This window comes from Eleginops maclovinus, chromosome 13 (genome assembly GCF_036324505.1).
Source record: "Eleginops maclovinus isolate JMC-PN-2008 ecotype Puerto Natales chromosome 13, JC_Emac_rtc_rv5, whole genome shotgun sequence".
Taxonomy (NCBI): Eukaryota; Metazoa; Chordata; class Actinopteri; order Perciformes; family Eleginopidae; genus Eleginops; species Eleginops maclovinus.
In genome coordinates, this window is record NC_086361.1 from 11,665,387 (window position 1) to 11,802,360 (window position 136,974).

At 38.0% G+C, this 136,974-nt stretch overlaps 19 protein-coding genes and 4 non-coding genes across 28 annotated transcripts in view; 14 read left to right on the top strand and 9 right to left on the bottom strand.

Annotated features, from left to right (window-relative positions):
* The first annotated feature begins 3,255 nt into the window (after nt 1-3,255).
* Nucleotides 3,256-5,323, top strand: LOC134874519 (transmembrane protein 42). The gene is made up of 3 exons (XM_063898552.1): nt 3,256-3,548; nt 4,373-4,519; nt 4,738-5,323. Exons 1-3 carry the CDS (start codon nt 3,372-3,374, stop codon nt 4,879-4,881), a joined length of 468 nt encoding a protein of 155 aa, XP_063754622.1. The 5' UTR covers nt 3,256-3,371; the 3' UTR covers nt 4,882-5,323.
* Nucleotides 5,324-8,764: 3,441 nt separating this feature from the next.
* Nucleotides 8,765-19,733, bottom strand: zdhhc3b (zinc finger DHHC-type palmitoyltransferase 3b). The gene is made up of 7 exons (XM_063900040.1): nt 19,399-19,733; nt 14,577-14,908; nt 14,019-14,143; nt 13,062-13,158; nt 12,674-12,755; nt 12,292-12,422; nt 8,765-11,327 (listed from the first exon to the last, which is right to left on the bottom strand). Exons 2-7 carry the CDS (start codon nt 14,877-14,879, stop codon nt 11,169-11,171), a joined length of 897 nt encoding a protein of 298 aa, XP_063756110.1. The 5' UTR covers nt 14,880-14,908; nt 19,399-19,733; the 3' UTR covers nt 8,765-11,168.
* A 1,221-nt stretch (nt 19,734-20,954) lies between these two features.
* exosc7 (exosome component 7) lies at nt 20,955-23,725 on the top strand. Its single transcript, XM_063900041.1, has 8 exons — nt 20,955-21,095; nt 21,251-21,352; nt 21,679-21,773; nt 22,401-22,566; nt 22,895-22,965; nt 23,103-23,226; nt 23,307-23,462; nt 23,560-23,725. Exons 1-8 carry the CDS (start codon nt 21,039-21,041, stop codon nt 23,662-23,664), a joined length of 876 nt encoding a protein of 291 aa, XP_063756111.1. The 5' UTR covers nt 20,955-21,038; the 3' UTR covers nt 23,665-23,725.
* Nucleotides 23,726-24,680: 955 nt separating this feature from the next.
* On the top strand, nt 24,681-27,360 carry LOC134875460 (tetranectin-like). The gene is made up of 3 exons (XM_063900044.1): nt 24,681-24,842; nt 25,072-25,179; nt 26,011-27,360. The coding sequence occupies exons 1-3, from the start codon at nt 24,746-24,748 to the stop codon at nt 26,415-26,417; spliced, it is 612 nt and encodes a 203-aa protein (XP_063756114.1). The 5' UTR covers nt 24,681-24,745; the 3' UTR covers nt 26,418-27,360.
* Nucleotides 27,361-27,754: 394 nt separating this feature from the next.
* On the bottom strand, nt 27,755-40,272 carry cdcp1b (CUB domain containing protein 1b). The gene is made up of 13 exons (XM_063899746.1): nt 40,070-40,272; nt 37,861-38,085; nt 36,971-37,312; nt 35,775-35,987; nt 35,012-35,353; nt 34,128-34,325; nt 33,318-33,674; nt 32,092-32,451; nt 31,236-31,433; nt 30,648-31,003; nt 29,641-29,995; nt 29,468-29,549; nt 27,755-28,874 (listed from the first exon to the last, which is right to left on the bottom strand). Exons 1-13 carry the CDS (start codon nt 40,131-40,133, stop codon nt 28,367-28,369), a joined length of 3,600 nt encoding a protein of 1,199 aa, XP_063755816.1. The 5' UTR covers nt 40,134-40,272; the 3' UTR covers nt 27,755-28,366.
* Nucleotides 38,021-45,484, top strand: LOC134875461 (LIM domain-containing protein 1-like). 3 transcript variants are annotated; one of them, XM_063900046.1, is made up of 9 exons: nt 38,021-38,061; nt 42,786-43,058; nt 43,407-43,508; nt 43,774-43,841; nt 43,982-44,044; nt 44,463-44,593; nt 44,757-44,808; nt 44,921-44,984; nt 45,381-45,484. In XM_063900046.1, exons 2-9 carry the CDS (start codon nt 43,025-43,027, stop codon nt 45,383-45,385), a joined length of 519 nt encoding a protein of 172 aa, XP_063756116.1. In that variant the 5' UTR covers nt 38,021-38,061; nt 42,786-43,024; the 3' UTR covers nt 45,386-45,484. The 3 variants fall into 3 exon arrangements, with proteins under 3 accessions (XP_063756116.1, XP_063756115.1, XP_063756117.1); XM_063900045.1 differs by lacking the exon at nt 45,381-45,484 and having other exon boundaries at nt 44,921-45,370; XM_063900047.1 differs by lacking the exons at nt 42,786-43,058; nt 45,381-45,484 and having other exon boundaries at nt 38,032-38,061; nt 44,921-45,370.
* An 8-nt stretch (nt 45,485-45,492) lies between these two features.
* nrm (nurim) lies at nt 45,493-48,342 on the top strand. Its single transcript, XM_063900042.1, has 4 exons — nt 45,493-45,706; nt 46,258-46,451; nt 46,581-46,757; nt 47,352-48,342. The coding sequence occupies exons 1-4, from the start codon at nt 45,556-45,558 to the stop codon at nt 47,652-47,654; spliced, it is 825 nt and encodes a 274-aa protein (XP_063756112.1). The 5' UTR covers nt 45,493-45,555; the 3' UTR covers nt 47,655-48,342.
* Nucleotides 45,998-46,070, top strand: trnak-cuu (transfer RNA lysine (anticodon CUU)). Its single transcript has one exon. It is a non-coding gene; the product is annotated as a tRNA-Lys (tRNA).
* A 797-nt stretch (nt 48,343-49,139) lies between the features above and the next one.
* ppp1r18 (protein phosphatase 1, regulatory subunit 18) lies at nt 49,140-59,151 on the top strand. The gene is made up of 3 exons (XM_063899398.1): nt 49,140-49,377; nt 49,709-53,655; nt 56,745-59,151. Exons 2-3 carry the CDS (start codon nt 49,768-49,770, stop codon nt 57,000-57,002), a joined length of 4,146 nt encoding a protein of 1,381 aa, XP_063755468.1. The 5' UTR covers nt 49,140-49,377; nt 49,709-49,767; the 3' UTR covers nt 57,003-59,151.
* A 516-nt stretch (nt 59,152-59,667) lies between these two features.
* On the top strand, nt 59,668-70,868 carry cratb (carnitine O-acetyltransferase b). Of its 2 annotated transcripts, none has more exons than XM_063899860.1 (15): nt 59,668-60,034; nt 60,774-60,995; nt 61,324-61,442; nt 61,822-61,875; nt 62,037-62,202; nt 63,357-63,531; nt 65,995-66,085; nt 66,741-66,828; nt 66,903-67,003; nt 67,393-67,512; nt 67,765-67,887; nt 68,740-68,875; nt 68,985-69,047; nt 69,133-69,270; nt 70,195-70,868. In XM_063899860.1, the coding sequence occupies exons 1-15, from the start codon at nt 59,984-59,986 to the stop codon at nt 70,396-70,398; spliced, it is 1,851 nt and encodes a 616-aa protein (XP_063755930.1). In that variant the 5' UTR covers nt 59,668-59,983; the 3' UTR covers nt 70,399-70,868. The 2 variants fall into 2 exon arrangements, with proteins under 2 accessions (XP_063755930.1, XP_063755931.1); XM_063899861.1 differs by having other exon boundaries at nt 62,040-62,202.
* A 684-nt stretch (nt 70,869-71,552) lies between these two features.
* On the top strand, nt 71,553-78,330 carry ppt2b (palmitoyl-protein thioesterase 2b). Its single transcript, XM_063899964.1, has 8 exons — nt 71,553-72,035; nt 73,202-73,355; nt 74,211-74,306; nt 74,939-75,046; nt 75,160-75,243; nt 75,604-75,688; nt 76,190-76,244; nt 76,564-78,330. Exons 1-8 carry the CDS (start codon nt 71,847-71,849, stop codon nt 76,705-76,707), a joined length of 915 nt encoding a protein of 304 aa, XP_063756034.1. The 5' UTR covers nt 71,553-71,846; the 3' UTR covers nt 76,708-78,330.
* A 557-nt stretch (nt 78,331-78,887) lies between these two features.
* rps5 (ribosomal protein S5) lies at nt 78,888-82,372 on the top strand. Its single transcript, XM_063899435.1, has 6 exons — nt 78,888-79,014; nt 79,865-79,968; nt 80,304-80,513; nt 81,252-81,380; nt 81,941-82,039; nt 82,260-82,372. Coding segments are annotated over exons 1-6 (612 nt in total). The 5' UTR covers nt 78,888-79,013; the 3' UTR covers nt 82,329-82,372.
* On the top strand, nt 80,088-80,220 carry LOC134875565 (small nucleolar RNA SNORA3/SNORA45 family). Its single transcript, XR_010167231.1, has one exon. It is a non-coding gene; the product is annotated as a small nucleolar RNA SNORA3/SNORA45 family (small nucleolar RNA).
* Nucleotides 80,689-80,820, top strand: LOC134875564 (small nucleolar RNA SNORA3/SNORA45 family). Its single transcript, XR_010167230.1, has one exon. It is a non-coding gene; the product is annotated as a small nucleolar RNA SNORA3/SNORA45 family (small nucleolar RNA).
* LOC134875566 (small nucleolar RNA SNORA3/SNORA45 family) lies at nt 81,741-81,872 on the top strand. The gene has a single exon (XR_010167232.1). It is a non-coding gene; the product is annotated as a small nucleolar RNA SNORA3/SNORA45 family (small nucleolar RNA).
* An 82-nt stretch (nt 82,373-82,454) lies between the features above and the next one.
* On the bottom strand, nt 82,455-87,354 carry ddah2 (DDAH family member 2, ADMA-independent). Its single transcript, XM_063899434.1, has 6 exons — nt 87,227-87,354; nt 85,887-86,326; nt 85,039-85,227; nt 84,091-84,210; nt 83,434-83,577; nt 82,455-83,220 (listed from the first exon to the last, which is right to left on the bottom strand). The coding sequence occupies exons 2-6, from the start codon at nt 86,184-86,186 to the stop codon at nt 83,101-83,103; spliced, it is 873 nt and encodes a 290-aa protein (XP_063755504.1). The 5' UTR covers nt 86,187-86,326; nt 87,227-87,354; the 3' UTR covers nt 82,455-83,100.
* A 4,711-nt stretch (nt 87,355-92,065) lies between these two features.
* Nucleotides 92,066-96,751, top strand: LOC134874789 (prostate stem cell antigen-like). Of its 2 annotated transcripts, XM_063898982.1 has the most exons (4): nt 92,066-92,395; nt 92,601-92,660; nt 93,275-93,394; nt 95,568-96,751. In XM_063898982.1, exons 1-4 carry the CDS (start codon nt 92,344-92,346, stop codon nt 95,780-95,782), a joined length of 447 nt encoding a protein of 148 aa, XP_063755052.1. In that variant the 5' UTR covers nt 92,066-92,343; the 3' UTR covers nt 95,783-96,751. The 2 variants fall into 2 exon arrangements, with proteins under 2 accessions (XP_063755052.1, XP_063755053.1); XM_063898983.1 differs by lacking the exon at nt 92,601-92,660 and having other exon boundaries at nt 92,070-92,395.
* Nucleotides 96,657-102,850, bottom strand: clic1 (chloride intracellular channel 1). Of its 2 annotated transcripts, none has more exons than XM_063898980.1 (7): nt 102,761-102,850; nt 102,450-102,515; nt 100,811-100,920; nt 100,340-100,465; nt 100,008-100,114; nt 99,443-99,624; nt 96,657-99,316 (listed from the first exon to the last, which is right to left on the bottom strand). In XM_063898980.1, exons 2-7 carry the CDS (start codon nt 102,489-102,491, stop codon nt 99,155-99,157), a joined length of 729 nt encoding a protein of 242 aa, XP_063755050.1. In that variant the 5' UTR covers nt 102,492-102,515; nt 102,761-102,850; the 3' UTR covers nt 96,657-99,154. The 2 variants fall into 2 exon arrangements, with proteins under 2 accessions (XP_063755050.1, XP_063755051.1); XM_063898981.1 differs by lacking the exon at nt 102,761-102,850 and adding an exon at nt 102,700-102,718.
* Nucleotides 102,851-104,229: 1,379 nt separating this feature from the next.
* On the bottom strand, nt 104,230-106,651 carry LOC134874551 (sperm acrosome membrane-associated protein 4-like). Its single transcript, XM_063898596.1, has 3 exons — nt 106,451-106,651; nt 105,313-105,420; nt 104,230-104,638 (listed from the first exon to the last, which is right to left on the bottom strand). Exons 1-3 carry the CDS (start codon nt 106,500-106,502, stop codon nt 104,415-104,417), a joined length of 384 nt encoding a protein of 127 aa, XP_063754666.1. The 5' UTR covers nt 106,503-106,651; the 3' UTR covers nt 104,230-104,414.
* Nucleotides 106,652-108,055: 1,404 nt separating this feature from the next.
* LOC134874511 (sperm acrosome membrane-associated protein 4-like) lies at nt 108,056-110,411 on the bottom strand. The gene is made up of 3 exons (XM_063898541.1): nt 110,197-110,411; nt 109,053-109,160; nt 108,056-108,382 (listed from the first exon to the last, which is right to left on the bottom strand). Exons 1-3 carry the CDS (start codon nt 110,246-110,248, stop codon nt 108,159-108,161), a joined length of 384 nt encoding a protein of 127 aa, XP_063754611.1. The 5' UTR covers nt 110,249-110,411; the 3' UTR covers nt 108,056-108,158.
* Nucleotides 110,412-111,801: 1,390 nt separating this feature from the next.
* On the bottom strand, nt 111,802-114,156 carry LOC134874543 (sperm acrosome membrane-associated protein 4-like). Its single transcript, XM_063898583.1, has 3 exons — nt 113,930-114,156; nt 112,799-112,906; nt 111,802-112,128 (listed from the first exon to the last, which is right to left on the bottom strand). The coding sequence occupies exons 1-3, from the start codon at nt 113,979-113,981 to the stop codon at nt 111,905-111,907; spliced, it is 384 nt and encodes a 127-aa protein (XP_063754653.1). The 5' UTR covers nt 113,982-114,156; the 3' UTR covers nt 111,802-111,904.
* Nucleotides 114,157-118,019: 3,863 nt separating this feature from the next.
* On the bottom strand, nt 118,020-119,775 carry LOC134875117 (sperm acrosome membrane-associated protein 4-like). Its single transcript, XM_063899547.1, has 3 exons — nt 119,574-119,775; nt 118,953-119,063; nt 118,020-118,370 (listed from the first exon to the last, which is right to left on the bottom strand). Exons 1-3 carry the CDS (start codon nt 119,623-119,625, stop codon nt 118,147-118,149), a joined length of 387 nt encoding a protein of 128 aa, XP_063755617.1. The 5' UTR covers nt 119,626-119,775; the 3' UTR covers nt 118,020-118,146.
* An 11,322-nt stretch (nt 119,776-131,097) lies between these two features.
* The window catches only part of spaca4l (sperm acrosome associated 4 like), a 9,671-nt gene continuing 3,794 nt past the window's right edge, over nt 131,098-136,974 (bottom strand). The window contains exons 2-3 of the mRNA XM_063899587.1: nt 133,503-133,613; nt 131,098-132,452 (exon numbers count right to left, since the gene is read on the bottom strand). Coding sequence (XP_063755657.1) covers nt 132,217-132,452; nt 133,503-133,613 — 347 coding nt within the window. The 3' untranslated portion in view covers nt 131,098-132,216. The remainder of the gene's footprint in view (nt 132,453-133,502; nt 133,614-136,974) is intronic.

The following is a 136,974-nucleotide window of genomic DNA, read 5'->3' on the forward strand; positions in this document are numbered from 1 at the left end:
CAGGTTCCCTAGACCAGAGTTTTTTTTTTATTGGATTCTGGATTATTGCAGAAAATCAGATCTGTGTGAAACATAATCTCATGATAATTAAACGTTTTGTTTGGCAAGATGATGGCTTAAAAATTATGATAGATTTGTTAAGTTGGATGATAACTAAATGCAAAAAAAATTACCCCAAAAAACAGCTATCTTCCCAAAGTGTTATTTTATTGTCCTTCTATAGTGTTACTTTTATGTATTTTTTGGGTCGAACTGTAACTACTTTGCAGCAAAATCCTTAAACAGCTTCATGCCAAGAAAGGTTTAAATAGCTAAATCATTTGTCAAAGGTTATTACTTTATTGTATGGCATCTCGGAACTGAAATGAAGATATATAACATTACTATTTTATTATGGAAATACATGCAAAGCTATGTTATTGTATAAATATAATAAAATGGTATAATTTTCCTTTTCATTCGTCAAAATCTTATTCAGTCAGCATTTGACAGCTGAGTTAAAGGTCAGTTAAAGTTGCTATACTAATGAACCCTACACTATTTTTCTTTCTTAATAAAACACCTTACACGACCAAATGCACTGAAAGTGGACTAAGACACAAGAGGCTGTGACAGATCATCTCTGAAAATGTCACTAAAGCTCTCTGTGGGCTCAATTAAAGCGGAGCAGAGAGAAAGCCAATTTGCACTCTAACTTGACACTTGTTTTTGTCAGAGGAGCTTCAGGCTGGAAAACTACAAGTGAGGATATAACAGCTAATGGCTCGTCTTGATCTCAGACTAGCTAAGCAGAAACTCTGGAGGTATGGGAGTGTCAAAATGTGACAAATTTCCCAGAAACGTGTTTCAGGGGAATGAAAATAGAGGACACTGTGACAGAAACACCTTAGCACTGTCAAGGCTCTCCTTTCAAATATCCTTTATCACTGGCAACACACGACAAAAAGTCTGGCCCTGCTTTGTTATGTGCTTTTTTATTCCTAAGTTATTTAACTCTCTTGTTTTTGTACCTCTAATTTATTTTAAGGACTCTAATCACCTTTGTTTAGTTAATTATACATTATAACTTTACTTGAAAAGTGCAGACCGGTTCTTTACTCACTAATTAAAATTGTATTGCTCTAGAAAGTCAACGATGAAAAGGTAATATAAGTCGATTATGTTCAACTGTATGTATGTAATCAGCAAAAAAACAACCTAGTTGTTGCCTCATCTGACTATATAACTGCAGATGTAAATGTATACAAGTCAGTGATTTAGATGTCTATGATGTGCTTCAGAGAATAACTTCCACAGCAGGTTGTGATGGGTGTGCATGTACAGTATTTCTCCAAAGCTTATTAGAGACATCTACTGGCCAGAAAACTAATTGGTCGACAAAATGATAAGATCAAAGTCAAAACACAATACTGGATTAAATTGAATGTTTTTGCATCCTACAGTGCATGATTTCTGCCAAAATTACATATAAACTGTATGTAAACTGATGAGTAGCGATTCAAAATAAAGCTAAAAGATTTTTTTTAAATCAATCCAGACAGATGGACAGACAGCCGGACAGACACACCATAAAATACATATTGTCATGTTAAGTATGAAGAAAAGCACAGACATAAGCTAAATAATAGAAAATAGTAGCGTAATTGTAACACAGAATTAGGTTAAACATTTTGACAATGTCAAATGTGTCACTCCACTCATAGAATACCCTTTTCAGTTAATTTAAAATTCTGGGTGAGTTCAGTTGGACTTGGTGATGGATGAACTGTAAAAGGCTTGCACTTGTTTGCTCAGCAGCAAATCGCAGCCTCAGATGTGAAATAAGCTATAAAATGGACTCTACACTTCCTCAACACCACCAAACCACACACACACACACACACACACACACACACACACACACACACACACACACACACACACACACACACACACACACACACACACACACACACACACACACACACACACACACACACAGTTTCAGAGCATTTAGCAACTAAATTAGTTAGTATCTAGACAGAATGTCCAGAGCCATGCATTTACTTGGAAGCAAAGTCTTTAAGTCTGATGAAGAGACGGACGTCTGCCTCTGATGACTGTCTTTATTACAACACTCAGATTAATACAGTCATTATTTACATAAATACATTTATGACCATGACTCTACTTTCATTGCCTAATAGGGGGAATAATTTAGAGTTGTTCTGGTTCTGCCTCTCTGACAGGAGCCCTTCTTTCTATAAAGGGCACCAAGGAGAGGCCTTAAGTCCTGCCTACCCACACACACACACACACACACACACACACACACACACACACACACACACACACACACACACACACACACACACACACACACACACACACACACACACACACACACACACACACACACTAACCCTTACCTCGTCAACCCTGACCTCACCAGCCAACTGATACCTGGTGTGTTTTAATTAATGAACCTTTATTATGCAGCTCATCAGTATGCTGAAGGGAACAGAGGTCTGGTTCAGCTGAAGTCATACTATGCTGCACGCCCATACATTGAAAGGACATTACATTAGCATTGATTGTCCTTTATGCCACCCACTATTTAGAGCACAGAAAAGTTTTGGGAATTCAATTTACTATCTATTAATCATCTGCTTAATTTGATTCACGCAAAATGTCTGATTTAAATACACATAGGCTATATGCATGTCTATGTGTCATCATGTGATAGACAATACATGTTTTTTAACCGAAAATAAAAACTATTTTATTTCCATTGTAATATCCACTTCAAACAAAGTCAACTGTAATTGTTTCTAATACAGATTTCTGCACTTGACCTTAGTTATTGGTGATATTTTGTGTTTTTAATGTCCTTTTGTCTTTTATGAGTGTATGTGTACTTATTTTGATGAGGCAATAACCTATGACCTTTTTTTACTATATGTATGCAATAGACTCTTTGAATAAATCATTTTGTTTATAATGATGACAGTATATTTGGAGTCACCTTACATCTGATGCTTCAAAGTCATCATTCTCTCAGCTAAGGTTATGAATTGACAGAACTACAAGTCCCAGAATGCAACAGAGGCTTTTTTGTCCAACCACATCGCTGCTCCGGGTTGACCATGTGTTGTGTGACTGCCACCGGACGGCTGTGTGAAGGCAGTGCAGGGAAACGTGCCACAGTGACACACACACACACACACACACACACACACACACACACACACACACACACACACACACACACACACACACACACACATACATACACACCATGCAGCAGGCAGCTCAACACGAACCGGCAGAAGCAGCAGAAACGTAAAAGATGGACTAAAAAATATGTGTCTCCTTCTCGGATCATCATCAACATGTTTCCGGGAATTGTCTATGCACTGTTGGCGGGTTTCCTCGGAGCCGTGGCGTCGTCGTCGGCCAAACTGTCCCTCGGAGCCGACTACCTGAAGGGAGTCTGTGAAACCGGACTCCGGACGTGGGGAGAGCAGCGGAAATTTAGACACGCGGATGAAACTACCGCCTGCGACCGGGTGAGGCATGGCTCAGATTAATTATTAACACAGTAAGGGGGGCGGTGAATAATGCAGCGTGCATGACTGCAAGCGGGGTGGTTTCTAACGGAGGAAGTTGGGGGGTTATCCCCGCCCGCCTTTCCACTCTGACTCCCCTCAGCATCAGCACCATCACTCACCATCACTCAGGGGGAGCCCATGCAGCAGCTGCGCCCTCGTGCAAGTGTCCTCTTGCTGAATGACATTGTAGCTTGCACCAGTGTATGTGTGTTTGTATCGCGTTATTGTGTAAGCAACTTGTCTCAGAGTGGTTGATGTGTTGATGGTGGTGGAGAAGAGGCTGGTTTCTGTAAGGAGGATCAGGTTTCGTGTGTGACCTTCACGTTCTCTGCACACGTCACAAGATGATGTCAGAAACATCTGCAGGCAGCTGTCTGGAAACCGTGACCTTTAAACTGATTGTTTTTTGAAATTGCAAATTAGGTATGCAGCCCTGTATACAAAACATATATTTTTATTATGGACCACGAGGTTTGAATGCGTCATAAGACTTTCGGACATAGTGTAATAGACAAAACAAAACCTTCACTTTATATTGTTCAGTCATGTTATACTACCTAAACATATAAAGTAAGTAATGGTTGCTTCAATTGCAACAACATGAAAATGCTACATAAACACTTCATCTATTGTCCTATCCTATAATCCAGTACAAAATAATGTAGTACTGCTGCATAATAGGTACGTCTTATATGATAAAGCCCACAGTATATGCCATCTATTTTCACAAAACATCAATTCATCAATTAGATGTCATTCATTTATAAGTGTCTGTTTTTCAGCTCCATATCCCTCTAAGGCTGCTGTGTGGGGGGCTACTTTTCACCTGCAATGCTGTGATGTGGACCTTTCTTGCCAAAGCACTCAGGTACTCCTCTTCCTCCACCCAAACCACTGTGACCACTACAGCCTCCAACTTCATATCCTCCGTAAGTAACGGTTTATTTTACAGGATCTGGCCTTACCACTTGTCCTCTAAGCATGATACTTGCTTTAGTGGAGTATGTTGTGACCTTTCGTCCTTATGAAAGCCGCTTTATTTTAGAAACTAGGCTATGTTTTCAGAAATAACTAAGTTCACCTCCTTGTTAGACATATCCCCTCAAGGCATCATTAAAGAGACTGATTTACTTTGTTCTCCCTGCAGGCTTTCCTGGGCCAGCTGATCTTTGGTGAAGCCCAAATAACATTGTGGTGGGTTGGGATCTCCCTGACCTTCTCTGGTCTGTTGGTACTGCAGAGGGTTTCACCGCAGGATGGACAACATGACGCAGGCACCAAGGACGAATAATATGACTGGTCTCCACTAGAGTTGGGCCTGGCTCCAACTGGCCTATTACTGTCGTAATAGGAGCGTTTTGGTTGGCATCTCCTCTGATTTTGACATTTAGCCAAAGAAAATTTCATTTTTTTAAATGTGCTGCCTTCCCTCCCTTCATTAGACAAATTGTATTCTGAATAAGTAAATGCCCCTCAGAATGAAGTATTCCTTATGAAAAGGAAATGATTTATTTGTCATGTTAATATTTATCCTTCAGGTTGCCATTTGGCTGAGAAACAGTATTGTTTAGGTCTGTTTAAAATCAGAGGAGTTGTTGGCCTTAAGCCAGTCTGGCCATGCCCAGCTACAATCTGGCAAGTGGAGACAAGATAATGGATGCCTGCACCAAGTTTCCCAGATGCTCGAAAATCGTCTTTGCCGACGAGCTTACAATAAAGCAAAAAATAAACTAGCTTTATGCTACTTTTGGGAAATCTTTCTGTCAACAGCAGCAACAAATGCATGTGAGCTCACAGAACAGGTTTGAGGGAATCAAAAAGACTAAAAAGAAATTGACATCTTGGGAAATGCACTTCCGTCAGAGAGTTAGATGAAAAAAGAGAGTCAGGCTAGCTATTCTCTGTTTTACGGTCTTTGTGCTAAGCTAAGCTCATGGTCTTTAGCTGCAGCTTCGTATTTGACGGGCTAATGACAGTGGTTACAATCTTCACAAATATGGATCTAACTCTCTGCAATAAGGAAGTAATTGCATTTAAAAGTATTTCTTTAAAGGTAGAGACTAAAATTAACTCAATACATATATATACTGTATATATATATACACTTTGAGAACCTGTGGCCATAAGGACAGACTGATCTCACGTCAATCTTTTGTGTTGTGTTCATGAGAAATGGACAAATAGCATCATTGGCCATGCTCATGATGTCACTATTATTCAGTCTGTGCATTATGTATCATAGCCATCAGATCACCAAAGCTTTCTTAATTCTTACTTTCCCTTAAGTTACTATGACACTCACTGTAAACATCTTACACTAACGTTGCATTTTATGCATGCTTGAGGAAGGTTATAAATGAAGCACTTAGCTGATGAAATATTTTTTTCACAAGAAATAATACTGATGTAGCTTTGAAATTCTTATCCTTGGGTCTTTAAAAAATGTGATTTGCCTTTCTTGACAGCTTGAACCTCAAGATAGTAGCATAACAGGTTATGATTCAGAGGTAGATGCTCTTCCACTTCACTTTGGACCTTGCATGTTTCTACTGAGACTTGAACTCAAATTTCTCACACCAAAGCATCCTGGAGTGTCAGTACACATCAGAGAGAAGTCCCTGTGAGCTGATTAGTGTTATTAAACTCACAATCACGTGACTTAAGTGTCCAAACTGTCTCTCAATTATTAGAGACATCATATGGCCTCTTTGATTGCCTGTTGAGCTTATGCGCCTTGCATTCACAATCTTATATTATCCTGTGACCATCATCACTCTGGGTTTTACCTGACTTTATTAAAAGCTCCCTCTACGTCCCTGGAGTTGTCAGTGAGAGTGCAATAACATTTTTCTTCCTTTAAATCTCATAACACTGTGATGTGTGCAACAGTGAAGGAGCTTTGAGTATTCATAATGTAATGTGGAAAATGAAAAAACATGCTGCTAGAGGGATGTTTCGGTAAGCGTAAATCAGCCAAGTACAGGGGTTGGTCTTAACATGACATGAAAGGTTGCTTTATTGAACTATTTTAATATCACACTTTGCTGTTGTTTAGATACATATCAAAATATAAATGCAGAATGGTAGCTCTAATACCTGTATGTAATATTCCACGGCAGCAATGCACAAATATATGAGATGTCTTTTCAGCTGCTGCTGTGCAGGTTTTGTATCATGTGATTTACATGCATCCCTTTTAATGTGACTGCAGTGACAATGTGATTATGAAGCTCTAAAGTTAAAGGTTGGCTGAGTATTGTTATATATCTTAAACAGTGAAGAGTACTCACAGCCACACAGAAGTTAATTCAGCCGTTTGCGGTTGCATGTTTTGAAACCTACAGTAGGTGTGTTAGGGTTACATGTTTGGGGAAAAAACACCTATTTGCTTTCTTGTAGAGAGTTAGATAAGACTGATACAACTCTTTTCTCTGGTCAATAAATATAAAACTGGAGATGGTAGCCAGTTAGCCTAGCTTAGCATCAAGACTGAAAACAGGGGAAACAGCTAGCCTGGCTCTATTTAAGGGGAATAAAGGATGCCTACTACCAGTAGGGTGTATTTTGGTATTTGAAAAGAGATAGACAGGTCAATAGTCTTTGTGCTAAGCTAAGCTAGCCAGTCTAACTTCCTTTTTACTGGCCATATGTGACAGCAGCATCAGGTAGGGTTTAATGGGAGGTTATGTGCACGACTATTTCACACAACTTGACCATTTTACAGTTTATTTTTTATTTGTGGACTACACGACAACTGCATACAACTTGTGAATATATGAGTTTAGGTAGTTTAGTGCTGTTTGGTAGTATGTTACCTCAGACACAGTCAGGCTTGCTCTTTACAGTTGTTCTGCAAAGCTAGGATGCTAGCTGTATAGCATCATAGGAACGAATGAGACATAAGAGATCTTCTCATCAAACTCCTGGCGAGAAAGTAAATCATTTCAGTTCCAAAAGTGTCAAACTATTCCTCTAACATACCTTTAATATCTGTAATATTTTCTTTACATTCTGAAGGGTTTCTTTTGTGCCTGGCTTTTCCTCCAGTGATTGGCATAATATGAAGTTAAACCATCTACCTGTGAACCCACTCTCACTGTAATATAACCAGCTGGAGCTTGGCAGTTGCCACATTTAAAGCTCCATGAGAGCTGCATGGCCCTGAGTGTGATGTATTTATGTGCACTTAAGCTGTAGATCGGGTTGTACAGAGAGATTAGAAAATCACTGAATTATAACGTCGACCTCACATGGTGTGTGTCACATTGATGAGTTACTGTGCTGCACTGCTATGAAACAGTAAATGTATGACCCCTTTGTCTGAATCAGTAAAGTTTTGACTTATCTCATGGTAGGATAAAGGAAGTAGTTTGTTGGTACACTTTAAATATTTGAATATTAGTTAGGGGTTTGTAAAAGTGTAAATATTTATTCTGTTAATAGGAAACACGTTAAAGAATGTCTAAGTTGCCATCCTCACAGAGATGAAACACTGTTGAATTATGAAATAAAACATCTTATCTGACAAACAGGATTCTCGTCTCCATCACTCAGATATTATTGGCTGTGAGAAGATGTTAAGTATGTCTTCCTGACAGCTCTCTTCTTTAAACAGTCGCTTTTTAGAGCTTTTCTACTTCACCACGTTGAATAAGATATAAATACATCTGTCTCTGTTTTCCTGCAACAAACGGACATTATACTTTAATGGGCTCAATGTCCTCAGAAATGTATGAAAATAATTCTCACTTCATGGGGCTGGATGTAATGTAAGCCCTGAGCTAATCTACATCTCCTCACATGCTGATGCTTCATTAGACCATCCCTTTCTTTAAATGCCTCTTGTAAAAATGGCAGATGAAACTTAAATCCCTTTAAAGCCTTTGCAAATGCCTTGCACACAAGTAACATGGCAGACAACAGCATGGGCGGAATTGTATGACTTATGTTTTTGAATAAAATTATCTGACAATAGTGTCGAGTACATATTTGTTTCCATTCCTTTAATTAGCAATCCAAATTTCTCAAAAAAGAATACCTCAGAAAAAAAGTCAATAAAATAAAATAAAAATGTGTCAACCAAACAAAAAATTACCCAATGTGTCAAAAATGTTCTGCCAAAATATAAAGAAATCTGATGGCGACAATAAAATAACCAGAACATTCGAAGAAAGTTGTGCCACATACATACCATTTTATTTCATTCCCCTTTAAACAAATACCAGTCAAAAAGAAAATGTGGTCCACAGTAAGTTCTAAAAATTGCTATTCATACCTGACCACAAACAACATATTAAACAATTCTAGAAAGAAGAAAGCTGGTGTACAGTATGTGTAAACTGGACCGCAACCATTGCATCTCCATATGATAACATTTTTGCATTTGATAAAACCTGTTTGTTTATTAAAATCCTAATACCCCACTCTTTAAATGGTTACTTCAATGCATCCCTTCATTACGCATTCAATTTGGCAACATGTATGTTCAAATGTGTCCTTTCATCACCCTTAAAAAGCATGTTTTATAAATACAGTAAGGCTTTCGAACACATTTCAGCAAAGGCATTTTAGTGTTAAATGCTTTGAAGTGGACTATTTTCTATCTGCAACAAATTATGTCCAACAAAAGTGAAACATCCTCCTCACACTGGATGTTCAAGTGCTGTTAAAACGTGCATTCCTAATATGATCTTTCAGGCCTCAGTGAACATTTTATACTGGCCTAAATTTAAACCAACATTTTATCCTGTAAGGCTTTTCTCCTCTAGTCAGACTCACAACTACAATCTATGACAAACTGGATTATCGAAAAGCAAACTCCATCAATTGCTGGTGACTGATTGAAATTGGTACAAAGCCAAGAGGTCGACTTGATCCGCTACACAAGAGTTGTCGAATAATCAAAAGGACACTGTTCAAAACAAACAGCTGGATTATACATACATTTGACATTTAAAAGCTGCAGCTCTTCTTTGAATAGAAACCACTGCTTACCTTCCAAGTGATTTTAAAATTACAATCCTTAGGATTTCCATAAATTTCCGTTTGAAATTAATACCAAGTAGCCATTAGATGTAAATAAATTAAGCTATTTCCTCTCTGTATAGTGTTTTTCTTTGTCAGACACACATTCAAATTACCTTTACACCAATAAGCGACTCTCAGCTTTAGTGTTTAATCTCATTTCATTTATAATCAAGAGTGTGTTTCGATAAAAAATTGAAGGGGGAAAAAAAAAGAACGGAAACCGACTTCCTGACTTGAAGCATGCGACTTAAATGTCAACTAAAGACATGAAATTATTGCTGCAGATTATAACTCAGGAGTAGGAAGGGCAGTTTAAGAAGGGGGCCAAGGCTTTATGCCCCTCAACCGATTTGGCAGTGTGGCTGCTGTGATCTGAATCGCCGGATAGTTCCTAGTTAAACTTTAATTACGTAATCTTGTTGCCTGCTTTCACCTTTCCTCCTCTACTGAAGGACAAGCCCCGCAACTGTGTATCTTAATTTGCTTGAGGTCCCAAATGTAAAATCAAAGCACAGCAGATTATAGTGTGATTGTTCATTTTGTTTGGTAGCATCGTTGCTACTGCTGCTTTTTTTGGTCGTATTTCTGACAAAATAGCTGCTCAATGAGTGTTCACTGTAGTATTAAAAATTGTGCAATAAAGACCATGGCTGTTGCCATATCAAACAGAACTGAAATCTTAAGGAGTATAACTTTAACTAAGGCCGTGAACTGTCCTATAGCCTTTGGATCTCCTTCACAGCTCCGGTTTTGGCTGGAAATTGGCTAATGGCCAGTTTAAACAACAAAAAACACATACCTAACTTGTTTTTATATGATAAGCCAGATAGTTGGGGTAAAGTGCAGGCTAAAAGTATTTCAATCAAAACAGAAATTTGATAAAATGTATCAAGATACATTTCTTAAAGACCAGGACTTATCCACCTATCTGACACCAAAGAGCAACAAGACATCTCAGTATTTAACTAATATGATCCTGTCTCAATAAGGCAAACCAATAAACATTTCTTTAAAAAGAAAAACAGATGCCAATGTTACTAATGCACGGTTCTAAGGCAAACCACACGCAGCATTTAGCAAAACACTATTGCAACCACAGGAATACAGCAAATAAAGAAGTGACAGGATGACAACGTTTACAGGAAGACAAACTCCAGAGTCCCCCTTGTCACAAGGACAGTGAAAACTTTCTGGACTTCAGTTTCGAGTTCACATTATTGTTTAGTTTTGGAAGCAGGAAATGATCAGACAATAGTGAAGGAAGATCTGGCTGTGGTTTAAGAGCTTCTTGTCAAGTTGTTCCAACAACTCATTAATCTCAGTCAGCACCAACCAAAACAAAAATAAAAAAGTGAATGTTTTTTGTTTTTTTTTACTCTTTGACAACAGAACTCACGATGGAACACCCTGATAATATTGATAAACAAAATATCCATAAATGAAGGAAAATGTAGAAGTGGTAAAGAGGAGTTCATGCTCGTTAGGGTCCAGCCAATAGGAAGGGACACCGGGGGAAGTCCACAGCGACAGAGCTGAGCTAGGCTTCAGTTTTCACACAATGTACTGGTACAAGTCTGCCTTGCCGTGGTCGGGTGTTGCAAAGGGGCTCAGCCAGGCTATAGAGAATGGATGGCCAAACACCACCTTCAAATTCATCCATTTGGACCTTTTGGCCCATCGTCTCTCCTCCTTCTTAAGCTGTTCGATTCCCTGCAGGTAAAAGAAGTGACAAACATTAGAAGCCGTCTCCAGAACTGATTAACGCTGAACATATAGCTGTGTATTCAAAGGTTAAATTTACTAGCAGAAAGTAATCAGTGTAAGGGATGTTTTGTATTTGTTCTTTTCTTTTGTGTTATGGAATACTTCCACCCATCAATAATTCCCCACGTTACATTGAATGACAAATGGAAATTCTTGCATGCCTCCACAGGTGAGCGTAGAATCAGAAAAACAGACAAAGTCTTGATGATTTTAGAAAATGGGGGGTTACGTTTTGCAGCAGTCTCAAACCAAACTGCATGTTCGAAAACGCATGGCTATTTTTATACACAAGTGTTTTAAATAGTGAACTTTTAGCAAAAAATGTGAGCATATGACTGAATAAATGTGACTTGGACTGTACTACATAGCTGTGTGAGAAAAACGGATGTGTTTCTTTTCTCAGCTCTTAGATTGTATTCAAGTTTTCTTCAAGAGTTCAAGAGTGAGTAATAGATTTACAAATAATTATCAAGTATTCCTTTAATGATGATTATGGTGACTCGCTGTCAGCATTCCCTGGTGTCAAAGAACCGCAAGCACGCACAGACTGAAGTAGATGATCTTTGTAAAGAAGATCAAGATGCTGCGAGTCATCGTTGTGGGTGGTTGAGCCGAGAAATAATCTCACCTACCTGGAGGCTGCAGTGTAAGTGAATTACCTGCTCCTGCTATGACCTGTGCTCTAATTTAGTAAACAACACACAGGAGGAATTCATGACTTATTTTAAAAAGTCAGCGCTGCTTTATAAAAAGGCAGAAAGGAACCTACATGTGTGTACCCCAAGACATGCACTGGTTCATAAAACAGATGAGTGATTTGGTTGTAAGGGATGCACCAAACGTAATATCCTTGGTTGATTCCAGTTTAGTCTGACTATTTAATTACTTTCATGTTTGAATTTTTATTCACCGTCTCATCGGAGCAGATGGAGTGGACCTGGGTCCCGAACATGACTGCAGTGAAGATCAGGAAGAGGAGACCCTCAAAGCAGAGGAGGATGAGGAGGATGACCGTTGCCGGTGGAGAGAAGTTACTGCACTCTGAAAAAGAAGAGTAAAGAAAGAATTAAATTAATAACACAGTCAGCTCTCACAGGACCGGAGATAAGAATATAAATAATGATGGTAAATTCTGGATATGGCTGGTTCAGAATGTATTATCGATTGCCGCTTTCCATCTTCCCAATTCTCTCTCGGGTATAATCAGCTATATTTGCACATTAAATTGATGGTGGTAAAACCGTGAAGTCCCTGAGCAGAGTGAGCAGTCGCTACATCGGTTCATCACTTACTTGTCCAGTCTTCTTCAAAGCATAAAACAAAATGGAAGGCCACCAAGATCAGGGCATGTAAGGATATTAGTGCAATATACATCTGTTGAGAGAAAAAGAGAAAAACAATTCATAATACAATCATAATATCGAGACAAAATGTATCAAACCTATATTTCATACCAATGATATTTAAATAGGGGTTCCATATGTGTGAAAATATAAACAGTAACTATAGAATGAACATACTATAGCTAAGAATAAGCCTGTTGACATGACGGAAGACATTATTTTCAGTTTGTCTTTGCATTCCTCCCCTCAATATTTTTGCTTACATTTGTAACTGTAACATATAGCCACCATTTTTACTTGTGCCATAACATATTGGCTAAGGTGTTTAAGGACTCACTGTGAAAAGCACAAAGTATTTCTGGTTGTTCTCTCCGACACAGTTGTTCACCCAGGGACAATGGTGGTCCATCTTTTTGATGCAGCGTTTACACACACTGTGGGCACACAGACACACAAAGATGAAGATAAAATGAATACAAACATTGCAGGCCAACTACGTCCTTTTAATGCAAAAAAACAATCTGAAAACAGAGTATATTTTCCTAATAACAGTAAAGAAAAAAAAGACAGAGACAAAGTTATGTGAGAGACAAGATAGTTGTGCTCTCAAACATGGTTGCTTGGCTGTGTCCGTGTGTGTGTGTGTGTGTGTGTGTGTGTGTGTGTGCCTATTTATCTCGTAGATTTACATTTCTTTGGTATCTCAAGTAAGGTCTGACAATTCAGAATTTGTCATCTGACGAAGCAGAAAATCTGGATTTATTCATGTGCCTTGTTTAGACACACCCTGAGCTAAATCTATATTTATAAAGCTCGTGTTTAATATATTTTCCTCTTATTGGTCATTAGAGACAAGGGCATCATTGCGGTGTATCATTACAACCACCCACAAGAATGACTCATAAGAAAATATGATCTGCTCCATTTAAACTGACACCCCTTTTTCTCTCTGAGACAGAATGACTCACTGGCTTTACAATCAGTTACGCTGAAGTGTTTTTGTGCTTTTCATGCCTCGAGATTCCAGGGTACCACTGAGCTGCCTCTCCAAGGGAACTCCTTAACATCCACCTGCAAAGTCTGCAGGGAAATGCTACGCTCAAAGAAAAACACACACAGGAGAGGCTGGTGAATCATCAGCGCGGGAAGAGAAGTAAAGAGAGAGACGCATCAGGACTTTCCCCTGTAAGGTGCAGACTGCAGCACAAAACTCTAATCGCCCAGACCCACATCTTAGAAGTTGCCGAGTTTGTAATCTTCTCTACAATCTGCACTATTTCAGGGAGTGCCGTACCTGCAGTGGTGAGCTCTGTCTGGCTTTATGCTGCAGCACTTGGGACACTTGTAGACCACTTGTCCAGGTTTGAGCTGCAGGCTTTCGATGAATTCTTTGGTAGCGTTCCCTTTAGGCACGGCTCCCTGAGAGCAAGGAAGAAAAAAGACGCATTGACAAGGAATACAATTGTAGTTTCTGTGCCTGTGGATGTTTTACAGTGTTTTCCTGTCATTGATTGAGCTGGAAACGTTCAATAAACATGAAAATTACACTTTACAGGACAAATTAAATGACTTTGATTGGCTTATTACATAGCAAAAAAACTATACCAATGGGAGCAGGATATTGTCAGTAAGTGGCCCCAGGTAATGGGTAAGCAGTGGGTCAAAAATCTAAATCACAAGTTAGCTGAGTTGTTTTGAACTGTGATTATTACATGAAAACATATGTAGAATAAAGGATTACCTCAACTATTATAGTGATATCAAAACTAGACCTAAAAACATGCATGTGTAAAAGCTAAGACCACTTTTGGTCTATCTGACAGTTAAGTAACGGGATCAGAGTATGACTGACCGGGTCTGTGCACATGGCCTTGGCATGAGAGGCTAGGGCCAGGAAGCAGAGGCCGTTGAAGATCACCCCGTTGAAGAGGCTGTAGATCACACTCTTGGCAGGCAGCAGCACGACGAACACCACCACAAACTCGGCGTACAAGACCAGGAACCAGGTGATGACGCCGCACACAATGCCGCAGCCGTCGCGGATGAACCACATGGTTTCAGAGCCGTTGCGCAGCGGGGGAGGGGCACAGTGTTCGGGCCTCAGATAGCCAGCTTGCCTCTCGATGTCCCTTGTGCGGTGCGCCGGGCTCTTCATTCTACAAAACCTGCGGCTCCCACAACATGCTGCGAGAAGTGACGGGAGGACAGATGGAGAGGAAGTAGGGGGGCAAAGACATGGGGAGAAAATGAAAGAAAGGAAGAAGAGAATTAGATGGTAGACAGGGGCTGAATTTTTAAATGATTTTAACTTAACATCTGTTTACTTTCTGGTAATCACTTGGTCTATAGGAACATTGTGAAATCTACAGTTCTCCATTTACATATTTTTCTGATCACCAAATCAAACTAATAATGAGTCAAATATTGATATTATATCAATACAAGTCAAAATAGTCATTTGATTTTCAGTTCTAGCAGAACTATTTTTCTTTACCTGCCTATATCTGGTGATAATTGATCAAATATGTTATTGTGAAATTATTGTATATAGATTAAATATTGTCATATAGGATTTTCTTCATATCGACCACCCTTAATCTGACACTTTAAAGTTATAGATTTACTGTCATGTAAGACAAAGAAAATGCTTATTCTCAAAGAACTGAGCTGGAAAAAACATAAAAATACCTTAAACAATTGATAAGTACATTCTCAAAACTTGTGAAAATAACTTTTACTGTTGAGATACATTTATGAATTTCCCAAGCTGTATAAAAGTGCCCTTTCTTCATCAAAGCAATATCCAAGTGTATGAGTTTGTTACCAAAGCAATTCAGAGTCTGTGTCAAGTGCTCCATTTCCTCAAGGTATATAAACAAAGATAGGGGTTGATAAGTCGGCAGAGTGAATCAGCAAATACGGTTGAGGACAACACATAGCAGGAAGCATAAACTGAAAGAGGAACCAACAGTGACTGGCTTAATCCCAAATCTAACCAAATTCTCTCTGAGAAAAGAAGAGGCTGCTGTTGGATTAGAACACCGCAATTTTGGCTTTAAAAGTGAAACAAATAAAGCTTCAACAGTAGCCTGAGCTGCACGGGGCCTGAGTGTGTGCCCGAGCCTCATGAATAAGCAATGGAGGAGGTCTGAGTGTGTGGTGATAAAGATGGACTTCAAAAGGGATAAAGTGTCTGAAAACCAAAAGAAGGCCTCACTATTTCATGCAGATAACACAGACAGAAATAAAAGTGCTAATTCCCGGAGGATGGCTGATGGACCACGGCGCCTTCTCCTCACTAAAACCTGAGCTTATAGTGGGAGCAAATTGGTCATTCCTGAGGATTCCATCTATCCATTAGGCTTAACTGAGAAACAGCCTAATCTTTACTTTTATGTCTGTATTCATTAGTATTAAAAAGATGGGGCATTCCTACAGTGCTTTTAGGATTAAATTAGTAAGCGCCATCTCTGGATTTAATTTAAACACCTCAGTTTATTAGAGCCAGAGTCGATCACTAACAAGACCCCCTTTGTATGCTTCGTATTATCAAGCCTATCCTACTGCACACAGCACCACCCCCTGCTTGTTGAAGGACACATCTGATCATTTGTGTTTTATGATTGTATTTTGTATCTGTTCTGTAATACTCTATTAACTGTTGCTGGTGTGCTGTCTTTGCCAAGTGTCCCCTCCCTATCTCAAGGCACTTCCTGTATGAATAAGGCTTAGGAGGAGCAATCCCAAGGAGTTGGCCAATCCTTTTAAAGTTTACTCTACTGTCCATTCCAGGTACATTTGTGATTTTGAGTGAATGTATGAATCACCATGCAATTTGGAACCAGTAAATTGTGTTTAGTGCCATACAAAGAAAATGGCCACGGTACTTTATACTTATCAGCATGTTAGCCTTTTCAATTTGAGCATATTAGCATGCTGGTGTTAGAACTTAGCTCAAAGCACGTCTGTGTAAAGCCAAGTAAAGCCTCACAGAGCCGCAAATCACATCAAAACACAATCCTTCAACTGTGACTAGATGGACATACATAGCTGCCATCAAAAACTATCTACCAATCTTTTGAAACACAAGCCCTTTTGTCTGAAAATTATGAGGAGAACATTATCTACTTCTGATATTGAAAACCATTGGGATATGGAAGCACTGTCTTAAAAAAATAGTAATTCTGGTTGGAATTACTATTTTAAAATACAGTATGCCCAAACATCAACCAAACAAACCCTCTTGACCCTTTTCCCCACCCGTGTCATGCAGCAGGAGTCAGGCGCAGAGGGAAGTCAAGTTAGACGTCTGGTATGTCTGCGAGTATCACTTTCCCGAGGAGTCTGGGATTACTGAACCATGCGACTCTGCTCAGGTGGTAGTAAACAGAAACAGTAAGTATGTTTACACACATGCTGTACTGTCATTTTAGGAGGAAGGTACTTTGCTTTTACATTTAATGCTATTTTCTAACTTAACTACAAATACTTTAAGGCTAATTCCGACAAAATCTGATGGAATCACGTCATTTTGGATAGAAATGTAAACAAATTGTTGTAACTGTTTATAAATCTCTAAATGTTTATAGACTGTAAAACTGACTGTCTTTTACCTTATCATCAGGTCATATATTAGCAATATGCTATCAGCTCTCATCGGTCAAACAAAAAAACCCGGAGAAGCAGGATTTAGTTAACATGCCTTGAGTTTGACCATTTTTTATTTCAGGTTACAGATCTCCATTAACAAGTTGCCAACATGTTAATGCTTTTTAGATATAGTAATCAGATAATACCACATCTCAAAAGGGGAAATATGCCTTGCTAAAGGGGGCAATTGTAAGACCTTTGAGAAAAAGTGTAGCTACATAAGTACTTCCCTTTACTTGTCGGTAAATCACTGTAAAATGACAGTTTCATTTCAATATCTTGGATGGAGTATCTTTGTTGAACAGGTTCCTACTCTTATAGTTATGCATGTGACTGTTTACCAGGGTATATGTGATTCGGCTTGCGGGAGCAGACCATTTCAAGAAAAACTTGTTTCAGTGAGGGGGACAAGAGACAATTGTTAAAGGCTGGTATGGTAATGTATTTGTCATGTGGACTGCTTTTCTTGTTTCAGTTCATTATAAACAAAGAGACTAAGATGGCTCTAAAAACTGTAACTGGAGTGAAAGTAACTGCAAAACCAGAGTTCAATCACAGAAACTGAATCAATGGTTTCAATTTCGTAACAGGGATAATGTGTCAACAGATTGCTCTCAGTGAATTGCTGCTTTTTTACAATGAGAACTACTTGAAGAAACAATAGTTAGTAATTACAAAACACGTTTTTTGAAGACCAAAGACTTCTTTTTATATTCAGTGTTACTAGCAGATATTCATTCAATAGTGTAGAGATTTATGTGACCCTCCGATGCTGTTAAATTAAAGGATTAATTACATGAAGTTAATAACTAGTGAATTGTGAACAGATATTGATCGCAATGTGGGTCGTAAATAGTGCTCTACAGAGAGATCAATACACATCAGCTTCTCCCATCAGAATTTACAATTGTGTCTAAATGCTATAGAGGCAATATTTGGCAGCTGCTTTCAAAATAAAATGGAATAATTAATGATAAGATGCCAATGTTTACAGATTCAAATTAAACTGAAAAATGTAACAGGGTCACAAAATAAAACTAGCAACCTGTGTTTGAATCTTTACTTGATTTTTAGCTGGGATGATTTCTTTTAGTGATGAATAAAATTCAAGCACTGAAATGTATTGGGGAAGCTTCAGTCATCATTACTTTGCCATTTAGGAATTCCTAACATAAAGTGAAATGATCTTTAGTTGTAGCCTATAATATAAACCATTACCAAAAACTGTTTCCCTAGAATTCTGTGGTGTGTGTTTAATTATTCAGTCAATGAATTGTAAAAAAGAAAGAAAATCCTCAAAGCCAAAGGTTACGTCAACCTGTTTTTCGGTCCAATAGATTAGGGTTAGGGCCATCCTTTAGGCAATGGCAAGAATAAACTGAAATTATTCTCAACCCATTTTCGAGAAGTTGTAATCAGTGAAGCTATCATAACACAAATTGAAAATTGAAATTATATATAACTTTTTATAGTACTATCGACATGGTGCATCCCTCTGTTAAGCAGACACATTAACTTCCTATTGAAAATGTGTCTATGCTTACATGACACATTTTAATTGCCAAAATTAAATATCTTGTTTAACTCAAAACTGTTGTCCAGCCTCCTCTAAGGAAATATCTGTGTTTTGACTCTGCTAAATGCCTGGCTTTCTAATAAGTTTTGCTGTAAACCACTGCTATAACAATGCAAAACACACTTAACATGTGTAGACCGTAGGCCTGGTAAAACTTATGAGCGACTAATGTTGGAGTCCAAATCTCTGAAGTGCCCTTGAGCAGGACTCTAGCTATATCGACCTCTGACCTCCCTGAAGACGAATGAGCAAAATGGGGAAGTATGTTGACATAACCAGTGGTGATCAATGATCTACGCTTAATTAAATAACTTCCAAATATGATAATGCCATTAACGCGAACAGGAAGCAGCTCTGGCACCTGGAGTCGCATATGGATAGCATTAAAGCGTAATTTACGTTACATTAAAGTAGCATTTGTTAACGTCCTGTTTTTTTACAAACATACCTCACACTATCCAGGTTTATCTCCAAAAGTTAGTTGTAATTCCTCGTCTGAAGCCTCATAACACGGAACTGAGTCTCCTCCTCCTGTTAGCGCAATCCCAGCTAACCTCACTGCTCTGCGAACAGATGCTTTCCGCGGCTCGCCTCGGTGTCGAAGAGGTGTTGATTCACCTTTTAAGTATGCTAATTACAGCCGGGGAGTGAGCCTTAAAACAGGCCGCAACCTAGCTATAGCTTTCTCCTCTCCAGGCAGTTTTACAGGAGGATCAGAGAAACACAGAGGCGACCAGGAAGTCCGATACTGTCTTCCTGGGCGTTCGTGCCCTGAGCTGGTTCTGTCAGGCGGAATATTCACCCAGCCCATTGATACACTGCCCTATACCATGAAGTTCACGAACTGTTTCAGAGAAAAGGCCTTCAGCAAGATTTGTAAAGCAATCCATTCATTGCTGATTCAGTTCATCAAAGACACCGTTGTAGTCCAATGTCTAATCAACATTGCTACATCTTTTCTTATATTGTTTATGTATGAACCACCAGACACCCAAGCTGTCAATAAACGTGATTCTTATTCTGATTGTTTTGAGATAAGATCTTGTAATATTAGGCTAAATTAAATTAAATTATAACAAATGTCAATTGTATTGGTGCTGTTTTGAAATGCAAAGAGGTAAATGGCCATTTAGAGTCAGGGGTGGATTAATGCTGGCAATGCTGCAACCTAGAGAGGTTCTACTTGTGCACAGGTTATAGATTGGCCAGATCATTTTGTACTGGTTAAAATGTGTTTGAAAGAAAGAAATAAACCTGACCCCTATCAGCCCAGGAAAAACGTTTAACAATAATTTGGTACGTTTGGGATGACCAATTAGGGGCGTACACAATCAGTAGCCTTGGGGGCCCATGGTAGCTTTTTTATATGCAGGTGTCTGATACGGAAACTTGGATCAAGCACATTCTGCATGTATTAGATTGGCTAAGTAAAATAAACGTATTTAAAAATACTTGTACCCTTCTATCTAATTAGGTTTACCCGGCTGCATAATTTGTAAAAAAACATTTCACATTTTTAGTGGACCCTTGAAAACTAGTGCTTTCCTAATGCCCTATGTATCAAACATATTCTTTGATAGATATTTATAAATCTTAATCTATTTCTGATATGATTCATAAAATCATTGTGCAGTAACAGTTAACAAAATCATGTTTTGAAATTAAGCCCTCCTTTGTATGATTTTAATTCTTATCAAATAATTGTTTTCATCACTGAATTGTTTTACTGTAGTTGAATTGATATAAATATTTATGGGGAACACTTTTTTATTGTTTCGATTTATGTCTCTTATTTTATGTCTCTAATTTGTGCATGTTCGTCGTTGTTCTTTTTATCCCTATCATGTGATTAAGACATATATTTCTATATTTTATTATTCACATTTTATTGTATGTATTTAATGTATTTCGATAACTGTACAACATTTTAAATTAAACTATTTTTAATGTATGTATTGTCTGCAAGATCTTATGTTATTATGTTATTTAAAGTGTGTTCAGTTGTTTAAAAAAATCGAACTGCGTCATCTTTTGATGACGTAACAGAAAAGCGACCGACAAACACATGCTAGCAGTGTTTTTCACATAATGGCAACAGTACAAGTTAGCGAGGCTGAAAAAGTGTATATCCTTCATGGAATACGGGTAAGTTTTAGCATCTATACTTTAAATCCTGTTAACCTCAAAAAATCGAAACATGCCATTACGTGATGTGTGCTCTGCAGCTGTAGAAACTGTATCGTTAGCTCACTAGCTGTTGACCATTGAGTATATCAAGTAATGTGGATTATTTTATTCAGGATGACTTGCGAGTGGACGGAAGAGGCTGCGAGGACTACAGACACATGGAAATAGAGACGGATGTGGTGTCCAACACAGACGGCTCCGCCAAAGTCACACTGGTAATTTCTAATCATATTTATTAATCATATTTATATTTCCAGCAGAACTCCTCCATCGTTGTCCATTTTCTGTTAGTGCTCTCAAATATGTGTTATCTCTTATTGTTCAACACTTCATACTGTATATAATTAGTTATAGCTGGGTGAGATATTTCTTATTTTTACTTGCTAACTTAACTGTAAGGTACCCAAGCCAGAAAACATGTGTTGGATTGGCTGGAGAGAAGTAGCGTCTCATCCAGGAGATATTGTCCTCTTTTCTCAGTAAGGTTGACTCACTGATTACTAACTCATTTCTAATAAGTCCTGTTCTGTCTCTCTTTCAGGGGGACACAGCGGTTCTAGTTGGGGTTAAAGCTGACATTGGAAAACCAAGGCCCATGGTGCCAAATGAAGGCTACGTGGAGTTCTTTGTTGACTGGTAGGTTGGGTGCATGTTGTCATGAGTAAGACTTTGGCTTGTCAGAAACTGAGGTTTGGTCTTAAAGATTTGGCCTCCAAACCAATCAGTTATTACAGAGATTCTAATTACAACCTTTTAAGAGGCATTAAAGTGTTTTATATCATAGTAGTACATATAATGATGTACTAATGTTTCAGGAAAATCACGTGTGCCTATAATAAAATTCCCATCTGAAATCACTCCCTATTTATTTTATAGTGCACTCTATGTTATTATTGCCCACAATTTAAAGAAAGGTAGTGTCCCCATTGCATTAACAGTGAAAACATTTTACCACAGAGGCAAACATGTTATATTTACCAACAGGAATTGACAAAAGAGGCACATCTTTTCTTTGTAATATGTTAACAGTTTTTGGGAATTTGTATATGCACATCCTGCCACCAGGGGGTGGTGTTGAAACATCTATTCATAAATCTCTTACACATCAAAAAACATTACTAAAGAAATTATGATCATGTTCATAACAAAAAGTTTGCAGAAAGGTAGTGTGTTTGGCAGTTTTCACTTTTCAAGTAAAAATCGATCATCTCACACCATTCTATTAGCTTGTTTATTGTCTTGTATTCATCTTCCTATCTCTAGCTCAGCCAATGCAACCCCTGAGTTTGAGGGCAGAGGAGGCGAGGAGCTAGGCACAGAGCTGAGTAACACTCTCTACAAAGTCTTCAACAACAAACACAGCATGGACCTGAAGAGCCTGTGTATCAGTGCAGGAGAGCACTGCTGGGTCCTCTATGTGGATGTTCTTGTGAGTTGTAGTGTTTGATAAGGTCTTACAATATCCCAAATGGCAAAGCAGCATTAAACCTCAAAATGGTTTTCTTCAACATATTTTCCAGCTTCACTTCGATTTCAATGCCTATTTGTATGACACAATATGATGGATAATTCTTGCATGTAAAATACTGCTTGATAAACCATGCAGAGCAGCTGTTCTTTCCTTCTCAGTGGAGAAATATATCAAAATTGCACATTTTACCACAGAACAGTTTATTTGTCTATTTGTATGTATGTGTGTATATTTAGCCCCTATGATCTTCTCTAAGGTAAAATCTCACACTCGCATGTTCCCACAGCTCCTGCAGTGTGATGGAAACCTGTACGATGCCATCTCGGTAGCAATCAAGGCAGCTCTCTTTAACACAAAGTAAGAAACATATTTTACTGTGGTTTGTAAGGGTCTTTATGATCAAAATGAAAAATAATATGAAGTATTACAGCTGTTGTCAGTCTCATTCTTATTCAGTTAAGTGAAAACTTGTCCTCTGATTACCTTACTGACAGAATTCCCAGAGTGCACATATCAGCCGACGAAGAAGGAGGGAAGGAAATTGAGCTGTCAGATGACCCTTATGATTGCGTGAGACTCAACGTAGAAAACGTTCCTTGCATAGTGACGTTGTGCAAGGTGAGCCTCCCTGCTGGTACTTAAAATTAAAGACCATCATCAGACAAACGGTGACCTTGACATTGGCTGTTTTCCTGCAGGTGGGCCACAGGCATGTGGTGGATGCGACTCTGCAGGAGAAGGCCTGTTCCGTGGCCAGCCTGATAATATCTGTCACACACAAGGGCACGATCACCTGCACGAGGAAGGTGGGCGGAGGCAGCCTGGATCCGGAGAGCATCTTTGAAATGACAGAGGTGAGTGTGGCCCTCCTTTTTCAACTCTTCCAGGTTCTGAATATGTTTATGTTTGAGTGAAGATGTGTGGTAGAAATAGACTTTATTTTGTCTGCAGGCAGGTAAACGTGTCGGGAAGGCCCTCCATGCTCCGCTCATGAAGCTGCTGCAGCAGGAGGAGAGTTTGGGCAAAGCACGACAGAAAGTTGGCTTCCTTGGTTAACACCATTTACATTTTATGTGCATGTATACAGATTTTTCTAATAAAACTTCCTTTCTACTGCCTTTTGTCTTTGTTCTTCTAATACCTTTTATATTGTATTGCTGTTTTAACAACCCTAAAAAAGTAGGATCTGGTGTAAAAGTCCTGTTAAGATGCATTTAATTATACATTTAAAAAAAGTATGCGAACGAAATTACAGAAGGATGTTTGGTAAAGAATCAAAGATGACCGTCAAACTCTCCAAATAAGTATCCAGTCTCTCTGTGTCCTTCTGTTTCTGCCACGTGTCGACTCTTTCAGAAGGGCCAGATGTGATTCTGGACCATTTCCACTCTTCCCTCATACTGTTGTCGGTTGTGTGTGCTGGCTGAGAGCAGAAATATCCAAAACAATCCCCTATTTATGGATAGAGCTCCTGCTGCAGATTTGAAACAATAAAATGTATACAGAGAATAGTTCATAAAGCTATACACAACTTGAAATATGCTTTAAACCTGCACAAACATAAAGAGCTGCATCAGAGACTTCGCAGGTTATGGTGAGTGACTTTTTTTATTTCAGTGCCTCACTGCTGCCAAATAAACCAGGAAATAGGATTGTTCCAAATGAGGCCATACCTTAACACTTCCAAAACACCTTTTGGCCAAAAGAGCTGTATTCCATCCTTTTTATTTCAGGTTTAAACTACTCTTTAAAGCCAAGCAATACACTAACCAGGTTTAAGCGTTTATGCAACACATGAGTCAGGATTTGTTTACTTCTTTTATATATACTTTGATGAAAGCTGGATGAAAGCTGCACAGTGTCTTTCCAATGCCTGCCAGCCTCCACCTGCTTTCCAGGCACGGTTCTGGTTTGTATTGGCTTTCTTTTTGAAGCATCTGGAGCCGAATGAGACGTATGCACGCCATCCTTTAAGGCTCCTGAGGTCAGTTTGTTATTGCTGCAAATGGCTGTTATGGTCTTCAGTAATTTTCCCTGTTTGGAGAGAAGAGAGGGAGGGTGTGAGAAAGAGGAGAGAGAGGAGGTGGATAAATTCTAAGCATCCACTTTGGAGCAGCGTCATTTAACAGGTCCCATCATGGAGTCCAAAGGAGTGTGTTTGGTGCTGGGAGTACTACTGCTGGTGAACTGCTCCTTGCAGCAGAGTTCAACAAGGAAGAAGCCAGTAAAAAAAGGTATTTCCTTTATATGTAATTTCTATGGACAATGAAGTACACTGAATCTGAATCTAGACAGAAACCCAAATAGTACACAATCTGCCAGAATGAAAAACTATATGAAGTGTTTAAGATCACTTAATATTAATACATTGCATGTTCCATGTATAACCATGTGCTCAAATGTCCTGGAAACAAGGAATAATTTAAAAACAAACTCCTGACATGAGTGATCTTGTGTTTTTAGTGTTATCAGACACAGCAAAGGATTCTGTCATTGAAGATCTGCAGAAACAGATCAATGACATTGTCCAAGAGCTCAACTTACTGAAGGAACACCAAGCCCTGCAGACAGGTAACAGCTTTTTCTTTACTGAAGATTGTCACCTTTTTTTTTTTTTTTTTCAAAATTCCATAACTTTACTTGATTTGTGCTTGCATTGCATTTTCCTAAATTATGTTTAATGATTTTACTTTGGGAAGCTTGGGGCCAGGTGACAGGGGCCCAACATTATGGTTCAGATTAAAAGAGTTAGACTTTGGGTTTGTCATGCTTAAGTCCTTTCACCAGTAAACTCCTTACAACTGAAGACATGCAATTCTGTAGCTGAGACTTCTTTATGATCACTATTATTTCAAGAGCTTGGTGTGCAGATTTATTGATATATTGTTCATGACATGAGCTTTATTGTTCAGTGCACTGAATATGATCTGAAGGAGTTAACAGTAGGGTATGCTTCTCCTAAAAATAAATTCAGATGGGATACATGTGTAGCCTTTGGATCTGGAAAGTATAATACATCTCTGTTCACGACACAGAATTGCATCCAGTTGTTCCTGCCGTCCAAATATCTAAAGTACAGAAATAAACTACACTTTCATATGTTGCTCTTCATTTGAAGATATTGTAATCATATCACAGGACTAGGACTTTTATTAATCTTCTTATGAAAGGATATCTGTATAGTGTACGACTGAAAAAAAATGGTTATCCTGAATCACAGTTTGGCTATATTTAAGTCAACGGAAAGATCGAAATGCTGTTTCTCACAGTCCCGATGTATTAAATAAAAAATATACAATATATATAAAACTAAAAATATGTTTAGATACATTATTATATATACATACACATACACACACACACTGATTATAACTGTCTGCTTCCATTTGTTTTTTTCCTCAGTCTGTTTGAAAGGGGTGAAGATCCACAACAAGTGTTTCTTGGCTGACAAAGTGAGAAAGAGCTACCACACAGCCAGTGAAGACTGCAACGCCCTGGGCGGGGTCCTCGGTATGCCCACTTCCAGCGATGACAACGACAAGCTCACAGACTACATCCACCAGATTATCGGCCCAGAGGAGCAGGTCTGGCTTGGCCTCAACGACATGGTAACCGAGGGCCGCTGGGTGGACCAGACCGGCTCCAGCATCACATACAAAAACTGGGACACGTCCAACCATCGGTCCCCTCAGCCAGACGGCGGACAGTCCCACAACTGTGCCGTTCTGTCTGGGACATCCCGTGGGAAGTGGTTTGACGAGAACTGTCGTGAGGAGAAGCCCTCTGTCTGCCAGTTCAACATTGTTTGATTGCATGTATCTCACCTTAAGCTGCACATAGTTATAGCTACTTTCAGTAGACCTACTCTTGCTGCAATGACACTCTGCCTGCTATTTCTAAAGGGGTTCAAACCATTGGTTCTCAGCTGGTTTTGCATTAGTAACAGATTGTGATTTATAGGACTACCCTATCTTGATCTACTCACAGTCAACCTATATTTTGTTTGTCAGTTCATCATTTTATATGCTGAATTAATAAATGTAAAGAAACTTATCATCACATTCTTGTAAAAACAAGATCGAGGTGGGTGTTTTTGCGTTATTCTTTAAGTTGAGCCATTCAGTTTTACCGATCTGTGGATTAATCGACACAATGGTAGTGTAAGTGGCACTTTAAATGTCTTTAGGCCAGGACAGCCATTCTTATTTAGAAGTTGCATTCAGGTGCATAAGACATACAGTACAGGGTTGTTGTTTTTGAAAAAGGTCTGGTGATGTATAATTTGCAGCATTCCTTGTGGTTTCCATAAAACCAGGAAGAAATAGTAAGCAAGATATTTTGGGACATAATCTCCTCCAAAGGACTAAATCATTTGGAAGAATTTAAAACTCCTCCTCTTAAGAAAAACAAGATTATGTTTTATCATTTCATAACATATCTCTTTGATGTTCATAATTGAAAATGACAGTACTCTGCAATATAAGCTGTATAGGTGCTGGCACCGTTCACAAATGTGGAAACTAGTTTGAATTTTGTATTGCTTTTTTATTATTATCCCTGGTTGAGAACCTCTGCTTTAAACCATTTCCCATTATTGTATTTCAACGACATGATTCACATGAAGTCATTAAAAGTCATATTGCATTAACATTTAAAAATCTTTAACCGCATTTCTTTGAGGGATTATTTTAGTTTGCATTCTTGTAGCCAGATGTAACTTGAAAAATACCATCAATAAACAAATCAAATCCATTAATCTACTGTCATTTCTTTAAAAAAAAAATAAACAAGGAGTTTATCAATCCTCTCATTTAACTCCCAGCATGACAGTGTATCTTCAAACTAAAATATAAAAGACGGTTTCCAAAGTCAAAAACTCCAAATGAAAGACAAGAAATGCGGGATTTGTTAAATTGAACAACTGCAGCTGCAAGAAATATGGTGCAACTATGTTATCCTGGCTTCCTCATTTGTTGTTTCCAGTAAGACACACTCCCTCCTACACTTCACTGTTTTTGTTGGCCAGAGTTCCTGTGGTTTAAATGGTTTTCCACACCCAGAATGCAAAAGCTGACAGTCTCAGCTTGAAAAGGGAAAGTGTGATGGCAGCCATTACCTTAAGAAGTAAACAGTTTCCACCCCAGACCATTTTTCTAGAATTTATTGAAAAAAGAAGTTACATTATATTTACAGGTACAGAAAATCTCTTTAGAAGTCAAGTAAACAATATAAAAACACTATTAAAACAAAGACCAGAGGTGCATTTGTCACTGTCCCTGCTCCTGAATCCATGCCACAAAGGCAGGAATTTAATAAAACTTAACAAATCAAACATTAAAAATGAATAGTTCCTCATTTTTTCTATCTTACTGAAAGTTGGATGAGAAGTGACATTTTGACCCCTATTATCTATGACAGAGGTTCTTCCACCTACCAACACCTCTAAAGCTCACTGATTATAACGTTATATCTTATTTGTTTAATCCATTTAAATCAGTAAGAGCTTTAGAGGTACTTTTATATAAGGTAATATTCACTGGGCAGATTTGAAAATGGAAGTGATTTTCTTGTTCAGATTTCTTAAAAGAAGAGGCTTCGACTCTTGAGGAGATATTCATTACATTCAGACGCTCATCGATCTCAGATTCCATGAGAGTGATAGAGGCACAGAGTTCACATCAGTACAGGCTAGAGATACTCTGCAATCTAAGGAGGACTCAGTAACAGCGGTCCGGCATGCAGCTACAGTCCTGACGCACTACAAGGAGTCCTCTGTTATAATGGGGGGCTGTGAATCCATGTCGACACCAGAGAGCCGGATCATGTTTATATCTCCTGTGCTCTTGAATGTGTACAATTCATTGTCCACCATCCTGCGATCCTCGAAGCCGATGCTGTCCTGCCGGTTAATGGGAGTGCGTGGACGGGCCGGGAGGAAGGACTGAGATGGGTCCAGGAACGTATTGAACTGATCCATCTCAGGCTCGTGGTCCGGCTCTTTAATCACAGGCAGCTGTGCATCAGTGGGACCGGTGAATGTCTTGTAGGTGTCCACCGGCCCCCCATTGTAGTGGTCCTGCATGCTGTCCGCGTAGCTGACGTCGCCCAGCAGGTGGCCGTACACCATCGTCTCATCTATGGAGTCGTAGACGTGGGATTCGTTATCAGACCGGGTTTTGGTGAAGTGCCTGTCACCCGGGCGGAAGATGTTCCCTTTGCCCATGTAGATGGACGACTCCATGTTCATTTTGTCCTGTTTCTTTTTCCTGTTTGAAAAGATAAACGCAGACCATAAACAATGAAAAAGAGTCAAGAAACATTGGTGATAACAGACTTACTTTACAGAATATAGACAAAAATGATCAATGCAAACCAAGGAATACAATCAAGTATGAAATTGTAAATAAATGTAGTCAAATGTTTTCAAAAATGAGTCAATAATTAACATTTACAGTTAAAATCTTCTTTGAGGGGTCTTAATAAATGTTTAATTAATCTATTTTGAACTGACTCAGCCAATTAGGAAGTAAACATTTATTTGCTAAAGATAAAATACACAAAACATATTCAATCAGAAACAGGGATTTAATCAACACATCATATTATTCTTAAAAAAATATACCCAGTTGTGGGTTTATCTGCAAAACAAATGTGATTTAACTTTTCTATGCTAAAGTTAACTGCATGAACAACAGTATTCATTTCCAAAGTTATTAGAATACTGATAAAAAGCTTTTACTATTCATTTTGCAATATAAGAGTAAAACAATAGGTTTGCTACATTTATGTTTGGCTTTTATGTTTGAATGGTTTGAAAAAACAGGGGTCCAGAAGATAACAAAGATACAGGTGTACTCACTTTGTGATGAAGCAATAAACAGCCAGCACTACGAGCAACAGCAAAACAGCTCCTACTATCCCGAGGACGATGGCCAAGAGATCTGTAAAAAAAAATAAGATAAAGTCAAATTAAATCCTTTATTTTAGGGAATATTCTTTTGTAAAAGGCCTAAATGTGTCCTGCTTCCTTACTAGATTTCTTCTGCAGAACAATTTTGGTCAATGCACCAAAGTGCCCCTCCTCCGGTACACAGTTGGACATGTTGAGATAGAAACTTTGTGGCACGGTCAGCTTGTCCTCCGCCTGCTCGTCCTCCCTGCGGCTCATCATCTCCTCCTCCGCCCCCAGCATCCTCACCTTGATGGAAGTGTGCCTGTCTTTGCACTTGGGCTGGCTGATGTTGACAAAATGCACATGTGCCTCGTACTGGCTAGGTACCGTCACGATCCAGGCTACAGTGGACATAGGCTTCATACCCTGAGACCAGTTTGGGGTGGCAAGCAGGGTCGGAGACAAATCCTTTGGACTGACTCTGTAAATGATGCTCTCTAAAAAAACAACAGATGGCAGAAACGCTGAGTGTCAGTACTGTATCCACCAGGATCTGTGGTGCAATAGTGCCCCTGTGTGGAACTCTGAAGTAAAAGGAATGTGCTTTATTAATAACACTAGAGAATCACAACATATAGGACAGATTCATCCCTAAGGCCATAAGACTATTAAACACCTGAGCTCTGTGCCCATAAAACATTTTCATCTAGCTATTCATTTATCACATTTTCATATTTCATTTCACTGTCCAATATTTCACATTCTGGTCTTGTATGTCATATTCCATTGTATTTACATAGACATCTTCCTTCACTATTTTTATTTTATTTTTAATTACTTGCACATTTCGCAACACATTTTATTTCTATTCTGTCATTTCTTTCACTATTTTCATATATGTTTTAGTTTCACTGGTTTTATTTTCTATATAAAAATGACATATCACTGGTTTTGGATCGTTGGTCGTACAAGAGCTTCAATCAAAAGATGCCACCTTAGGCTATAGGTACAGTATGTACGTAAATACTGAAAGATTATTGTTATTATGTAGTTGTAAAGAAGAAAAAAACCTTAGCCAATAGGCCGAAAGAAACCCTGCAGATTCATCCACATATACATAAATATTAAAAGTGTATTCATGTTGTACCTGGGATGTCCTGACTGTAGCTGACATTGAGATAATGCCCGCTGGTCTTCTGAAGTCCCGGCTCGTGGCTGTGACGGAAACGTTGCCTTGCACCTGGACTTTCTGGATCATTCCTTGAGAGCAGAAATGTCCAACAGAAAACCCATCGCCCTCTGATATTTGCAGGGAGACAGACTTATTACACTCCTGGCCGGGCAGTGACTGTCGGAGACTTCCTGTGGGCGACTTCAGCTCCACGGTGCTGTCCTGAGTGGCTGCGAGGTGCCAGGTGAAGCTTTGGAGGGGCATGGGTAGACAGGAGTCCAGTTTGGGCACAGTGAGGAGAGTCGTAGGGCAGGAAGTCACATTCTGGCACACTGTTATTGAAACAGAAAGACATAAGAATATTAAGTTTCTGCCTGTCTCCAGTTTTCATGCTAAGCTATGCTAATGTTCTTAAAGCTCTAGCCTTAGCGCTGTTTAAATAAATAGACTTTTACTTCAATATTGCTTTAACAAGGAAACTGTAATAGACAATAACTTAAAACAGGTTTCTACAGTTACAAGATGAACTAAAAAGCATACACATGTCAAATAAAACCATCTTACCAATAACTGTACTGGCAATAAGGTGCACATCGTCATTTGGACAGTCCAGGAAGGAGAGGCTGGCTTTAGTGCCTGCAGCCACGGTTATCTTCTTTTCTACCTTAGAGTTAATGCTCATCTCACAGTAGTGATCAGAACCCACTTTCTCAATCTGCAGGGACACTCCTTTGTGTTTGGTTGGATCCACCACACACAGAACTGAGACAGAAAGACAAAATTAAAAGAAGGTCTTTTAATTGTGAAAATATAGATTTTATATTATTTTGTCAATTTTCTGAACATATTACATGAAGTATTCATATGCAATTCAGAAGAGAAAGAAGTACTCATATGTCACATAAGTATAAGTAGAAATACCATCGTTTAAAATTCTCAACTACATTATAAACTCCTAAATTAAAAAGTTAATGAAGTAAAGGTATGGCAGTAGTATCAGAAACATGTACTCTAGGTATCAAAAGTTAAAGTACATATGATATAAAAGTATGAATTGTGTTTATTATTTATTGTTATAGAAGAATATATTATTTAGTTTAATCACTTGAAGGTACATGTATGTGTTCTATATGTCTTCTACATATATTTATATTCATACATTTTCACCATCTGCATGAAAACATTAACCTGTTTCTCAGGCTGCAGCTACATTTGACTAATAATGGTCTCAAGGAAATCATAACTACTATACATAATAATATATATACTGTACACTGTGTCGTTTGATAAAGGTTCATCTCCTTTTTCTTCTTCTTTGCCTTTTTGTAATACACAAGCACACTTCTCATCACGTTTCTCTGAGTAACATGAGTGCATGCATCGAATAACTCTCAGAGGGTAGGATGTTTAAACAGCCTACCTGGATGTCCACTCCTCATCACAGACACTCTGTAGCTCAGGCTGAGTCCCTCCAGCGTCTGGTTGGTTTTGCAGTTCTTCAGCACCATGTTGAAGTTGCCCTGCTGGTGCTGCGGCTGAGGATCCGTCAGACTCACCTTGGTCACCTGATTGCCCTCTTTCTGGTACATCACCTCCACTTCATTGCTGAGGCACTCTGGAGCTTTGTGATCGTTAAAATGCATCGTGTAGTTGTGCATGCCGGGCACCGTGAAGTCCCATTGCATCTGCTCGTCATCAGGGAAGTCCTGGGGGTAGTTAGCTGTGATGAAGTCTGTCTCTGACACACCTCGTGGAAGGTTGATCTTCACTATGGCCATCACTGCAGAGAAACAAGGAGAGATTAGTGTAACAAAAAAGGCTTTAGGTAAATAAGAACAACATTCCATTTGTTCAATTTAATGGACGATTGCAGTGAAATGACAATAATCGAACATGTCATGAGCAGCTGAAAGTGCTGGTATGTTTACATCTAAACAGGGGTCTTCCGTTTCACTACCTGCAACAGCATAAATGACCGTAGTGCAATATTCCTTTAGGGATACATTTGTCAGCTTCTGTGTGAAATGTCCTTACTAGTCATTTCTTCTCTATTAAGTTTTATATGACGGAAAAAAAGGCTTGATATTTCAGATTTCTATCTTAGTCAAATAAAGATGTTCTATTTTAATACAGTTTTTGTCAATACAAAACTTTTGCCAGTTTACTTTCTTTTTAATGTACATTAATTCCTCCTAGCTTTGTTTTTAACTTAGGTAAGTAAGTTACTCCAATTATAAATGGCAGGCTGTAAGGAATGACTTCCACCAGACTCTTTGATGAGGGATTTGAAAATAAAGATATATTTGTATTCTTCTTAATAATATTATTTCTCCATGTTCCCCTGACTGTGCTCATTGTGTGCTGCCCCTGTAGTCATAATAAGGAACGACAACTGCTGCAATGAACTAAAAACACAAAAACATTTAATATATCTAGTTTCTTATTTTTTGTGATCGAAATTAAAAAGAGATATCTACATTTCTTAAACTACTTTTAAGTTTTGTCTTTCTTGATGCCAACTTGCTGGCAGACTGAATGTCTTGTTACATGATGGATGATGATTGATATGTAGTGAAGTCTTCCATGTGGGGGTGGGATGGACCAAACATTTGGTCCCACATCCAACCAAGAAATCTTCTAACTTACTGCTGGTCTTAGGTCCAACATTGAGTTTGAAGTCAATGGGATCTAGCTTCGTGTCTCCAGGCACCTGCAGAAACATGCGACCCTTATAGCGAGCCAGGACGGTCGTCACAGTTCCTCCTTTGCAGAAGGTACCGATGGTTGCTGGCCCTGTGCGCAGATATATGACAAGAGAGTATGTGTGCCCATCTGGGCAAGTCTCCCCATTGGGAATCTGTCGCATTCCAGGTTCGGGGAAGTCCAGTTGGAAGGCCCGAGTCGAGACAACTTTCAGATCCCAGGTAAAGGTCCGGTTAAAGTCGGGGAACAGAGAAGACTCAGCCTGAACGATGTTTCCAGAACAGGAGGCTTCTGTGCAGTCTGGATTTGTAGAAAAGGGAATATAAAGGAGTGAGTATTGTGCTGACCAGGACTCAAAAAACGGTATTCTTAATAAGTGAAAACAAGAAACTAATCATTGAGTGAAGGAGACACTAAAAATAATCGAATCCAAAATAATATAGTATGTGATGTGAAAGTTTCTCGGAAAGAGCGAAACAAAGTTTAAAATGGAATGGATTTTTAATGTCAAAGTTCCAAAAGCCAACCTAAATCAACCTAAATAAACAAGGAACTTAAGTTGGATGTTGAGGAGAAATTTGAAGAAACCGAACAGGAATTAAGGTCACAGTTCTCTACATCGAAAGTGAACGTGATGGTATGACGGCTCTTCATACTTTGACCTGCATGTTTCCCGGATAACCTTTGTTTTTTTTCTTCATCGCTGCTCGGAAATATACATCGAAAAGTATAAAAACATTTTTACATTCATACCAATTTCTCTGTTGATCTCCACAGTGAATACATCCTGAGGTTGAGGGCAGGTGAACTCTACTGTGGAGTTGACATGATCTCTGAGTTCAAGATGGCTTGGTTTGCATATCTGTTTGGGCTCCTTGTTCACGCACACACTGCAGTCTGGCTCTTTGGTCACCCTGCTGATGGTAATGATGGTGTCAGGATCGGGCACAACAGGACATCATTCTGCCACCTAAAGAAAAACAGAATTATAGCCAAAGATCAAAGAAAATGTCCCATGAAATGGGGTTCACTCAATCCTGTCCCCCTCCGGATGAATTTTCTTGTAAATGTTCTCTATACTAAACTACAGATTAGATCCTCATTTATTTTACAAACTACCATCAAAGTGTTTTTTTAACCAAGCCCAATACAGGGTTTGGGTGGTGGTTGTTTGTATTTTTATGCTTTATTTTGTAATTGTTATTGAGAGCGCATACATTTTTTTACATACATATTTACATGCATGTAACCGTTTTGTGTTCTCTTTCCTCGTATTTTGTCCTCCTTATTTCTTAAACAGTTTGGAGAAAAATGTTACATAGATACAGTACAATTGTTCTTTGCCTGTATTTCCACTGACAAAATCATTACAAAACTCTGCTCACATTAACACTTAATTTTGTTTTGGTATCTAAGAGAAGGTTCACAAATAAATAAACCCCAGAACAAATATTAGGAAATTCAATACACTTAAGCTTTAGTTATCAAACTGTCCCCAAAAAAAGAGGTTCAAATATTTGTGTTATTTTAAAATAATGAGCATTCGTTTTTAAATACCTGTCTTTGATATTTGTATTTAAATGTCTGTTAACAACATATCGTTCTTCATCATGTCAACAAAGTGAGGGAATACTTGCCTCTTGGTGCTGCTTTGACATTGAATGGGCCCAGTTCACCATCTTTAGGAACTTCAACAGTCACAGTCGTTGCTCCGAGCAGATCCAGGCTAGTGACGGCCCCGCTCTTACAGTAGCTCTTAGTGTTGGTCACTCCGTCACTTTTAGTCGTGCTCACTGAGTACTGGTGGCCATCTTCACAATTTTCTGCTACAGATATCACCTTCAATCCACCAGGGAAGTCCAGAGTTAAAACAGTCCTCCCTGGTACAGTAATGTCCCATGTTAAGGATCGTTTAAAATCCTTGAAGGGGTCAGGTTCAACTTCTCCTGCAGCAGGAGTGCAGGAGCTCTGGGTGCACTCTGATGAATAGAAATAATACATTATTAATTTAATATAGTTAAACAGGCATTTCTATTTTTTTTAAATACAGAGCACAGAGTCTAGCTTGCAGGTTAAAGAAACACGCTTATTCCAAATATACATACAGTATAAATAATGAATAATGCTTTTTGATTAAATGCTCAAATATATACAAAATAAATGATTAAATGAATAATTTAACTAAATAAGTAGTCAGTGATTGTGACCTAAATACGTAAATATTTTTATATATTCTTGTTTTTTTCTTCTGTATTTAGAAATGTCAAGGTCATTTTAAAAATATACATAATTTAGTGTGTAATTTTTTGGGATGAAGAACACCTTTTTGAAATGTAAAGTTTAGAAAGACATATCCCAAATTCAGAGCAAATCTTGGCATATAGCCCCAATCTTTCTCACTTATTATTTTCTTCATCTTCACGCTGTACACATCCTGAGGTTTCAGGCAGCTGAACTCCAGCGAGAGATTTTCCAGGTTTGTCAGGGTCTTCTTTGTGGGGTTACAGTCAGGAGTGGAGCCTTCAACAGAGCACACTTCACATTCTGGTTCCACGTCACGGCTGAGCACCACTGTCGTGCTTGAATCCAAAGTTATCACCATTGTACGGCCCTCTAAAGGGGTGACAAGAAGAGTGATAAAGAGAACAGGTTACACCAGGTTACAGATTACTAATACATTATTAATTTTAAATGTATGTTGCACAAATGGAAAAGTTCAACCTTTAGAGAAATAGGCTTATTCACTTCATTGGCAAAAGTAAGATGAGGCGATTGAAACCACTGTTTTACAAAAAAGTATTTGCCAGATTCATTAGCTTAACACAAAAGTCTAAAACACAGGGGCAAACCGCTAGCATGGATCAGTCCAGAGGTAATTACATGAGCCTACCAACACTTCTCTATAGCTCTCTTATTATCACAATTGTTTAATCCTATTTATTTGTTTTGTGCAGATTAAACAAACTAGATATAAATTGCTTCCCCTTGGTTACCGTCTTTAGAGCTAAGCTAGTTCAACCAGCTGGCAGTGGCCAGTAGTGCTAAGTAGAGAGTAGCATTATTCTTCTCCACTACAGCAAATAAGTATCTGTTTCCAAAAATGTTTTTTTTATTTTTATATTCTAGTCAATGTGTCGCCATAAAATGTAGTGTATAATTAAAGCAACAAAGATATATTGTAGTATCACCAGCTGTAGCATTACTACCAAAAACAAGTTCCATGGGAAAAATGATTAAACTCTGGATTAAACTAAACTGAGAATCCTTGAAAATGTGGGTATGACTTTGCTTTATTTATAAACGAGAAGATGGAGAAATTTGTTTTAAAGTTTTAGAAAATGTTCACACAACTCAGACGGAGAGGGAAATATCCAATTATGCTACCTGACATATAGCAGTATGCTATTTGTTATCTGTGTAATGTGCATTTCAATGAAAAATACTATAAATTATACTTATTAAAGGCTATATAATAATGTAGCCTCATTAACATTAAACTAAAGACATTTGATTTTAAGCTGTAAGTTAAGGAAATTAAGCATTGCAGCTCTAAATCAATGTTACTACAGACTCTGTATTAAGACATTTGTTCTTACTCAGCGGTCCAGCGGAGGCCTGGAACACAACAGAGTCGACCTGAGCCTTTGGTTCAACTTGCAGAGACACAAGCGCGGCATTGAGAAGGTCAAAATGAGTCACAGAACCACCTCGACAATACTCAGTCCGGCCCTTGATGTTTGTTTTGGACGTGGTCACCGAATACTGAATTCCATTAGAGCATGGGTGTGCCGCCTCAATCAATCCCTCTCCAAGGATGTCCAGACCCACAACTGTCTTCTCAGGAGCCTTTAGCTCCCAGGTGAAGGTCCTGCTGAACTCTGTGAGGATGGAGGGTTGAGTTTCTACTGTTGGAGGGGAGCAGGTGTCCTTGGTGCACTCTGGAATATAATTAAAGGCAGGAAAATGAGGCACAGATTGGTTTAAAGTTGGGGTAGGCAACGTTTGAGAATTCGGCAAGAGTAAATTAGACTTTGAAAGTATCCAAACTGAAGATCCCATTCTCTCTTTTTACTCCTTTTCTTTTGTTGTCGTAGCATTTGATTTATTGACTGTCTGGGTGTAAAAAGAACTTGTTCTTAAATAAATTGTCTTTCTAGCTTTATAAATGTCATATCTAGTGCCAAGTGCATGTTAATTAATTATATTTTGATGTGTATTAAACAGATTTAAGACATAGGAATTGTATTATCCCCCAAAAATAAGATTTATCAAAAGTCACCATGATGTTAGGGTGGGAGGATGCTAATGTGGGTTTTCAGGTCCTTAACTCAAGGTTGCTGTTGAGAGGATTGACCCTTTAAAAGCTAAATTATTCCACCTGATAACTGACACCCCTACACAACTCTTCATCAGGGGTTTCACATTAAATATTTATTCAAATGTTCAGAGTAAAACTATACGTTGTCCTTTTTAGTAGAAAACTTACCAATGGTCCTAGCAATTGTCACAGTGTAAGCCTGTTCGATGGGCTGGGAGCAGTTGAACAGCAGTTTGACCTCCTCCTCAGGTACCAGAGACAGAGAGGAGTGGCAGGACGTCAGTGTGTCATTCACCCCGCTCACTGTACACACAGCACATTGATCCAGCGACAGTTTGGTGGCAACCGTCACTGTCGAGCCTTTGTCAGGTAGGACTGCTGTCTGTAAGCATTCTGAGGGAACAGAGCAGAGAGGTTCATGCAAACTCTATGAAAATATGATTTACTGTCATCGTAATCTAAAGATGTGATCTGTGATTGGGTTAGGTAAATAATTATAACATATAAGTAATACAAAATGAGTCCTGTCCTATTTAAAATTGCACATCAGATGATTGAAAGTGTGCTAAAACAGAATACTTAATTTGGACTTGAGTCTTTAAATTTTGCACAAACATATTCATTGACATTCAATCTCATAAAATACAAAAATCATATGAGCTGTTTAATTTATAATAATATAATAAAATATGAAAAATATATAATTATGTACAGTTAGTGGATTAACAAAATAACTGTGAAACTATTTTGACAACCAGTGAATCATTAAGTCATTAAAGTAATTTTAACTAGTTAAGCTAGCGGCATGGTTTTTGGTATGGAAGTGTCTGTCAGTGTGTTGACTGCTTTGGTCCGGATTGAGATATCTCAACAACAGTTGGAGGGAATGTCCTGAATTTAATTAATAAATGTGTACAATTTTCGATCAAATAAAAGGTTTAAGGTTCGTGAAAAAGAGTGTTGTTGGTTTTTGTTTTAAGAAACTGGATATATTTTGGCTTTGGACTGTTTGACAGACAGTTATATCCTGATGTCTATTACTCCTTGATATGTTGCCAACACAACGACCAATTAAAAATAAGATTAATACAAATAAATAAAGAAATAGCTTCTATCTGCTATCAAACAAGAATCAGCTGAGTGGACATCATTTTGAGAAGCTTTTCTGCAAACAAGTTAAGATCAATACAACTAATCAGTATTTAGGCTATAAAAGGACAAAACTGTACACAAACACTTGAGCAAACAGACTGGTATCAGGCACACCTATCCCCATGATGTTTAGTGCCAGACCAAAGCAAATGTATTGACTTCACATTAATGTGAGTCACCCAAACGCTGGGTAAGGAAAGAAACTCAAGGTGGCCCATTTATAAAAAGTAACTGCTATTTTTGTGATATTTGACTATTAAAAATGGTGGCAAATGCAAACTTCTCCCTTTAGGAAAATTAGCTTTTACAAACTCAGATGACACCATTAGTTTTTTCTCAAATGTGATACACCAGCAGATGTAAAGCTATACTGCAGCTGTAGTTTCACTGGCAATCTCTTACTGTTTTTTAAAGCTAACGTGCAGTTAGCTCACACATAAAAAGAAACAAAGAATTTACCATTTGAACTTGCAAGGACTTGAAAGCTACACAGAGCAACACTGCAGCACTGTTTCTTCTGACAGTAAACATTGGCTGGGTCAAGGGTTCAAATAGTCATATTTAGTGGAAAAAGGTAAAGTTCATATGATCATTTGCACAACAACTAAAGAAGAGAACAAATCCCCCATTCCGCTTATGACATTTTCCCTATAATATGAACTAAGTTAGCGGGATGGGGAAAACACTGAGTTTAGGTCTAACAAAAACTATGATAAACACATGCCAGATTGATAGCTAAGCAGCAGATTGCAGGTCAATCATTGATGAAGTCATGATGAATTCATGCCCCCAGGAAGTTCCATAAATGCCTCATAAACCTTTTGAAAATGGAGGTCCATAAGTGACACACAAACTGTGTGTGTGCTGCAGGCTCTCATCTCCACTGCAAAACAAGTAAATCATATAACGCTAACGTAATGTCTGCTATTATCTCTTAATGTATTGACCAAGAGCTTTTAACACGGCTCCTTTTATCCATAGAGCTTTCCATGACTACTTCTCTGCTTGAGGTTTCGCCTGAGTGCTTTCTCCCACAATAGACAGCATACACTCATCTCATTTGTATGTTTGACCCAATTGGCACAAACTTGAAATCAAGACACAATGTTTGTTTTAACCGTTTCTTTTAAAAATAAATAAAAGCAATGGCGTTTACAGTTAAACAGGTTAACAAAGCTTCACTAAAAACCAAAAGCACATATGTTTCTTGCTAAGTGTATCCCACCTGATGAGTCGAAGACCGTCAAAAACAAAAGTCCCAGGAGCGCGCAGGTCGCACAAAGCCGCATTTTCACAAACAAATTAGGATTTGCCTGTTGTTGGAAACGGAAGAACAATTTGAAAAATGTAATATTTAAGGTGCTGTTCCACTCTCAAATACACGGTTGCATTATCATTCATGTAGCAGCGACATAGACGTCGTTGACAGCCACTTCCTGCTCTGCATTACCTGTGCGTAGGAGGGCGTGGACCTCAGGCACGTTACAGTTACCTGCCCAAACTTGATGGGTGAGGAGGATCTGGCCCTGCCGTTGTACCCTTGAGCCAAGACACTGCAAATAAAAACGGTTAACACTTCTGGGTCCTAATGTGACTCCGTTCACTATGTGGCACAATGGATGCCCTATTTATAAAGAGCCAAACATGCCAGGGATAGTTGGCATCGTGCGGTGTTTCCCCAAAATGTGGAGGCAGAGCAAGGGTGTGGAAACTAGAGCTCAAAATAGAGGATATGCTTTAATAACCCCAAATCAATACTACTTCCTGTAATACGCGCTAATAGTATTATATGAATAAACAGCAGGACTTAAGTAAAGATGTCGTCATAGGTGTGGATGAGCAATGTGTTTACATTTAAAAGACAGGTTGTGTCTGGTTAGTTGCATTTTTTTCCCATAGTGAAATAATAACGAAAATGTCATTTAGTGTGAATGATTGTTGTCAGATAGTATGTCTATATTGTGAATAATACTCCCATGTCACAGAGGCTTTCCTCGTGCCTCCACATGCCTTATCATGACGCAGACATTCCTGCACAGAAACAAACATAGCTACCTGAGGGCAAGACCACTTGCAAACACACTTTGTTATGCAGTTTTATAAGCTTAAGCTATTTATCATTAAATACATTTGAATGTCAAATGTCTGAAACTGATCCTCTGACTCCTTATTCCACCTGAAGCTGAATTTCAACAGGATCATTTTCTTCTTTAATCAAAAACCTTAAATCACTCAACATAGTTTACAGATGGAGTAAAAATGGTATACTAAAGAAAGAAAGTACTCATTCTTTCTGTTTTTTTGTAAGGACATGTGGATCCCCCCCTCCCCACCCCCAATCACACACGTTTACACTCAAACACAAACCACTCCAAGCTTTTTGTTAAACTAGTTTGACAGAGTGCAGAGTGGGCGGTGTGGTAAACTTAAACAGCTTCAGTGGGCCTGAACAAGAGGCCTCAGTGAGGAATCAGCAGCTGTCACACATTTCCCCTCCACTGTTACTGTAGCAAACCCAGGAGAGCAAAACATGTGCTGTGGGGAGTTTCATGGCTAAAGTTTCTTTATTAAATAATATAATTGACAATGTTGATGCCGTGTATGGAGATGTTCAATAGGTTGCACAATTTTTCAAATGGTGTTATGAATACTTGTTTATTGTTGATGATATTCCAAGATAGTGAAATGCTTGGTCAGTTGTTGAAAGTCAGAGTCAAATTTTTTTTTTCTTAAATCATTTTTCCTCCTACTTCCAGGTGTTTTATTTTCTCAATTATTGGCATGTGTAGAAAAACAGAACATACATGGGAGGAAAAAACATGGGAAAAGTAATGTTAAGAGTCATTAAATTATAACTGAATGCAGCTAACCAAATCATTTAGTTACAATTAGTTTTTATCTCTTGGCTCAAATAATAGCATTTGTTTTCAACTGTTATTTGGGCAGGCCTGGTTTTAGGTCATAGGATGTAAAATGCCTGAACAGTCCACATGAGGGCAGTAACACAAGATATATATTAGCAGCATCAAGTTTTAATGTCTGAAAGTTTATAGACTAAAGGCTGAAGAGGTTTCAGGGCTCCGGTTCAAAATGTGTCTCATGGATAGACAGATTGCTGAGTCTAAACTAAAACATAGGGACTCATTGCTCAGGGGTATTCCCACACCCATTGGCACACTGAAATAATAATGATGTGGAAACCTACATGTTGGACCGCCCAGGCATGGAATACTTTTAGTCTAGAGTTGCATGTATGCTATGTGATGTAATCTAAACCTGTATTCCTAGTTAACATAACGTTTTACTATCTACACATTACATTGACTTTGCTTTGACCTCTTATGGGGGGATTGCTGACTAAACTACCTGCGTGTATAAAGTCATTAAACCAAGCTCCAACTCCATCAGTTACAACAAAGCTGCATTTCATTTAATGAATCAATTATATTAATTAAACTATATAATATATATTAATGCAACACTCACAGGAAAAGTTATTGTTAAGAAAAGGGCCTTTTGATACTGAATACATGAAATAAGGAATATTTTAATTGCAGTGCTTTGACAATCATTCAACGTACTTAAAGGATATGAATACATCTGGGGTGTGTGGTGGAAAATAAAAATGTTTAGGTACATGCATTAAGTATTTTGTATTTGCTACTTTATTCTATTACTGCACAACATTATATGACAATAACTTTGAACATTCGGATTAATAACACAAAACATTATCTACAAATAGATTATGATGTAATATTATAGATATACATAAAACTATTTTGAACCCTAGCAGGGAAACTAGCCAGCGGAATATTAGCTTAATATACTTAATACTTAATATAGCTCCACATTTACCAGAAAGTGATATACACAATACTCCATCAATAAATATTATCCAATGACATCATTTATAAATAAAGATTATGTATCTCTTGCAGAGCTCTAACATGTGAGAAAAGATACCCGTTGGCCTCGTCTGTTGGCCCCCTCTCAGCCACCACGAAGGAGTCAGAGGGTGTGAGGAAGTCTCTTTGAGAGCAAAAGCACTGAATGCAACACCCATGATCCCCGATAGCAGCTCCCCTTACAGCTGTCTGCCTCGCACATAAAATTAGACCCCAGACAGTTGTAACGTAGCCTCCAGCAGGCAGAGACAACTGGAGAAATACTCTAGAGGATGGAACCAAGTTTTGGTCCCAGTCTTTACTTTGGTAAGAATTTAACATTCTACATATTTTCTGGATATATTTATTTTTGGTTCAACCAGATTTTTAATGTTGACTTACTACTAAAATTTCCACTTTTATTCTCAAAATGCTGAAAGGATTCTTTCTCCTCCCTTTGGTTTATTTTGATCCTATGAGTTGCACTCATACTAAAATTGCTACCTAGTTTTGACATTAGAACTCTATTCCCAACTTGTTGACTATATTGTAGACATTTTGACCTTGTTCCTAAAGTGCAAACCAGACAAAAAAAGGTGCTTGTGGGTTGCCTATACTCCTCGGTAGGGTTCACAGTAACCTGTTTTTTGTGTCTCTTCTTTGTTGTGTGTTCAGGAAGCTGTACAGGCTGCAGTAAAGCGGTATACGGTGAAGGGAGAGCCTGTCGTGCGATGGGATGTTTATTCCACGACACTTGTTTCACCTGCAGCGTTTGCAGTGAGTCATCTTGATGTGAGGGTGACGTTTGGGTTTAAATGACTTAAATCCCTTGTGAACAGGAAATTAAATATCATGTTTTCTTTATAGCTTTAAATATTAAGTCAAATTTAAAAAAATGCAACTTTGTGTATTTTTTTTTTTTTAATCAAAAACTTGTTTGTGGCTGAAATCACAATTTAGAATTTCAGTTTGAGTTTCATAATGCAAATATAGCATTATGAAAATATTTCACGTTGTGTCTTGTCCCTTGTTTCATATTTAGGTGAAAAGCTCACAGGAAAGCCATTTTATACAGTCTCAGGAAGAATTTACTGCGAAGAAGATTTTAAGGTAAGAACCGCCCTTATTTATAGCTTCCATTTATATGGATTAAAATGTTACACAAACAAGATCGATTTAGATTTTTCACAAAAAAATATTAGCAATCAACCAGATACTTAACAAGGAAATTGTTTTGTTATCTAATGTAGTACTCAGGCGTTCATCCATCCTCAGGAGTGTGTAACAGCTGTGGGTGTTTATTAATGGACATGGTGAGTATGTATTACTTTACAGTGTTTTATACTATATGCAGTGCATGATCTCGTCGGTGGTGGAAAAAGTTATCAGATCTCTTAAATGAAACTGCCACAGCGTAACATACAAAATTCCTGTATTCAAAATGTTACTAAAATAAAAAACCAAACATATTAACACAAAAACTATTCATTATGCAGAATGGCCTTGCAGTAATATTCTGAATAGATCAGTAATATAAGTTACATAAATGTATTGTAGACATTTGAATTGTGGTAGAGTAAAAGTACAAAATAGCAGAAAGAATCAGAAAGAAAAGAAAAGTACAAGAGCCTTAAAATTGCACATAAGTGGGCCTACAGTATTTGAGAAAAGGCACTTTACAACTTTCCATCAGCTCTCACATTATGTAAAGAGCTTGTTTTGCATTGTCAGGTCTTGCAGGCTCGTGGGAAGTCCTACCATCCGTCCTGCTTTTGCTGTGTGGTCTGCAGACAGAGCCTGGAGGGTCAGCAGTTCACTGTGGACGCAGAGAGCAGAGTGTACTGTGTCAGCGACTACCACAAGTGAGTTTCTTATACAGAACAACAATGGGCCATGCCTTACATTCACACTCCAGACAAAAGATGAAACCAAATCGTGCCAGACAGACAACAGATGACTCACACCCAGAGCGCCTTCACTTCTGAGTTTCTGTGGCCTTTTAAGGAGACTTCTTTATGGTTTCAGGCTCAAAGCTCCTCTATGTGCTGCATGCAGAGAGCCGATAGTGCCAACTGAGGTGAGATGAATGCACTGTTAAATTAAGAGGAGACACCACAGGTGTAAAGGGTAAAACACTGATATCACCATAAAACTTGAACAAATTTCCCCTTCTTTTTCTATTGTTTCAGGGGTCTACAGAGTCTATTCGAGTGGTATCATTTGACAGAAATTACCACCCAGAGTGTTACAGTGGTGAAGTAAACCCAATTTGAAGGCTGGTGAAGGTTGACATGCTTGTATCGTTTTGTTTTTTTTCTTGCATTTTTGTTTTGTAAATGTAAAACTAAGAATACAACATTTAAGCTAATGAATGTGTAGCATTTTGAACAATTTCCTCTATGCAATAAAGTCACTCCAAGTTTAAACAATGTCCTGAGTTTTTTGTTTGCTCTTAGTTTCTTGTTTTAGTAGTCAGTATGAAAACAGCAGATTAAAAAATGTTTTACTGTATTTTGGTTAGACACCCTAGACAGGAACTAAAGATGAAAAAAAGCCTTTTGGATAAATATCACATTTTTAAAAAACTGAACTAAACCAATGATTAACACTATCATTAATATGCAATATAACGTTTGTTCTTAATTGCAGGATGACCTAAAAGGGACAATCAAACCGAATAAGTCAATGACATACCTTAACAGTATGCACCTTCTCAGTCTGGTCCAGCGGCGACACCATGTGGTCATACTCGGTACTTCCACAAACTGTCCTCCCGGAAGAAACCATTGTGGAAGTTGGTAAATGAAGATAAACGCTGATTGAAATGGCGTCAGGCACGGTGCGTAGGTGGGCTCTCGGCATCGTTTCTCTGCTAAACTTTGCATTTGTTTTCATTTCCGGTGCGGACTTTATTCGGTTTATATCATTCCGAGCCATTTACCACAACATCACTGGGGAGACGACACTTTGTCAAGGTAAACTGCTCTGTGTTAGACCGCTGCTGCTGGCGACGGGGCGAAGTTAGCATACTTTATAGGTGGAGGTCATTAATGAAGTCTAACATGATATGGCTGTCAGTGCTGCTACACTGTATCAATGATGGTATTTTACAACATGAAATAGTACATTTTTTACCGTTAGCAAAACATAAATCTTAGTTTAGTTATTTTTCTTCATTCTACCTCCAGTGCAACTCTATGTTAGCAGCAATGAGTGCCGGAATAATTTGGAGTTGAAGTTGTAACTATGTACCACAAGGGGTCAGTGCCCGGCTAGCTCAGTCGGTAGAGCATGAGACTCTTAATCTCAGGGTCGTGGGTTCGAGCCCCACGTTGGGCGCAAATCTTTTTGTGTAATGTTAAATTCCTGTTTAAAAAAAACATATGACCAAAGTTTGAATGGTGAAGTTGGAAACCAAATGCTTTGCTTAATTGTATTAATTCACAACAATATTCATACCTCAATTAAAAATGGTGATTATAATTTAAAATAACCTTACTCTTCATGTCATTTTCCCGCACCTAAGATTCCATACCGTGGTCGGTGGCCCTGCAGGAAAGCTCTGTCCTCGGGTCTCTCGCTGTGGATCTGGGGCTGCTGGCACTCTTCATCACACAGCACAGTGTGCTGGCCTGGGCTCCCGTGAAAAAGGCACTCAATTCAGGGCTCGGGGCCCTGAACAGGACAGCATACTGCTTCAGCACTGTACTTGCACTCCAGGTATTGCAACACATACAAAAATATAGTTTGGACATGTTTCTGCATTTTGGAGTATAGCATCTTTAACCATCAGTTAAAGTTCAGCATGTTTTTGTTTTTTTTGTAATACATGATGTTTCCCTGTGTTAGACCTTGATGCGTTACTGGCAGCCTGTGACTGGCGCTCCCTGTCTGTGGTCAGTGCGTCATGCACCCTGGAGTGTTTGGTTCCCTCTGCTCTGCTTCAGCCTGCACTTCCTCTGCTGGGCAATCATCTGCAGCATCCTCGTGATTTTTGATTACCCTGAACTGTTAGGCATCAAGCAGGTAACCTATCAGTATTACTTATCAAATCATATTTTGTGGGATATTTTGCCTTTATATTACAGCAAATAGTTGTACCACTTTCAGTTGAATTCCAACATATTATGTTTTATAGTATTTTCCATATTTTTCTATAGTTTTAAATCTATTTTATATTAATATGTATTGAATTTTTACCTGTTTCTATTTGTATTAATGTTTAATTTCAGTTACCTGAAGCATATGCATAGCCTACATAAAGACAAGTTTAAAGTTGAGGAAGATGTACTGTACCATTTAATTCGGAACAATAAATACACAAGGTAGACAAAGACATTTGCAATGAGAAATCTTTCAAAAACATAACTCTGGCAACATCTCAAGTTGTGATTTGTTGACAGAATTAAACTTTTAACCCCAAATATTTCATACCAAACAAACATGAGCGGGCTCAGACAAAACATCAAGAGGATCAACATTATATTTATATATCTTTATGATATTACAATAGGAACAAACTGGGTGTAGCACCCAGGCAGTCTGGATCTGTGATAATGAAATTCTAGAAAAAGATGTTGTGTGCTGCGGTTTGATCTTACTTGACCTCTTCTCTCCCAGGTGTATTATGAGTGTTTTGGTTTAGGAGACCCCCTGTCCCACGAGTCACCAGGTGCCAAGCGCCTCCTGTCTCACCTCCGCCACCCGGTGTGCCTGGAGCTGGGCGTCGTGCTGTGGCTCCTGCCGGCTTTGTCCCTGGATAGGTTTCTGCTGGCGGGGACTCTGTCATCCTACCTGGCCCTGGCACACTCTCTGGACAAACAGGATTTAGCCTACCTCTGCGTCCAGCTTAACAGCAAGCTGCAGATCTTTGCTGAGCCGCACCATGGCAGCACCCACACCAGCGACACCAAGGAGAAGTGAAATGACTACTGCGCTGTGATGCTTACTGCTGTTTTAACGTCAGTCAAATATTGTTCAGACTTCTCAATGAGCCTGGTAAAGATGCTCTGGCCATTTCTGCAAATTGCAAATACACACTCAACTTGACACTGTATTTTTATAAACATTTATTTTCACTGAATATGTATTTCAAGAAAGAGAGAGTTGTATTGCAAAAGTTTCTACTGTTTGAAAACATTATTATTACCGTGGCAAAGGAGATTATATTATATTGGTTTGTTTGTATGTTTGATAACAAGATAACCGAAAAACTACTGGTTGGATTTTTATTTTGGAGTGGATCTGAATCAGATCTGAGTCATTCAGAGTTCCCTTTTAGTTGTTTTATATTTTCGAAAATATTCTTACATGATTACATTTCAAAAGATTCCTAAAAGTTATCAGATTAGTCTTTTATTGCAATATTATAATTTTGGTTTTCAATATTATATGAAAAGTATTGCAATTTACTACAAAGACTTTATTTTGTTTATCTTATAGTTTATTTTTTATAGGCTCTTACATTCCATGTGCCAACTGCACTTATGCTATATTGGTGCGCACTCATTTTAAATTGCATTGTTATTAAATGTCACACTAAGATTTCATGGTGGTAAAAGCACAAAAAGCTGTTTGTTTTTCACAAATAAAAAAAAATTGGGATTTCTGAGATGATGAATGTATTTCTTTGTGGGTGGGTCAGATCAACAATAATGAACCAAGTGAGCACAGATCTTAAATGTGTGTTTAAGTTTATGCAATTGTTATATGTTTATAAAGAATCTTGGATCTTTAGTCTACTCTCATTGATATTAATGGGGTGGACAAAATAACAGAAATACCTGTAGTGTAACAGCCTCTAAAACAAAATAGGGAAAAAATAACGTCATATTTAGCCATACTGTTTATTCAGACAATATAAGAAACAAATCATTGTGTAAACAAATTGAGCAGCCTGATTGCAAAAATAAAATACACCTGTAAAACATAAACCATGAAATATAAATAATTTGATAAATGAATGATTAGCAAAACTATATACCTGTAGGCAACTTATTTCCACTCAGATGCCTATTTTTTTGTGTATCATGTTAAATGTATCTAGATGTATACTTCTTTCCTCAATTTACTATTTGAACTATTTCAGGTTGATTTGGTTTTATTGTCAGATTTTTACAAATTAAGACCGGCAAATAATCCTTCCTGAAACTAATAAAATAGGCCTTTAAAAACATGCCATAAGAGGGAAGTTGATCAGTCCTGCAGCTTTTTTTCACACACCCCTCCACCTCCACCTCTCTTCCAATTAGTCCTGCAGGGCGATGGGATGAGGCGAGGGTGGGGGTGGGGGTTGTTGCCCGGGCAGACGGCTGTGTTATTTAAACGCCTTTTCTTAGGTCCGACATTATGGTGTGTGCCACTAAACTCTCCTGACAGAATTTAATGTAATTATAGGATTACAGTGCTACCGCTCCGAGGCTGGAAATATTTACTACTATACCGAGGACGGAGGTGTTTGCATGCTCTGATGCACAGTCAGGTCGTGGGGTGATTTGACGTCTTTTAAAAACCTACCGTTTTCACAGAAGAGATTAATGTGTTTGTTATTGGTGAAGGAGATTTTCTCGTCGAGGAGTGGAGAGCATTAGCTGAGACTAGTGAAGATGACAACTGAGGCGGATACACTGATATCTTTGGGGTTTTGGTAAGTTTGATTTCACACACAGAAGCATGTGCACAAAGTGTTGCAAAATAATTTGAAAAACTTGATTACAGTTTTTTGTGTTAAAAGTTGTAATTAAACAAAAGGCAAACTAGGAGAACATGTTGTGTTGAGAAATGTTGTTCCACAAGGTCAATCCACATTGATTTGCATCTTTTTATATAATGTATAAGGAACATTCAACATATATCACTTGATATTACACTTCTAGAGTTGTATATTGTAATATTTCCTAAAGGTTAAATGTCTAGGTTATGTATACCTCTTTTTAACATGGTTTAACAGGTTGGTTTAATAATTTCCTTATTTACAGACAATTCCCAGAAGCCCTAAAGAAGAACATCCATCATCTTGTCCCAGACCTTTTCTGTGATGTCTGTCACCTCTCTGCCGGAATGGAAACAACTCCTGCTGGAGAGAAAAAGGAGAGAGGAAGAGGAGCGAGAAAGGAGGGAGAAAGAGGAGGAGGATAAGTATGCCAGCATGCCGGCCTGGAAACGAGGCATCATCCAGAGGAGAAAGGCGAGGTTGGACAGTTTGGGTGACAGGGAAAAGGAGAGAGATATCTGTCTGCTGCAGGTGGATGTCAGATCTGCTTCTGATGGTCTGAGTGACAGCGACAGCTTTGGGACGGTCAATTTGGAAAGCGAACTTTCCCTTAGTCCAGAACCCGGTTTATGGCAAGATGGAGACATCAAACCAGCGAGTCAGGTGTTTGAAGAAACTATAGTTCCAGTTCACGAAAACCCATTTTTCCGCACACAAAGTGCATGGAGGAAGGGCCAGGATGCTGACGGAGGGGACGAGACAGAAGCCAAGGAGACGGAGAAAGAGAAATCAAGCCTAAGCAGTCAAGATGGGGATTTTGGAAGAGATGCAGGGATAAAATTAGAGAGATTCAGAGATGTGAGTGAAGGACGGGAAAAAGAGAAGAGCAGAGACAGGAGTCAAGGAAGAGAAAGAGAGAATAGCAATCAATGGCAAGAGTCAGTTAAAGATGATGTCAGGGAGTGGGAATTCCTGAAAGTCAGGAAAGAAGGGGAGGAAAATGAAACCGATCCACCATCTAGTTCGTTTTCTGCCAATGTCCCTTGCCTTCGGACCTTCCGAGCCGACAACATTATCATCATCGAGCAGGACAGGAAAGGCAGTGATGAGAGATGGGGTCGATGGAGGGAGGCGGAGAGAGAGAGGCCTGAGCAGGACCAGCAGGGGCAGAGAGGCATGAAGATGGACCTGAGGGAGATCCTGGCCGGAGGAGGGAGCATAACAGAGATTCGAGCCTCTGAGGTTCTGATTATAAAGCCCTTGGCAAGCTCTGAAGAGAGGAGTCCAGAAGGAGGAGGTAGAGGGAGAGGCTTAGGTAGAGAGGATGGAGAGATAAAATGCAGCATTGATGAAAGGAGGAGGAGTTTTTGCAGGGAGATCAGAACAGACATTTCCTGGCTGAGAGAAAAAGAGAAGGACAGACCATGGGGTCAGGCGACAGTTATAAAAGACGAGCAGGAGGAAAACTTGGACGACAATGTGTTTGTTGAAAAAGGAGGGAGGGTCAGCCAGCTGCTGAGTAAATTTGGACAGCACCCCAAGCCTCCGTCTCGATCAAAAAGCTCTGATAATTTATTCCGGCCCGGGAGAAGAAAATACTCTGGAGATGAAGATGATCAGCAGTCTGAGTCAGATGGGAGAAACTTGCTGCTTAAAGGTGTGCCAAAACGCTCATTAAGCTTCTCTGATCGAGTCATCAGCGGCAAGGAGAATGGTTTGGGTAACAATGGGCATTATGAAAGGAAAAGGTGTGGGAGGATAAATTCAGTAAAGAGTGTAGCGGCGTGTGTTGACGTTGCAGGCTTAGGGAAGGAAACCACAGAAAATATCAAACTGGGGTGCACATTGCTTTCCGATAAAGGCCGTTTTCAAAAGCTTATAGATGGACAATTAAAAAATGAGGATAAAAAGGAGGGGCCTGTGCAAAATAAAAATAAAACAGAAATGTCTGTTGCCGTCCAACCCATCAACAAAGTTAAAAAGACTGTTGACACAAGGGCTGCGGAAAGGGCATGTGATGCAGACGGAGATGAGGGGTTCACAGTGGCATCGGTCAAGAACACAGAGGGAATCTCATTTGCTAGAAGGGTTGCAATCAAGCAGGAGGGGAAAGCAAGAGCTGACCGAGAGGTAAAGAAACAGACCGGTGAGAAAACGTTGAAAAGGGAAATGAGTGATGAAAAAGATTCAGAGGCAGGGGGAAAGATTGAGGTGCATGTGTGCATCAAAAATGTGTCTGATTTCCACAAAAAGGAGGGATTTGGAGGCACAATTCCACCTGAACATTTGCATAACAGTCAGGTTGCATCAGCTTTCACAGAGTGCTCCAGTCTACTCTGTGCTTTCACAGATAGATCTGGAGACCCTAATAGAGAGCCAGAGTGGAGTGGTACACAGGGACCTTTCCCAACACACTCTGTTTTGTCCCAACACACAGAGGAGCTTATAAATAAAATAGAAAAAATAGGAGACACAACCGTTTATAGCAGAGGAGAAAGAGTGTTTGAAAAGTACCAAGGATCATATCAGGATGTTGGATCAGAGAATCTCACTCGTGATGTAACGCCTAGATCTCCAAAAAGGATTGCACCCATGGGGATCTCTCCAGGTCCCCTTGAGATTCAAATCCCCAGGAGTGTGTTTTATGTTGCCGAAGACATGGCAGAGAGAAAAAAGGCTGTGGGTCAAAGCGACAACTCGGAAGGAGGTAAAGGGGTCGAGAGGAGGGATAGCTGGAGGATTGGAAAACCCCTGAGCCGCATTGAGTCCCTGCGAGAGAAAATTAGACAAAAAGAGTTGGAGACGCTGAGACTAACAGAGGCACAAAATGGAAGTGGGAGTGAAGCTGCAGGCATAAAAAACATTCATACAGCCGGGGACAAGCATGACATGAGTGGAACAGCTATAGAGAAAGAGAGGGAAGCTGCACCTCATATGCGGAAGAAGTCGATTGAAGTCAAGAGGGGACAGGAAGACGAAGCAGCACAGACAACCACAACTGCTTTTGACGTCACGCAGGAAGACAGCGTGTTAAAAACCAGCCCTCAACTTCCTGTTTCTGTCTCACAAACCATCAGGGCTGAGGAAGTACCAAGCGGGTACACAACTTCTACCTCCGGAGTTATTTCTGAAAGCTTACCGATATCTGAGGACGAAAATGACCCCGTGCTACATGTGGAAGAAGAGCTAAAGCGACACAAGGCCCAACTCGAGAAGAGAGAAAAAGAAAGGGAGGAGGAGGAGGAGGAGGAGGAGGAGAAGGAGGAGGAGAAGGAGGAAAAGCAGCAGCCAGAGGAGAAGGTAGAGGAAAATACATTGCCTCTCAATTCTGAGAATTCTCTTTCCCCATTGCAGCCTCACCCCAACTCCATCATAGCAATGAGTCGGATCTACAACTTGGAATCAGTTAGCTCGAGGTCAGGCATGTGTCTGAGGGACAGGACTGTCGACATCCCATCAGTGCACCTAGTTAAAGTAAAGCCACTCTTATCAAATGCACAGCAGGGGGACAGAAAAGCCTCCTCAGATGAGGACATCACTGGAGTTCAGACGATACAGCGTCAGATAGAACAGTTTAAGATGAAAGAACAGGAACTGCTGAAGTCTTGTTCATCACCAAACACTCCTCTTAAGGAAAGAGAGACAAAGGGGCAGAAAAGCCCAAGAGGGGTTTTAAAATACAAGGTAAATGACAACACCAAGACCCCGGAGAAGGATCAAGAAATGCCAGAATCAAAGGCCAAAGTGTCTCCTTGGCGTGTTTGTTCACCCACAAATCAGCTCAAACAATCCAACCAAACTACCACCTCTATTCTCAGGAGCCAATCCCCAGATAATGCTCTGAAACCCTCGGATAAGGCCCCGACCCCTGCCTCCTCCCCCAGCTCCACACCGCCTGCTCAGTCTCCTAGTGTTTCTCCATCTCCAACCCCATCAACCGCGCAGTTCTCCATCAGGAGCGCCTCTGGGGGCCAAGTGAGGAGAGGTGCCACCATCACGATCACCCCAAAAAAGCCTGTTGAAGGAAAAGGGGTGACAGGTCCCACAACAGCCGCAGGATCAAACTCCCCAGCTCAGCAGGCCGAGTCGCCCTCAACTGTGACCGAGCCAGCGAAGAAGAAGTTTCCCACAGTGGATGAGATCGAGGTGATTGGCGGATATCAGAATCTGGACAAGTCCTGTCTAGTCAAGTACAGAGGGACTCCAAAAAGGGTGAGTGGAAGCTGATTCGTTTTTTTGTTTGCTTTTCACCCAGAGAAATCCAAGAAAATGTGTCTGCATTTTCCAATAACTTCAACATATCAAGATGCAGAAATGGCCATTTGAAAGAATACTGATTTCTAAATATTGACAAGGCCAGATAAGGGAGAGTAATATATCTAAATGTCTTCAGAGTTGGTCAAGAGGGCATCACCTCGTTGTCAAGCAGAATCCTCTCTCTATCTAGAGAACATCCCTTTTGATTGAGAAGTACAATCACAGACACCGACCTAAGCCAGTTAAAGCCTTATCAAGCACGACATCTTGATTCTTAACCATAAAATCCTCGAGTGATCTGCTTTTCCTCTTGCATCTGAGATACTTTTAACCTATCATAAAAAGTAGGGTAAAAGTAAAAACAACCATACCAACTTAAACATGTAATGGCAGTAACAATACTTCCATATTTGTGGAGGTTTATAGTTTATTTTTTGCTCTCAAAACTACAGAAAGAAAGTGAAAGCAACAGCTTGTTGATTTTGTTTGCTACAATGAAGGTAACTATGAATGCAAACAAAAGAAAAGGGTTTAATAAAGCACAATTTAGTTTGTTTAAGCCAGATCCTCCCTATCTTTCTTGGGGTTTTGTTTGCCTACATAACATCCCGTGCTTGTCTGTGTGGATGGGTGCATGCAAAGATCAGTATTTAAATGAATCTTAATTGAGTCACAGTTCAGATTTGGACTTTCTCTTTCCTCTTTTTGAACTTTTTCCTGACTGCAATCCTTGTTTGCAGATAAGTGGGTGAGGAGCACTTATGTAATAGAGGGAGCCGAGCAGAAATATACTTTTTTCTATTCTTTCTTACATCACTTTGTGTTGATGAATCCGACTGTATTCATGTGTTACTGCACCTGAAGAATGATAGTGTGTTTTAATTGATATTGTTCCTGTTAACAGTGGTTAAACTGCTGGTGTGTGTTGTGTTTCCTTGTTCCTTTGTACCAATTCTACTAATTTCATTGAGTCAGCTTTCCCTTCCTTCGACAAATCTGTCTTTGTATCTACACGGCTGCTTCCTAGCGCTGTTTGGTTTGTTTGACTGCAGTCTTGGCAAATTAGTTTTTGATCACACTAACCCTGAACAGTGTTATGACGTCAGGCTGCCAACTCTGCGTTGGGAGAAATGGAAAGAGAAAGAAGTGATAAAACAACTTATATAATGGTGGTCTAAAATAAATGACAGTTTGAAAGTCATACTGCGAGGAATTAAAGGCGTTGGAATTCTTCTCATTGGGTTTAACCAAAACTCACTGTCTCGCTGCATGTTTTTGCTCACTTCCTCTTTCTAATTTCTTTACTTCCTCCAAATGAGACCCAGAACGTCACGAGGAAGTGATTATGGTGTTCACTTTAAAATGGCAAAATGTAATTCAGATACAAAGCTTGTTTCAAAAGACTTGTCTATATGGACACAAGGGTCAAACTGTGTGCTGTTATCTGCAATCAAATTTCTCGCAACTGGCCTGTTATTGTAACAAACATGTATCTCCAAGCACAGTCCTCTTTAGCTGCAGGGAACACGTTACGGCGGTGAATATCTGACTACCTGTCGGTCTCGGTGATGCCCTTCACACTGTTTGACATTAGGCCTCCTCCCCTCCCCCATCCACGCCATCATGTCACAGAAGGGGGTGACCTGCCTGCTCCTCACCTTTTCCTCCTTTAAGTTCAAATGCTTTTTTTAATCTTGGACTTTCCTTCCATCAATGTCGCCCTTTGCTGTCTTGATTCAGTTTCCTGAATGATGGCTTTTTTTTCTTGTTGTGAATGTAAGAAACTGTCACATTTTTGTCTTCAATATTATCTTAGGCTATATTTATTAAATCATATTTGAATTATCTGTCCGCATTTACTTTATTTCAAGCAACCCTATGCATGCTTTTGAAAGGATTGTACTATGTTCTTGTTGATCTAAAAAGGCATGGATGGTAGATCAGTCTAATTTAAAAATTGTTCTGAACGGATGAAAAGTTCAACCTAAAGCATTTTTAAACACGCAGTATTGCACCTATAAAGAATGGTGGTCATATATCAACTTCCTGCTAAGGAAAACTTCCTTCTTATGTTTATACTCTCTCAGGTTTCTGTCTCTCACCCGGTGCCTCTGCTATCCTGCTGTGTTAGCCCTAGTTAATCGGGTTCAGGGAGGGAGGATTAGCCTGCTGTGCCTTAGCATGATTTGCCCAGCCTCACTAATGCAGAGCTATTATCTGCACTCTTCTGCTGTCAGGGTGAAGTAGCCGAAACTTGTGTAGTCTGTGCAGTTTGGAATCTGTAGGCTTCAGACAGATCATGTCTGCACCTCTTTGTGTTATGCAACTGTACACTTCCAGCCTGTTATTGTTAGTCTCAGTGCATGTGTTGTGTTTTACTCAACCCAATGGGTCACCAATGGTATGATTCCTGTTTACACCACGCTGACTTTTTGAGTAAACATACTCTGGCAAGGACAAGCTAAACATCTCCCTCTCTCCTTTTCTAACAAACAAGGTGTGACTCAGTTTTCTCTCGGTTTGTTCCTAAAAATCATCAAGTTAGTGCATGAAGTCCAAGTCATTAAGTACTCTACTGAGAGAGTATTTATTCTGTGCTAATCCTCATGCTGTCAGTTAACATTACACTGACAGATTACGAACATCTAACAAACACAGACTGAGACTCTCCCCAGCGCCTGTGTTCACACTTGAACTTGGAAGTACACAATAATATGATATATCCCCCGACTTCAAATCTCTGTTCCTATCTTCAGAATGTTACAACTTTATTCTCATGTTATCCATTTTTATTTGCAGCTCAAATTTCAAAGTTCTGGTGTGTCAGAGGAAACGTCAGTGTTGGTATAGAATGAATACCACCTTTTGCTTCTGCAAAACGTGACAAACCATAGTATAAACACCAAACATGCTAAATATATTTTTCTTGTGATGAAAAATTGACCAAATGGTATATGCAATGTTGTGAATTTATATTGTGTGAATGGATGTCCTGCTTAGCTCAAATGTAAAAGTAAAATAATCCACTTTATTTGTGTTGACAGGGAAATGTGTGTTTTGCGGAGGACCAGCTGGAGCAGGTGTGTGAGTACCCATCAGAGACATCCATGTTGGCCTGCACATCCTACCCTCAGGACCCTTGGAGGATGGAGAAGCAGCATGGAGAGGAGGTGCAGGAGGAGGAGGCTGAGGTGGAGAAAGTAGCAATCGTATCCAAAAGCATGAGGAACATGGGGATTGTAACAGGAGGGGCTCTTAGAGTGGGTCAGTGTCACCCCCTTCTCAAAAAGCACAACGTGTAATGAGTGCGGTTATGGGTTTCGTTTTTTTGCCATTTACAAGGTATCACTGTGAAACTCTCCATCGGTTTGGACTTTACTCTGGCTTAAAAGGCATTTATTTTTCTGTTTCTTTGTATGTCTGGCAATATTTTAATACATAACTTTCTTAATGTCAACAAATCCTGGCCAACGTGTTCTTTAAAAAGCCTACAAATAACGTTAGCATTTTACTGTACTTTTACTTCAAGTCACTACCATAACAAATGTGTATTCATGTTTTGCTTAAATGAATCCTCAGCTAATGCGCTGTTTACTCAAGTTTGAGTAAAGTTAGCTAGAGCCTACAGCACTGTGCTGTTTTAATTAACAAAAACATTTTATAGTATGATATATTTCAAAGAATAAATTGATTATGTATAATGAATTTGCTTAAACCTGAATGCCAAAGATTGACTAGGGACATTTCTAAAAGCAAGAGTTAGCAAGCTTGCTAGATGTTAACTAGCAAACTATAACTGAGCAAGTTTGTTAGCTTAATTGCTATCATATACAGTAGATGTGTTTGTACTATAGACATTGTCTCATGTCTGTCTACTATTTTTCTTTGGTGGAGCCGTTCAGACTCTGATTGAGAAGGTTCAACTCAAGTAGATGGTGCAATGCAGCCAATAAGCTACAACAGTTTCCTCTATTTTAGATAGAAAAAATGTTTGATGTCGCTGCAAAAAGAGCCACCTATTTGCTAACGACACAAAACTAGAAAGTGAAATGTCAACGAGTTTGAAAAAGAAGTCAAGCAAAGATCCTCTGTGGGACAAATAAAGGCATTGTGATTCAGATCCACTGATTATCATATTGGAGTAAATATTTGCAGCTGTGAAATGTTGTCGTTTTTAACCATGGTGTTGTAATCTCTTCTTGGGATTTGTTGTCAATAAGAAAAATCTAGATCATTGCCAGCCTTGATAAACAAACTGACTAATTTCAATGTAGGCAATAGAAATAAATCATGAACATTTCAACACAAAATGTTTTTTTAATGCCGAAATGGTAGATTGTTACAAAATGTATGTTATTAGTGAGCGATTGAAAGATATGGTTGCATTTATGGTACCCCAAAGGCCATGAATGTCACTGCTGGTGAATGGGAAAATAAAGTAAAATAAAAATCGTAGATTCACCTTATTTACCTTCCATTTCCATACTCGCCGCAATTGCCCAATGGACAATATCACCAACATTTTGTTGAACGATGTTACATGATTTTAATTGATTAATTGAACTGTACTGTTGAAGCAATTGTTTATAATCTCTGTGGTGTTTTTATCTACTAGCATCAGAATGAAGGAGAAGAAATTTACATTTTCAGTTTGACTCCTGCAATCGAAAAATCTGAAAGAAAGAGAACATTATTCACTGTGGAAAATATTTCACCTGGTTTTATGTTCAGAGAAATATGTAGAAAAAGTGTGTGTATATGGTACATTATAAACAACCCTCAGGTGTGCTCTGATGGGTATTGAAAGATCTCTTGTGTATGCAATATCAAAAGATTTTATTTTTAGGTAATACATTTGATAGCTTCTTTTATGTTAATTAATGTCTATATTTCAGTCTGCCTCGGCATAGAAGAGTGATGTTTGTATACTCTGGTTACATGTGCCTGCTGGATTTACCCATACAGATGATATGAAGATCAATTTCTGTAGATGTTTTATTTTTCTTGTCTGAAGCCTTTTTTGGAAAATCCTCCTCTCAGTGGGTGTTGAATGTTGCAGGCACAGGGTCGGTGCAATGTGTTGAGGAAAGATAGAAGTGTTTGTATTTTGTCTGGTTTAATTGAGCCTTACTGTTTCCACTGACAACTCTGGTAACAGTTTAGTTCATGAGTATGGATATAAATAAAGATAATATTTTGTTAACATTTGTAATGTAGGAGAGGGTAGAGTTGTGTGAGTGACAGTCCCTGAGACGAAGTTGTGTTGAGTTGAGAACATTTTTCAAAATGACTTCATCAAAGTACAGCTGCTACCTGAGTTTTGGCTGTACTATGTTTATAATAAAATACATTGTAAAAGAAGATGCAAAGTTCTGAGCAAAATATTTTTTCTATGATGGTTGAAAAAGCTGACTTCAAGAGAAAAAAAGCAAATAAATATTTCTGAAAACATTTGTGTCTCCTCTTTTATTAATAAGGTTGTTGATAAAAATAAGGCTTCTATTTATTTCTTTTTATTTTATTGTTTTACGTTATTTATTTTTTATTATGAGACTGGATAATTAAGTCATTCATCCTAAGTGTATTCTATGATCATAATTAAAATCATTACATTTATGCAAATAAATTATAAAAAATCACAAGTGAATTTAATAACATAAGAAATCAAAACCAGTGAAAACAGAAAGCAGTAAATAAAACAATGATTAAAGCTTTAAAAGAAATATGCAAATTAAAAGGCCGATAAATAGAGGTTTTCAATTTCCTGAGACATTAGTATGTTTACAGATGTAAGTGGGGGGAAACTGAGTCACAAGATGAATGTGTAAAGAAAATAGACCCTAACAGTCAAAGAGAAGAAATATAGTAAACTGAAATTCAGTGATGATTAGTGTAATAGCGACACCCTGCTGAGGGACGCGGTACTGCACGGGACATTTCGTGGCTCGGTGACGTAGCTGTTTACAGCAAGATTTTCACGTCAACACGTGTGGAGGCTTGCAGCGTCAGTTCAGCTCAGTACGTGAATCTTTGCATGTTAGCAGTTTGACGTTCTTTTTACCAATTGCATACATGCGCTGATGTTTTCAAACTAGGATAGATCGAGCGACGACTCTTCTTCTGCGTCCACCATGAAGAAGAAGTAGGAGGAGGGATTTCTTCTTCTTCTAGACTTTGACGACCTGACTGTTGAGAGACTGTGCAAAAAGTCATCAGAACATAATCCGAAACTGCTTATTGCAACACAGATGCAACACGGAGTGGATTTCTAATTTCAGAAATCATGATTTTGAGGAAAATCCAACCAGGAACCTGCAGAGCATGGTTTTCTCGGGTGAGTCGTTTTCTGTTTTTAGAGTTAACTTAAAGAGTCGTACTGTTTACATATTGGTTTATATCTTTTAATGCAGTGTTGTTAGTCAAAAAGGAGTCTGCCGATCCTGTTTCTACTGTCATAACTTCTACACTTCCTATTTTGATACGCCCTAGTCCTGCCATGCTTTTATTGGCAATAAGTCAAACTTTCATGGAAGTCATTGCACTGTGCTGACATGCAGTATTACTGTTCTAGCACTTCGGTTATTCTTAACCGTTACTATTTGGGGAGTGTGCATATATATTATCAGTATCATAGTATCTTTAAGACAAATAAATACATTTTTTAAAAATATAAAGGCATTTTACCAAAATATTAAACGACAATAAATAGCAACAATAAATAAATGAGAAAACAGTTATAATGCACAATGTGTTGCAAAGTTGAATTTTTGTAAAATATCTTGTTTATTTATCAATAACATACTAACATAGTCAATGGGCAGAATTAAAATGGCCGACTGTTTTGATTGATTTTGACATTTTTCATTCATAAATGTCAGCAAGTTCCCTAAAAGGAGATTTACTGCTTTTCCCTTTTTCATATCATATTAAACAAAATATTATTTGGTTTTGGACTGACAACATTAAACATTAAAGGACATCACTTTAGACTTTTAAAAACTGGGACTGACATTTATCAGCATTTCCTGATCAAACAATAAATGAAAAGCTTTAAACTTCTCCCTTTCTTCCAGGTTCATTTGAGGCAGGAGCTGTGTTTCTCCACGGTGCCCCCGCAGCCGGTGCCCCCTCTGGTCCAGACACTGCAGAGTTACCTCAGGAGCCTGGAGCCCCTGCTGCCCCCCGATGAGCTCAGCCACACCCGTAGGATGGTGCAGGAGTTTGGCAGGCCGGGGGGCCTCGGTGAAAGGCTGCAGGCAGGACTGGAGAAGAGAGCCAGATGCACTAAGAACTGGGTCTGTGTCCGCTGTATCTGTGTGGGAAGTGTGACAGATGTTAGGGATGGATATGGGTGTTTTTAAAAAGGCACAGGTAGAGCAGCAGTGGTGTGTTTGATGCACTCACAGGCAGATTTGACAGCACTGCTACATATCAATATTACGCTAAATAAGTGGTACACCTGCCCTTCTACTCGTAGAAAGGTAGCTCTGACCCCAAACAACCTTAAATAATAAATTCCAGTATATCTTTATGTTATTGTAAGGGTTATACATTACACAATCTTTAATTGTGTAAGAGTTTAATGTCAGTCTTATTTATGTGTGTGTGGCCTCTTCCCTGTAGATCTCTCCCTGGTGGGTGCAGTGGGCGTACTTGGAGAGCAGACAGCCGCTGCCAGTGCATTCTAACCCGGCCATCTCTCTGCCCAGGAGAGATTATAACGGCTGGAGGAGCCAGCTAGTGTGAGTCAATAATATCATATTCATACACACTACAGACATACTGATGAAGCAGAGTGTGCTGCTGCTACATTGCCACCGAAAAAATAGGACTTAAGAAAGTGATACTTTCAGAAAGCAATGTTATTGTTTGTAGTTATTACATTATCTCAAACTTCCAGTATAAGTCATTAATGGAGGTTCATAAATTGAAATATCCCCCCAAAAATATCATGTGTTAGTACTGTGATGAGTCAGTTGTTGCCCTTAAACAGACTGTGCATAAGTCATCTCTAAAGGTTAATTGTACTCCTCTAGCATATATCAATGAATATGTTTGTGTTTTGAAATCATTCATTTCCTCACTGTTACATAATAAAAAAACCTGTTTGTCTCCACTTAGGTTTGCATCCAAACTCATAGCAGCAGTTCTAGACTTTAAGGCCACAATCAACACGTAAGTATGACTGACACATTCATAAAGCAGTTTGAAAAAGTCTGGTACGGGTTATCTATAACGTGGTTTGATTTCCTGCTGCTTTATACCTACAACACAACGCTTTTTTTAACTCATTATATGAAAACAATAAAATGCATGTGTGTGCTTCTTTGTTTCAGCAGCCAGCTGCCATTGGAGTACATGCGAGGGAAGCCTCTGTGCATGGATCTCTACCCGCTCCTCTTCTCCTCCTGCAGGATCCCCGGCCCCAAACACGATCACATCGCTCACCATGGACGCGCCCGACGCTCGCCTACACACATCACAGTCGTCAGGAACTATCAGGTGGGATGACGCAGTCTGATTTAGAGATGTTTTGCTGTTTTATTCTCTCTGGTATTTATCACCCTTATGGATCATAGGTTATACCATATTGCAGGCATGTTGAGTCTTGTGCAATCACATCTATGCTCATTTGTTTTTCACTGGTGTTCATTAGGTTTCTTAATGTCTCAACAAATTACAAATGTGCAGATCATTGTACTTTCAACTTTATTTAAGGGTAGCCCTTTGAGATGAACCTTCTCGTATTTAAGGAGGTCCAAATTGTAAATGGAAGTCACTTTAGTTTTGGCAGCAGGTCAGAGAAAGGAAACCAAACACACCTGATCGCAGTGCTTTTAAAGCTCATTCTCATTACCTTTATTTCACCTTCTCTTTTCTTCATATCAGAATAAGTACATTTTTATGCTGAAAATTGTTATTATAATCATTTAAAAATCTGCCTGTAATTTTCTTTGCAAATCTTTTGCTGATTGTTCTGCTCTCCCTGTCTTGGTTCATTTTGAAATAACAACCGATGAATGTTAGATAATAGTGAAAAATACCACAAAATTTCGCCTAAATTAAAGTCATGATCAACCTTCCAAAACGAAAAAATATTCTATTTGCCATTAAAGTGAAAAGAAAATGAGCAAATATTTATTTCAAAGAAGTAGGACATTTTACTTTTATAATTGACTCTTTTGTATTTTCACATTGTATGCATTGTATTATACTTATTCATTTTTCATTGCAAATGCTGCACTGCAATTTTTCTTTATTGCAAATGTTGCACTGCAATTTTCAGCCCTAACGCTTAAATGAATCACAAAAAATGTGCCAACTGTGAACAAAGCACTTCCGGAGACAATCTGTATCTTGGAAAACATTGCATAGTGATAGCTTAATCGATCCAACATATCCCAATAAATGTAGTATAGAAGACAAGGCAAGGGCTAGGCAAGGCAAGTTTATTTATATAGCACCTTTCAACACAAGGCAATTCAAAGTGCTTAACAAAAACAAAAGACATTAAGAGCATTAAGAAACAGTGCAGCAGAAACACATTATAAAATGGCATTTAAACAGTCATTAAAAAGCAAAGACAATAAAATAAACGTAACGGGTATAATATACATGAAGATGGCAACAAAGATGGCCTCCTCTTTTTCTTCTAGTTCTTCCAGCTGGAAGTTTACAACAGTGACGGCTCTCGGATGACGGAGAGTCAGATCCACGGACAGCTGCTGAGGATCCGGTCTCAGTCCTGGAAGACGGACAAAGAGCCGATGGGCATCCTGACCAGCGAGCACCGTCACACCTGGGGACAGGCCTACAACCGGCTGCTGAGAGGTAGATCACAGAGCTCCATGTATAGCTAGAAAAGTGTATATGAGTCATTTACAGTGTATGTCACTGAATATGATCTAGACACACAAATACTAAGTTATTGCACTGATTCTTGAAACTTTGCCAAAAACATGTCCCACTAAGAAAAGTGCTAATTCTGTTGGAAATGAATAACATTTTCATGAATAAAAAGAATCAAGGTTATAATCAGAGGGTCTTTTGCACAGATGTAAGGTTCTTTCATAGTTTTATTTTTATTTTTTATTAATTTAATGATTATATAGTGGCCCATTGCCTACAAATTCAGTTGTCCTCGGATAGGAGATAATCATTTCAACTTGATTAAAAAAACAAAAAGTAATAATTTAATAGAATAATATTCTTACCAAATGAAAGAGTACATTGTAATATGTATTAAAAACTACAAACAGTGAATTTTGAATAATATTTACCATTATTTTGTGGTTGCTCAAAATGCGTCCCACATATTCGTCACCACCGTCAGATATTAATAAAAGGCAATAAAATCAGCCAACTACAAGATCAACTACATTCCTGAGGACCCCCTTTTCAAACCTTCAGCTTTACTGTATGCTTCAAGATCACTCAAGCTCCTGTAAGTTTGCTATTTTCTCTAAAACTTGTACATTGTTTATCTGACTGCTACTGTCACAACCATAACATGTCAACACCGTCTCTTTTGTCTAGAAAATATTAGATTAGATTATGACATAAATGTATACTTTTTAAGACGAGGTCTGGGGTAGCTAGCAAACGAGGGGAAACAAGATGGCTAATGTGAACAACTCATGCATGTCATGTAAAAGAGTAGGTTTTTGTCACCACCGTCAGACATCACCACCGTCAGGTTTTCTGTCTGACGGTGGTGACATACTGTCTGACGGTGGTGACAAAAACCTCCAAATTGTCCTCAAGGGAGGCTAAAGTATATTTTTTTACCACAATAACAATACACTGCATGCTACTACCACCATTGATGAACCATATATATATATATATACCATCGGCCTATCGCCCAATCCTAGGGGATGAGGTGTGCCTTCTCTCTTTCTAAATTCACTATTATGCCATGTTCATTTGGCTTACGTCATGGGGGATGCACATAGTGCACCTACTACCTACCTACATAGCACATAGTACACCTACAATATCCCTTGTAGGCTATGCATCTCCAATGACTAAAGCCAAATGAAAATAGCATGACAACATTTAACCAAATATATGTTAAAACAATATATTTCCACACTTGAATTTGTCATCTGGTATTGGTAAGACTACTCTGACTATACCTTATAGGAGGCTGAATTTTCACTGGGGTCAGTAAAAAGTAATATATGTCAGTGGTAACCGTCAAACCTTAAACTCTTAAGTCAAAGTGTTCAATATGTCACTCCCGCTTTAGATGAAATGCAGCTTTTATAGTAATTACACTCAACTTTGACTTTATGTCAATGATAGCTTATTGCGTCATTGAACCTATATGTTTCTTATTGAATGTTTGCCACAGTGTTCACAATTGTTATTTGTTATCTGTTCTTCACGTCCAATATACAGTTTACAGAAGAATATTATGTATTATTTTATGAGTAGGGGGCACTAGATGACAGTTTAAGATGATGTCAGTGATGAATTGTAATCACTTTATTTTTTAACTATGATGATATTTGATGATATGGGGGTGGGGTACTTTTATTAATGATATTGCTTAATTGTACCTTAAGTTCCTTAATGAAATGTTTATCACATTTCTCACAATTGTTATTTGTTGTACCAAATTGTTAAATAAAGTTGTTAAGCAAGGCATTGACTTAAGTGGTATACATTTTGGAATTGTATGTTGTAATGAGGACACTGTCACCACCGTCAGATTAGTGTCACCACCGTCAGAGGGAGTTTTATTTGTTTTAAATGAATATGCGTGTAATCTGTTTCTTCAGTGCTGTTGAGTTATTAAAGTAATAGTCTCTTTTCATACAAAAATGTGTTTTTTAAGTAAAAAAACATTACTTTGTCTGTTTAAGCTAAAAGTTAACGTATGATGTAAGATCTTTTAAAGGAGCACACGCGAAACAGTATAAAAAATGAGCAAAAGTGAATATTCAACATTTAACAGCATATATGTGTACTTAGAATGCCAGATAATGATTTAAAAGCTCTAAATACATATTAGACTAAATACAAATAAAAAATAAATCACTTTTTATTGTGTCTGACGGTGTTTACAAAAACAAAGTAATGACTGGAAAAACCTATTTTATGAAAAAAATACAAAATGAGGAGGTTGCACCGGTACATTGCTGAACAGCCAAGACCTTGGTCTATAATGATATAACTTCAGATTTTGTAATTTCACAAACTTTTTACTTTCAAAATTAAAACCTGTTTTATCCAAATTCCCAAGAATCAGTGATTGCTGTCTTTTTGTTTCTTCTTTTTATGACTCAGATAAACTAAACAAGGAATCGGTTCGGCTGATAGAGACAGGACTTTTCTCTCTGTGTCTGGATTCTCCTGTCATGAGGATATCAGATGAAAAGTATTCACACACACACACACACACACACACACACACACACACACACACACACACACACACACACGCACTTACACTTACACTTACACTTACACTTACACTTACACTGACATGAACAAACTGCATCTCTAAGTCTTTATTTCTGCTTCTTCTGTTTCATCCCCACTCAGGTATTTGTGTTGTGCAATCCTGTGTGTTTGTTAAGATACCATTGTGTGTTGACATTTGGTTCTGAAGCAACAGCATACATTTGTAATTTCCTTGATTTGAAACATTGGAGCAGTCGCTGCTTGTGTGCAGCTTTATCAGGATTATTCCAATTGTAAGGCTTTAATTTTCACATAAGTGAATAAAACACACTTTAAGATTAAAAGCAATATTTATTTTCTATAAAGAAATAACATAAGAAATGTCTTATTCAAGATACATGAAACAGACAACAAACAAACAGCAAATGTACTTAAGCTAAACCATCATCAGAAATACCATTATCTAAATTACAAGTAAAAGTCCCAAGTTCAAATTGAAAATAAGGTGAAAGTAAAACAAAAAATGTGCCTTGTTCCTTGTCATGTAATCGAAAAAGTAATGTAAAAGCATGTCTAAATTGTACTTAAGTACAGTAGTGCCTACATTTTTTCCTAACTTTTATTGACAGATATGCCAGCCGCAAGGCAGCACAGATTCTGCACGGAGGCGGGACATTCTCCAACAGTGGCAACCGCTGGTTTGATAAAACTCTGCAGGTGAGCAGCAGCAATATTCACATATGACAAGAAAAGCTAATATACTGATACTGTCTGTGTGATTGTCTCAATAGTTTGTGGTGGGCGAGGATGGGTCGTGGGGTCTTTTGTATGAACCAGCCACAGCTGAGGGTCCACCCATAGCAGAACTGCTGCATCACATCCTTGATTACTGGTGAGATAGTGAATGAGACAAGACGAGATTATGTCCTGTTCTCACTAATGTTTACTTACTGGTATTATCTCTTTATTTTGTAGGAAGTAAGTTACTGGGCTAAATGTATCTATATACAGTGCTTACCTTGCTGGACCATATTAGATTAAGACAAGTACTGTCCACATATCTTATGGTTTGAGGCATTTCCTTGAAAAAAAAATGTAAAGAATCCTTTTAAAAGCTGCAGCTAAAACTCTTATAAAAGGGTGCTTATTAACACAGAAAATGAACAATCACAATGATTACCTGTGTTAGTGAATAAAAGCACCTTTCATTCAATCATAATAGATTATTATGAAATCTTGCAAAGCTTCACATCATTCACTTGTGTGTTTTCTTGACTGCAGTGAGAAGCCAGACCCAAAGAGAGCACCGCTGGTTCCTCTACCAATGCCCAAGAAGCTTTACTTCCACATAGATCGAGAAATCAAGAGGGACATAGAGCACGCCAAGCAGAACCTCGATATGTAAGTTCCCCACTCCTGCTTGAAATGTAAATGTAGAGTTCCTGCTGAGTACTTTTGATAAGAGAAGAATGGCCTCACTGCTCAGTGTAGACTTAGTGTTTGCTTTTGTCTCGTAAAACTAACAAAGCTGAAATGACCTTAGACACAAAGTGTAAACACGTTTATCAGGAAATGAAGCTGTCATTGTCTGACCTTTTTCATCAAGGCCTCAAGTATGTTTGTAAAAGAAAATACATTTGAAATCTCCTGCAGACTTATCAACGACCTTGATGTGAACGTGTTCAACTTCAAAAAGTTTGGTAAGGAGCTTCCAAAGCAGCACAACCTGAGTCCAAACTCCTTCATCCAGGTTGCCCTGCAGCTCGCCTACTACAGGTCAGCCACTATAACACACTAAGACACATACACCTCTATCTTTAACAGATGTAAAACATTGCAACAAAACATTCCTTTTATTTTTCATAGCAGAAGAAGTAACCACCATTTATCTCGCAAACTTTATTGTCCCTAAGTGAATCCCTGTTGTTTTTCTCATTCACAAGAAAATTACCTCTATAAATAATGTACAAAATAGTATAAACCCCAGTCATGTGAAGTTAGTGATTATTCATATATAAAACAATAAATGTTGACCAGAGTGATTCACTGAGAAATGAAAATACAGTCAACAATTCATCATCAAAACAGCAATAAGTTAAGAAGTGAATTAAAATCTGCTAGCATGCGGAGGTTTTTCAGGAGTTTTAGTCATATTTGAGCACACAGAGACAATATAGACCTTTTTATATCCGGTGTAACTTACACTTATCCATTTATGTCCGTGGTGAATAATCATCCATGAATCCGCTTAGAAAACATAGAAAAGTTGTTCCTTTTTAGCTTTAGCACTTGTTTAAGAATCATCATATTATTAAGTTTTCTTCAGTATTAAAGTAATTTACTAATGGCTGTCTGTTACATGGCTGTGTGGCAATCAGAAACTGCTACTAGCTAATTCAGCATCATTTTCAATTGTGACAAATAAAAAAATGTGAACAAATGTAGGCAACATGTAACTCAATCAAAAGCAACAGTATACTTTCTGCATGTATCCACAAAAGTTGTATGGAAACTGTAGTCTCAAAACTTAGCCGATGGTTTGTCCTCTGGCGTACACTGTTGAAGAACAAATCAGACTGAATATTGGAAAGGTTTTACTCCTTTAAATCCTTTCCTTTTTGTTTCTAGAGTCCACAACGAGGTCTGTCCTGCCTGTGATATTGCCTCTCAGAGGATGTTTAAAGGAGGAAGAACCGAGTATATCCGGTCGCCCACAAATCAGACGCTCAAGTTCATTCAGGCCTTCGATGATCCGTCTGTATCGGTGAGAAACACCACAGAATTTCTCCTCTCTGGCTAACACAGGATAGATTTCAGCATGTTTGCTTTCAGGTATAGAGAGTTGTTATCATAGCGGGTTTTTATTTCTGCAGCACGAAGCAAAGCTACAGCTGTTCAGGGAAGCTGTTGATGCCTACACAGCTCTGACTCATCAGGTGAGGGACCAGTCAACTTTCATTTCTTATCTGTTATTAACTGAAAAACATTTATCTCTGATAGTTCTTTATGCGCTCTGTTCAGGTACTTAAAGGACACGGCATAGACAACCACCTGCTGGGGCTCAAGCTGCAGGCCATCGAAGAAGGACTGAGCATCCCCAAAGTCTTCATGGATACCGCTTACGGACTCGCAACACACTGGAAACTTCGGACAGGACAGGTGTGTTTCTGTGGCTTTGCTGGTTTGTTTTACGGAAGTAATTTACCAGCATGTAGCACAAAAGGAAGTGAGAATTATATATTTCTTTTTTTTATGACAGTTAAAATATACGAGGGAACTTTCAGCTTTGGAATCAGCAGTTTTTCTTATTGTGGCATGTGATGTTTTCTTAATGGCACATTTACTGCCACAGAATGTAGGAGTTTCCAGCAATCACCCCGCTGTATTTCTGTGTTTTTAGTTTTTTATAACGTATAGACTTGTAAGTTATTTCCTCAGCTTATTTCACTTTAGAAATGGTATTGATAGCAGAAGCTTGTGTTGTTTTTATGGTTCTATTTTTACATTTTGTGTTATTACCCTTTACAATATAGCTAGCTGCTTCATAAAAGGGCTTTTTGTTGCTTTTCTTTTTACTGTTGATTAATTCATCAGTTAACACTTCCTTTTTTTCACACTTTTTTCAGTCTTTAATCATTTAATATAAATACACAACAATGATTAATGAGTCAACACTAGATCAATAGACTAACTTGTAAAAGATAAATAACGCCAGTAGTTGTCAGAAGTTTTGATATTAATAGCGCCTATTTAGGTGTGCTTTGATACATTTAATTTAAAGGGATTTTGGCCCATTTTGAGAGGAGTTATGTCTGATTGAATGTGGCATTTAATCAACTAAATTGCTTGCTTGAATAATATTCACAAACACTGGATGAAGAATTGATAAATAAAAGAAAGGAAAGGAACAACTACTTTCATGACATGCATTATTATTGTGCTCAATACAACTATTCATTAAGTATTTGAAATCGAAGACAATCCTGTAAGATTGTTTTCAGCCACTACATTATATTTGTTCATGTCTAACTTTCTTTCTTTGGTTACATCATCTCATGTGAATCCTCCCTCTTGCTCCTTCAGGTGCCTGCGAACACAGACAGCGTGATGTGTTTCGGACCCCTCGTTCCTGACGGTTATGCCATTTGCTACAACCCTCAATCAGACCACGTCCACTTCTCCATCACTGCCTTCAACTGCTGCGAGGAAACACATGCGGAAACATTGGCTCTCACCCTGAAGGACACTCTGTGTCAGCTACAGGAGCTACTGCAGCCTACTGTGTAGAGCTGCTCCTGTTCTGCAGGCGAAACCCAACCTCTTGAACCTGGGGGGGAAATATTATTATCAATGTTCTTGTCCATATACAGCTTGTTTTGAATGTTATCTTGTGCATGTAATGCTTCACTGGATCGGTTAAATCTGAGCTATTTTTTGAGACAGAAAACTGTCTCTGAGGTGCTTTTCATGCTTTTATAATGCCTTTCATAAAGAAATAAGTCAACTTCCTTTTCTTGCAAGAGCTACCAAGCAGCCTGCTATATATGTTCTACAGCTTAAGCACTTAAAGGGCATCTGATGCTCCATTATGTGTCAGTGAAACCAAAACAAGCTAAACCTGACACTCACTCATTGATCAGAACAAGCAAAAACATGTGTGTTAAAACTGACTGCACTCCTTTTTACGAGTCATGAAATGAGCTGTACTGTTTCTAGTACCCTATTTTGAGAATAAATATGTTTCAGTTGCACTGCCATCAGCTTTAATAGATAACTGTTTTTTGGAAACCCTTTGTTGTCTTGGTTGTGTCTGTTTGAAATGGACCAAAAGCCGGAAAGCCGGTTATTAATGCATTAGTGCAAAGAGGTATCAGCGTTCGCCTACTACTTGGGAGCAACCTGATCATCAGGATTTATTTACTTTATGCTGAAATTAATGTCAACAGGTGTTGGCTCTCCTCCGCGCAAGGGCCTGTTCTACTCTCAACCTGCAGGAAAAAAAGACAAAAAAATCCTGTGATCGCAGGCTTTATTAGCCATAATAAAGCCTGCGATCACATGATTTTTCAATTTTTTTATAATTTGTGCGAGTGTGCATGAGAGAGTGAGAGTAGGATAGTGATTGGCAAAGTTGCAGCTGTGTTTGTTTCAAAAGTCTGCTTGTCGGACAGTGTCTGTTGCGACTTCTTGGAACTACCATAGGCTGCTGACAGGCAGAGATAGGGAACAATCAACCCCAATGTACGTGCTGTTTCAATAATCTAATTCTACTACACAAAGAAAGGAGACAACAATAACGTGGGATTTGCCCTCAACAGAAATGTGAGATCCCACACTCCCTTTCTTGTTTTGCTATGCAAGTGAACAGTATTTTTGAGTAACAGAGGGGAGTGCCTGTGCTGCTGATTGGAGGTGATGACGCCGGAAATGACGTTACAGTAGCCGCATCACATTTAATTTAAACCGGAACAAACAAAAGGAACCAAAGCATAGCTCTGCAGCTGTTTTCTTTATTAAGTAATCACCATACAACTTCAGAAAAACAGGATTAATTAAGGGACTGATGAGTTAAAGTGTAGCTCTTTTTTTTACCGCAGCTTGGACATCAAATTGGAATGAAGATGATAGCGAAAGACTAGCCAGACATCAAGATTTTATGTTTTTATTTACATTTTAAAGTAATCACTTTTATTTTCAACACCTTGAGTGTTTTTAAAAAATAGTTTTCGGATAAAATGAAGGACTCCCTTTCCGCTTTGTCAAGCCGAAGGGTGAGGAGGAGGAGCGGGGCGACCGGGCTGCTCTATCCGCTGCTCGGTGCGTGTCTCTGGGCTGCAGTGGTCGGGTACAAGCCGGTGATCATCGTGCACGGTTTATTCGACAGCTCAGGGGATTTTAAAAACTTACAGCAGTTCATAAACGAGGTGAGGGGTCGGAATTAACAGTTACTTGTTCAATTTGGTTATTGTTTATGCTATTTATAGCATATAACGTGACTTGTACATTTTGTTTTTTTCAGGGGTTGACTTGATACATTACATACTGCAGGCCTTATATCACCACCTTATCAGTACAATGAGTACCTGCAACATGCAGTCTTGTGTAACATTGATCAGTTGTTATTATAATAGTAGAATAAGAAGATGTAATGCAATATATTGCAATATTGTAATGGAAATAACACAGTGACAGTGAGTGAGTAATCATTACTATAATATAGTTTCTTACAATGAAATGTATTATTATGGAGGTACATTTGTTATTTTGGTTGGATATGACCTGTAGTGTGTACTGTATTATTAACTACACACTTCATGTGTGTGTGTAAAAACAAAAACACTTTCGTGAGTTAATGTGTGCTTTTTGGAAGGTTAAATATGATGATTGAGCTATTAGTCTTGGTTCAGGAGGTTTTATTTCAAGGTTTCAAGGTTTTATAGGTCATATGCATAGCATATACAACGTATATGTTGGCAATGAAAATCTTATATCCCATGCTCCTCAACTCAACATACATGGTGCAAATAAACATACATGGTGCAAATAAGATAAATAAAATAGTGCAATCATACAATTGTCCGTGGTAATGACGTTTTATGAAATGGACATGAAATGTGCCCTGTCCTGCTTTTGTTGAAAATAAATTACCCACCCACTTGTGAAACAAAACGCATACTTTTAAGATTGCGGTTGAGTTGTGCATGTGGTGACATTTTATGAAGGTTGATTAGGTTAAAGCAAATGAACTTCCTCTTTTTTACATCTACTGTATCACAAAGGGTTAGACTGAAACCAGACTAAACATATTCAGCAGGGAAATAAATCGGAAATGAAAACCGATTTGTCTGCTTACTACCAAACGGTTCAATGAATCATCACTATTTCAAAGCAGATCCTTTCCAAGTCCTTTGATTGCCCTTTGTATCCAGTCATGTGATTGCCTTATTGGATAAAGATATGTGAGAATTGCTATATTGCTATAATCTCAAACAAAATTTTCAAGAAAAGTTTGCAAAAACATGCCTTATGTCCCCTATGACTTTATTAACCCACCATCCATTTTATGATGAAATGTTCTTCTCTCCTGCAGTCTCATCCTGGTACAAATGTTTCCGTCATCGACTTGTTTGACAGAAGTGCCAGCCTGCAACCCATGTGGAAGCAGGTGGAGGGATTCAAGGAAGCTATTTACCCAATAATGCAAAATGCAGAAGACGGAGTCCATTTTATCTGCTACTCTCAAGGTTTGTGATTGGATGTATGCAAAAGAAATACATAAACATTTGGTATTGGCGTACAATTATAAAACAGTTTTTGTGCCAATCTTGCACTTAGTTTCCTCAATAAGTTTCACTCTTTTATTTAATAGACCAGGCTTTACAAGAGATTTTTTTTTCTCAACTCATGAGATTTCTGTTTCAAGTTCGAAATTCCCTACCAGCAGCTTGTTATTTAAACTGCTCAATATTCCCGTTAGTAAAAACCACTGGAGCCATGACATTTTCTTTGCCCAACAGACATGTATATGACTCATTTGTACTACCTGTTACCACAAATATTTATTATTTATGTGAAGAAGTCTAGATTTTGGATAATTTACATGTTTTTTTAATAGATTAAAGGTTGTGCTGAAAACTGAAAATCAAAACAAAACCTTTTTTCAGGAACATGCATATATTAAAAAGAGTAGTGTTTAGTCTTGATTAAATTAGAAATGAATTATTATGCTTTTCTTTGTCTCATCTGATAGTCAGTTGAATAGGTTTTAAGAGTTTGTTGGGCAAAACATGTCAGTTTTATTTATTTATTTAGTTTTATTTATTCAAATTATACAGTTCAACTTAAATACACATATTAACAATAATAATAAAAAGTCATACATTTTGAAATAGTGACAAGCCAAAGCAAATGTATCATGAATAAAAATGTAGACTGAAGCCGTAGCATATTATTCTGTACTATGAATTATTTACATTATCATGTAATATTTACACTGAAGAGGAAAAGGATCAAAAACATGAAATGTGTAAATTAGATTTCCAAAAAGTGTAAACAAATGTTCATGTACACAGTTGTGGGTTTTGTTGTCGTTTTCACAGGTGGGCTTATTTGCAGAGGGATCCTCTCCACTCTCTCCGACCACAACGTCCAGTCCTTCATCTCTCTGTCCTCGCCTCAGGCCGGGCAATATGGAGGTGAGCTCTACTTAAGGCTGAACATCTGATTATGTTTAAAGCAACTATAATCAATAGTTTTTATAATAACAATTCATCAAATGGCAATATGTAACCACTGTGATATTAAGAAGTAATGCTTAATACTCATAGTAAGAAACTTACAGAGAAATATCCCCTCTCTGTTGGTCTTAAAGCATTAGAGGGAATTTTAGCTTATGTTTCGAGGTGTCCGACCCTGAACTTCACTTTCCTTTTTCACTCTGAATGCTTATGGTGTTGTTTTAGCTGCAGCAGGCAGCGAAACCATTTTAAAAACCCAATAGTGGAACATTAAGTAGGTGCAGAACCAAATATTTAACTCAGAAGTTGGTAGAGACAAAAAAACAATTCGAAAAAGAGAGAAGATTAGACATACACTTCTCAGGTGGACAGAAACACAAAAGAATGTAAATGTTGCTCCTTAACTGCTGGTCGGTAAATCAGCAAGTTGTTGTATCTACTCATATAGGACTATGTGTCAATGTTATGTTATTAACCTGTGACTGCCCCAAATGGACAAAAAAATCTGTTATTCCAGATATAACATGTTAAGGACTGTTTTTTCCTGAGCTCTTTAAGCTTTTCCCTCATTATGCTCTTTGTTTCTTCAGACACCGACTACTTGAGGTACCTCTTCCCACAGTTTGTGAAGTCCAACCTCTTCCACCTCTGCTACACATCGATAGGTCAGAGGATCTCCATCTGCAACTACTGGAACGGTGAGAATGATTCATATTCTTTATCTTGTCAAACTCAAAAAGGATATGGGATTTAGTGCAAGAAAGCTTCATAAATAAGTGTATTGACCCGGGTGTTTGTCCTCCTCCTCCAGACCCCCACCACAGAGACCTGTATGTGAACAGCAGTGATTATTTGGCTCTGCTCAACAGCGAGCGATCAAATCCAAATTCAACAGGTCAGTCAATTCTTTGTGGGTAAAAAACTCCTCCAAAAGAGTGTAACCATCAGTGGGTTTGAGCTCATGACTACACGATATTTCAATAAGTAGGCAGATGTTGTTGCTTTTATCTGAAAATGTTTTCCAAAACTTGCATTTTGTTTCATTTAGTCTATCAGTTTAACAGTAGAAACCTTTGACTATCCATATCTTAAGATTGTTATCCCATCATTACATATTTTAATAATAAACAAATCATAAATATACAATAAATGTTATCATACATAATATGTAGTAGAGTTAATGGGATAGCTAATTTACTGGATGTTGTGCAGGCATACCTAATAAAGTGTACTAAAGTGTACTTCTCTATCTCAGAGTGGAAGAAGAATTTCCTGAAAATAAAAAAGCTGGTGCTGATTGGAGGACCGGACGATGGAGTCATCACTCCCTGGCAGTCAAGGTGAGTTTGTCCTCTGACGTTAACATTTTATTACAAATACTTTAATGCTTTTGATCTGCTTTATGATTTCATGTAATACTCTTTCTTTATAGACAAAAACGTGTTACAGTAAATTATGCCAAGGAGTCATTTTTACACATTTCACTGTTTTATATTGAAAGTTTGGGTCGTATTTCACGCATTAAAATGCTTCAACAGTACCTAGCACATACACTTAAGGCACACAGTAACTTTAACTTGACACCTGTGCAAAACGGCCCAAACAATATCAGAGTTCAATCATTTAATTGAGTGGTATTAATGCACTTCTGAACCCTTGATGAAAGCCTGGTTGTTGCTTCAACAAATCCTTTTTTCCCGTTGTCATATGACATGTTTACGCTCACTTCAGAAATCACTGCTTTAAAAATGATGCTTTTCCCTGACTGTAGCTGATCAAATGACTCTCATGGGATGCTCACAGATCATCTTCTCTTTCTCTCTCTGTCTCCTGGTTTTTAGTCAGTTTGGATTTTTTGACGACAACGAGACAGTCGTTGAGATGCAGCAGCAGGATGTGAGTGAAAAGTGAATTCAACAAAAACACATGAAAAGCAGACTTTATTTAATTGTATTGCCCCTTGTGAACATTACTTATACGCTTACATTATTATATATTGTTTCCGCCTTTATTTATTTATTGTTTCATGCACAAAAAAAATATCAGTCAAAGATATATATATATATAAACAAATATTGACCAGACAAGCACACAACATAGATATGTTCTCTAACCTAAATAAGCTGTTAAAAATAACACTATTTATCAAAAGAATCCCTGAAATCTCCATGAAAAGTTGCCATAAATCATATTGCTTGTTTTTTTCCTGTTTCAGATGTATTTAAGAGATGCTTTTGGTCTGAAGACACTGGGGGCTCGTGGAGATCTGATCATCTGTTCTGTTCCCGGCGTCCAACACGTGTATTGGCACTCAAATGAGACGGTGTTCCACTTGTGTATGGAGAAGTGGCTGGTGTAGAACAAAACACTCACACACAGAATTAATTCAACCTAATCTTTGTAAATATTTAAGTTACATAAAAGGGAATAGTTTGATCTCAGATAGGATCAGATCGGAAGATTGATACCACTCTCATGGTTTTCATGAGTCCTCAGAAATCGTTGAGCGTTGTGAATTTGAGAAGATAAATAGGGGCCTTGAAAGTTTAGAATAGTCAAAAAATTAAATTATTGTTATTTTTAACATTAGTACATCGTCCACGTTCCTCCTGCAGATGCTTATTGTTTTTCATGTAACCATATGTTGAGGAAGCACAACATTATTAACCTTGATATTTAAGAAGGTGTGGGAATACTGGTGTTTGTACATTTGTCTTATAAACCGTGCTGCTGTCAACAAATTGAGCATTTCAGTGTATTTTAAAGGTTTTTTCTTCAAAAATAAAAAGGTACAGACTTTTAGCAGCTACAAATATGAATCCTATAAACTTGGTAAAGGTTAAACTAGCTAAGATGTTTTTATAGTCTGCAATAGTAAAGCAAATCAATATTATAAGAGGACTGCAGCAGTTTGTATTTGCATTTCAGTAAAGGGACTTGTAAAAGACTTAAAAAAGAAAGGTCATGCATCAATGTTGCAGAGGTACAGAGACATTTTTACTGTTTTTACTGGCTCAGTTGTCCCTCGTGACTGTCTTTACTTTGTAAAAAAAAAATGGTGGAGTGCCCTTTTTATTAAGAATGAAAGCGAGCACACGTACACAAAGAATATATCCATTTGTGTGTTTGACCACGCATACCTCAAAACAACAAACAACTTAACAGTGCCTGATCGATGTTCTGTCATTGTGTCTACATGTATAGACTCACTGCCCTGCTCCTCTTGTGATGCAGTAATTTATATATTTTTATCCTCAATTTTTGAATGTGTAGATCTGACCGTAAATGTCATATATACTGTTGTTATCATGCAGTGCTTTAGAGATTTGATAGATTAAGCCTTACATTTTCCCCTCGTGCCTCCGTGTTTTGTGTCCCATACCGAAGTGCTACAACACGCTGCCTTTAATGATGGTGCTTAGTATAAAGAAGGGTGGATGAAGAGTGGCCGGAGAGGGGCAGTGCTATATTAGTGTTTACTTGTCCACCAGACTACTGTTCATGGCGCTCTCCCATCCCATTTAGATATCTCAGGCGTTTGACCTTCATGTTTTTCTGTTTGTTGGAGAAAGGATTTCTATTTGCATTTTATTGGATGTTATGTAATAGGTGTTTATCGAAAGGAGAAAAGGATTTTATTGAGTAAAGTATTCATTGTACAAGGTTTAACCAGATAAAAAAGAAGGGAATTGATTAACTGTTTTTAAAGTTGTTAGCTTTGCAGTATTATTTTTCATGGCTGCATCCTTTGTTTTATGTCTGCCTGTACAAGTTAGTTAAATTAACTGCATAACCTATGTATTGAAGGGATGTCCTTTCTCTGGTCGAGTTGTATTGCTTTAAAAACGTAAATGTGGTTGTGGAGGTTTTTTTAAAGTTAAAACAGAAACTACTATTTTGACTGTCCTACCATTTCTACAGTATTTGGAAAATGAAAATTTGTCAAATGTAAATTCCTCAATAAAAGGCCATTTTTAATGTCTATTTGTTTTTAATTTGCTACAACAGAAGGTCTTTGTATAGTCAGTTCAAGAAACCCTAAAACATTTAGGTGAATTATTAAATCAAATATCAATATGGTTATTTGATTTTTAAAGTTCAACCATTTACATATGGATCTACTTACTGTATGTAGTTTTAGGTGTGACAAAAGTAACCCACTTTGTACAACATGTTTTGGATGAATGGAAGAGTGAGAAGATTAAATCAAATTTGACAGTCGAGCAAATTAATAAATAAATCATTTCGTTGAAAAAATTATAATCACTTTTTATTTTTTATATATATATATGCAAAACACAAAAGAAAGAAAATGACAATACATTAATTTGAGAACACAAAACCAACTAGAGCTAAAAAATGTAGGCTTATTTATAAACTACTTTCCATCTTCAAAATTGTTTTCCCGTTGTATGACTCAAATCAATCAAATTATCTATAATCTAAACATGTAGTCTTGTAGTTTCCAAGTAGCCTACTTACTTACTGTTTATTTGAGAAGTCTTTATTGTCCTCGTTAGTTGCTTTCTTAGAAACAAAAAAATACAATTCCCTGCATGCTCTACGCACCGGAAGTAACCAACCATCTCACCGGATATCTGCACGCGGCGCCTGGAAAAGGCCCTTTTCCGTCTCTGCGAAGTGTGGTACAGAACGGCAGACACAAGTGAGTAAAAGAATCACCTTTTGCACCTTCCATATGTCATTACAAATATTTCTCTCTGATATGTAGACACTTTAGTGACTCCCGTTGTCCGGAAAATAGTAAATAGACGTCAAAGTTTTCCCATTATTATGTTTTATTTGCTCTAGAGAGTTTCGCTACGAGCACACAACGGTGAGCGTTAGCATGTGGCTAGCTTATTAGCACATGTGGATGCGGCATGTTGATCTTCCACCTCGATAGATCTCACACTTAAGTACTTTATTTCTCTCTATACTAAAATAACATACAAACCTGACAGTTATTTTTCAGTGGAAAGTATCAGCTCCGATATACTTAAAATAATGCACTTATTCAAACGTCCGCTTTCTTGTTAGCTGACAGCAAGCTAACGTTACATTCACTTAAGATAATTAGGCTTCATCTCGGGCCCTGATGTGAACGTGCGGCTGTCTTTTAACCACTTTTCTAATATATTTATTCATAACGTTACATTACATTATTTTTTGCTAAAGCTAAATAGTTAGGTATTTTATTGTGGGGTGTATGTAATCCCGCATAGGTAAACATTTACACGGAGAAAGCTTATCAACGTAATGTTAGCTCTAAGATCAATTTCGATTCAGACTGATGTAATGTGGCAACACTGTGTGATGAGGTCAATATCAACCCCGAATGTAACAATTTGTGCCAGTGATTGGGACTATATCTGTTCCCCAGATTAATGTCCCATTGTTGTTAAACGTCTTAACTGTAATGTTAAGGTGCACCGATAATTGTCTTAAGAGTGGGTTTTGTTTTACTTTACAATAATTGACCACTTGTTTAAAAAAACAAAAACCTTTTTCCTCAGTGACTGAGTGGGAGACCGCCCCAGCTGTGGCTGAGTCCCCAGAGATCAAACTCTTCGGCAAGTGGAGCACTGACGATGTCCAGATCAATGACATCTCCCTGCAGGTAAACAGTGAAGTGAAAGTAGCTGTTGTAAAAATATATAATGCAACGACAATCGTTTCAATCTTTATGCTTTGTAGAAAGTGACTTACTTTTTGTATTGGTTTGTATCTGTTTCATAAAGCGAGGCTAGAGTCACGCCTGGATACACCCCGTTGTCCTGGTGTGCTAGAGTGCTCGTAGAGGAAATTGTCTTTGCTTATTCATTGGCTGTAGTCTCTTGTGGCCCGGTCAATCACCAACTCAGACACACTACGTCTTCATACATGTATTACCTTAATAATGCCTATGTAAAATCTGCCTGGACAATTTGTAAATCACTTGGTTGTTTACTACAGGATTACATTGCCGTGAAAGAGAAGTACGCCAAGTACCTTCCACACTCTGGAGGGCGTTATGCCGCCAAGCGTTTCCGTAAGGCCCAGTGCCCCATTGTGGAGCGTCTGACCAACTCCATGATGATGCACGGCCGCAACAACGGCAAGAAGCTGATGACAGTGCGCATCGTGAAGCACGCCTTCGAGATCATCCACCTGCTGACTGGAGAGGTATGCATGATTGAGGCAGACCTAAACTGATATTTGGGGGGTAATTTAAAGTCTCCACAGATTGAATTGGCCAATTCCAAAATCCCGTCATGGCAAATTGTGGAACCTCAGATTATGTTTGACTTTATTAGAGTTCATGCTTCATTTGCTGTAATTGTTTGTATTTTGTGCACAAAGCGAGGCTAGAGTCACGCCTGGATACACCCCGTTGTCCTGGTGTGCTAGAGTGCTCGTAGAGAAAATATCTTTGCTTATTCATTGGCTGTAGTCTGTCGTGGCCCAGTCAATCACCAACTCAGATACATTACAAAACCAACCACTGTTTAATTTACCAAATGTTTCAGCCACTAATGCCTTGCTCTGTTGTCCCATATGGGCGGTCTAATGGTGGAGTTTGGGAATATAAAGAAATGTCTTAATTTTGAAGTTGAAATTAATACTCATGTCAGGTGTTTGTTAGAAAGTTAGCATATACCTGATTAGCCATCCCTTTAGCTCCCTCTTCCTTTCATTATATACATCATATTTTTGTTTGAAAAAGTGCTGTGTGGCTTGATTTGGGAAGGAAAATCTAATACCTTTTATTTTGCCCAACATTGCACTTTGTTTTGGGAATAAAAACACTACATTTAAAAGTGAGAATGATATTAGAAATGATGGTTTTATTTGAAGTACTTTGTCAGGTTTCAGTTTTTATACATTAAGTTCTTGCAACCAACATTTCAATTTTGTCCATAGAACCCCCTCCAGGTCCTGGTGAACGCCATCATCAACAGTGGCCCCCGTGAGGACTCCACCCGTATTGGTCGGGCTGGTACCGTCAGGAGGCAGGCTGTGGACGTGTCACCCCTCCGCAGGGTCAACCAGGTAAACGCACTCAAATAAACTATAAAACAAACTTTTTCTTAAAGGCTAGTCTTTGAATGAAAATGTGCTTCTTTTTTTTTTGCACCCTTCCTTTTTAAAGCTACACACATTAGCCACATGACAATTTCACCTATCACTGATTTAGAGCTTACATGGCAGGACGAAAATTAATACCACTGTATAATAGAGCAAAGAGCTTCCATTGAGAAAAGGAAGACAGTTGGATGATCCATTGCTACTGCAGTGTAATCAAGAGGCTGTTTTGCAAAATATCACCTAATTTTAATGTCTCTTTACTTTTTTTGTTTTTCACTGAAAGCTGCTGTGTGCTGTAATAACTGTGTTGTATTCTGTGCATAAAGCGAGGCTAGAGTCACGCCTGAACATACCCCGTTGTCCTGGTGTGCTAGAGTGCTCGTAGAGGAAATGTCTTTGCTTATTCATTGGCTGTAGTCTGTCGTGGCCCAGTCAATCACCAACTCAGATACACTAAACTACTGACCAGTGTTTAATTCACCTGAGTGATTTGGTCAGCCACTAATGTACCTCTCGTCCTGTAGGCTATCTGGCTGCTGTGCACAGGAGCAAGAGAAGCTGCCTTCAGGAACATCAAGACCATTGCAGAGTGCCTGGCTGATGAGCTGATCAATGCTGCTAAGGTAACGGCTTATTCACTTTAAAGCATGCTCGTAATAGTTGTTGAAGTTTACTTAGTATAATTCTTATTATTGCACCCTTCTGATGCTTGTGCATTGTGCTACTTTTTTTAAAGTAGCGTTGAAACAAATGTAACATAACGCAGTCAGTAATTCTGGTTTTCAGTTTGTATATTTTCCTGTGACTGTTGTACACTAACCATCCTACTTCTCCTAATTTCAGGGTTCATCTAACTCCTACGCCATCAAGAAGAAGGACGAGTTGGAGAGAGTTGCAAAGTCCAACCGTTAACATGTTTTCTTTCTACCAAAACAAATAAATTTGAAGAAATTCCATTGATGTCACAAATCCTTTCTTTTTATGCACTTCCACACTTGTTTCAGTTATTGGACAGTGAAGTAAAAGATCTTGAGACCATTTGTCAGTTTAATTTTATTGGCATCACTACACGCTGAAAATTGACACATAAGAAAGCTAAACCAATTCAAACTGCTTCCTTTAGCAGCTAAAAATGTATATTATTGAGGACATGTAAAGTCAAATCTGTCAACATGGCTTAATGAATATAGGGTTCCTCAGTGTACCTTACACTGCTGTTAACAGGTAAGACTTGTTATACATTTTTTTTACTGCTAAACCAATAATAAATTGTCCGACAAGGTATTGGAAGACAGTAATGCCACATTTTACTGGTGTTCTATCATACCTGCAGGCATGTGAAACACTTGCATTAAAACATCTTAAGCTTTGTACCAGCAGTTCTCACATTTCATTAAATATTTGACAGCTCAGTGGTAATGAATAGTTTTGATAACGTTTTAGTGATTAAACCAGACTGATGTGCTGTTTGTACAGCAGGTGGGGCAGCTGTGCTGAAAATCAGCTGACAGTGAATCAGTTGGCAGATGTTAAATTTGGATCCCATTCTCATACAAATACTGTGAGTCAGTGTTTTCCCCTAGACATAAATATACAAGAATGTTAATCTGTGGAAAGTGTTTGTGACTTCTCTCCACCATGAACACGTGCAGGTAAAACTAAAGTATAGATGGTTAGTGTGATATCAGAAATAAGTGTGCTTTCTGTTGATCAGGAGGCAGAGTGAGGACAAAGAAGCTCCCAGTTTGGAGGCCTCGCTGCAGGCAGTAGGCAGGAGGGTGTAGTCTTGGAGCTTCTGAAAGGCCTGCAGAGAGGAGGGAGGCGAAACTTACTCATAGTACGGAGTGGTTAAGGGAAGAAGTTGCTGGCTCATAAGAGGCGCTTAAGCCACCACTAGCTTTGACTATATCATCTTTTGCCCAAAAGTATACTGACTACCCAAGCTTTAATTTAACAAAGATTGTTCTTTTTCAACCGTAGTCCTGCAATAAAAAAACAGATCCTCAGCTGTACTCACAGAGGCACTGTCAGGACATTCCTCTGCAGGCCGGTGGAGCAGGAAGTCATGTTTAGACGGCCCTTTGATGTAGATGCAGTTTGCTGCTGAGTCCTCTGGAACAGTGAGCACTTCATAATGGTGATCAGTCAGCTGTTCCATCATCTGGAGACAAACACACACTTATTATTACTATGTGCACCACCCTGACTGCTCCCAGAATTACACACAGACACCAAGACAACACCAGTGATGTTATTAATATGACCTCAGCAGTAAGGGTATAAATGGAGTGTGCAATTCACATAGGGACATAGGAGAAACAAACTAAATATTTATGCTTTGCAACAGGGAAGATATTGAATAGATAGACGTTCAAGCTTGAATTTTCTGTTGTCTTATTTAAGCGCAAATATTTGGAAAATTCATGTTGGGATTTTGCCTGGAATTGTCCCTTTTGCTATTAGGTTATGTTTTGTTAAACTTTAAATGAATGTATTAGCTGCAGTGTTATTGAAACTGCATAGAGGCTGACCATATAACTTTAAGGTTTAAGTACTATTTCTTGGGAAATTCCCTTAAGGAAAATATAACCATATCACCAACAAGTCAAACTATTCCTCGTAAGACAATGTATATTATTTTACTTATTAACACCAAATACACATGAACGCTTACCCGGAGGGTCTTCTTGGCCCCATCACTGTTGCTGATGATGATTGTGTTTGGACCTCCCATAGAGCAGATGTTTCTCAGTCGGGCCCCACCACAGACGGGGACAGTGGACACAGCAAAGTCCTGCACAGATGGAAGTTGAAAGGTTAAGTTCAGGTACTGTCCCAGTCTTTTTGAAAACCAAAACAGATATGGTTTCTTATCTAGTCAGGGCACTTGTCTTAAAAGGAACGACTTGTACATTTGATATCTCTACACAAGGCGGCCTGCTGTGTGATTCTGGCGTTTCCTGCGCAGGATCAACGGCAGTCATGCAGTTGCTACCTCTTAGTCTATATAATCCTTTAATAGGGCTTAATGCACTTACATTTAATCATAGGAAAGACAACACAAGGCTACACAGTGTTTTGATCTAAATGCATTGGAGGTAAATGGTCTTCCTCTTATCCTCCGTTCTGACCAGGAGCCCTACCACCTGTGCTAATTCATAGCAGACACATTCAACATGAAATGCTAAGTGTGTGTGTGTGTGTGTGTGTGTGTGTGTGTGTGTGTGTGTGTGTGTGTGTTAAGGGGGAGCAGAAGTGTCTAAAATGCACTTAAGACAAGTGGAGGATCAATAATAACGGGTGGGTTCTGTAGAGCATTAGGGACTTTATTGCGTGGTCTCCTTTATTTGGCCAATGGAAGAGCATCATTCATCACTGTTTATAGGCCTTTAGTCCCCAAACACAACACAGCAAATGGCCACCTGCTCACATGGCAGCTGGGTTTATTTTCTGACAGGAAACATGGCACTAAGACCATCTGTACCACGGCCTGAAAATGTGTTATTTGATTTATTGGCAGTGTTTTGGTTTAGTCTTTCTCAACACCCTTTATTGCTAAAGTCTATGAAAACGTACCCTTTGTTGATTCAGTCCTTACTACATCATGCTCCACACCACTTACCCTGAAAGTGTCTGCCAGCACCTCAGCCCCTCTGTGGTTGGTGTGCGAGGAGATACCGACAAAGAACTCCCTCCCTGTGAAGAGGACGTCGCTGCCCTCCAGCGTTGCCCCTCCAGAGTCCCCCTCCTCGGCCCCCATCTCCACCACGGTCAGGTTCAGCTCTGACACCACCTTCCTCACTGCCTCCGCCTGGAGAGATGTGGAGTACATAGAAGGAGGTAGAAATGCAAAATATTCAGGCTCAACTAAATTTAGCATGATCATTTGACTATGTTTCTCTGGATCAATATAGTTTCCTATGTTTGCTTGTAAACGTGTACTATTTAATACACAAAACATACTTACATTTAGACATCTTTTTTTTTTATAACAATGCACTCAAGGAACTTCTGTTTTTTTTACAATACGACTTCAACTTTGGAATCATTTATTTGCAATTTCAAAAATGTTCCTACAAAAAGTTTTTAAATTCATGGAAAACTTTATTTTGTTGACTATTAGGACAAAATGTTGTTCTTTACGGTGAACTTGTTCATATATTACAGTACTATAAATAATTATAATTAATGGAGTGTCGATGGAATCTTTGACATCTAAGATATAAATTAGTTGTGTTGCCAAAATGGATCCAACAAATGTATATGGTTATTTTACCATATTCTGATAATGAACTTTAAATACAACTAAATGCCATGTTGAACAAGTGAAGTCTCTGCTAGTCTCCTTTTCGTTCCATACTGATATGACCTGAAACAAATGGCCACTGCTCTTTATCCCATAAAGCAAGATTAAGTGCATTATCAGAGGATTAGGGTGCAGACAAGGCTTTTTCTTCTCCGCTGTGTTACCTCACTGCGTCTCTGCTGCTTGAAGGGCCTGGTGATGAGCGCAGTGTCTCCCTGGATGACGGCCACATCCTCTATCCTCCAGCTCTCTGGCAGCTCGGGGTCAGAGGGGATCTCGATCAGCTGCAGGCCCACCTTCTGCCTCAGGGCTCCTGTCAGGCAGCCGAACTGACGCTGAGCTTTGGCCAGATCCACCGAGGTCTCTCCGTTCTTACGACTGTCTCCCCCTGCCTTCCCAAAGGACTCTGGGATGCCCCGCACCACAGCGTGGGTGAAGCGGCCATATGGGCACATGTTTGCCATGATTTAAATAAACTAATTACTGAATGTAATTTCCCAAAACTTTGCTGCCAGAAGTCAATGTTTCAACTCTTCTTCTGTACTAGCACTCCACCAGCTACTTCTCCATCTGTAGATGCCAGGAAGTGGAAACAGATCCCAGCCTAACACAGAGGGAGATGAAAATATTAACAAAGGCAGGATACAATGGAACAAGGATCTGCTTTGGGAAGCAACTATATCAAGGCTGCAAAAGTAAATATCTACAACACTATCTAATGCTTAAAATGAAGTGTGGCAATAAAGAATTCCTAATGTGATTTTGTGAGTGTTAGTCTGTAAGAGGACGACTCAGTATCATTGGTAAAACATTCAAGGGCAGCTGAAATAACATTTATGATACAACAGCTGACAATGGACAGGAGGAGCTTTGTCCAAGGTTAGAATACTACAAAACTTTATTCATTACCCCTGGAACATGCTGCAAAGTCTTTCCATGTTTGGGCAGTGGGTTGGATTTGGAACAATTGCCCTTTCATCATCTTCCCCGTAACTCAGCACACACTGTGAGGCTGCACATGGGACTTCCACACAGGATGCTTCCTAAATCTGCATCATAATTTATGTAACAAGTGCTGGACTTTGATATTCATCTTATTTTGTAATAAAGATAGCACAAAGAGCCTATTATGAATACTAGATGGCAAGTTTAGGCTATTCAATCTCAGTAGAGACTGCCTAAACTAACTATAAATTAAGCCTGTGGTAGAGTACCTACCTACTATTGAGATTAGTGATACGGTACTTTATGGAACAACAGTTTTTTTATTGATATGATGAAATCAATCTTTCTAACTGCGCAGTTCTGAGCTATCCAGCTGCAAAATGAATATGGACCTCAGCCCAGAAGAAAACATCTTGAGTGTTTGGCTGCAGGAGCGCACCGCCCAGCAGTTCACTGCTCCTTCTCAAATACTTCTGATGATGTTACACATCTTTTTTATGGGCAAACACTAACAGAAGTTGCACAAAAAACAAACACAGGTGTATAGTTTATATTTTACCTTCTTTGGATGTTGTAGCCTCCACGCTCAGCTACGTTTCTCTCTGTTAGATTTAATTTCCAAACCGACCCAGTTCCCGTTACTCTGCCTTGTCTTTCTCTGCCGACCAACTACAGGTCAGGTCAAGATGGCTACTGTCAACACACACAGTTCCGGTTACGCTTTCAGAATAAGATGCCTACGAGGTTGTTAATCACATTTCTAGTTTATTATCTGAACAAAATACTATACATAAATGTCGCTTTGAATAATAATTTAAAAAAAAAAGAAAAATCGGGATACAATTAAAATGTTGTTTCTGCTTTCAATAAATAAATATATAGGAACAGAAATCTCTCTAGGCCTACTTATGTCTAAATGATTTGATAACATTGTACAATTCATTCTGGTTTAGCTTTCTATCACAGCATAGCTTTTTATGTTTTGTGTTACTGAAGTTATAATGTGTTTTAATAAATGTGTTTTTTTAAGGAGAAAAACAGAGGTATACAAATTCTCACTCAGTCAAAAGTAGCTAATGTGATACAACTTTAAAGCAATGGTTTTCAAGTCAAAAATAAATAAATTAAATGCGTTTTTTCTTATAGAAAAACGTACACTAGATTTTTTATTTTGTCACATCACTTAACTTCCGGTCCTTTTCACGTGTTTAAGGTGCGCTTTATGCAGCATCTCTCCCTCCCTTTCATCCAGCACCCCCCCATCCCCCACTCGTCCTGCCCGGATTCAATCAAGGCTGATTTGAGTCACCACAGCTGCTGTTGTATCGGCTGTCAATACTGTTGAGTGTAGCTACACATTAAGGTAATCAATAACGGGGAGCAAAAGATCCATAGCGCCTGTTAGTCAACTTTATTTGCAGTTGTATCACAGAGCCTATCTCCAAGTTCATTAACTTCTTCTCTCAGATTAACTTACTTTAATTTTAAGGTTAATACAACAACAATGGGACTTGTACATGTTAAATATACTTTCCAAATTACATCTGGCAACATTAGCTCTGCTCTAAATCTTGGGTCATAAATAAGGTTGGTTTACATGACGATTAAACAATTACCGTTAACATAATTAGCACTACTAGCATGACATTGTATGGAAATCTAACTCATTAGCATTGTTTAGGACTAAACTATCACCACCTCAAACAATTATTCAGTATCCCTTAACCTGCACTTTTCTTACATTAATCAATTAACCTTTTATTCGTTTCCATTAGATGGCTGCATTATTCACACATTCTATCATATATTAACTATTTGGGTCCTTCAGATGAAATCCCTATTTTGGCCAGCCTTTAAACCACCTCTGACACCCTTTCCTTTATCTAGACACTGAATTAATGACAGATTGGAACAGTTTCAAGAGATTTTCAAGGATTAAGGAATCATATTTAATATTCTCCCCTTAATCCCGTTGAATTGTTTATGTAAGGTTAGATGCTGTATCATCAGACACTGCTTTTAGACATGAGACTGAATTTCTAAATGCAAATTGATGTTTGCTGTAAATCAATTTATTCTTTTCACCTCTCCCAATTTTCTTTAAATGAATGGCTACATTAACTTCATCAGTTTCACAGTTGATTTATTTAACCATGGCTGTCTTTCACATCTCTTTCTTATCAAAGTCATCACAGATGAAATGCTTATATTCTGTATTACTGAGCCATTGTTGTCTGTGTGACGAGACAAAACATAATCTGGTTTTTCCATGTGGGTGAAATTGTGTTGGAAACTGTTGAGATTGTTGGAGAAAGACACTTTTAGTCAGACAATAAAGAAAAAGCATTGTATCTTGACAGTATTATTTGTACTCCAATAGTCTTTTTTTAATGACATTTGACAATGTATATTCTTAGGTCTGTGCAACAATAGTGTAAACATTCATACACATGTTGTTGATTCAGTGAGCTGCACAATATCCCCTTCTATTGAATAGATTGAGTCACTGCAGCCAGGGGTTGTTCGAAAGACAGTCGGAACAGAAGCAACTCTATGACGAAAGAAGAACAAATTATTTGTGAGTATTTCTGTACACAGAGGAGGAGAAAGAGACAGGAAATGTGAGGTTGATGTAATAGTGGATGGGGGATGGAGGATGGGAGGCAGAGGGCACAGACAGGATTACAGAACACCATCTGTCCACTGAGATCCTTCAGCCAGCACACAAAACATCACAGGCCAAAAAAGCACCAGCAACTTTGCCACACAACAACAGTCTGATACACCCATACAGTTAAACATTTGAACCGTGTCCTCAGAATACCTTCTATTCTAGCACCGCAGATAAATAAATTACATTTGTTTAAGATTGGGTCATAGAGGCCCAACAGTTGTTTTTGCGGAATTGAGTGTGAATAATATGAACTCACACAGACACCGTAGATGAGACCTTGTCAGTTTTGCTATTGTTTCCCCTCAAAACTGTACTCAAAAAATGTCATTGTTAGTTAATGTTTTGAGATTGTTTTACTCATTTTGTTAGAAGTTTTGGCCAATGCAACTAAAGTTTTCAACCTTTTTCAACTTGTATTATCATATATAGTATATAAACTCATGCAAACAAGCACATAAAACACTTTTATCTCACAGAAGTTATCTGATCTAAGATTTCCGTTTGCAAGATCCCTTGAGAAAGTGAATGCAAAGTCAATGGCACATTATTATACTAAAGAGACAAATCTGTAAACCAAACTCTATTCAAGAATCAATTTCATTATCAATAAACACACACACACACACACACACACACACACACACACACACACACACACACACACACACACACACACACACACACACACACACACACACACACACACACACACACACACACACACCAAATGACAAGTTATAAATCCATTAAAAAAAAAGTCATGACTTGTCATATCCAACTTATCATTTCCACATAAAACATCCGGACTGAAAATAAAAACCTGGAATAACAGGAGAAATGAAAGGAAAATGCTTTGTAAAAAAATCTGCACCGAGCAGGACTCTGTCACTAATCGACTGGTAAACAGCTTATTCAGTCTGAGCCTGCTCAATTTACTCCATCACAAGACTGCTGTCAGCAGACCGTCCTGCATGCTAACCTCATGTCTTCCATTACGCCCTAAAGTATAATTCAGTTAAACAGCTCACTCTCCACCTCACCCAATCTCTGTCACGCTCTCTTTCTCTCTTTGTTTTCTTTCTCTATCGAAGATGCTGACTCTATTTACACCGTGCTGACTTTAGTGCCATCTGTCTTTTCTGACTCCTTATCTGCTGTCTCACAGCACATACACAACACATAATCCCCTAACAAATTAATCAAGTCAAAAAATGCCAATAGTTCTTACAAGATCATAAAGAACAACACTGAAGCCAGAGTTGTAAAAATACTGAGATCATAGACACAATTTATCTCCTGCACCAACAAAACTCTTAGTGAATGGTTCAATAAAATGCCATCTTTTTATATTTTTTTCTGAACAACTTTCTAATCCATTGAGTAAAAATTTCTACGAGGAACCTGATATATGCACCGCCAACCAATCTCGATGAAGTTTATGTCCATGTGTGAAAGATTGTTGACTTGATCATTGTATCCTTTTCTCTTTTGTATGAAACTATAATCCTCGTACATTTTTTAAATGATGGCCCAGAACTAGTTTTCTAAGGTCACAGTGAGCTTGACCCCCACATTTTAAAAACACGATATTCTACAATGAGATAGGATAAACATAGGTATGGATAACTACATAACTGCATTAAATTATGTAATGTATGAACAACTTAAACCACAGGTTCCTCAACAGTGCATACAAAGAAAAATAGTGCAAGCTCAGGTGTTTAATAGCCTTATGGCCTGTGGGATGAAACGGTCCCTGAGTCTGATGGTTTTTGTCCTGATACTGCGGTACCACCTGGAAAACTGCAGCAGGCAGAAAATTTGGCTGCTTGGGTGATGGGGGTCTGATAATCCTGTGGGCTTTCTTCCTGAGTGGGAGAAGAGGCAGTTCTGTCCGCTTGACTCTCTCCACAATAGCCCCGTTGATGGTGAGAGGGGCGTGTCCCTTTCTCTGCTGCTTCCTGTAATCCACAATCAGCTCCTTGGTGTTGTTGACATTGAGATGGAGGTTGCTATCCTGGCACCAAGATATCAGGGTTCTGACCTCCTCTCTCTACGCCATTTCATCGCCACTGGTGATCACAATGGTGTTGGAGCTGTGTGTGGCCATGCAGTCATGTGTGAACAGGTAGTAAAGGAGAGGGCTGAGCACACAGCCCTGAGGGGCACCGATGTTGAGAATCAGGGTGAAGGATTTGATGTTTCCCCCCGGTCTGGGGTCTGCCCTGAGCTTGATGACTATCTTGGAGCACACAATAGTGTGAAATGGTAGTAGCATACTTCAAACTGTAATATATTTTTATTACATATATTTTTAAGGATATAAGAGATATTGTTTCATGAAAGTTAAATACAGAAACAGCCGAAGTACATCAGAAACATCAGTACTGTAAATAAAACTTCTCAGTCATACTTTTTTTTGGTCGATTTTTATGTCTAAAAACGGTCAAATTGTCTGGATAAATTTAATTTACTTTCCCAGATGGAACATTTCTGTTCAGTCTTCAAATAATTATGTCAAAGCCAAATCTTCCTTCTTGTGTCATCACAGCATATAAACTCTCTGTGTTCCCAATTCCCATAAATATTACTGAGGACATTACTTTGGTGTATCTTTGCTTGAACTTCCTTTCCTGTGAAGTCAGCTGATCATAATTTCAACTCTTAATTAAATCAGAAGTTTTAGGGCGGAGACACCGACGGCCCGAGTAACATGGGCAAGACAAAACTTATAAGGCTGGACCAAGATTGACATTTAGAGAAAAAACGTTGACAAACCAAACAGATTTACTTGAAATACAGTTGAAGAGCAAAAGAAAAAATCTGAGTGTGGGTTGGGACTACCCAGATGAAAATGTATTTAATTTAGGAATGCGTTGTGGAAAATATCGGATCAGCAGTTAGTTTGACTAGAGAGCTGTTGAACATCCCAAGAGGGGAGTTTTTGATCTGCTTGAATATTTATCTGAAAACAATTCCAAGGAGCTCTTATTGAAAGCATCATGTCTTGTTTACAACTCGGGATTGTACTCCTCTTCTGTCTACCTTTGGCAGGTATGTATTTTACAAGTCAAATTATTACAAGATGACATTTAAACAATTGTGACGTTATTGTAAAATATGTTTACAGTGACATACAACTGAATTATGTAATTTCAAAATGGGATTGAACTGGTACATCTAAAAGACAAACCGACATGTATTTAAACACAAATTAAATTCATATAAGTTCTGAGAAAACGGTGTTGTTTTCTTGCAGCCACCACATCGCTTCACTTTGCAAGGGTGGTGCAACCTCATCACACCACTGATGGCGCAGGTAAACAGAGACTCGCTCACAAGTTAGTGAGGAGGTGCAATAGTAGCAGTTCCTGATGCACAAATGCTATCCCCTCATCCACATCAGATTAGTATTTCTTCTGAAAAGGCCAAATTCATACAAAAAAAAATTCTGAGTCTCTATGCCCGTGATTGTTGTAAACCAAAATCACGAGTATGTCCTTATTGCTAAATCTGATTGCAAAGAATAATTTGATTAGTTCATCCACTGCAGGCATAATACACGGCAAGCCTTTCATACTCGAGGAGGATTAGTTCCATTAGCATATCTTTTATAATCTTTTCAAAGAAACAGCAAAAATAAAGGGCAGCATTCAGGGTGTGATGAGGTTTATGCAACCTTGCAAATTGAAGCTATGTGGTACCTTAAGAAAAAACAACAACACTACTTCCCACTCTATTGAGTTCTGTAAAATGTCCTGCTCAGTTCTGAACTTGGTCACATTTCTTTAATAACAAAATGTAAGCATTCATATCAAAACTGTTATGAACTCAATTAAAATCTAATCAATACATGATTATCATATTTGAATAACCCACTTGAGATCAGTTTCAGAATGAACTTTTATAATTGTTCCCTGTTGTTTCTTTCAGCCTGTTTGACCTGTTACACCTGTGTATTTCCGGCCATCTCGCCTCTGGACTGCTTCAAGTTTCCTCAGGAGTGTCCAGCTGGGCAGCGCTGCCTGTCCAGTACAGCCACAGGAAGACGAGGTAAGATCCAGTGTTTGTGTGTGTATGTGTGTTTCTGTGTCTGTGTCTGTTTTTATTTCTGTGTCTGTACATGAAATCATTTCTAAGAATCTAGGTCAGGAGACAACAAAGCCTCATTGTTGGGAACAGATTTGTGAAATTCACAGTGCAGTCTGTGCATATGTCTGTCAGTACATTATCAGGATAGTTGTTTTCTGATTTGAAAATAAATTGTGGTTATTAAGTGCTGACTATCATCTATAATTGAAGGTGTTTCACACCCACATCTTAAGAAACTGTGAAAATGTAGTCATTTTTTAAATCTCTACACTGACCTCCCTGTATAGTCCAAGGGCTCTAAAAGATTAATTTAAAAGTCAGTTTAAGTTTTTTTTATTTAAAATCCTGTGTACCACAAATCCTGGCTGCTTCTAAGACGTCTGTCTTAGAAGCAGCCATATTGAGTTAACTGCATAACTTTTCTGAGCAAACTCTCCAATGCTGAATAAAGTCTTGAGTAAAATAACAGTTTGAAGTCCATTATCAAAGTATTAGTAAATCATCTCTTTCAGAGCCCAAAAAACAAATCATTGTCCACATGATTTGTGGACAATGATCCATCTGACTTGACATACACAAGTCAGATTTGTGTATGTTACTTACAAGGATACTAAAATAAAAAGGGCTATTCATTCTTACATGCATGATCCTGTCTCAAAACAGGTGCAATACAAAACAAAACAGTGACTCAATGGATCAGATCTCAGCACAGTTTCTCATCCAGCCAGTTGTCTGTTTACTTTGCCTGTGATGCCATCAAATGATCTCTAAAAATAGCTCTCTGGGCTCGGTGGGTGGGGCAAAATGTTGACTGTGTCTCATCAGAGGATAAAGCCCTGTGTTTTTTTTGCACCTAAACCAGTAAATACAGGGGCAGATTTGATTACGAATGCTCTGTGGGACAGTGGCTTTTAAACAAGATGTATCTTTAGTTGTTTACCACCTTGTTACTCCAAAATATGGCAGAGAAATCATTTCATGTTACTTTAACTTTAAGTTGTAAAATTTGGTAAAAGACTGAGATAAGAAACACTGCCAAACAATACTCACATGGCCTTATGATTATTTTGTCAACAGCATCAATGTTGTGACACGTTTTGTGGTATTAAGTGCTATATATATATATATATATATATTTTATATATTATATAAATATATTTATAATTGGTATAACGAGACAATTTAAGTCGTAAAAACAAATATTGTAAACACCTTATTCAAATTCTGTCATGATCCTTGTTTTGTGTCTGTTTCCTGTTTTATTTTGAAATGATTTCCCTCTGTTGTGTCATGTGTAGCTTTACTTCCTGTCTTTTGGTTTTCCTTGTGTCTGATTGTTTCATTGCTGTCACCTTTTTGTCCTCGTGTTTCTTCCTCCCCTCCCCAGCTGTGGCTTGTGTTGTGATGAATGTCTTTGTATTTAGTCCTGCTTTCCCTTGTGTTCTTTGTCAGTTCATTGTGGTTCTTCATGTGTCAAGTCAGGTGTTTTTCATGTCCTGGATTACCCAAACTTTGTATTTTTGTTCAACAGCTTTTTGGAATAAAGTTCGCCGTTTGTTTGGACCCATACCTGCCTCCCTTTGTTGCTGCACTTGGGTCCTATTTCCCCCACCCTTGACAAATTCAATCACTACTGAATTTGAAAATCACATTACACCAAGCATCAAAATGAAATCCATGAACTTTCCTCTTTTTGAAGTACAAATACATATACTGTATATTCCAGCACTTATTGTCGGATCTAAAAATATTACTAAAATAAAAACAGAGTAAGTAAAACAAATATTATTATTTTTATATGATTGATTATATTCAGACTACAATATTTAGGATGAAAAATGCAACGTATCAGTGTTATAAGGTCCATATGGGCAACTGAACGCTGTGGACAATGGACTTCATCAATTCTTTAATGTAGCACTATATTCAATATGTTATTTATTAAGAATAGCATGTTTTTGAAATTCAAAGCAGACTAATTCATAGGTGGAATACAATCTATTTAGTAATATTCAAAAAGTAATAATTAATTTTTTAGTAGTAGATCATTGCCTCCATTGATGTATTTTTATTATCTTCCCATCACTACATGCACCAACACGCAGTAAATACACTCCTCTCTTTCCTTTCGTAGGCTCTCTGGAAGTGACCATGTATGAGAAGAGCTGTGCAGTCCCGGCCCAGTGTGGAGTGAGTGGACAGAAGTACGCCTCGGGACTCTACTTCAACTACACCAACGTCTGCTGCGACACCGACCTGTGCAACGGGGCTGCCGCGACCTTTGCTGCCCTCAGCTGGAGAGGAGCGGCTCTCTGCATGCTGCCCGCCCTCTCTCTGCTGCTGGCCTGAACATCAGAGGTGTGTCCGTGAGTGTGTGTGTGTGTCACCCTAAGCACTGAATATCAAAGCATAATTCTTCTGGAAAAGATGTACATACAGTGGTGTAAAGTAACTAAGTAGATTTACTTATTTTGAGGTACTTCTAATTTAATTGAATATTTTAATTTCATGCTACTTTGTACTTTTATTCCACTACAATTCAGAGATGAAAATAGTACTTTTACTCCACTACATTTATTTGTACCTTTAGTTTCTTTGCAGATTTGGATTAATTATGTGAAATATAAACACAATTTAAATAAGACTTTAGTTACACCTGGAGTAAATTGGAATAAACCCTGCAGTATACAAAGTCATTCAAACTAACATTAAAACAACTCGCTTTAATGCAGTTGTTTTTTTTTATCTGAAAAAAAGTGTCCCCAATTTTCTAACAAAGTGGCGCCCATGCACTGTGGTATTACCACATCTTTCCGAAGTTAAACGTGTGTGTACTTCTGAATAATAGTTCTTTATTTACTAGAACAACCTAACCTCATCTAGTGGCTTATGATCACACATCACATGATCTTTAATTACACTTGTGCGTTGCTATATTTGTTGATTTGCCAGAAGGTTGTGTCCTTACATTAAACTAATAAAAGTTTAAACTCAAAATATAAGCGATGTTGTTTTGTGAGAATATCCTTTCATATCTCCAAATGACATTAAGGCCTGGATAATAGAACTAATACACCACTGAAGAGATGCTTTCTTCTTATTTGTGCTCCATTTAATATCTAATCATTATTGCTTTGAGTTTCCTGCTTGAATGGAAAAGAAAAAGTGGTTGTGTGTATCTTCACGTGGTTACCCTGCATAATGGAGAAACACCAGTCACAGGTTCATTTTTCAGCAAGGTATTTCTTTATTGGGATTTCAATAAATGTGTCTCGTAAAGGGCTTTGATCTGCAAAATAAATTTCATTTGTGTTACTAGTTTGATTGTTTTCCTTGATTATTGGGATCTACTGGGTTAGTGTCCATGCCACTGATGATTTAGACGTTTAAGTGCAACCTCTTTTGACTACATGATATGTAAAAGTTCAAAACTAAAGGTTAACAGGGTTGCAGGGGAATATATGAAACAAAGTCAATGGCAAAATATGAGTCTAAAAACTGAAGTGAAAACAAACTAATGAGAGTAACATTTTAATGAAATGATATCAAGTCCCAAGGTAAGAAGTAAAAAAAAACTCCTGCATTCTAATACAATAATACATGAGCACTGAAATTAGTCAGACTCTATCCCTTTAAACGTTGGTCCATTTTTGAAAGTTTCAGTCAATATCAAATATACACTTTAATCTCTTTGATCAACACTGGTCCTCAATAACACCTAAAAGAAGAATGTAATTAAAATCATATAAAAAAATAACAGACTGTGCTCATACTAAACTAGTCTAACATTATAAACGTCTGTGTACAAGATTGTCTTTTTAATCGTTTCAAATTGCACTTAGGTTACATTTCAATTTTTACTAGCTTCATTCTAATCCCAGAGACATGACACATGATGAGGTGATCTTGAGCTCACAACAGACCTACTGTGTAAATCTTGATTATAAACATCCTCTACACATGTTAATTTGCATAGTTGCACTTTAGTTAATAAAGTTGTCTACACAAGCTGCCGCTACAGTCGTAAGAGGCATGTGGTTATTGTTTCCAGTTATCAATTGCAAGTCACTTGACTGGTTTAAGATTCCCAGACTGGATCGGATAATTCATGAAAAATATTCATAGTGGATCAATTGACAATAAGAAAAACTTGTAATATTGTCAGCCTTTACTTTAAATTAACAATGGATGGCAATGTAGAGCTGCAAGTGCAATTTCAATTTCAGACCTTAACCATGTTTACATTTAACTTCCTTGTTTTCCCCGAATGAGAAACATATAACGGATTGGGTCTGGTTCTCCAGGCGACCAGAGGGGGCAGTATAAGTGATTTTATTGCAGCACATGAGCAGTAAACGGTATTGAACTTCTTTATCCACATTTTAAAAAGCTAACAACCCGATTTGTTTCTTTTATATGACACTAAAAATGATTCTTCATTAAAAAAAGAGGACAACAGCGGATGACAAACAAGCTGAGTAATCTTGAATGATCCTTCACGCCTACTGTGGGAGCGCAGAAAGGGGAAGTCCGTGTCTATTGAAATAGTTTCCTGTCTCTGTAACTGTTCTCATCTCTGCCTCCCTAAAGCAAGACCCGGTCTGCAGCCCGCAGAGGAAAAGCACCCCACTTCCTCTCTGAAGTGAAAAATAAGAAACTGCTGATTTAAAAACTATATTTGTAATCCTCAAGTATAAAAAGGCCTTGTTTCCTCAGAAATGAATTAATACATTCATTCTTAAGAATCTAAAACATAGGCAAACCCCAAAAGACATTTTGGCGCCGGTACACATGTAACCTAAAAAAAGAAACCCACTTTTTTAGTACTAAGACTGAAAAAAGAGTTGAAGCATTTTGTGTGAGGCTGGCAATGTGATCTGGTAGGCAGCTTTGTGTCCCCCCGCCCCTTAAAAAAAATACAAAGAAATACTGTAAAAAAGGGAGGGAATAAAGAAACAACTTTACAGTGTGTATCTACTGATGGTGAAACTCTACACAAGCAAGGCTGTAGTTTTAACTGTGTTGACGTGTGTGTGTAGTGTGTGTGTGTGTGTAACCTGCAAGCAACATGGTCAATCATTAAAATCTTAAACCAGGTTAATGTGAGGAAAAGGGAAATACATTCTGCCACAGTGCTTTTTTTGTGCATGTGTTTGTCTTTACATCAGCTTATCTGCCTCCAGTGCTTCCTTGTTTACCTCCTGGTGTAAACTGAGACACGTGGCAAACAAAAAGTTGGACAACTACAGGAAAAAACACCTCTGAAGCAAAACTAACAGTACAGTTTGACGATAATTAACCAGATATATTGACTAAAAGTATAAAGTGATATCAAATGGGTTCCCACATTGTTTTAAACATCAAATTCAACTTTTCTGACCCTGTTCACTTATATTCAAGGACGCAACACGGCATTGACTAACTTTTCTAGCTTAATAGCTCATGTCTATTTATGTATATTCTAAAGCTTTCATGGCCTTGATTTTTCCCCCTTGAAATCCTTAAAATTACAAGGATTTAAAAAGGACCCCTTGTAACAATGTAGCAACTTTTGAAGCTGTAAAAAAGTAAACAAACAGATGCAGCCAAAGCCTTTGGAGAAATAGATCGACCAGGTTGCTTGCAGAGTGTGTGTGTAGGTGAGTAAGTGTGTGTTTTTGTGCTTGTGTATTCTATGTTATCTATGTATGTGTTTTATGACTCGTGCCTCCTGGTGTGCTCCTACTTGAGAGCCTTAGCTACAGAGGAGTAGGCGATGTGGATCTCCATGTCGATCGGGCAGGTGGAGGCAAACTCTTCCCTGACGTACGCTGCGTTAAGGTACCTCCAGAGGTTTGTCAGGGACTGGGGGATGCTGAAGTTTCGGTATTTTAGACACACCACCTGGAAAGAGAATAAGAGACATGATCAACAAAACATGCTTGACCCAAGTCTTCAGTTTAACAACAAAAACAACATTATAATCTAGTCTTCCCAGGCCCCCATGCTGCAAAGCTTAGAGCAGATTACCTTCACGATATGGAGCTTAGGCAGCAAGTTGCAGTCAGACAGAGTAAGCTGTTGTCCATCCAGGAAGGGGCGGGATGAGGAAGTGAGCTCATCGGTGCTATTCTCGTCAATTTCATCAGGAAGTGGGGAGCCAAGGTAGTCGTCCAGCTTCTTCAGAGCCTTGAGCAGGCCTTTCTCCAAGTCTAAGCACACACATAACATATTCAGATACATGTGTAAAAGCTCAAAGCATTATATATTTCTTAAATAAAATGCAAGTCCAAGTTGATTTCACAGATAAGGATTACTTTTTTAATGGCTGGAATGCAAAAACAGTGCCATTTCCAATGAGATCACCCCACAGAGAGCAGCAGGTGACCTGTTAAACTGTGGCAGAAACGCTCAGACTGTAATGGTATTAACTCCCTGCTGGTTTTCTGTCCTTCAGAGAAAGACAGATGGAGCTGAGCAGAAAATACCTCGGATAACAACCAGGTCTATTAAAAGGTCCAGATGATTTTTTTTTCAGCTGTAAAACTAAAGTTAAGTGAAGTTATTCTCTTATTTTGAAGTATCAGTTACTTACTTTCGTTGGCCTGAGGGTTTGAGTTCTTGACATAAGCTGAAAATTTGGAGAAAACATCCATGCCTGCTGTGTTTGACTCTGGGTTACGGGCAGCCAGACGGGGATACCTAAACAGAGAGATTGATTTAGATTAATATACATTCATCACAAACATAAATCACTTAAATGTGAGTATGTTTAATGTTAATCTACTCAAAGAAGATTTATACAAAATGACAAAAAAATCAAATAAAGTAGGAGGCAAGCTATATGAGTCCTAACAATAATATTACAATATGGAATTTAGTTTAAAAAAAATAAGATGTTGTAAAACAAATGTATGAAGTGATTACTTGGGAGGGCAGAGATTTTCCTCCAGGAACTCCTCGATCTTGTTCGTGTCCGTTTTGACCTCGCTGCTGTACAACAGGAAGGGAGGCTGGGCACCTGGAGCCAAATCCTTTAAGATATCCGGCTTCCTGACAGGTGGATGGAAATAAAAAAAATCATCAGAAACAGCGGAACAGAAATCCAGCAAAAGAGATGGAGGATTAAACAGCAGGAGAGAGGTATAAGAATAATGGGAAAAAGAAATGAAAACATATGAAATTACTCATGATTGCAACTCAAGACTTCAACAACTATCATGTAAATCAAAGCCAGTGGAGCTTTTTGTCTTTTAACACTTAATATCTGAATGAAATGCCCCTTTTTTGCTTTATATCAAAAGAGAAGAAAATGCTTCTCTGTTGAGTCAATAGAAATTCGCAGCATGCCCACACAGACAAACACACGTACAAACCAAGTAGGTCTAGTGTGTTTACCTTTTCATATCCACTGTTGTCACATCAAATGTGACTCCTTTCAGCCACAGCACCATGAAGAGACGCTGGGAGAACGGACAGTTGCCGATGCTCTGACCATCACTCCCTGCCTGGGACACAAAAACATTACATTATTACATTAGATGTATCTGATGCTTCAATCTAGGACTTACAATAAGTGCAATAAACTATCAAGATTCAAACTCAGGACAACAAAAAAGGAGCTGATATATTGTTCAAACAGGTCAGACCATTTTAAGTGCATGTTCAACCCTAACCCTTACCCTAACCCCTAACACTAACCCTAAACTCTACGAATAAAACCTGTGGGTTTCCAGCATTGACTGTTATTTTATGTAGTGCCATTTAGGGCTGCTAACGATAGTCAATTATTTAGTCTATTAATCGAAACCTTTAACGCAATGGAACATTTTTAAGTTAACAGCTCAAATTTAAGGAAGGACAGAAAATAATGGTATGAGATCATATGAAGGAGTAAAACATGTCTTGGCTCTGCAGCATGAAGTCATAAGCAAGTCACTATTGGTTTCATTTAAGACAGAGCATTGACAAAAGCAATTTGAGCTGATAATATACAGTGATAAAACCATTGTCAGAAAATGAATAAACTACTTTAGTATATATATTTTCCCCCTAGGGGGATTCATCTTAATTCAATATATTTTTTTAAAGCAAAAATGACAAAACGTGAAAAATGTAATTTTCCTTTTTCAAGTAAATATGAAACATTTTCTCCAGTTCCAACTTTAAATGTGTATTGCAGAGTAGTTGCTTTTTTCATTTTAAAACATTTAGATTCTTTGGTTTTGGATTGTTGCTTTTGATAAAATAAGATATTTAGATTATGATAGCCTAGACATTAACAAATGTTTACGTTGAGCTTGTATGCTGCTCAGGAAATGATTATACAGTGTGAAAATGTTCCCTGCATGGCTGCAGGAAGACATATTTTATGTTCAGCCAATCTGGGTTTGTCGTGTGGCCTGAACAGTCTAAACATACAGTTCAAAATAGTAAAGAGGTACTTTCTGTTTCTGAGGCCAATGTAAAACTGTACTTCCTGTTAATTAGGGTATCAAGTGTCATTGAAGAGACTGACTAGAAACCAGGTTTCAGAGAAGTTACAACAGCATCTTTCACCCCTGAAGGAAAGGGTGCTACACATGTTCACATGTTCACACAGAGAGATCTTTATTTAAACGTGTGGGGCCATGAGGGGAAGCCATATTTGTTGTATAAAGAGTTTTTGATTCAGAGAAAGTGGGATTAGCCTGCCTGACATTATAACTAAATATAGATGAAAGTCGTCTGCCCATTGGGTTAACGAGTATTTAATTAGATTAGCTTTACTGTCATGTATAAACCCGTTGTGTCAGCAGAGGTCTGACTGACATGAATATTAAAACAAGAACGTACAAGGTGACTATATGTCTACACATACGGGCACTATGGGATATCTTATCAGCTTGTAATAACAATACACTGAGCATGCTGATTAGGAAATAACATAAGCAACCTCAAACACACCGTTCCTGGAGCCCGTTAAACAAATAAATGTCACAAATGTCGCCGTATCAAAACGTAGCGTCTTCTTTGGGAGTATCATTCAATCACTTACCTTTACAAAAAGTTCAACCTTGGGCAGGTTTGCGTCGCTCATCTTCACCTGCTGATGCACGAAACCCTTTAAAACAAGAACCGAACACAAAAGAGCGGTTAAAATAAAGCAGCACAATGTTACATTTCCTATTCGAGAAACAAAACCCGGGCAGCCAAGCCCATCTTCCGCTACAAAGCCCAGTCAGTAAAGGGCACATTTAGACATTGTAGCCAACACTGAAGCAGCGTAAAACTTAAACAAACCTAACTTTAGCGGGTTTAAAGCTCAAAACAACGCAATTTCAGATCATTTGTGCATAGACTACCTACAAAGTGTTTAAAGTAAGTTGTCGCTTGTAGTTGTGTGTGTGGTTTCTCCTCCCAGTTCTGCTGCCTCTCTCTCTCTCTCTCTCTCTCTCTCTCTCTCTCTCTCTCTCTCTTTCGCTCTCGCTCTCTCTCTCTCTCTCTCTTTCGCTCTTGCTCTCTCTCTCTCTCATCACAGCAGCGCCACCATTTCCTGCTGCGTGAAGCATAGAGCTTCACAAACAGAGAGGCGTTCAAGAGCTCGATAAAAGGCGACGAATGGCTCTGAAGTCGGACAAGAACAGAAAAGAAGAGAAATTAACTGAAGGGTGAAGGGTTCAAGCATTTGGGTTTGATTTAAGTCTATTTAAATTGATCAGAAAAGGAACTTGTCATAAGTAAAACAAAATTGGGCTTGAACAAGGCAATTTCGGAATTCAAAGGCTTTATTGTCATATGAACAATGAATGCAGCAATATTTTTGGCAATATCATCTAAAGGCCCAGACTCCTACAACAATGAAATACACTGTACTCAAGATGTAAAAATGAATAAAGAAATATAATCTTGCAATAAAATAATTCAAGAGAAATAATGATGCAATGATGCAAAATAAGAAAGTATTTATAAAATAAAATATACTAATGGTTAATTGAGTAAGGTAAGGTAGAATAAACGCAGATGTGTAAGTGGTGGCAGTTATGGACTTGTAGACCTGTATGCTTTTTAACTGTTGACATTTACTTGAAGAAATGTCACTTCTCTGTGGTGTGAACTGCAGTATATTAAAGAGCCAGTAAAGGGCGGAATTGAGCTTCATTTTGCTTTCTGCTCTCAGGAAAAACAAATATTTCATTGCTCAAGTCTGTTGCCTTGTCCAATTTAACACTGCTGATCAAAGCCTTAGTGTTTAAAAAAAACAACAATAAACAATAAGAGCTTATTAACAAACTTCGAAACACGATGTCCACATACAAGATCTCCAGTCCAGTTTTAGTTTTGTTTCTTTATTTTATTGATTACTGCTTTTATGAGTGAAAAATAAACTTTGACTGTGGCAAAATTGGCATTAAATGTAAAATGGACTCAATCTAATAAAGAAAACCCTTCTGCAGGAAGAGGTCGTTGTTGTTATGGCCATATTCCTAAATATTGTATCACTTTTGTGGAATTAGATGCCCTCCTATCCAACATCCCTGACACTGGTCTGCAACTGGTACTTCTCGGTAACTTAAACGACCCAAAAAATAGAAGTTGTCTGATTTAATACCCCTGCTAAAATCCTTTTTTGAATAACTGTCTCCATCCCCACCTACCCATTAAGCTGGCAAACTACTCGTCCTCGACCTTATGTTCACCAAAAAACTGCAATACCTCTATCCTCTCTTAACCCCACTTCACACCTCTGATCAACTATCTCCTCAAGTACTGTATCTTTGGCTTTTTGTATTTAAAAAAGGCAGTCTTATTCAATAATGACGACACAAAAAAACACGTCTTAGTGATGCTTTTTATTGATGCTTCATAGGTTTGAAAATTATATTTTGAATACAACGTAGATATGACAAATTAAAGTAAATAATAAGGTATTCTGATTTATAATAATCACTTCATATCAGAATAACTGCAAACAGTGAGCATATCCACTCAGGGGACTGTTGTAGACACAGCTCATGTGAAACTACAACTGCAACAAGCCCCACAGAGAAGACAGCACTGCAGCACCGAGGGATGCAGTCAGAGACAGTTGGACAGACGCAGCTCCGTTACACAGGTTAGATGAACAGCACTGGAGGAATGCAGTGTATCTTGCACCCAGTATGCTGTCGGTCACTGAAAGCCCACACAGAGTGGTGTTCAGACAGCCGCGGATGTGCAGGGACACCTCTTCTGTCCCATTGAAATCTGGTAGAAATGGAAACCAGTAAAGGATGTCAGCAAATAAAAAAATAGCAAACTACTTGTTAAAGGGGCAAAACACAAATGTTTTACTCTTTAATTAATAAAAATTAAGTGTTGATTGCACAATGTAATAGCCTAATGTCTCTATTAGATTTGATTAATATTAACATTGGTTCCTTTTAAACCTCACTTTCACTATATTTTGTCAGCTTCCAGGGCACATCTGCCCAAAATGAATTAACGCCGTAAATATATGGAATAGAAAATGTCTTCGATTATTTTACATGACCGAAAGCTCTTGACAGAAGGGTTTTAACATTTAAAATGTTTCATGCTGTTGATTTTTGGAGAATATGTTCACATCAAGTCTACAGTGACGTCTTTTGTTTTGAGCCATTGATTATATTAAAAGTATTTATCGGACTTCACTCAATCGTCGTTTGAACTTTAGTTGTTTAACCTTTTTACCTGATTTCATCCAATCTCTGTTAAAATGTTGTAAACATCAACAGTTCCATGGTAAGTGGACACATTAAGAAAATGTGATAAAAAAATGAACCAATTAGCCGTGTTTCAGTCAGGATTTTGATGCTAATTTATTATGTTTTGTTTTATGATATGCTGTAGTTGCATTTCAACCTTGTGTATTCACAGTATATTCAGAGTGTTTTCCTTACTTGCTTGCCCATGGAAGCAGCTCTGAGTCGGACCACATACGATGTCCTTTCCAGAGATACAGTTCCCAGATATGCCAAGAGGGCACATACGGCAGGTCAGGCATTGTGCTGTTCAATGGAAAGAAGAAGATGGCATTTGATAATCAGATACACAGTAAAGTAACTCGCTTAACAACATAGTTTCAAGTTTATTATCTTTACAGATAAGATTTTAGTTCCTCCACCAGCACCGCATAGAAAGAAGCTGGTTTGTTTAGTGTGTACAAAATCCTAAGTGTAAAATTACAATCTGTGCTGAAGTGACTTCCTGGAGTCTTTAGAGGTCATGGTAGTTGAATAACATTTGGACGGAGCAAAGCTAGCTGTTGCCTCCTGTTACCACTGTTTGTGCTAAGCTAACTGCAACTTGGCGAAATGTAACTGGAGAGTGGAATCAATCTTTCTATCTAACTCAGCGAGTAAGCGTATTTTAACCAAATTTCAGCAAATTCTCTCTCTAGCTTTTGGTCGTTAGTTTACGTTTTTTTTCAGGTGTGGATTCTATTGGTCTTCTTGGAAATATGAATCACTCTGGGGTCTGTTTTGAAATGCAAAATTTGACGTGCAAAGTTCCCCACAAATCCATTATTTACCAATTATTTAATCACTGATTTAAATTACAAGCTAAGGTTTACATTGTTGTATTTTATCCAAATAAATAAACAAACAAACATTGATTTATCCTTTTTTACCACCACAACTTTGACTGATATACATTAAGGAAGGTGTCTCTTTATTTTGCCTTTAAATTGATTTTTCTCGTACTAATTCTTATAAAACACAAGCAGGAGTCCTCTGCTAGATCTGTGGCAATTAGTGCTGGACCAGACAATTTTACCAGACTGAATCCAATTAAGCTGCAGTGCAGTGAAATCACCTGAGACTTAGTCATGAAAAGCCATTAAAAAAAAGTGTTTTTCTTTCTCAAGTAATGAAAAACAGTACAAGCTATTTATTTATGCTTTAGTTATCATTCAATTACTCTGTTAACAAAGACATGAAAATCACACTAAGTTGGTACAGAGGTCAGATTAACAAACATGTTTCGAATAGATAACGGAATAAGGCAGAAGTAAACTTGTAGTTATTCTCAACTAACCTGCGGCGATGATGGCACTCAGGACAATCACTGCTTTCCAAACGCTCTTCATACTCGAGGTTTAAAAGAACAACAAATTCCTTTTTAAAGAATGAACCTAACTGTCTTAATACCTGTGGTCGCCAAGTGAGCTTACATAAAGGTAATGACAAGATTTCAATAAGACTCATTGAAGAGGATATGTACAAAAATGTTGTTTATCTTGTTTTGTGTTCCTGCTACGTGAAAAGGAAGTTATTTTTCAAAAACTCAAATAAAAACCAAATACTTCCGACATCAACTGCACAAAATGTTATTACAGTATGACTTTAAACCATAGAGGCCTCAACAATGGTAGCATCACAAAAAGAGTGTGTCCATTGTAATCAAGTTGGTCAATTATAGCTATTAATTAATGTGTGATTACAAAAACAAAAAACACCCAGTCATGAACAGGATCTCTTTTGTTTCTTTTAAAGGCTCTTTGTAATCCAAACGGTCATTAGTGTGCCCAAAGCATCAGTGAAGGGGATGTGGATGGATGTGGCTCTGTTACAGCGGTCTTTGATGCAGCAGGCCCTGGTGATGGTATATCCCGCAGCCAGGAGGGATTGGAGGGAGGACAAATACATCAGATGATGATCGACTAGTGGGATTTCTGAAGAAAGGCTCTTCAGCCTGAGGAGCATTAGTGGGTAAAAGACGGGATCAAATGTTTTTTTTAACATAATCCAGGTATGCTTAATTCAACAAACCCGGTTCCCAAAATGTATGACCTTACTTGAATTATATTATTTATTAGCACTGTAATCAGGTAAGAAAACAAGACAAATGTGGTGGATCAACCTGAGTTTTGAACGTCCGAAATTATGATTAATACAGTTTTTTACATATAAAAACTAGTAACTAGAAAAATGATACTAAATGTTCAAATAAGTTGTTTTTTTCTACAGTTCCTTTGTAAGTAAATTAGCAAACAAGGCAAATGATGTATTTTTACCTGTTTTAAGGATCTTCCTGATTGGACAGTATACGCCCAGATTATAATTTCCTGTTTTGAAGGTACATTGCTCAAAATGGCAGCAAAACTACAGCTAGGCGTTCCATTAATAACAAAGAGTTCTATATTTTTTCATCCTCAAGGCCTCAGAAAGTTTTGGCCACATTAAAGTTGATCAGATGAAATCTGAACCTCAAATGTAAAACATTATGTTAAATAAGAAATGGCTAACTCTCTGTTGGCTTAACAATGTAGCTTGCTTGTGTCTCTGAAAGCCATTTTGCCACGCACATGTGCAATACCCTATCCTTATGTAATTTTTCACCATGTCTGAATTTTGTGCAGAGTAAATTCTGTTTGAAAGCAACTTTAGGCCATAAAATGTGATTTACTGGAGAAAAAATAACTCCTATAGTTTGAAAATGTTCCTCCCATTGTTGTGCTCAGAGCCTTCAAATATAGAGTAAAACTCTCAGCCATCGCAATATACCAAATCAAACTGTTGTGGAAGGTGAATCCAAACTTTTGAAGAGAGCAGTCTCTCGTCTGTTTAATTGGATATCTTTTGGCTTTCCAATAAGAAAGACAGTCTTTATTTAATGATGAGGACACATGTAAAAAAAATGTCATGCTGATGCTTTTTATTGATGCTTTATAGGTTTGAAAATTATTGTTTAAATACATAGTAGAAAGGACAAGTGAATGTTAATAAAAACAGGTCACCTAAAATTACAACTGCAACAAGCCCCACAGAGAAGACAGCACTGCGGCACCGAGGGCTGCAGTCAGAGACAGTTGGACAGACACAGCTCCGTTACACAGGTTAGTTGCACAGCAATTGAGGTATGTAATGTATGCTTCATCCAGCACGTGGTTCGTCACTGAAAGCCCACACAGAGTGGTGTTCAGACAGCCGCGGGTGTGCAGGAACGCCTCTCCTGTCCTAAGGAGTTCTGGGAGAAATGAAAACCAGAAGAGGATGTCAGCAAATAAAAAAATAGCAAACTACTTGTTAAAGGGGCAAAAGATACATGTTTTATTCTTTAATTAATACAAATTAAATGTTGATTGCACAATGTGATAATGTCTCTATTAGATTTGATTAATATTAACATTGGTTCCTTTTAAACCTCACTTTCACTATATTTTGTCAGCTTCCAGCTCACATCTGCCCAAAATGAATTAACGCCGTAAATATGTGGAATAGAAAATGTCTTCGATTATTTTACATGACCGAAAGCTCTTGACAGAAGGGTTTTAACATTTAAAATGTTTCATGCTGTTGATTTTTTGGAAAATATGCTTACATCAAGTCTACAGTGACGTCTTTTGTTTGGAGCCATTGATTATATTAAAAGTATTTATCGGACTTCACTCAATCGTCGTTTGAACTTTAGTTGTTTAACCTTTTTACCTGATTTCATCCAATCTCTGTTAAAATGTTGTAAACATCAACAGTTCCATGGTAAGTGGACACATTAAGAAAATGTGATAAAAAATTGAACCAATTCGCCGTGTTTCAGTCAGGATTTTGATGCTAATTTATTATGTTTTGTTTTATGATATGCTGTAGTTGCATTTCAACCTTGTGTATTCACAGTATATTCAGAGTGTTTTCCTTACTTGCTTGCCCATGGAAGCAGCTCTGAGTCGGACCACATACGATGTCCTTTCCAGAGATACAGTTCCCAGATATGCCAAGAGGGCACATACGGCAGGTCAGGCATTGTGCTGTTCAATGGAAAGAAGAAGATGGCATTTGATAATCAGATACACAGTAAAGTAACTCGCTTAAAAACATAGTTTCAAGTTTATTATCTTTACAGATAAGATTTTAGTTCCTCCACCAGCACCGCATAGAAAGAAGCTGGTTTGTTTAGTGTGTACAAAATCCTAAGTGTAAAATTACAATCTGTGCTGAAGTGACTTCCTGGAGTCTTTAGAGGTCATGGTAGTTGAATAACATTTGGACGGAGCAAAGCTAGCTGTTGCCTCCTGTTACCACTGTTTGTGCTAAGCTAACTGCAACTTGGCGAAATGTAACTGGAGAGTGGAATCAATCTTTCTATCTAACTCAGCGAGTAAGCGTATTTTAACCAAATTTCAGCAAATTCTCTCTCTAGCTTTTGGTCGTTAGTTTACGTTTTTTTTCAGGTGTGGATTCTATTGGTCTTCTTGGAAATATGAATCACTCTGGGGTCTGTTTTGAAATGCAAAATTTGACGTGCAAAGTTCCCCACAAATCCATTATTTACCAATTATTTAATCACTGATTTAAATTACAAGCTAAGGTTTACATTGTTGTATTTTATCCAAATAAATAAACAAACAAACATTGATTTATCCTTTTTTACCACCACAACTTTGACTGATACTTATATACATTAAGGAAGGTGTCTCTTTATTTTGCCTTTAAATTGATTTTTCTCGTACTAATTCTTATAAAACACAAGCAGGAGTCCTCTGCTAGATCTGTGGCAATTAGTGCTGGACCAGACAATTTTACCAGTCTGAATCCAATTAAGCTGCAGTGCAGTGAAATCACCTGAGACTTAGTCATGAAAAGCCATTAAAAAAAAGTGTTTTTCTTTCTCAAGTAATGAAAAACAGTACAAGCTATTTATTTATGCTTTAGTTATCATTCAATTACTCTGTTAACAAAGACATGAAAATCACACTAAGTTGGTACAGAGGTCAGATTAACAAACATGTTTCGAATAGATAACGGAATAAGGCAGAAGTAAACTTGTAGTTATTCTCAACTAACCTGCGGCGATGATGGCACTCAGGACAATCACTGCTTTCCAAACGCTCTTCATACTTGAGGTTTAAAAGAACAACAAATTCCTTTTTAAAGAATGAACCTAACTGTCTTAATACCTGTGGTCGCCAAGTGAGCTTACATAAAGGTAATGACAAGATTTCAATAAGACTCATTGAAGAGGATATGTGCAAGAATGTTGTTTATCTTGTTTTGTGTTCCTGCTACGTGAAAAGGAAGTTATTTTTCAAAAACTCAAATAAAAACCAAATACTTCCGACATCAACTGCACAAAATGTTATTACAGTATGACTTTAAACCATAGAGGCCTCAACAATGGTAGCATCACAAAAAGAGTGTGTCCATTGTAATCAAGTTGGTCAATTATAGCTATTAATTAATGTGTGATTACAAAAACAAAAAACACCCAGTCATGAACAGGATCTCTTTTGTTTCTTTTAAAGGCTCTTTGTAATCCAAACGGTCATTAGTGTGCCCAAAGCATCAGTGAAGGGGATGTGGATGAATGTGGCTCTGTTACAGCGGTCTTTGATGCAGCAGGCCCTGGTGATGGTATATCCCGCAGCCAGGAGGGATTGGAGGGAGGACAAATACATCAGATGATGATCGACTAGTGGGATTTCTGAAGAAAGGCTCTTCAGCCTGAGGAGCATTAGTGGGTAAAAGACGGGATCAAATGTTTTTTTAACATAATCCAGGTATGCTTAATTCAACAAACCCGGTTCCCAAAATGTATGACCTTACTTGAATTATATTATTTATTAGCACTGTAATCAGGTAAGAAAACAAGACAAATGTGGTGGATCAACCTGAGTTTTGAACGTCCGAAATTATGATTAATACAGTTTTTTACATATAAAAACTAGTAACTAGAAAAATGATACTAAATGTTCAAATAAGTTGTTTTTTCCTACAGTTCCTTTGTAAGTAAATTAGCAAACAAGGCAAATGATGTATTTTTTACCTGTTTTAAGGATCTTCCTGATTGGACAGTATACGCCCAGATTATAATTTCCTGTTTTGAAGGTACATTGCTCAAAATGGCAGCAAAACTACAGCTAGGCGTTCCATTAATAACAAAGAGTTCTATATTTTTTCATCCTCAAGGCCTCAGAAAGTTTTGGCCACATTAAAGTTGATCAGATGAAATCTGAACCTCAAATGTAAAACATTATGTTAAATAAGAAATGGCTAACTCTCTGTTGGCTTAACAATGTAGCTTGCTTGTGTCTCTGAAAGCCATTTTGCCACGCACATGTGCAATACCCTATCCTTATGTAATTTTTCACCATGTCTGAATTTTGTGCAGAGTAAATTCTGTTTGAAAGCAACTTTAGGCCATAAAATGTGATTTACTGGAGAAAAAATAACTCCTATAGTTTGAAAATGTTCCTCCCATTGTTGTGCTCAGAGCCTTCAAATATAGAGTAAAACTCTCAGCCATCGCAATATACCAAATCAAACTGTTGTGGAAGGTGAATCCAAACTTTTGAAGAGAGCAGTCTCTCGTCTGTTTAATTGGATATCTTTTGGCTTTCCAATAAGAAAGACAGTCTTTATTTAATGATGAGGACACATGTAAAAAAAATGTCATGCTGATGCTTTTTATTGATGCTTTATAGGTATGAAAATTATTGTTTAAATACATAGTAGAAAGGACAAGTGAATGTTAATAAAAACAGGTCACCTAAAATTACAACTGCAACAAGCCCCACAGAGAAGACAGCACTGCGGCACCGAGGGCTGCAGTCAGAGACAGTTGGACAGACACAGCTCCGTTACACAGGTTAGTTGCACAGCAATTGAGGTATGTAATGTATGCTTCATCCAGCACGTGGTTCGTCACTGAAAGCCCACACAGAGTGGTGTTCAGACAGCCGCGGGTGTGCAGGAACGCCTCTCCTGTCCTAAGGAGTCCTGGGAGAAATGAAAACCAGAAGAGGATGTCAGCAAATAAAAAAATAGCAAACTACTTGTTAAAGGGGCAAAACACAAATGTTTTATTCTTTAATTAATACAAATGAAATGTTGATTGCACAATGTGATAATGTCTCTATTAGATTTGATTAATATTAACATTGGTTCCTTTTAAACCTCACTTTCACTATATTTTGTCAGCTTCCAGCTCACATCTGCCCAAAATGAATTAACGCCGTAAATATGTGGAATAGAAAATGTCTTCGATTATTTTACATGACCGAAAGCTCTTGACAGAAGGGTTTTAACATTTAAAATGTTTCATGCTGTTGATTTTTTGGAAAATATGCTTACATCAAGTCTACAGTGACGTCTTTTGTTTGGAGCCATTGATTATATTAAAAGTATTTATCGGACTTCACTCAATCGTCGTTTGAACTTTAGTTGTTTAACCTTTTTACCTGATTTCATCCAATCTCTGTTAAAATGTTGTAAACATCAACAGTTCCATGGTAAGTGGACACATTAAGAAAATGTGATAAAAAATTGAACCAATTCGCCGTGTTTCAGTCAGGATTTTGATGCTAATTTATTATGTTTTGTTTTATGATATGCTGTAGTTGCATTTCAACCTTGTGTATTCACAGTATATTCAGAGTGTTTTCCTTACTTGCTTGCCCATCGAAGCAGCTCTGAGTCGGACCACATACGATGTCCTTTCCAGAGACACAGTTCCCAGATATGCCAAGAGCGCACATACGGCAGGTCAGGCATTGTGCTGTTCAATGGAAAGAAGAAGATGGCATTTGATAATCAGATACACAGTAAAGTAACTCGCTTAACAACATAGTTTCAAGTTTATTATCTTTACAGATAAGATTTTAGTTCCTCCACCAGCACCGCATAGAAAGAAGCTGGTTTGTTTAGTGTGTACAAAATCCTAAGTGTAAAATTACAATCTGTGCTGAAGTGACTTCCTGGAGTCTTTAGAGGTCATGGTAGTTGAATAACATTTGGACGGAGCAAAGCTAGCTGTTGCCTCCTGTTACCACTGTTTGTGCTAAGCTAACTGCAACTTGGCGAAATGTAACTGGAGAGTGGAATCAATCTTTCTATCTAACTCAGCGAGTAAGCGTATTTTAACCAAATTTCAGCGAATTCTCTCTCTAGCTTTTGGTCGTTAGTTTACGTTTTTTTTCAGGTGTGGATTCTATTGGTCTTCTTGGAAATATGAATCACTCTGGGGTCTGTTTTGAAATGCAAAATTTGACGTGCAAAGTTCCCCACAAATCCATTATTTACCAATTATTTAATCACTGATTTAAATTACAAGCTAAGGTTTACATTGTTGTATTTTATCCAAATAAATAAACAAACAAACATTGATTTATCCTTTTTTACCACCACAACTTTGACTGATACTTATATACATTAAGGAAGGTGTCTCTTTATTTTGATTTTTAAATGGATTTTTCTCGTACTAATTCTTATAAAACACAAGCAGGAGTCCTCTGCTAGATCTGTGGCAATTAGTGCTGGACCAGACAATTTTACCAGACTGAATCCAATTAAGCTGCAGTGTAGTGAAATCACCTGAGACTTAGTCATGAAAAGCCATTAAAAAAAAGTGTTTTTCTTTCTCAAGCAATGAAAAACAGTACAAGCTATTTATTTATGCTTTAGTTATCATTCAATTACTCTGTTAACAAAGACATGAAAATCACACTAAGTTGGTACAGAGGTCAGATTAACAAACATACAAGTAAAACAACAAGTAAACTTGTAGTTATTCTCAACTAACCTGCGGCGATGATGGCACTCAGGACAATCACTGCTTTCCAAACGCTCTTCATACTCGAGGTTTAAAAGAACAACAAATTCCTTTTTAAAGAATGAACCTAACTGTCTTAATACCTGTGGTCGCCAAGTGAGCTTACATAAAGGTAATGACAAGATTTCAATAAGACTCGTTGAAGAGGATATGTGCAAAAATGTTGTTTATCTTGTTTTGTGTTCCTGCTACGTGAAGAGGAAGTTGTTTTTCACAAGAACTCATACAATCAGATCCTGGAGGAAAAACTGACAGCCAGTAGGTTTGAGACTGCAAAACCTTTATTATGATTTTTGAACATAAACATGCAACAAAGTAGTTCGGACATTGACTGCACAAAATGTTATAACAGTAAGTCGAACCATGGATGGAGGTTGCTCCGCTACAGCGGTCCGTTCAGCATTAGGCCCTGGTGATGGTGTAGTCAGGAGGGATCAGAGGGAGGTCAAGTAGATCAGAGGGTGATCGATTAGTGGGATTTCTGAAGAAAGGCTCTTTATACAGTTTTAGGAGCCTTTTTGGGTACCAGATGGGAACCAATGTTTATTAACATAATCCAGGTATGCTAAATTCAAACAACCTGGTTTCCAAGCTATATTTGGTTTTTTCAAAATTGCACATGTTGGACCTCACTTGAACTACTGTATATCATTTATTAGCACTGTAACCAGTCAAGTGCACATGACAAATGAAGGTCTTTATCTTTGTTTTGATGGGCAGAGATTATAAGACATTAACGTGGACAATGGAACGTGAGATCCGACGTATGTGAGATACCATTGACCCTTCACTCGAGATCAAGACCCATTCTCTACTCGGAAAAGAGAGTCCATCTGTTTCCTGCTAGGAAACATGGATTCATACTGTATTTTCAAGTGTTGATCCTCATCCCAGTCCCAGCCAGTTCACACTTGGCTGCAAACCGAACCAATTAGTGCTGAAAGGTTGCAGAACGGTCAGCCATCAGAACCACATCATCTGCAATGTTGCAATCTTTAGTCCACCGAACTACAGCATCGCTCCCCTATGACTACGCTTTGAAAAGGATTGGTTAAAAGGTGCAGTCCTTTATAGAGTCCAACCATCACCAGAAACGAGTCCTACTTATTGTCTAGGACCCGGACACAGCTCTCGCTTTGGGTGTACAAAGTATGGCCCTGAGAAGTGACTCCCTCTCCCCAGAGTCCCGCAGCACTTCACACATTATCTCACTAGGAATCCGGTCCTACACCTTCTTCAAATCTACAAAACACATTGGATGAGCATAGTCCCAGAAGGGGGCCTTCAGGATCCTTGCAAGATTCAAAAGCTGGTCAATTGTTCAACGACCAGGCCACAATCTGTATTGTTCCACCTCAAACTGAGGTTCGACTATCGACCGGACCCTCACTTCTAGCACCTTATAGTAAACGTTGCTGGGGGGATGATTAGTGCGATGCCTCTGTTATTAGCACACACCCTCTGACCTCCTTTTCTGAACAGGGGAACCACCACATTGGTTAGTTCACTCCTTCGCAGAGAAAACTGTGTGGAATAAGAGCCTGACCTTGGTGATGTTAGTTTGATAAGTAGAAGGCCTGGCAAAGGTGCCACATGGTCATTTCCCCTAAGCACAGCTGCATTAAAGGGAATATACTACCTAGTGATACTGCTATGTGTAGGCCTAGAAAGGCCAAAGGGTGCCGATTCCCCCCAAGCACCACCACTTTGAGGAAATTATATGACCTAGTGACACTGGTATGTGAAGGCCAGGGCACAGCCTGAAAAGCCATCCCCCTTAAGCAAAGCGACTTGAGGGGAATATACTAATCTAGCGAGACTGCTATGTGTAGGACTGGGAAAGACCAGTGCTGACAAAAAAAAAACAGTGTTAGTCTAAGCAGTGATTATTGCCATAACTAGCTCGCAGGCATCGCCCCATATAATCAGGTTGTGGTGTATTGGTATTTAGTCAGTGCACTTGAAGGCGTCCTTGCCTTTCAAAGACTTGAAAGTCTAATGGTGGAACAGGAGCAATTAGATCTCATGTTTCTGTAGACTGTAGCTGGCCTGTGTAAACAACATTTCACAGATACTCCTTACAAAATAAGAAAACTTCGTTCTTCTGTAACCTTAATTACTGACGTATTTTGCAATGTACCATTTTTAGTTTCATAAAATTAGAAGCATTTAATATTCTGAGTCTAAATTACTGGGGGAAAAAATAACTGTATTGTTAAATTCCTCAAGGTTTCTTAAATCAGCAAACTGACCCTACATTTTTTAAACCATAAATCCAAGAAAACTCATGCAAAATGCAGGAATGGCCCTTTATCATTATTGAACTACAACCACGCAAATGGTCTCTTAATATGGGGCGCTGTGAAGTCTTCCCTGCTGCACAAACATCTAGTGCCTGTAGGTGGCGATATTGCTCTAACCCAAATATGGCCTGTGGTGGTCTTCAGGCTGGGTTTCTTGTCATGGGTAAGACATTTTGAGCTGATTGGACCTTATGCCCATTACGCTAAAGCCAGGCATTCAAGAAAGATTTCATTAACTTTTTATCCTCAAGACATAAGATTTTCATTGCCAACATATACGCTGTATCTGCTGTGCATATGACAAATAAAGCCTTGAACCTTGATCTTCAGAAAGTATTATTATACGTATATTGCAACGCACATGTGGAAAAACCCTTTATTTATGTAGTTTTTCACCATGTGAATGAATGAACTGTATTGTCGATCAGACCATGCAATTAGTACAAGTAATTACACAGATGATTGAAATTGCGTTTCCCCATACTCCAAATGTGCAAGTAAAAGTTGACACACAACATATAACATGGTAGTACAGATTTAAACACAACCTATACAGACAGGCAGGATAGAATATTTAGGTAGTTACTGAGGTGTAATAATATCAAGTGCAATATGGTAAAGTGCGGAATAGCACCATTGAGATAAGTATGTCTGTAATTATGTATGATGTAGTGCATGTGAAGAACAAAGTACAGTTTTAAATTAAAATTAACATTCAGTTGGTCTTTGTGGGTGCCAGGGTTGTCTTAGTAGAAGAGTGAACAGTTTGTGTGCTGGATGAGTGGGGTCATTGGTGATGTTGGTGGCTCTCTTGAGGCAGTGGGATGTGTACAGGTCCTGGATGGATGGTTGGGCTGATCTGGTGATTTTCTCTGCTGTCCTCACCACCCTTTGTAGGGCCTTCTGGTCAGGAACAGGGCAGCTGCCGTACCAGAGAGGCTGCTGGTAAGAATGCTCTCAATAGCACCCCTTTAAAAGGTGGTGAGAGCAGAAGAGGGGAGGTCAGCTCTACTCATCCGGCGAAGGAAGTGGATGTGTTGCTGTGCTTTTTTGACAAGTGCGGTGGTGTTGGTGGACCATGTTAGGTCATCTGTGATATGCACTCCCAGGAACTTGGTGCAGTTTCCACAGCACTGCCATTGATGGTGAGTAGGGTGTGTGGCATGTGTGTCTTCCTGAAGTCCACAGTTATTTATTTTGTTTTGCTGACGTTAAGTTGGAGATTATTGATGCCACACCAGTTGAGGAGTAGATGTACTTCCTCTCTGTAGGCTGAGTCATCGTCGCCACTGATGAAGCCCACCACTGTTGTGTCATCTGCGAACTTGATGATTTGATTAGAATTGTGTCTGGCACAACAATCGTGAGTCATCAGAGTGAACAGCAGAGGGCTCAACACACATCCCTGGGGGACCCCGGTGTTCATGATGGTGGTCTCTGAGGAGTTTTTGCCAACTCTTACTGTCTGTGGTCTGTCGGTAAGGAAGTCCAGTAACCAGTTGCTAAATGGGGTGCTGATGCCTATTGCGCCAAGTTTATGTCTGAATTGTGTGCAAAGCTTAATTCTGTTAGGAAGCAACTTTAGGCCCTAAAATGTGATTATTCATAGGCTATAGTTTGAAAAGGTTCCTCCCATTGTTGTGCTCAAACCTAAAACATTTAAATAAAGAGTAAAACTCTCAGCCATCTATAAATACCAACTTAAACCTTTGTGGCAGGTGAATTCAAACTTTTGAAAAGAAGAGTCTTTTTCCCGCTTTGGTTAAAGACAGTTTTTATTTAATGATGAGGACACAACATAACAAAAATTGCATGATGATGATTTTAAATGAAGTTTCATGGGTTTGAAAAGGATCTTTTGAATACACAGAAGGGAATGTAATACTACAACTGCCACAAGCCCCACAGAGAGGACAGCACAGAGGCACAGAGGGCTGCAGTCAGAGACAGCTGGATAGACGCAGCTCCGTTACACAGGTTAGTTGTGCAACACTGGAAGCTGCTGGTGTATCCTGCACCCAGTATGCTGCCAGTCACCGTCTTCCCACACAGATCCGTGTCTACACAGCCGCGGATGTGTAAGGACAACTGTCCTGTTGCATTGAACTCTGGGTGAAATGAAAACCAAAAGATGATGTCAGCAAATGAAAATCTACTTGTGCTCTCTTATGAAGTAAAGGTTGATTGTGCACTGTAATAATGTCACTATTGGCATTTAGGTTAGTTCCCTTTAAACCTCACTTTCACTAAGAAATAAAGCTTGATTGACGTCACAATATCTGAAGTACAAAATGTGTTTGTGTACAACTCTTTTTGACTGAAAAGCCAGCACTCTCTCCAAAAGTCCCATTTATTGTTGGAGCATTCACAAATTGATGCACGGATACATGCCTAAAACCTTTTGGCAGATGTTTTAGCTTTTAATATTTGTTCATGCTATTCACTTTGAGAAATGTCTTTATATGAACTCTACAATTACTTCTGTTGTCCTTGAGCTATTGTTGTTACATCTAAAGTTCCATGGCAAATGCACAAATTAAGAAAATGTGATGAAATCCAAAGCCTTGTAAACCATGTTGTCATGTAGTAATCAATATTTTGATAATAACTTATTATGTTTAGTTTTATTATTGCATGTTGTAGTTACATTTCAACCTTTATGTATACACAATTCAAAGTGTTTTCCTTACGTGCTTCCCCGCGAAAGCAGCTCTCAGTCCCGTTATTACATACAATGTCGCTTCCAAACAAACACGTCCCAAAAATACCAACAGGGCACTGACGACAGGTCAGGCATTGTGCTGTTCAATGAAAAGAAGAAGACGGCATGTAAAAATCAGTTACGCACTACGGTAACTTGCTCAGCAACATATCCTCAAAGGTTTCATATCTACACAGAGTTCAACAGTTTGTGTGCTGGATAATAGTTCCTAAACCAGCACCACATTAACAAAGTTGGTTTGTTTAATGTGTACAAAATCCAAAGTGTAAAATTACAATTTGTGCTGCAGTGACTTCCTGGAGTCATTAAACTACCATGCCAACAGACCAGTTAGTGCTGGACCAGATACTTCTACCAGAGCTGCAGTACAGTGAAATCAACTAAGACCTAATCATAAAAAGGCAATATTAATTTCTATTTGTTTAGACTATAGTTATCATTCAATTACAATGTAAGATTGTGCTTAACAAAGAAATGAAAATCACAGTTAGTTGATACAGTCAGTCAACAGTCAGTTTAAACAACATTTTTCAAATAGATAAAGGAATGAAGGCAGCAGTCATAAAACCTGTAATTATTTTCAACTCACCTGCGGCAATCATGGCACCCAGAACCATCACTGTTTTCCAAATGCTCTTCATACTTGAGGTTTAAATAAACAACAAATAGCTTTGGTGCTGAATGGTCTGAATACCTGTTTCAGTCAGGTGAGATTTGATACGTAATGAGAAGACTTTGTCAAGACTCAGAAATGGTAAAGAGCAAGAATGTGGTTCGTCTTGTTTGGGGTTCCTGCTGCTTGAAGAGGAAGTCATTTAAAACAAAAAATATTCAAACCACGTCAGTCTGAAGGAAAAACTCACATCCAATACATGAGCGTGAACAATTTTTATTATTAACTTTCAATATGCAGCAAAATGTTTCTTGCAGATAAAATATTATTTTGTAGTGGTAAATATTTCTTTTTTTATAGCTACAATATGTTATTACACTACAATTCTAAACCATAAAGACTACAACAATGGGAGTATACCACTAAAGGAGTGTGTACATAGCTTGTCAATTAAAGCTATTAATTCATGCGTGCATAGAGAAAAACACCCAGTCATGTCTAGGATTTTTTCTTGTTTCCTTTAAAGGCTCCATGTGCTCCAAACAGCCATTAGGGCAGGGCCCAAAACAGGACTGACATGGATGTGGATGGATGTGGCTCCGTTACATCGGTCTTCGCTGCAGCAGGCCCTGGTGATGGTGTATCCTGCAGTCAGGAGTGATCCGGATTCAGTTTTGTTGCAGGAAGAAGAGGGCATGCAGCCTCGTTTGTGAAGGGTTATAAACCGACTGACGTTGAAGCCTGAGAGAGAACAAGCAGATCAAAATGTGAGGTTAAAATTAAAAAGTCAGTGAAGAAGCAACAAATCAAGGATTGTTACTTAAAGAAAGCCAAACAACCAACGATTCAGATCAGATGTAAATAGTGTTGCATCCAACTGTAAGCAACGTTGGGAGATTGTTGCTGAGCAGCCTGCCATTAAACCTATTTGTATCTTAGGTAACTTTATCTTTAACCAAGCATTATATTTTTATGATAATCCCATGTTTATTAAAAGAGAATCATAATCTGCAGAGAACTATTGATTTACGGCAGCTGCCAAGTAAAAGTAAAGTGGAATACAAAGAACATGTAGTAAAGAATGAAGAAATGGCAGAAAATGGAAATACTAGCGTATGATTTAGATATCCCAAAAATGTACTCGGCTGCTTTCCACCATCATGTCATGTGTATATTTATGTGTACCAACCAAAGACTGCGTGTAATTAACGTTTCATCCTGTGGGTGGCATTAGACGTTTTTCTAGTCCAACATTTTTGTGACATATGTTCATTCACTTTATTGCTTTGAGAAAGAGGACGTCTCAGTCAACATTTTTTGCTCTTTTCAATAATGTGAACAAGAATAATTTGCTAAATGGGAACCGTTTCCTTTGAAGAAGTGGCCCTTAATTATATGTTTTATGTATTTTTAGGGAATTGTCCATTTAAGTGATTACCAGTAAACCAAACTGTATTCAGATTATCAACATTATTACCTATATTTGCTCAAATAGATAATAATAGTATAATACATAGCTGCCTTGTTATTTCTTCACAAAGATAGTGCTCATGAAAAAAACGACTTAATCCAATTAAATATTGACTTCTAATTAGTACATAAACTGACTGGCCAAGAAAGGTAGATCAGTTTCAAATACATTTTTTTGAGGAAGGGCTTCATAAAATGTATAAATGTAAAAATGATTTACAAAGCAGAAAATCATTGTTGGTTGTTAAAGGTTAAACCTTCACATGTGTTTGATGTCGGGTCACACCTCAATATGTACAGCCAGAATAGGTTGTTCCTTTTCTTCTGTGTCTCATAGTGTGCCAAAGGTGTTTACTGAGGCGGGAAACTCCCATCACATGATCACTGAGTTGTTGCTCATCAAGATCTGCTGTAAAGCAGTTGCTGGGCTCAGAGCCATGTGCAGTTCTCCGTGGATGGGAACAGACATTTCCCTTTTAAGCCCACTCAGGTGTGACAGATCAGAGACTCACCTGGGAGTCACAGATAAAGAGAGAAGGAGATGGAGAAGAGAGTATGTCATATTTATGTATAGTATACAGTATAGAATAAGTAATACATCTATATAACTATCATTAAAATACCCTACACTCCCTCACAACCCCTAAACATAGTGTAGAGATCATATTCTCTGACTATTTTTTATCATAAACTGAATATAAATAAAATCAACTTTCAGTAATTTAGTGAATGTCTTCGTCTATGTTTAAGTGGGTGTTATTACTTTGTTTGGCTCTTTTTTATATTGTGAAAGTCACAGGTCCCTTTGTTTTTAACACCTAATTGATTGATGATAAAAAGTACAGCCGACCTCAGCAGAGATCCCACTACAATACATTATCCTGATATTTAAATCACAATACGAGGTGATTGCTATTTTTGACTTTTTGTGAAATTGCTGATAATTGCGTTTGCAAAATTATATGATTTATTTGAATATCTTCAATTACAAATTATGCAGTTTAACTCCATTATCCATCCAATGAACCCGATTCAAGCTCCTTGACATAAGACACTAGGGGTTACCTGATTATATAACACGGTTTTATAAAGCCATGAGCAGCACTCTAATTTTCTCAAGCTTGATGGAGTTAGTGGAATAAAAATGTATTTCCATGTCAGAATAACAAAGTGACTGCAGTGTTAAAATAACTTTTGCAACATGAAATCAGGGTTTATTGTCATAGATTCGCTGTAAACGGATATGGACTATTTGATTGCTTGTTCAGGATGTACAAACATTCTCACAGATATTTGCTGGATTAATTTAACACTGTCAGTATAGTATAATTTTAACACCAACCAAATAAATAAAAAGAGATTTCCCCACACTGTAGCAGGAGTTTACAGTTATTTGTGGCTTTCGATTTATAGCCTAAGGCCTCATAGTTTGCATATTAGAAATATTCATATTAATAATATAAATATAAATATTAAATATTTTCTGATCAGCAGTTTTTATTCACTTTTACAGGAACATGTTTTGCAAATGTCGTATTTGCTCTAACGAGGGATGTTCACGGGGGACATATGTTTTAAAGCTTTCTATACACTCATAGACATTCATTGTACCCTGGTAGAGATATACACAACCATTTTTATCTATATTTCTTTAGTTTGCCTTCAAACTTAATGGAAACATATTCAACATATCAGAATCTCTCTTGAAAGCATATGAGAGCTGAGTCTGAGCTCTGGATGTGAGCTGCTACAAATAATAGAAATATTAATATAATAATAATCATTATTTAGGTAACTTATGAATGTAAAGCTAATATCAATGGGATTTACCTGGTTAAATAAAGTATATATATATTTGTGTTTTTATTACTTTATTTAACCAGGTAAATCCCATTGAAAGTAGGAAAGCACTTTTCCAAGGTAGCCCTTGTATCAATTTAAATGAATGTTTTTTAACCCAAGTAGAAATATAAAGGTAATGTTCCACTTTGTGAACACGGAAAATACAAAAGCGTCTCCTGTTCTTACCTGTAGCAAACATGGCCATCAGTGCAGCACAGACCCAGATGAACTTTGTCATTTTGCTCTCGAATCAAATTTGTGTTTTTTTGAGAGAGTTAATTAAGTCAAACATCCAACAGCACAGGTGAGCATCTATCCAGGGTGTCAGCTTTTATATCAAGTGTTTGATATCAGCGGCTCAGAAATACAATAACATGATATTGACATTGATTTCAATCATCAACCGCATATAGACATTATGATTACCTCTATTTTATCATCCAGAAAACTGAGGTTTGTTTGACAAGTCTATTAAAGCGCCAAACAAAGAGAGATGAGATGATGACTCATTCCTGCCTCGGTGTGTGTGTACTTGTTTTATTTTATAGCTTCAGAGAACAATTCTTGAATGAATATTGGGATGGTTTGTAAAAGCAACGAGGGGACACTCTCTTCATGGAGCTTGAGAAGGATGGCATAATATGGTGATAGAAGATGCATTGCTCATTTCAAAGAAAAGTCAAACAAAATGATCTCAATTCATAGGGTTACTTTCAAATGTAGAATATCGTAGAAATATCCTGATCTTTTGGATTTCATAGAAAAAAGACAAGCCATTGTTTGAATTATTTAAGTTTCATTTCTTGGGTTGTAACATTGTAAGTCTTGGATCACTTTTTTAATATAAAAGCAAAAAGGAGAATTATACCTCTTGGTTTGTTTAACATCTGCTATAATGACCTTCTCTCATAGAAAGTGTGTCAGTATCCTATGAGTTACTTAAGAGGTTTTGTTCCACCCTGTTCTGATCCTGAATGATTTTTCGGGACTTCATACTTCTAGACTAAATAAGCGCATCATCCTATCTGGGCTCACGGCCGCCAAAAAGACAGTTGTTACGCGATGGAAACCCTCACAGATACTTATCATTAGACAGTGGATTCTTACCTTTTTAGATGTGCTATATTTGAAATTGTCAACTGCCCGTATTCATGGAGCTACTGAAAAAACTCTGTCGATTTGGCAGACAGCAGCTGAATCTTTGAAAGCCTTATTGGGGTAACCTTATAACCTTAACTATCATCACCCCTTGTGACATTCATTTTATGAATCCTTCTTTCCCCTGAAGTTTGATGTGTGTGTGTGTGTGTGCGTGTGTGTGTGTATGTGTATGTGTATGTGTATGTGTATGTGTATGTGTATGTGTATGTGTGTGTGTGTGTGTGTGTGTGTGTATGTGTATGTGTGTGTGTGTGTGTGTGTGTGTGTGTGTGTGTGTGTGTGTGTGTGTGTGTGTGTGTGTGTGTGTGTGTGTGTGTGTGTGTTTGTCTGCGTCTTTGTGTATGTCTGTGTGTCTATATCATTTCCATTGTGTTTTGGATGCATCCCTTTGCAGGCGTGCATGGGGCTGCTTTTTGGTTTTCATTTTAATTTTCCCTTTTCTTTCTTTATCACGTGTTATTGTGCTGTGTTAGTTTTGTTTTGGTTAGATTAGTTTGGGTGGGTTGGGTGAGGGGTCATTATTTTTCTTTGCGTTACGAAGTTGTGCTATTTTATTGAAATTTGGATGCATATGTTTGTGACGAATGGCCGACCTTACACTTTTCATGCCCACTCAATATTGTATTGTATTTTTGTATTTTGATGTGCAATTGCTTAATAAAAATTTGGTCACAAAAAAAGAGGTTTTGTTCCAGAGAAACACAGATAAACAGAAATAAAAGTCATTTATTGTTGAAATCATCAGTGGTGAGATTAATTTGCTTTACGCACCAAATAAATCAAACACAATCTAGCCAATTGAAAGGTCTCATGCATGTATAATAGATCATTTGAAATTAAATGAATTGTATGCAAATTAAGGAAAAGGCCTAGATATTCAGTCCTGCTATGGAGCTAAACATCTTTTCCTTTAATGATGCTGTGAAGACATGCAGCAACTATCCCTCCATCATATATCATCGGGACACAAAGCACTTTGAAGAAATTAAAGAACAAAAAGATGGATTTTTTTCAAATCTAAATGTGCAGCAACCTGTTTTCCTTCTGCCATAGTTGCCTTCAAAGGCCCCACTGGCTCAATACTACCACCAGAGCAGCAGCCAGAACGGCAGTGAGCGACCGCTGGGGGACAACCGCTGCGTTGCACAGGTTGCTACCACTGCAGCAGGTCTTGGTGATTTTGTAGTTCACATTCAGGATGGACCCAGTACTGTTGATGCATTTTGATTGTTCTATGCAGCCACGCTCGTGGATATCCAACAGGTCGGCACTAAAGCCTGGAGGAAGCAAAGAGGAGAAACGTTGATGTGTATTAAATACCTAAAGAAGAGTTTAATTTTAACACATATTTTGACACGTGTTTTGTTTTTTTAACATATATTTTATATAACCAATAAAAAAATATAGATATAACAAATGTTTGCCCTTTAATTAAGTTATTCACATATGATCATTCACATTTAAAAACCACTTGTGGGCACAGATTATTATTTCTAATGATTCCTGCTGAATTTGTCTATTTTTAGATATTTGATCAATATCAGTTTATCTCTCATCCATTTAATTAATACATATTTTGTTGAATCATGTTGTTTTTCATTAAGTTACCCTATTTGTAAATGAAAATACGGCTACATGAGAATTCATTTATGATGTCAGGTAGTTCTGTTAACAAGGCAGGCCTGGTAAGTAAAAAGGCTACAGGTGACATATGCTTATTAATTTAACAGAGGAGAACAAATACAGGGCTGTGTTTCCCCATCTTACAGTATATACTGTATAGTTGTGGTTATGAGGTGACCACTGTGTGAGTAATTGCGCTTTTTTTTCATTTTACAAACATTCTTAATTAATCATTTAGTTATTCATCTTACGGGCAACTGCAGTGTAGCACCTGTCCTGAGTATTGGTGCAATTTACAACACCATTGATCAAACAGGAGCCCAGGATGTCCACAGCACAGGTGTTACAGGAGAGCGCCTCAACTGTGGGAAAAAAAAGCGAACAGAGAATATTAAAAAGGAACGTTTTTTTCAAATCTCAGAATGAACACTTTGTTATGTACTGAAGGAAAAAAAGTTAAATCCATAGCCACAAATATCTGGCTCCATTCGGGCACACCTTTATCAAACAATCAGTTGCTTTAATCACAAAGTACACATCGAGAGTCGGTTTCATGGCCTTACAAGGTGACAAAATTCAAGCCTGGATACATGTATATGACATTGACGTAGCTTTTGAGATGTCTGAGATTTCTGCCTCCCCCCTGTATATCTTAGGGGTTAATGAAATGTGTTTTGTGGGCATCAAAATGATGGAAATGTATATTCTACAGCAGGTAGTATTTCAAGATAAAAACAGCTTACAGTGTTTTCAATATAATCCTGTAAGAATAAAACTAATATGAGTAAAAGAAAACATGTTCTTTGTGCATTTAGGTTAAACTATTGTGATTTTCTTTTGTGATGATGCATTTCGTTTATGTTACAAATCCAGCAAATAAAATAATTTGTGTGTATTTTACTCATGTATTAATTATAGCGCATGCTGCTCTGACAAAATGCACTGAAAAAAACCCCTCAAATACGTATTTATCCTCGATTGAGGCTATACAGAAGCTTAAAGATGTTATTTCCCATCTAAAAAATACCGTAAAAACTCTTACCTGTAACAAAGAGAGTGAATAATGCTGCACAGCTCCACAGTAGTCTGTTCATGGTGATGTTTTTAGATGATTTGACAGGTAAAAATACAGAGTTGGTCAGGCTCTTATCCGTAAGCTCTTACTTTCAGAAGCAGTCACAGTCCTGGTCAACAACTTTATACATGGGGAGTTATCAGTATTACGTATCGACAGTACTGATAAGAACGTTTGTAAGGGGTGACACATTAATGTTACAGCAAGAAGGAAAGACTTGCTAAGCCATCATCCTCCTTTCTCCCATTACCTCCACTCAATTTAGAGGCTATCCCGGGACAGAGCTGGCGTTCTTCATCAGTATTCTTTCTTTCATTCAGAAGTGGAAATGTGACTTATGTAGCACACACGTTATCAAAGATGGCTGATACTGCAGCTTCTTTACTGAAAAGTCTTGCTTTTTCTGAAGCTTCCATGTCATGTGTCTGTGAAATAGTAACACTCAACAGCCCAAAAAATGGAAATCTATTGAGTGGATGGATATTCATACAATAATTAGCAGTTAATCTGATGGAATAAAAGGTACATGTTTATACCCTAGTTACTCCATGATGAATCTATCTTTGTATCATTATGTCCTTTTTCTGCATACGCATCCTGTATTGTTTCCATAGGTTGGCTCCATCTATTCATTGCTTTTAACATTATATTGAAAGGTAAACTATTTTGATATTATTATAACTATTTCGACCATTCAAGGGGTATTTTTTTGGTAATCAGTTAGGTAGAATATTAGTAGTAAAATAATATTGTGTACTCTATGTTAAGTGTGAGTTTGACCGTGAATGGCCAGGAGTAATCGGCCTCTCGCCCGTCAGCTATCTGACATTAAATTGATGCATGTCAACTAAGAACAAAAGCAGAGCCAACTGATTTTTTCAACATTTTTTTTATTTTCACATCAATGTCTTGTCCAGTAAGACACAAATTAGTTTAAAGGATAAATAAAAAAGAATAAAAATTAACAGCCTAGAAGATTTACGATCTCAATGTTTCTCTGAAACATACCATTGATCAACTTCCATGATGTGGAAATCTTAGTTTGAAATTTGATACAACAAACGGAACTCCTTGACATGACATGACAAGACCTGAGTTATGAAAAAAAAAGAGTGTTTCGGCATATGAGCATATAGAAAATCAATCCCTCATATCAAAAGATATTGCTTTGGGTCATGTAAAAATCCAGCATGGTGTAATTTTATTTATTATTAATTGATATGGATTTGAGGAGCAGCTGTTTTTGTGATTTTTTTAAATTACAGGAAGCTTCCCAGCATGGAGGCCATGGCAGCAACACCAATGACAGCGGTGAAGGTCATCTTGGTGGATGGGGCGCCGCTGAGCGTGACGGGGTTGCACTTGTCTGTTGAGCAACATTCAACCTTGACTGAGTAGCCGATACCGACCAGGGTACCGTTGATGGTGGTGTTGCAACCGGAGGGCTCGCGGCACCCCTGGTTGTTGAAGCCCACATTTGTAAGTGCATCGAAGGCTGAGGAGAAAGGGTTGAGTGGCATTAATAAGAGTTACAGAGGTGGAAATTAATTCTGTACATTTGATCAGACGCAGTTTTTTTGCACCGGTAGTTAATTTGAGAGTTTATATTTTTTAACTGCATTATCTTTACTAGTATACAAAATGAGAACATGTATATATTTTGTATTACATGTACATTACATACAGTTTTTACAAGTAGCTTCATTTAACCATGTGAAGTAATTGGTAGTTTGCTAATTAAGGCCTTCACACACTGCTTTTATTGTTGTACTCTTCTTTCTATGTCTCATCCCTTCACTACTTTTGTTCCTTTCTTTTAAATTGATCTGAAACCAAAACCTCCCGAACTGGAAATATACGTTTCTTTGTTTCAAGAAATCTACTTCCAAACTTGCATACAGGTCTTCTAGGGTAAGTAATATTTTTGATTTTTGATATGAAGGAATTAAAACACTTTATTCACACAAAAAGGTTGATTGAGGAATCTTTGAATAAGTTTCAAAGTCAAACAAACATCTGTATGTGGTAACACTTGGGTGTGCCTGTTGATCTATGTGAGATGGGCTTCCCAGTTTTTTGGAGTGGTTTTAAATGAATCATGTGTTTTAGTTGCTTGGATGTAAATGATGTGCACATTAGACAATTAAGAGTTGACTTACTGGCTTTTCCGGTGAAGCAGGTGCTGGTGTTGGTTGCGCATTTCTCCACGCTGTTGCTGAGGCAGTAGCCCAACAGACCATAACGGCATTTGTTACAGTCGAGGGATTCAGCTGAAACACACAAATTGTACCACAACATTATATATAGAGTAATTTAAAGAACAGGTTAATTCAATAAAGCTAACACTACCGGTGTCTCAAACTGAAACAAATAATTAAAAAAAGACTGAACTTTCTGTTAACTGATTGAATGAAAACATTAATTGGGGAATATTTGTTTAGACATTTCTAAAAATGTACCCATAAGATATTTGTTTTCAAAGAGTGTATATGTATGGGTTAGGTGGTTGACTAACAGTGTTGTTGTGAAATTTGTGATAGACCACACCCTGCGCTGTGGCACAATCAAAAGACGTCAAACCCCGCCCTGTTAAACAAGCAACTCTGATTGACGTATGATGCCGATTTCAGCAAGACTGTTATGGATATTCAATGTCACAGAAAATATCAGGTACGAAAGGATGCGACTCAGTGGTGGGCTTTAACACTTTGAGCAGGTTGTCAGATTATTTGGAGAATTGCTATAGTCAAAGGGCTATGATTTGTTTAACTCATAAAGAAGAAAAATTGTTTGCTTCCCAAATTCCTGGTTTCACTTGCTTTTGTAGTTACTATTCCTTGAAAAACATTTGCCATCAGTGCAATTAAATTGAGGTTAATGGAATGTTCTCTTTTCATTAAATATATACTTTCAGTGTGATTTGTGAATCATCCTAAGTAATTGTGTGGTCGGACACATATTGAGCTTTTTCAATAATATTTGTTGTAGTTTGAGCAAATTCGGTTGTATTAACCCCTTTAAAAAGTATTTCTCAGAGCACTTTCAAATGGGCTAATTTTCCCAGAAACACACTACTGTCCCATCAGTTTAGGTAAGGGAAATTATTCCTATATGTGGATAACAAGCTGAATACTCTTGTATATCTGCTATAATTAACAATTGAGTGATAAACCAATAGAAAGAAAACTGGTCCATATTCAGTAAAAGCTTTTGAAAAAGAGAGTTGAAAATAGTTTTGCCGCCTTTTTTAGTCTCTACAATGTCTACCAGAATGTTTTCAAGATTGAAATAGTTTGACATGTCTTTTTTTCCAGCAAAAGAGGTTGTGATCAAATAGTGATAGTTGTTTAAACTTACCCATCATGAAAAGGGCAACAACTGCCATGATTCCAATTAGGATCTTTGCCATCTTGATGTGTTGGTTTGTTCTTGGTTTCTGCTCGAAAACAAAAGAAAATCCTTGCTGTGAGGTTTGAAGAGTGATGACCCTGTTCGTCGAGGCCAGATATTTATACAGTTCCGACACAGGTAGGGAGGGGACGAGGGGATTATCTGGTCCTTTGTCTACACCTATGGGGGAGAGTCACTGAAGGAATGTGACGGATGATTGATGCACTGAAAGCTATTGTAATTAGCCACAAGTTGTTGAAACTGCCTAAACCAGTCAAGTAAAAGAATCGGTCAGGTTCTACGTATTGACCCACAAGCTTTTATTTTTATAATGACTTGGTATTTGCTGCCATTTTAATTGATCGTCAGTACTGGGAAAATATTATACATTCATATTGTTTTGTTAGAACAAAAGAAGAAAACCTAGAAACACCCAGTTTAAGATGACACCTTTCCACTTTGAGCAGCAAAAACCTGGGAATAGTTGGTGTTTTAGCTTATAAACCATTTTTAATGTATTAGCAATTGAACAAATTGAAAATATGTGGACTTGGCTTTAAAAAAAATGTAACTGGAGATATTGGTTTATAAAACATTGGGTTCATGAGTATGTTAACTTTGACATTATTAAAGCATCCAGATCTTAAATGTCAGACTGCATTTGACTCTTTAGAGGCCATTTGAAGAAAAAAAACATTAGGTTTTAAAATGATGATGTATGGCTTAAAGCTCTTTGTTTGCGTCATTGCTGTAGATGTCCTCATACAGCAAAAATGAATGTTGCATGTCAACACCTGGAATCAGGACCGATGACGATCTTCTGTTTGTGATGGTGTTCGGCGCTAAAACCTGAATACCCAGTTGGTCCTGCAGAGTGGAAATGAGCTGATGAAATTTAGAAAGAGCAAACCAAGTCACACCACTGACACTACACAAGAGTTTTGTTTTTTCCCCAGTATGGATATTTATTGACATCTTCAATGTATCTTATATTGCCAAAATGTTCAGATGCTTTTGTGGAAAATAACGCCAAAAGTCTAGGTTTCAGGAATTAAATTTGATAACAATTTGTGTTGAACAGAGTTTCTCAAAACCAGCTGTGACATCATTTTCAAATGATGGACTCTCGGATACATTTCAAAATCTGCAAACATAATCAGATTTTAGTCACATTCTTCTCAAATATACACATCTTAAACCAGCAAGATAACCATTTACAAGTAATGTGCAGATTGAATTTCACACAATTATCAAAAAAACAGGGTGAAACAGAATTAGTGAGGTTGTGTCACAAGAGAAATAATAACAGTCTGAAGAAACAGAAATCTTTTCAAAGACACTACCAGACATACGCCAAGAGATTTACATGATGTTAGAAACACAATATTAAAGCGAACGAAAGGCCATCAATAAAGTGAATAGAAAAATAAATGTTCATAGAAGCTTTGAATTAAAAATATTTGAGATGTCATGAATCTGAATTCACAATACAGTGGGTCAATAGCAATACATTTAAGGAATTGTCCAACATTTTGTTTAACGCGATTCAAATTCCTCTACTCGAGTCAGATGAGAAAAACAACATTCATTTTTGTACTGTAGGAGTATTGATCTTTTATTCCAACTATTAGCACAGAAAACCTCCACAATGTTGGACTATTCCTTTAACTTTATACAACTCTGTCACAGAGTGAAAAAGCCTAACCTGTGATTTATTAACTAATCTTTACACAAACCCAAATTAAATTTCAGGGCACTTTAAGCAGGCGGGGGCCTATTAAAAATCATATTTCATGTTTGGTGTTAAACTTTTAATAGTCTATGAACTAACATTTGAATATCTCTTGAATTGAAATGAGGATAGCTTACTAATTCATCTAAGACTACAATTTTTTTATTTCAACTGACTTCCAATACACCTTAAGATTAGTAAACACATGATTGATGTGGACGAAAGAAAATTCACCTCTTAAATAATTGAAACCTTTTAGTGCTGGTGCGTGTACAATATGTAGTGTGTGTGTGTTTTATGGGTGTATGTGTCATCTGCGTTTTCTGTCAAACCAGGATGTTGGCCATGAACAGAGCAGTGACGGTGGCGAGGGCCAGGCTCATCCCAGAGGCCCCGGGCAGGCCAGGCGCGGCGTTGCACAGATCGGTGCTGCAGCACGTTTTGGTCATGGTGTACACGGTGGTGTTGGAAGAAGAAGAGGAATAGGGCAAGTTCACCTGTTCGGTCTTGTTGCACTTAGCCAACTCTAGACAGCCCTTCCTCTTAACGTCCAAGAAGCCGACTGTAGAGTGATAGCAAACACACACAATCAGTGTTTGATGTTAAATTATTGTGCAGTGAAAGGCACCCAATGTTGTAGAGCAACAGTTTTGGTGATTTCCAGGAAATCACGTAATGATCTAGGGTAAAAATCCAAATGGGACAAAAAATATTAAAACTATTTAATTTAGAAAGACTTGTCGGAAGGCCTGGATCTAAATACCTTTTGTTTTTTTGACTACCTTTCCAGGCAGCCATTGGTCTTATTCGTTGCATTATGATAATGAAAAAAACAAACTATTATTAACAATTACTATTAACAACTAGCAGGTGAAGCCTGTTTAGGAAAATAAAATCATTGACGTAAAGTTGATGTAGGATTTATGTTCACGATGATGGATTACACAAGGTTCAGTCTTTCAATCACATTAATGGAACATAAAAGGCACAAAAGTGAGTTTGTCTATAGCTATATTTTGATTCATCTGGTTTCAAAGTTGAATTTTTATTTGAAAAACGTTGTACTTTAGTGCATAGGGGAGTGGACTGTGTGGGCACATGAATACCAGATTTCCAAGTCATGTAACGTCAACCTATGTTGGGTGAATGCAAGTTCAAACCCATTATATGTTTTCCTCCAGTACTTTGTTAACCATTTCAACTGTTTATTCATGACTTTTAACCTTAAATGTTAACATCTCTGGTCACTTGCTCACAACAACTAATGTTGAATGTGTTAAAACTGACTGGTTGATTGCAGCCAACAGTCAGTTGTAAATTCCAAAGAAGGATAGTTGAGCTACTTCACAATCTGTCTTTCTGCGTCCAGGCCACTGTAGAAGTACCACATGAGGTAATGGGACCCCTGACTAGGAATCAATGTTTTAAACTTACTAAAATGTTCTGTTGATCAACCAATAATAATATCATGCAAATTTCCTGGGAAAATAATAATCCTAAGCCTTGAAACTGTTTTTTCATGTGTCGAAAATGCACATGATGTGGCCTCATGAATGTTGATTATGAACGTTCTTTAGGAGAATGTTGTCTGGTGAGATTGCTAGCTTCTTACCTGCTTTCCCAGCACCACTGTAGCATTGTTCTCCACTTGCACATGTTGTTTGAGTGGTTAGGCACACATCTCCAAAGCCGACTGTGCATCTGTAGCACGTCAGGGTGTGACCTGCGAGTTGGAGGGACAGTAGGAAGAAGATGAAGGCAAGAGGAAGAATAGCAGAATTAGCATAAATAGGTTTTCAACAGACAAAAAAAAAGATGTGAAATTTACAAAAAACACTGAAACAAAGGCTTTCAAGGATTTAAGAGTTCAGTTTCACGGTTGTGATCAGTTTACCGACTCAAAATGACAGCAAATGACAGAATAGTTGCCTTAAGAACATATCACTTCAAACCATTAGTTTGCAGGTTGGGTTTATAGTCGAGATTTGTTGAAGCAAGCCTGCCCTACAGATAACGGGTCTTGAAAAGGTCATAAGGTGATTAACCCGGTATGTTCATTTGCTAAGGATATTACCAATCCAGCTCACAGATATGAGCTCACATGACAGAAGCAAGTTTTCAACAACCACACTGCATACAATGAAATGGACAAATTCGGAGCAGCATGGAGTAATGAATGTGAGACATCAGGATATAGATTAATTTAAAAATGGCAAACGTTAATACACCACCAAGTTAACGCTTATCTAGAGAAAAAGAGCCAGGAGATTTTTTTTCAATTCACAAAGATCAGGGTTATGTTGCTCATTTTCACATGAAACAACCATGCAAAAACTCATAATATAGCCTGGTATTTTTGGCAGTTTTTAAACAAGAAATCATTGTATTTTTTTTCAACCGCATGTTTAAGAAATGCTACAAGTAAAATGTCATATGTGTGGAATTTTAATTCATTGTCTGATTTCCTAACTTTAGTTGTGCATGAAGTTACTTTATTATTGTAAAAACCCGGATGATATCACAGAAGGAGTCAGGTCTATCAATCAGCTATTTTGGAATGAGACCTCGAGGTAAGTTTAAGAAGAGAAATGTTTTCTTCCTGTAACTATATCACCATCAGCCACACCTTTTTTGATGTTGTTGGATCGAGAGCACAACCACACCCAGAAAAATAATCCAATATGAACACCATCATCGATTAATACTTCAACTGCATCACCTTCATTTCTTTTCAGTCAAAATGTCTCTGATAGTTCCTCTAACACTTTTTCTGACAATGTCACAATCTGTACATTTATACAACGATGGTTTAATGTTTCAACAAGTTACAGTATTGTTTGCAATTGATTTTGCATCTTTGATTTCTGGTCTCTTTTTTAAACGAGGTTGTATTATGTATGATTTGAGCTGAAAATATATGTTATTGTTGATAATCTAATCATAATTGCAGTGAAATTAAACTCAAAACAACAAAAAGTGTCACTTTGTTAGCACTTTAAGATCGATCTTTCTACAGTGGAAGTCAGTCCATACCCTGAGCTGTACTAAAGGTTTTACAACCTCTAGTACAAACTATGTCATAATACTGAATTCAACTTGCAATAAAGCTGCTCAGTGCTGCCAGTTTCCTTAAGCAAGTTTTACAGACATTCCTGCTAGTTAAGGTCATTTAAAAAACAAAACTGGGAGTGATATGAACATGGATGGAAAAAAGGTTTGTTGTATAGATTAAAGACTACCAATTAAAAGGACGTCTTTGGCCATGGTTAGGGATCAAGCATTGCCGGGCGGCCATTGTGAAACTGTGTGAGTCAGCGCTGGGAGGGGATATTCTGCACAATGAGAGCTGGCTCCGGTAGAAGCTATTGTTGTCAGAAACATGCCACTCCAGTTTCCATGTCATCACCCCATGACTCTGGTGTACACACTGAAGTCATTATTAAAAAAAAGTGTGTCTGGAAATTTCCTTTTTGGTGTTTCATCAAGAATTTGTGTCTATAGTTCAAAACTATTAAATAATTAAGCCACTATTCATGTTTGTTGTACTGTGTGTACAACAAACATGAAGGTATTTTTCTCTGAGTAAACTTCCTACGCTGTGATTATAAAAAGATCCTGATAAGTGACTTGTAAGATTACATTTGTGATTTTCTTAAGCAGAATAATAAACAGTTGTACTGTAATGGTGTCAACTCAACCAAAGGGTGCAAGTGTAGGCAATAATAAACCTTATTCTGATAAAGATTATCTTAAACTCATCTTAAATGTTTATTTATAGTTAAAAAAAACAGTATAATTGGTGGTACCCATTCAGGGATCAGGACTCGGATCATAAAACACATGTAGGGAGACAAAAGAGTAATTCCAAACAAATAAATGTTCCTCTGACTTTCATTTTCTTCTTGTTTGTTTAGCATCGCTACAGGGCACTAAATATGACATCTAATCAAATATCACATGAGGGATGCAAATCAAGTTGGCAACCATTAGTTTAACCTTCAGGCCTGTAAAAGTGACACATGAAATAATATAAAAGCAATCTTAGAAATCACCCAGATTTAATATTTAGATTAAGATTAGTGACAGCATTGACATTTAAATATTGACTACTACAAAAGAAACAACTTTAAAACAGAATTTTAATTTTTTGTATAATTGTAGAATAAGAAAATACATCTGAAAACCTATTCAGTAATGTCAGCTAGAAATATCTTATGTAGTGTTTGCCAAAATAAGCCCCGTTATTCCAGTATTCCAAGTTAAAGTCAAAGAGGCACTTTATTCTGTATTACTTTAGGCTATTTTATTTGCAGGGAGAAATAATGTGATACATCTACAACCAGTCATTTTTTCAGATCAGACTGAGATGTGTTTGTTTATACTTAGTCGACTTCACCAACAATTTGAGGGTTTTATTTGAAGAGGTCAAATGTGTAGGAGATACGTCATGTGACAAAAAACATGACATATGATCTCGTTGGTCCGCCTGATTATAATTAAAATGTCACGAGATACCACACTTCTTAACTTCAGAGATGCAAAACAAGGCCACACCTAAATACAGAAACAGCACCACACCTTTTTTTCCCAGGTTTCGGTTGACCTGACTTTAAGTAGAGCTTACATCTCACAAACATCTGACTATCCTCTGTACTTCTATATGTTTCTTTCTGACGTATGAGCTCAGATAGATCAATAAAGTAATAACATGTTGAGACATAAAACACATTTCTTGATCTGGAAGACATACAACCTTCAGAAAAATGTCCAAAGCAACACATCTGACTGAATGTTCTAAAACCAAGCTAAACAGCAATAAAGTAAAAAGTCAGCAGTTGATTATTCATATAAATAACGACTAATTAAAGGATCATAAAATAGTTGCAGCCACACCTAGTCATATTTCAGCACTTTGCAATGCTAACTAACATGTTGCCATCTGAAATCTAGTCCGACCTGATCTTCTTTGTGGAGGTGAGGACACATGGGATCAGTACAACTTAATGAGGTTCAATTACAGCGGACCATTTGTTCTCTGCAGCAGCAGGAGCTCAACATGTAATTTGTTACATCCTCTCCTCTCT

Bases quoted from the DNA above. Each gene is read 5' to 3' on its own strand.
- LOC134874519 (XM_063898552.1), top strand. From the start codon at position 3,372: ATGTTTCCGGGAATTGTCTATGCACTGTTGGCGGGTTTCCTCGGAGCC. The intron at 3,549-4,372 runs GTGAGGCATGGC...TCTGTTTTTCAG, and splicing joins AAACTACCGCCTGCGACCGG to CTCCATATCCCTCTAAGGCT. The intron at 4,520-4,737 runs GTAAGTAACGGT...TTCTCCCTGCAG, and splicing joins CCTCCAACTTCATATCCTCC to GCTTTCCTGGGCCAGCTGAT.
- zdhhc3b (XM_063900040.1), bottom strand. From the start codon at position 14,879: ATGAAGAGCCCGGCGCACCGCACAAGGGACATCGAGAGGCAAGCTGGC. The intron at 13,159-14,018 runs GTACGGCACTCC...GTGTGCCCACAG, and splicing joins GACAGAGCTCACCACTGCAG to TGTGTGTAAACGCTGCATCA. The intron at 11,328-12,291 runs GTGAATAAAAAT...TTTTACCTGCAG, and splicing joins CCATCTGCTCCGATGAGACG to GGAATCGAACAGCTTAAGAA.
- exosc7 (XM_063900041.1), top strand. From the start codon at position 21,039: ATGGCAACAGTACAAGTTAGCGAGGCTGAAAAAGTGTATATCCTTCAT. The intron at 21,353-21,678 runs GTAATTTCTAAT...TCTCTCTTTCAG, and splicing joins GCTCCGCCAAAGTCACACTG to GGGGACACAGCGGTTCTAGT. The intron at 22,567-22,894 runs GTGAGTTGTAGT...ATGTTCCCACAG, and splicing joins TCCTCTATGTGGATGTTCTT to CTCCTGCAGTGTGATGGAAA.
- LOC134875460 (XM_063900044.1), top strand. From the start codon at position 24,746: ATGGAGTCCAAAGGAGTGTGTTTGGTGCTGGGAGTACTACTGCTGGTG. The intron at 24,843-25,071 runs GTATTTCCTTTA...TTGTGTTTTTAG, and splicing joins GAAGAAGCCAGTAAAAAAAG to TGTTATCAGACACAGCAAAG. The intron at 25,180-26,010 runs GTAACAGCTTTT...TTTTTTCCTCAG, and splicing joins ACACCAAGCCCTGCAGACAG to TCTGTTTGAAAGGGGTGAAG.
- cdcp1b (XM_063899746.1), bottom strand. From the start codon at position 40,133: ATGCGGCTTTGTGCGACCTGCGCGCTCCTGGGACTTTTGTTTTTGACG. The intron at 31,434-32,091 runs GTAGGCTGTTTA...TTTCTGTCTCAG, and splicing joins GATGAGGAGTGGACATCCAG to TTCTGTGTGTGGTGGATCCA. The intron at 29,550-29,640 runs GTAAGGAAGCAG...TTTTTTTTACAG, and splicing joins TGTTCTGCAGAAGAAATCTA to ATCTCTTGGCCATCGTCCTC.
- LOC134875461 (XM_063900045.1), top strand. From the start codon at position 43,025: ATGGAACCAAGTTTTGGTCCCAGTCTTTACTTTG. The intron at 44,045-44,462 runs GTGAGTATGTAT...TTGCATTGTCAG, and splicing joins GGTGTTTATTAATGGACATG to GTCTTGCAGGCTCGTGGGAA. The intron at 44,809-44,920 runs GTGAGATGAATG...CTATTGTTTCAG, and splicing joins AGCCGATAGTGCCAACTGAG to GGGTCTACAGAGTCTATTCG.
- nrm (XM_063900042.1), top strand. From the start codon at position 45,556: ATGGCGTCAGGCACGGTGCGTAGGTGGGCTCTCGGCATCGTTTCTCTG. The intron at 45,707-46,257 runs GTAAACTGCTCT...CCCGCACCTAAG, and splicing joins GGAGACGACACTTTGTCAAG to ATTCCATACCGTGGTCGGTG. The intron at 46,758-47,351 runs GTAACCTATCAG...CTTCTCTCCCAG, and splicing joins AACTGTTAGGCATCAAGCAG to GTGTATTATGAGTGTTTTGG.
- ppp1r18 (XM_063899398.1), top strand. From the start codon at position 49,768: ATGTCTGTCACCTCTCTGCCGGAATGGAAACAACTCCTGCTGGAGAGA. The intron at 53,656-56,744 runs GTGAGTGGAAGC...TTGTGTTGACAG, and splicing joins ACAGAGGGACTCCAAAAAGG to GGAAATGTGTGTTTTGCGGA.
- cratb (XM_063899860.1), top strand. From the start codon at position 59,984: ATGATTTTGAGGAAAATCCAACCAGGAACCTGCAGAGCATGGTTTTCT. The intron at 61,443-61,821 runs GTGAGTCAATAA...GTCTCCACTTAG, and splicing joins GGCTGGAGGAGCCAGCTAGT to GTTTGCATCCAAACTCATAG. The intron at 67,513-67,764 runs GTAAGTTCCCCA...AATCTCCTGCAG, and splicing joins GCCAAGCAGAACCTCGATAT to ACTTATCAACGACCTTGATG.
- ppt2b (XM_063899964.1), top strand. From the start codon at position 71,847: ATGAAGGACTCCCTTTCCGCTTTGTCAAGCCGAAGGGTGAGGAGGAGG. The intron at 75,244-75,603 runs GTCAGTCAATTC...TCTCTATCTCAG, and splicing joins ATCAAATCCAAATTCAACAG to AGTGGAAGAAGAATTTCCTG. The intron at 75,689-76,189 runs GTGAGTTTGTCC...CCTGGTTTTTAG, and splicing joins ATCACTCCCTGGCAGTCAAG to TCAGTTTGGATTTTTTGACG.
- rps5 (XM_063899435.1), top strand. The intron at 79,969-80,303 runs GTAAACAGTGAA...TGTTTACTACAG, and splicing joins TCAATGACATCTCCCTGCAG to GATTACATTGCCGTGAAAGA. The intron at 80,514-81,251 runs GTATGCATGATT...TTTTGTCCATAG, and splicing joins TCCACCTGCTGACTGGAGAG to AACCCCCTCCAGGTCCTGGT.
- ddah2 (XM_063899434.1), bottom strand. From the start codon at position 86,186: ATGGCAAACATGTGCCCATATGGCCGCTTCACCCACGCTGTGGTGCGG. The intron at 85,228-85,886 runs GTAACACAGCGG...ACATCTCTCCAG, and splicing joins AGCAGCAGAGACGCAGTGAG to GCGGAGGCAGTGAGGAAGGT. The intron at 83,221-83,433 runs GTGAGTACAGCT...TCCTCTCTGCAG, and splicing joins AATGTCCTGACAGTGCCTCT to GCCTTTCAGAAGCTCCAAGA.
- LOC134874789 (XM_063898982.1), top strand. From the start codon at position 92,344: ATGTCTTGTTTACAACTCGGGATTGTACTCCTCTTCTGTCTACCTTTG. The intron at 92,661-93,274 runs GTAAACAGAGAC...TGTTTCTTTCAG, and splicing joins TCACACCACTGATGGCGCAG to CCTGTTTGACCTGTTACACC. The intron at 93,395-95,567 runs GTAAGATCCAGT...TTCCTTTCGTAG, and splicing joins TACAGCCACAGGAAGACGAG to GCTCTCTGGAAGTGACCATG.
- clic1 (XM_063898980.1), bottom strand. From the start codon at position 102,491: ATGAGCGACGCAAACCTGCCCAAGGTTGAACTTTTTGTAAAG. The intron at 100,921-102,449 runs GTAAGTGATTGA...TTTGTGTCCCAG, and splicing joins AGGTTGAACTTTTTGTAAAG to GCAGGGAGTGATGGTCAGAG. The intron at 99,625-100,007 runs GTAAGTAACTGA...GTGTGTGCTTAG, and splicing joins AAACCCTCAGGCCAACGAAA to ACTTGGAGAAAGGCCTGCTC.
- LOC134874551 (XM_063898596.1), bottom strand. From the start codon at position 106,502: ATGAAGAGCGTTTGGAAAGCAGTGATTGTCCTGAGTGCCATCATCGCC. The intron at 105,421-106,450 runs GTTAGTTGAGAA...TCCATTGAACAG, and splicing joins GAGTGCCATCATCGCCGCAG to CACAATGCCTGACCTGCCGT. The intron at 104,639-105,312 runs GTAAGGAAAACA...CATTTCTACCAG, and splicing joins CTGCTTCCATGGGCAAGCAA to ATTTCAATGGGACAGAAGAG.
- LOC134874511 (XM_063898541.1), bottom strand. From the start codon at position 110,248: ATGAAGAGCGTTTGGAAAGCAGTGATTGTCCTGAGTGCCATCATCGCC. The intron at 109,161-110,196 runs GTTAGTTGAGAA...TCCATTGAACAG, and splicing joins GAGTGCCATCATCGCCGCAG to CACAATGCCTGACCTGCCGT. The intron at 108,383-109,052 runs GTAAGGAAAACA...CATTTCTCCCAG, and splicing joins CTGCTTCCATGGGCAAGCAA to AACTCCTTAGGACAGGAGAG.
- LOC134874543 (XM_063898583.1), bottom strand. From the start codon at position 113,981: ATGAAGAGCGTTTGGAAAGCAGTGATTGTCCTGAGTGCCATCATCGCC. The intron at 112,907-113,929 runs GTTAGTTGAGAA...TCCATTGAACAG, and splicing joins GAGTGCCATCATCGCCGCAG to CACAATGCCTGACCTGCCGT. The intron at 112,129-112,798 runs GTAAGGAAAACA...CATTTCTCCCAG, and splicing joins CTGCTTCGATGGGCAAGCAA to GACTCCTTAGGACAGGAGAG.
- LOC134875117 (XM_063899547.1), bottom strand. From the start codon at position 119,625: ATGAAGAGCATTTGGAAAACAGTGATGGTTCTGGGTGCCATGATTGCC. The intron at 119,064-119,573 runs GTGAGTTGAAAA...TTCATTGAACAG, and splicing joins GGGTGCCATGATTGCCGCAG to CACAATGCCTGACCTGTCGT. The intron at 118,371-118,952 runs GTAAGGAAAACA...CATTTCACCCAG, and splicing joins CTGCTTTCGCGGGGAAGCAC to AGTTCAATGCAACAGGACAG.